General features: G+C 42.9%; 5 protein-coding genes across 12 annotated transcripts in view; 3 read left to right on the top strand and 2 right to left on the bottom strand.

Moving 5' to 3' along the window:
• myo1b (myosin IB) overlaps window positions 1–6,191 on the bottom strand; it is a 59,361-nt gene extending 53,170 nt beyond the window's left edge. For 5 of the 8 annotated variants that reach the window (XM_048238690.1, XM_048238692.1, XM_048238689.1 and 2 more), the window contains exon 1: window positions 5,889–6,190. The gene's annotated coding sequence lies outside the window, so the exon portion shown is untranslated. Of the gene's footprint in view, window positions 1–5,888 lie in introns of all 8 variants that reach the window. The other 3 variants (XM_048238686.1, XM_048238688.1, XM_048238687.1) reach the window with 1 other exon arrangement.
• Window positions 6,192–6,647: 456 nt separating this feature from the next.
• On the top strand, window positions 6,648–18,611 carry pofut2 (protein O-fucosyltransferase 2). Its single transcript, XM_048238460.1, is given in 12 exon segments — window positions 6,648–6,838; window positions 12,071–12,321; window positions 16,476–16,549; window positions 16,551–16,622; window positions 17,134–17,216; window positions 17,218–17,241; window positions 17,415–17,481; window positions 17,761–17,872; window positions 18,052–18,240; window positions 18,483–18,500; window positions 18,503–18,541; window positions 18,544–18,611. Coding segments are annotated over 12 exon segments (1,170 nt in total). The 5' UTR covers window positions 6,648–6,665.
• Window positions 18,612–26,237: 7,626 nt separating this feature from the next.
• Window positions 26,238–88,790, top strand: abca12 (ATP-binding cassette, sub-family A (ABC1), member 12). The gene is given in 90 exon segments (XM_048238602.1): window positions 26,238–26,431; window positions 27,424–27,501; window positions 27,845–27,938; window positions 35,516–35,693; window positions 36,329–36,459; window positions 36,679–36,752; window positions 37,215–37,391; window positions 37,664–37,857; window positions 38,055–38,173; window positions 39,997–40,100; window positions 40,304–40,447; window positions 40,971–41,134; window positions 41,243–41,373; window positions 41,576–41,706; window positions 41,833–42,003; window positions 42,155–42,363; window positions 43,474–43,604; window positions 44,509–44,623; window positions 44,886–47,522; window positions 47,700–47,812; window positions 48,069–48,139; window positions 50,318–50,463; window positions 50,744–50,862; window positions 51,019–51,161; window positions 51,980–52,153; window positions 52,358–52,572; window positions 52,759–52,949; window positions 53,486–53,556; window positions 53,765–54,042; window positions 55,034–55,123; window positions 55,125–55,144; window positions 55,367–55,437; window positions 55,646–55,923; window positions 57,222–57,334; window positions 57,554–57,624; window positions 57,833–58,110; window positions 59,379–59,491; window positions 59,711–59,781; window positions 60,218–60,363; window positions 60,657–60,775; window positions 60,925–61,067; window positions 61,251–61,424; window positions 61,627–61,841; window positions 62,038–62,720; window positions 62,723–64,436; window positions 64,754–64,857; window positions 66,137–66,243; window positions 66,447–66,655; window positions 66,814–66,893; window positions 67,021–67,145; window positions 67,797–67,967; window positions 68,489–68,653; window positions 68,869–69,064; window positions 69,173–69,312; window positions 69,667–69,786; window positions 69,906–69,996; window positions 70,234–70,413; window positions 70,640–70,928; window positions 71,706–71,820; window positions 72,077–72,406; window positions 72,755–72,824; window positions 72,929–73,063; window positions 73,208–73,360; window positions 73,516–73,699; window positions 73,861–74,079; window positions 74,278–74,474; window positions 74,906–75,063; window positions 75,168–75,266; window positions 75,268–75,405; window positions 75,519–75,663; window positions 75,888–76,134; window positions 76,410–76,499; window positions 77,028–77,127; window positions 77,351–77,478; window positions 78,326–78,413; window positions 78,882–78,990; window positions 79,616–79,670; window positions 80,930–81,107; window positions 81,439–81,554; window positions 82,648–82,807; window positions 83,011–83,264; window positions 83,504–83,708; window positions 83,924–84,033; window positions 84,173–84,323; window positions 86,211–86,345; window positions 86,435–86,538; window positions 87,545–87,637; window positions 87,802–87,907; window positions 88,104–88,241; window positions 88,411–88,790. Coding segments are annotated over 89 exon segments (17,379 nt in total). The 5' UTR covers window positions 26,238–26,431; window positions 27,424–27,435; the 3' UTR covers window positions 88,513–88,790.
• Window positions 88,791–90,713: 1,923 nt separating this feature from the next.
• Window positions 90,714–107,296, top strand: bard1 (BRCA1 associated RING domain 1). The gene is made up of 11 exons (XM_048238601.1): window positions 90,714–90,903; window positions 91,196–91,252; window positions 91,681–91,829; window positions 92,414–93,432; window positions 93,948–94,028; window positions 94,733–94,905; window positions 97,635–97,761; window positions 99,166–99,298; window positions 101,322–101,414; window positions 104,451–104,548; window positions 106,409–107,296. Exons 1-11 carry the CDS (start codon window positions 90,830–90,832, stop codon window positions 106,760–106,762), a joined length of 2,358 nt encoding a protein of 785 aa, XP_048094558.1. The 5' UTR covers window positions 90,714–90,829; the 3' UTR covers window positions 106,763–107,296.
• Window positions 107,297–112,415: 5,119 nt separating this feature from the next.
• vwc2l (von Willebrand factor C domain containing 2 like) lies at window positions 112,416–133,981 on the bottom strand. The gene is made up of 4 exons (XM_048240030.1): window positions 133,224–133,981; window positions 131,465–131,865; window positions 121,677–121,806; window positions 112,416–112,843 (listed from the first exon to the last, which is right to left on the bottom strand). Exons 2-4 carry the CDS (start codon window positions 131,846–131,848, stop codon window positions 112,698–112,700), a joined length of 660 nt encoding a protein of 219 aa, XP_048095987.1. The 5' UTR covers window positions 131,849–131,865; window positions 133,224–133,981; the 3' UTR covers window positions 112,416–112,697.
• Between the last annotated feature and the right edge of the window lie 10,198 nt (window positions 133,982–144,179).

Here is a 144,179-nt window from a genome sequence, read left to right as displayed (position 1 = left end):
TCTGTTTCAGTGGTTCTTTCAGCTCCGTTTTGACCATTACATATCTATTCATCTCAAGTCGATTTTTACAATTTGCAGGAAGACAGCAAATATACTGATTTGGCTTTTACCGATAAAAGCTAAGTTGAATACCAGGTCATGTTGGCATTGTGTCCAACTCAACACTTTTACAAAAAGCTCAGAGTATGTGGGTTATCGTGCAGTCTTGTTTCATGTGTGGAAGAGCTGGCTGGATGACTACAAAAGCTGCAGCATTATCATAGTGTGGGACCGGTCTACCGGCACCATCCAATCAAAAATATCAGGGGGTACAAATTTATGGGTAGAATTCATTCCTCTACATGACTAAGGAGAGCACATCATAGAAGCATAAATTAGAAATCATTCCACATTACTCAGGATAAACAGGTGTAAGCCCTGAAAACATATTTAAAAAACATATTCAAAGGAATGAAAGGCTACCAATAATCTACTGTAATCTGGTACATGCTAACCTATAAATCATTCCAATGACTAGCTGACTAAGCTACATGCTAACAGAATGTGTTACTCATTTGACTTGACAACACTTAGCATCACACCATAAGATATTTGACCTCTCTTGCCTATGGTTTGTACAAGCAGAAACCACCTGCAAGCCATGATGTTACTGCCAATATTCACATCCTGTTCCCTTAATCAAATGTACTAAATATACATAAACAAGCATGCTTAAAAATAATTAAAAATAACTCAACTGATTACCTAACTCAACTGATTACCAGAACTATTTTTAAAAATGTTGTCCTCAAAACAAATGACTCCTCTAAATGCACATAGAAGATTAATGATGAACGCATACCAAGCATGACCTGTGGTCACTTCACACAGTATCTCACTATAGAACCTCTACACCTTTAGAACTGACCATGGCCCCTTGATTTTAGCTATTTCCACAGCTATGGAATATATGTCATTTAGATTCCCTGGACTGGTGCCATGAGTATTTTCCATCATACTAGTTCCCTTGTCTCAGCCTAAGGCAGGTCACACTTCAAGCAGTGGAGAATGGACTCTTACTCCAACATCCAAAGCTGTGTGTGTTTGTGTATGTGTGTGTGTGTGGGGGGGGGACCTCTGTCTGATGGTGTGGCGCCAGAGTGCATAGAACAATCTGATTCAAATGATATGCGTTTTTCGCCTTTCGACAGAGAGTGGATTTAACTTTGGAATAATGTTTTGGGATTAAAGTCTAAATGCAACAGACACAAATATACAAACCGCCGCTTCACATGCAAAGTAGAGTTGTAAAGCACACAAAAGTCTGCCTTTGCTGTGCATGACAGTAAAAATAATGACATTAAAGTCCATTATAGGATGTAATGAAGTGCAAATCCCCATAAGCAGAGCCAAGCAGGCTGCACATGGCAAAATGACAACCCCACTCATGCACATTAAGATGAGTCCACATCGAACAGCAGGACAGGAGCTTTACATAGTTACAGCCAGAGTGGGAGGTTTTTTTTCAGAATCTTTGGGCTTGGCATGGCCTAAAACGCTGAGGCACTGCATGTCTGAGTGCCAAGGTAAACCCTTGAGAGACTTTTCCACAGCACTATGTGATCTCAACTTGGCTTGACTTATGCACTACTAAAGTATTTTTTAAAACTCTGGAAAAATCCCTTGCCTCTAAACATACATTGGTCTAGTAATCATGTAAGTGAGGAAGACAATGGGCCAGAAGTAAAGCTAAAGTAAAGTAAAGCTAAAGTCAAATGAATATGAGGATCACCTCATGTGCTTTTGGCATCTTGCACATTTTTGGATTACACTAGCAGATATCGGTCATCATTTATTTACTACAGTGGGGAGTTTTACCAATGTCCCATCACATTCATCAAAGTGAGCATAACACTAATGTATTGCATTTGCCAGAAGAAAGGCAAAGCACTTATTTGGCTTTGGTTTGTCTGGCTGCAAGCAAATTCCCTGCCGTTCATAATGGAAATGCAAAAACAAGGCAAAACCATTCTGAAGTTCACTGAACTGTTCCCTAAAATATGTCTCTAATTTCTAAAATCCTAACGGCAAAAAAGCCAGATGCTCATTGCTGCATTCCTTTCAACTGATATTATCTGAAAGAACAGTGTGTACACTGGGTCAAACACGTTGACATTTTAAAGGGCACAGGCAGTCTGCCCTCCTCACAGACTAGTGTAATCTATGAGAAGAGTTGAGTCCCAAGAGTTGGGATGACAGCTTTTGTATTTGTAGTCTGACATCTGTGCAGCGTCACTGTGATTAATGGGGTTCACCTGGATTGCCTGTCTGCCTTGGAGTGTGATACAATGATTGATCAGTGTGGGATTAACAATCCGGCCTTTACTTTGAAAGGCTTGCTCTTGTCAAAGTTGTTCACAATATGACAGCCCCAATAATGGAAGAGTGCAATGCACAATGCAAAGGGCCACCTGATAAAGCAGCCAAATCTCCCCTCCTGACAACATTTGGGGGGCATTCGGGTAGAAAGCTGGATTAATCCCTGGACACAACTTGCGCCTCCTGGTGCAGAGCCCATGTTTACAGTGACTGTTGGCCAGCCATGTGCTTCCCCATTACTGATGCATTTAACCCCTGTGGAGCTAATACTCACTCCTCCCACCCAGCCACACACACGCACACACACACACGCACACGCACACATCCCTGTGTGTTGCCCCCAGAGCTCTGAGGTGCTGGACGAGAGCGAGTGAGCGATGGTGTGCACATGGTGTGCATGCACTACACTGCTACACGCTCCCAGGAGGGCCGTCTCACTTAGTGTCGCCAGACTGTTCTGCCAGACATCTCAGGACCTTGGAGGCCACTCCAGAGTGTATTCTGACTGCATACGGGGGGTAATAGGAGGTTGTGCTGTGGTGAGCTGTGCTACTATTCAGAAAACATGATCATCCATCGACTTAGGAGATTTTTTTTCTCTTGTCCTGTTTACCTGTTTCCACTGAACTCAAGCTGTGTCAGTGTTCAAGTAAGACATACCTGTGCGGTAAGACCTCATGAAAGAAAAGACCATCAGTTTGGACAAACAATCCTACGTACAATACCATACAATGCAGTACCTGATGCAGCATCTTTGCCAGTAATGGGTGACAGGCAATGTGCCCACATTGGAATTTCAGTGAAATTGAATTATATCTATATGCATCTTCTTCATGCATTGTGTGCTTTTTTAATGTTTTTGTTGAAAGCAAACCATACTCGAGTGCAGCCCGTGGTGGGAGTTGGGTGGGCCCACTCATGCATGTGCCCAGAGCATGATGCAACCCACACTGACTCACGTTGCCCACGAAACAGAAAGTCCAGTGCACTCCTGCTTTCTTTTTTACCTGCCCACAATGAAGAGGTTCTCTGGCAGTGAACACTCTTGATTATGAGCACATGGAACAACATGGGAGGGATAGGACTTAACAATGTTTTGATACTCTCAGAGAAGTCTGGTAAATCAAAGATTTGTGGAAAACCAATGGCAAAAACATACAACATCAACGTACAACATCAAGTTTCATACAATACTAAGACATCATTTTGTCAAACAGACCCTTCTTTAATCTACAAAGTGGCAACCATCTAACCCCCACTCCCAGTAAGTGGGCAGAGTTTGTCAAGAAGCTGATTGATGATAATACCATATGAATCTTTATGAAATCCCAGGCTGTGATTCTGAAATGCTGACAATCACTTCTCGCACAGCCAGCCTCAATGACTAAACAGTGTACAGCCAATTTGCAAATCAGGAACCTGAAATGAAATAAGCCTTCCCTTTAAACAATTGGTAATTTTATTGGTTTCTACCAGAAACTACCCTACAGTAATAAACTGACAAGAACTGTTGCCCTGAGTGGGTTGCACCAAGACTAGTTTCATCATCCCTTCCTTACAAAGGTGCAACAAAAAAGTGAAGATTATGCCTGTGCTTAGACTGGCATAATGACAGTGTGCCAGCACCATAGTAAAGTGGCTACCTTTGATAACACAAACTATGCAAACACTCAGCTGGCTGCACAGGTGGACTTTCCCCAAACTATTGGGCAAGCTGAGGCAGATTGGTGATATTTACTGATTGCACAAACATCTAAAAGTGCATCTAAAAGTAGCCAATGTTACAAAAAAGAATTTCTCTTCTTTAGGAGTGGGGCAAAATACACTGAAATATGCATATATGTACAATGGATCAAAAAATTGAAATGCATTCAAAACTAGATATGGTGATTTGTCATAGATGAATCATTTGTAATGTAGTGATATCCTTTTCAATATGCATGTCCATACCTTGTCATTCAGATAACAGAGAAATGCGTAGAAGATTCATACTGAGGCTTGAAATGTATTAAATATGCATGCCTAACCCATTTTTGTGTTTCTGCTTGGACTTTGCTGAGTAGGCCTAGAGTTTCAGTCATCAAAGTCCCTGTGGCATGGAAAGCCATACTCTCGTGGGTAAAGAATATGCTACACTGACCCAGCATAGGCTACTTAAAATGTTTTGCTTCTAAAAACGCTTGAGAGTTTGTTCGTCGAAAGTATTTAAACTAGAACCGCTGTCCTATGTTACGATGCAAATTAGGTTATATTTCCCTGGGAAAAAATATTCAAATGTTAGTTGTATCGTTGACAGTCAAATGTGCGTCGAGTCTCATGTAGCCTATGTAGCAGGCTATGACTAAATATCGCATTTTTAATTTCTATGGAAAACGCTCGGCCAACCCCCTCACACCTTTGTAGCCTAATTTCCTCTGTAGCCTAATAGAATTAAGTTCTCGTTCCATAGGCTACTCTTAAAAATCTGTATTAGCCTAAGACGTTTTATTTTTTTCTAAGTAGTCAAACGTAAAGTTAGAGGATGCTTGGAGACTCTACATGAATACATTTTGTTTGATTTCTTAAGTCTGTTGATAAAACTGCAAGAGCATAACATAGCATACGGTTCATGGTATTTCCACTATGTCTTATGTATTCCGCAATGAGAGCGAACACAATGAAAGCACATGTCTGTTTGCGTATTCGTCTATGAATTTGCCAGGTAATGTCTTGCACAGCACTCACAAAATACACATTACAGGTTTCGGTCGGGATAGTCAGTAATACCATTCAGTGTCCATTCTCTTTGCGGTGGCCAGTTGGCTGTGGGAAGGGGAGTGCAATGGGTATGATAACGTTACTTTTGTTACAATCAAAAAAAGTCTATCAGACTTAAGTTTGTCAAGGGAAGATATTAGGTGTTGTCGGGTTTCAAGCATAGGAAGCTGCCATGTGCATGAATTTACGCATGGATTTGTTAAGTTTCCACTGAATGGTTTAGGAACGCTGGTCTCAGACAAAGAAGTTTCCCCGTTGGATTACAATGGTCAAGCTGTGATACAGATGTCCCTGTTCATTTACAGTATAGCCTATAGACCATCCTCCCTTAACCTACCCAACTAATGCATTTTCACAATTTGCCAAATTCGAAAGAAATCCTATTGCCTAAACTGCAAAAGTTTTGTTCTAAACAACCAGCAGGCCTACAGTGAACTACCTGCCTGGTGTTGTATTGGCTTTAATTTACTTTGCGTTATGCTATTCTGATTTCGGTTTGATATTTATCTTTATCCCTGCACCAAAAGTTAGTTGGCTACTTGAGAGACTGTTTGCAAATGTCCCTGCTGCATCGGTGACTTTAATCTTGTCAAATGACGTTGTTTCCAAGTTATAGTTAACAATTCAGCATGAACCAAGACAACATTTTTTTTACAAACCCGTACACCTATCCTACAAATGAAGTGATGTGTGAACTGTTAGGGCTATTTGATGGCTTATTCCATGGCTGACAGACAGACAGCATCTCAAAACTTGTATGCTGTGCAACATACCTTGTGTGTACAAATAACTCCCTCCTTCAATCCACTCTTGAGAATGAATGTAGTTTCCAGATGTCACTTTGAAAAAAGTTAGGCTATGATTCCTTTATCCCTTCCCCGGCGTGAACTGAGGGCTATTTCTCCACTTTGAATGAACCAGTCCAGGACGCGTCTACCGCCCAGCTCTCCAGGCAGTCAGTGAAGCAGGGAAGCGGTCGCGACAGCGGGGTCCACGGATCAGGGAGTGGCTACAGCACTGATTCTACTGCTCAATGCACTTCAATGTTAATCACCTCTCTCTCTCTCTCGCTCTCTTTCACACACACACAACGTACGCCCATGACCCCTCTCCGACACGATGCGTCACTTCAACGCTCAAATGCGCACACGTCTCCCCCGTGCGTTGTAAAGTAATATAGCAAGAAACAACTGGACGCTCCAGGTTAACATTCCCACGTGTGAATAAGAGTATCATATTTCTGCCACGATGCAGTCTTCATTTAGCCTAAGTCTAGGCAACTGATTTTCAACAAAGCCTAGGCAACGATTTAGATTTGATTCAGTCAAATTTGTAATGGTAACATTTACATGAAAAAAAAAATGCATTTCAGATTTGAACGTGGACTATGAATACGTCGCCCGCACCTTTATTTTATTTTATTTTATTTTTTTAAGCCTATTAATTGAATGGTGAAGCTTTCTAGTGGTTAAAGTTGCCATGCAACCAGTAACGCTTGTTCTGATTTGAACATGTGTTACTTTTCCCGGAAGTGCGTGGCTTAAAAAGAAATGGCGGACATCGGACGGTTTGCATTGTTATGGTTGTTCACAATCTATTGTAACGTTTTTAGGCTCGCCGTGTTGTCATTTTCAGTTGTGACAATTGCTGCATCCGAAACTGAGGATTTTGCTTTTCATGCAGGGAATTCTGTCAGCCAGTCAGCAATTGCAAAGGATCTGAGGTAGGCTACAGTTGCACTGTAGGCTACAGCTGTTCTCAACACGCTAAACAGATACGTTGTAGCCTGCCTACATACGCTACCCCAGTGGCCTATAGGCTTGTAAATAATATAATGCAATGACATACAACTTTTTAAAACAATATTCACACCAATGGATTAATTCTATCCTATCCTCAAAACAATTAACCTACAAACCTCTCTCGATTCAGATCTTATAATTGCACAAATAGGCTAGCCTGTTCTGTCTACATTTCATACAAGATACATCGATGGTTATTCTAGCTGGTTTTGCAGGTTACTCTTAGCAGGTTTTGGTCATGATCAAGTTACACCAGCATGACCAGCTTGATGGTCACACCCAGATGTAGATAGCGGATAGGAGCCTGGTGTACGTGGTGGCGTGCCACGTCTGGTCCACAGCTGGACTACCATCACTTTTAATTGAACTTGTTGTGAATATTAAGAAAAGATATGAAATGTTATTAAAATTATGTTTACATTTTAATTAAACTGCCAGAACTGCTCCCAGAGGGCCAACAGTGGTCCGCCAGCCTCTTACTATCTCCAGCTTGCGTACATGTAGACCAGGTGTAGGCAACCTGTGGCCCGAGGGCCACATGCGGCCCTTTAGTTCCTCTCTGGTGGCTCCTTGGCTTCCTCTAAAAATGGAAGTTATGAAATATTTCTAACAATTTCATATTTTTGTTAAGCTTCAAGCTGTCCCAACACATTAACAGTTAGTGAAAGTATTATACTGTACAATACACCACATACAGATGACAATTATGCCATATGCCTGAGGCTAACAAAGATAGAGATGTCTAAACTGATTTCTTTTAAATGCTTCCGACATCTTTGCGGCCCCAGACAGATTTATTTTTACTTCTGGTTTACTTTTAAGAGAAAAGGTTGCCGACCCCTGATCTAGACCATCTTAGACCAACTCAAATCAGCTACCAACATAAGCTGTTTTTTTTAACTGTTGTAAGAAAAACAATCACAGAAGTACATGTGACATACTTCTGGGCACCAATCTTGTAGACTGAACCTTGATAAATCTGGAAGAGTCTTGTAAGAGAGTACTGAAGAGAAAAAAAACTATTGAGTATCTCAAACTATTGGCAGATATTCTGTTTCAAAAGTCCCTCCTACACTCTAAATGTTAATAGATAGATAGATAGATAGATAGATAGATAGACATACATTTTTTAACAGCAGAAAAAGTAATTAAAGTATATAATATAAAAACACAACTAAGCAATAAGGACAGTAGAAGATAAAGAATATACTAAATATACTAAAATACAAATTATACTAACTAACACTTAATCTAAATCAATTCTATAAACAGTATCCACATAGTGGTGATTAATCAATCAGAGGCGCTTGCAATGACTGAGGCAGGGACTGAGCCTGTGATTCTCTGTGCATAGTAAGGTAAGGTAAGGTGCTCTGTGTGAATGAGTGTCATGGTGATAGTGCTCATGTTGATAGTATAAGCAGAGCCCGTCTACGGAGAGCCTGGCCACTCCGTATTAAGTCCCATTGTACTGAATTTTGGTTGCAGTTCCACCAGATTTCCACTGGGGGCGATCGCCATGAGTGCAGAATGAATGGGAGTCAATGGAGCTAGACGGCTAAATTTGTCTCTTTCACCTGATTGTCGTTGACAAATCTCAGATTGGATTGTAGTGTATATAACTTCAACATGGGTTATAGGTCAAAAGTTGAATGAACGAGTACTTATGTCCTTTTGATTTCTTACAGTTTGGGTCGTTGTTGTTCATAACACGCTAGCATTGTGCTAATCATAATGAGTGACGTCATTGATACGTTTGAAAGGCTTTTTAGAACAATTAAGTGACTTTAAAAAATATAATACTCCACCAAGTGTATTTTCTTTGCCTCCCCTTTCGAATACAATATTCAAATTACTTGAAAAAAAATTATATCCCGAGAAAAGTGAATTTTGAGGGGTACCTCTCCATAGACCTCCATGCATTCTGCACCCGTGGACGAGCGCCCTCATGTGGAACCACAGAGGGAACTGCAACCAGTTCAGAAACCGGAAGTTTTCCGAGAGTGGCAGTTCTCCCCTTATTAGACATTCTCTGGTATAAGTATATATACTCTTTTGATCCCGTGAGTGAAATTTGGTCTTTGCATTTATCCCAATCCGTGAATTAGTGAAACACACTGCACACAGTGAACACACAGTGAGGTGAAGCACACAGTGCCTGCCTAGCACACAGTGAGCTGCCTGCAACAACAGCGGCGCTCGGGGAGCAGTGAGGGGTTAGGTGCCTTGCTCAAGGGCACTTCAGCCGTGCCTACTGGTCGGGGTTCGAACCGGCAACCCTCCGGTTACCAGTCCGAAGCGCTAACCAGTAGGCCACAGCTGCCCCTTAATTTGATAGTGCAAATGAGTAAGTCCAACAGTGCAGAATTAAAGTCTATATATCTATATATTTAACTATTTTAAGAAAAGGTATAATTGTGGCCACAGTTTGGCTGTGGCATGGAGGGAGGGGTTATGCATATGTGCTAATGTGCTAATATAGCACGCAAACCAGTGTTTCCCACAGAATTGGATTCAATTTGTGGCGGTAGCTGACTTGGACAAGGGGGGGGGTTGTATTGAGTGCCTGTCACTGCTGATGTGTGGATGCAATTCATAAAGTTTTCTACATAGTTAAAATAAAGGTTCGTACTTCTCCTTGGGACAAGCACTTTTGAATTTTGGAAAACACTTTTCCATTTACATCGGGATTTTGCAAACATTCAGAGTCAATAAAATGAGCCCTTCAACAAAATTGACAAGCAGCTGTAAGTAGGCTAAGCATGCTAAATTCGACATCCAAACAGTATTTTAACGTTAGCTTTGAGATACTGCTTGATTGCATAACTTAACTTAGTTTAGTCTCTTCAATGTAGCCTACTATGTTGTGATAAGATCTTAGCAGAGGTAACTTCAATGCAGCAGTTTTGAACAAATTTGCGCAGCATGGTCACGATGCTAAGCGGACTTCATAGCAATTTAGCCAGACGTCTTCTATGCAATGCTTCTATGTGGCAACAACAATCCTTCAACAATCGTGAATATTTTGTTAAATGCACATGCAGAGGAGGGGCAGGGGGATATGAGAGAGAGCGGGGCGGGACAAGGAAAGGCTGCGTGCGTAAAAAGCGCAGCTACACGCCCACTTTCTCCTGGTATGCAAACTGTAACAGGTCTAGTGCATGGTGTACCTGGGGTCTGAGCATCCCTAAGACCAATCGCTCCATTGTCTTCATCACATGTGATGTAAGAGCAACAGGTCTGTAGTCATTAAGCTCACTAAGGTGTGGCTTTTTAGGGACAGGGGTGAGACATGATGTCTTCCACAGTGTTGGAACTTGTCCAAGGCATAGGCTCAAATTGAAGATGTGCTTCAGTGGCTCACCCAGTTCAGCAGCACAGGCCTTGAGTAGCCTTGGACACAGTCTGTCAGGCCCCGCTGCTTTATTGCTGCGCAATTTCTTTAGTTGGGCTCTCATTTGACCGGTTGTAATGGTGAGGGGTGTGAGGGGAGGGGGAGGGGTGCATCTGGGATCTGTGTGTCAGATGGCTGTTGACTGAGGTCGTTGTCACCTCATTGTTCGTGATAGCCATGTGGGGGAGGGGTGCAATATCCAGTAGGGCTGTAACGATATACGATTCGAAACCGAAATCGCGACATTCAGATCAACGATACTGTGTCGTGGTGTGAAAAGGCAGAATCGCGACACACCTTTCTAGTGCTTCACGCAGTGCTTTGCATCTTACGCGGCCGCAAAAGCAACCCACATCTCCCGCTTTACTTATCAGTAGCCTACGTTGTCCAAAAACAAACAAATAAATAAATAATAATTTCATACCTCTCCTTGCTTCCTTGTAGACTATGTGTGCAACTTTACCAAACAGTATAGAAGTAAACCCCCTCTCCTTGCCTCCTCTCTCTCGCGCTCCCTCTCGAGCTCCTGCTCAATGAACACGCGCGACTTAAATAAAACATTCACAATCGTGAAAGCAAGGACGCATAGAAGACGACTAGCTAAATTACTATTAAATCCGCTTAGCATCATTAGCATGCTGCACATATTTGTTTAAAACTCTTGCATTGAAGTTGACTGATCATCAATCTGCATAAAGTGTGCTGTCATAAATATCAGTCATTCAGAAAAATATTTTTACATCAGGATATAAAATAATAGATATATTATATTGTAATCCTCTGGTGTTCTAAGGGAGGCTATTAAAATGTTATTTAATAAAATGTCTAGCCCCCAAAAAAAAGAAAGAAAAATCGAGATTCGTATCGAACCGTGGGTCAAAACTTCGTGATACAAACCGAATCGTGAGGTTGGTGTATCGTTACAGCCCTAATATCCAGTGATGGTGGGGGTACGATAACCTGTGATGATGGAGGTGAGTGTTGCACTGGTATTGAGGGGGTGTGGGGGTGGGGGATGGTGGACAGACCACCGCCATTGGAGCTGGAGCAGGGCAGTCAAACCTGTTGTAGAAGTCGTTCAACTGGTTCGCCCTGTCCTGGTCCCCCTCCACAGAGCTGCTGTTCTTCTTCAGGCCAATGATAACCTTCATGCAGTCCCATGTCTCCTTCAAGTTGTTTTCCTGCAACTTCTGTTCCACCTTCCTTCTGTAGTCCTCCTTAGCCTCCTTCAGCTTGACTTTGAGTTCCCCTTGCACGCGCCTCAGCTCTGCCATGTCCCCCTCTCTGAACGCCATCTTTTTCCTGTTAAGAAGGGTCTTGACATTGCTGGTTATCCAAGGCTTGTTGTTGGGAAAGCAGCGTACAGTTCTGGTGGGAACAACAATGTCCATGCAGAAGTTCAGGTAGGTAATGAGTAGATAACACTTTGACTCGGATAGTTATCAGAGGCCTTCCTCCATACTTCTCCCATACTAATTCTAATTTTCTCACACCTCAATTTCTTCCTGGCCCCAGATGAATGCCAGAGCAGGAACAATAAGAACACACTATTTGGTACACGATTGGGCATCATATGCTCATTTCATTGGGCAGAATGAAATCTTGCACTGTTTTTCCCCAGCAGGGTGGTCTATCAAGTTTATCTGGTTCTGGTAAATGGTTATAGCCTATGTTTTGAACTGTGTTGTTAGTCAATGACCGAGTAGAAAGTATAAGTAATACTTGCACTTTCATGACCTTCTTCTTTCATTACTTTTAGGTATTTGCTCTATGATGTGAATCCCCCAGAGGGTTTTAACCTGCGACGAGATGTATTCATCCGTATGGTGTCTTTGGTGAAAACGCTCAGGAAAGAAGGGGACTGGGTGTTGGTGTTGCCACCCTGGGGTCGTCTCTACCACTGGCAGAGTCCTGACATACATCAAATGCGCATTCCCTGGGGAGAGTTCTTTAGTGTGACCAGCCTCCAGGCCAATGTCCCAGTCATAGAATATGAAGAGTTCATCGCTGGTGAGATGCCTGATTAATCTCAGTTTGCACCAATTTGAGTTAGCATATAAAAACAGATGGTAATGAAATCCATGTTTACAGGATGGGCCAGGCTGAAATACAAATGGACAGTGAAACAAGTGTCAGATCTCAACTAAGCTATTTTATTGCCAAGATTTCAAACATATTAGGTTTTAACATAGGAAGTAACCCTGACTAGTAGATTTGTAATCCAAATATGGTGAACATTTGTGTGCACTGTATATTGCATTTATATTCCCCCCGAAATAGAAAGATTACACATCTCTGTATATGTCATTTTACACTGTAGTTACAGTACCTATAGTCGAGTTTCCATTACAGGAACTGGAACCTGGTTTTACAGGGCTGGGGCCCTTTGTTTGTGTTTCCTTTAGACAACAGCCCCGGAACTTCTACAGGGTAGGTATTTTAGTTTGGCCCTGAAGAACTCGAGATGTTAATGAGGTGTGAACAGGTGTGAGTGGAAGACGACAAGCGCATTTTTTAAAACCCAGCAAGGCAGACATCAGTTACAGCTAAATTAAATACAGGTTAGGCTGTTAGCTTGTTGAGTTGAGTTAGCCAACACTGGATGCTAAAAATAGGCTTTTACTGGTTAGAATTTTGATGGCATTCATTTAACTTTAAGCTGAAGACAGGCAAGCTGCCCGTCGTTTGACTTATGCAAATCGCACACTGCATGTGTGAAAGAAACACTAACATGGGACTTGGGCATCACAATAAATGAGGCAGAATGAATTTCATCAAGCCAGTACCTTTCCGGAAATGTTGCTGCTGCAGCTGGCATCTTTAGGGGAAAGTCCGTAAGAGTCGATTGCATCACGTCGTTGCACGACATCACGTCACGTGACGTTTCAAAATTCCAACCTGTTAGTAAGCTAGGGTTTGCTGTTGCATACAACTTCATTTAAATTTCAAAAGAAACGGCGACGAATTTGTGAATTTCCAGAGCGTGTTACTCCACAGTCGGCAATCGACTCCTACGGACTTTCCCCTAAAGATGCCAGCTGTTGCCAATATTGTTGCAAGCTAACCTGAAACAACACATGTTCAGCAACTTTGTGGTAGTCTACAAGTTCTCGCAAAACTATGTTAGGTTAGTTTGTTAACTGTCTCTGGCTCTAGAAACTAGAGATAATAATAATAATAATAATAATAACTTCAATTTATATAGCGCCTTTCAAGATACCCAAGGTCGCTTTACAAGAGTGGGAGTAGGGGGGCAGGGGCAGGGTAGGGGTTTAGGGAGGGTAGGCAAGAGAGAAGAGGTGTGTTTTGAGGTTCTTTTGGAACTGTGTCAGAGAAGTGGCGGAACGGATAGGAGGGGGCAGGGTGTTCCAAAGGGTAGGGGAGAAAGCCCTGCCACCAAAGGTCTTGAGTCTGGTGCGCGGGAGTGGAGAGTAAGTCCCTTGCTGGTGGGCCCTTAGGGACCGTGACTGGGTGTACGGGTGGAGGAGGTCAGTGATGTACTTGGGTGCCAGTGAGTGAAGTGATTTGTAGGTGAGGAGGAGGATTTTGTAGCTGATGCGTTGTTTGATTGGCAGCCAGTGGAGTTTCTTAAGGATGGGGGTGATGTGCTGCCAGGGCTTGGTGTGGGTTAACACCCTGGCAGCTGAGTTCTGGACATACTGCAATCTGTCTAGGGCTTTGTTGGGCAGCCCAGACAGGACACCATTGCAGTAGTGAAACTGAATGAGAGTGTGGAGTCCATAATGACGCCCAGGTTCCGCACTTTGGGAGATGGGGAGGTGGGACAGCCGTCGATGACCAGGGTGAGGTCTCCAACCTTCCTGAGCAGTGGTGCTGGGGCCACCACCATGAGCTCTGTCTTGTTGGTGTTGAGTTTCAGAAGGTTGTTGGTCATCCAGGTTTTGATATCATGCAGACAGTTGTTGAGTTGTATTGGTGGGAGTTGTGAGGAGGGCTTGGTGCTGACATACAGTTGGGTGTCGTCTGCATAACAGTGGAAACTGAGTCCATGGTTGCGGATGATCTGACCGAGGGTGAGCAAGTAGATGGTAAAGAGGAGAGGGCCAAGGACAGATCCCTGGGGGACGCCATGGTTAACTGTTGCAGTGGTGGAGTAGGAGCCTTGCAGAGTGATGTATTGTTTACGGTTGGAGAGGTAAGACTGGAACCAAAAGAGAGCAGTGTCAGTAAGGCCGATGAGCTCAGAGAGACGGGAAAGGAGGATGGAGTGGGAAATGGTATCGAAGGCACCAGAGAGGTCGAGGAGGATGAGGATGGAAACAAGGCCGTTGTCTGCAGCAATCAGGAGGTCGTTTGTTATTTTAATGAGGGCGGTTTCGGTGCTATGATGGTGTCTGAAGTCCGATTGAGAGGTTCAAAGAGCTCATGGTGGGACATGTGATGTTGTAGCTGGGCAGCCACTGCTCTTTCCAAGATCTTGCTCAGGAACGGAAGGTTGGAGATCAGACGGTAGTTGTTGGAGTCATCTGGGTCCAGGCCTGTCTTTTTGAGTGTTGGGGTCACGGCCGCCAACTTAAAGCTGGAGGGTACCACACCAGAGCCAAGTGAGGCGTTGATGATGTCAACCACCGGGGGGCAAATGGTGGGGAGACAGGCCTTCACAAGGGTCGTGGGTAGTGGATCCAGACTGCAGGATGAAGTCCCGGCTTTGGTCAAGAGGTCGAGGACTTGATCAGCATCCAACAGGGAGAAGGTGGAGAGGCGGCGCTGTGGTGGGCAGGCAGAAGGATGGTACATGTCCTGCCGAGGTAGTGTGGCCGGTGGGGAGGGTGTGGATGCCTGGAGCTGCCGGTGGATGATGGCCACTTTCTGGTGGAAAAAGTCCAGGAACCTGGAGCAGAGGTCAGCGGCATCAGAGGGTTGCGGAGTGTCGGGAGGGTCAAGAAGGCGGTTGATGGTGGAGAAAAGCATTTTCGGATGCTTTTGTTGGCTGTTTATAAGTGTGGAGTAATGGAGTGTTTTTGCCTGGGTGAGAGCCTCTTTGTAACACTTGATGTGGTCTCTGTAGGCTTCGAGGTGGACAGTGAGGCCGGATCTTTTGTGAAGCCTCTCAAGCCGGGCCCCATGGATTTAAGCCTCCGCAGAGCTCTGGGGTAAACCAGGAGCGGGCGGGTGTAGGAGACCAGTTTGGTGGTGAGTGGAGCAACAGAGTCGAGGCTGAGGGCGAGGGCGCTGTTAAAGTGTTCCACCAAGCCGCCGGCAGTGCGGTTAGAGGGGTGGATAGCGAGGTTGGCAGCTAGGGTGTTAGCCAGCGTCGGTATACACACACGCTTTGTGTTCCTGTATGTGATAGACCTTTTTGTAGGCTGCTTAGGGAGGGACACTGGGACAGAGAACAGGATGGCTTGGTGGTCGGAGACAGCCGGGTCCGTGCAGCAGAGATGGGAGGGGCTTAGGCCAACACAGCACACCAGGTCCAGGGTGTGCCCCTTGGCATGTGTAGGGCCCTGTACATGTTGTTTAATGTCAAAGCAGTCCAACAGTGAGAGGAAATCCACAGCGAAGGAACAGCTGCTGGAGTCTACATGGATGTTAAAGTCACCCAGTATGAGATCAAGTGAGACAGTGACCCATCACAAACAAAGTTATTTTTCTCTTTATTTAGTTAGTTGGATAATACAATTTCAATGTTGGATTATTAGGAAGCAAGACATATGACTTGTAGAAAATGGGTTCAGAACTTACACTGCTGAATGTAGGGAAATTCTGCAGATGAATCCAAGCTAATGTTTTTTATGCATGCAGATGCCAAAGACTGAGCTGTATTTTTGCATATGTCCCTTTCCTTTGCTGGCCATCTTTAATGGCGCTACATTACGGTCTGGTCGAACTGCACTATGTTGATGTAAATGAGGATTTCTAAGCCAATAGGTAGGCTATGCTTCGATTTGGTGGTGGTGGTAATTAAACATGAATGGGGCCACATTTATGAATGGGAAATGTTGATTTTGTAACTGAAAACGTTACACAGGGGACCTTTTGAAGTACACGCCATTCTGAAGTGTAAATCATAGTTACGTAGTCAAGGACTAGGTAATTAATAAATATGACCTGTGATGGAAAATTGCCTACATGATGTGAGGCTACTTTTTCTGTCATAAATTCTTCACTGATCATGGAGATCCATTTTTCCCTTCTCTCAGAGTCAGGAGGGCCCTTCATTGATCAGGTGCTGGTCCTGCAGAACTATGCCGAGGGCTGGACAGATGGCAAATGGGGCGGAGAAGGTGGATGAGCGGCCCTGCATTGAACGCCTCATGTACTCAAAAAGACAAGCAGGGCTACTACAGGTAACACCCAGCCACAAAAAATAATTTAAGCAGAGTATCTTTGCCAACTATTTTTTGTATATGTGCTTATCTGTTCGGCAGCTGTGTCTGTCATTGCACATGTAAATTTGTGCATTAACTCCTGCATTAGTTGAGCAGTGCCTTAAACAAACTTTCATAGTGGCATTTCAATCATTTTCTGTCATAGTGCAGGGCTTAAAGTTCTCAGGCACTGTGCCAGAATTCAGACATGTGATAGGCTGAATTAAATATATAAACGATTCAGAAGTTTTCAATGCCTTTCTCCGCTTTTAAGCCCTGGACAAACACAAAATGTTTAGGAGTGCATACAGGGTAGACAATGAGTCTCAAACAAATGTTTGTGTAATGCTGTTAGCCTTCTGTATTTATCTTTACAAAACCTGACATCAGTTACTTGAAATCAATACAATATCCAGTTGTATTTTTCTTCATTGCCAAAGAGTAGCTGTCTCTCTGTCCTTTGAGATTTATTGTCTGGTTTCTGCCATAGGGTTGGTTTTGGGGTTATGAGGAGACTCGAGGGATCAACGCCACCTGTTTGTCTGCACAAGGTCATGCCTCTGTCTTGGCCCCCTTTACAGACAAATATTACAGCAACGTAAGTTTTCATCTGACGTTAAGATGTCATTATGGATTGGGTCTTATGGAGCTTGCAAGTTATTTATTGTATAAGTATATATACTCTTTTTGATCCCGTGGAGGGAAATTGGCCTCATCTGTTTTGCATGTGTAAGAAGTTAAAAGTTGAATGATTCTCTCGCTTGACTGCAGGTCAGTAATGCTTGACAGAGCAGAAACTGTCCTCCATGATCACTATGCTGGGAAAGATTATTGGGATGTAAGTTACATTATTCTGATGAGCATTCTGATATTTGCATAACTACTGTATGTTTAGAAACATTGGGATTAAACATTTTGGATGTTTGAGCAATTAACAACTTTAACAACTTCTCATCATCTCTACTCAGGAATTTCCTCCCCAATTTGTTGTTTGATCTTTTAAGGCACCTTTGCCATTGCGATCTTCTCAAATCTACCAATTTCTTAAATTCATAAAAATGGATTTGTGTTACTTTTGTGTTACCCCAAGTGTTACTTTTTTTTCCCTCTCCTCTAGACAAGACGCAGTATGGTGTTTGCAAAACACCTTCGCATCGTTGAAATGATTTCAGGAGCCAAGTACTTGAACTCTACAGATGAAAAAGACCATACTGTGTACAGTGAGGACTGAGACTGATGAAGGTGGAATTTTTGTTATGATTGATTTCATGTCATCCCATCATTTGTAGTGTTTGATGGGAATTTGTGTGAATTTTGTGTGGGTTTTAATTGTTGTTTTTCATTATTTGCATTAGGCATATGTACTCTGATTAATTTGTTCACTTCATTGAAACATTGTAAACATTCCATACAATCTATGCAGGCTAAGTTGGCAGTGCCAAGGGTGGCCCATATCTAGCGTCCATTCCTCCTAAGGAAAGATTTACATGGGGACAACGAAGATGTCCTCAGCCTCAAAGGAGTTGTGAAAAAATCAGTCTCATGAAGAAGCACGCATCAGAGAATCTCTTTGTTGCCACAGATGCGGATGAAGAAGGTATTGGCATTCCATGTTTCAGTTTCTTTGAATTCGGGCATTTACCACATTATGGAAATTAGAATAGGGAATTCAAAGTATAGTTTGCTATGTGAATAGGGACTGGTGTATATAGGTTGTACACATTTTTTGCATGTATATAGGCTGTACATATTTGCAAGTTGGGATACAAAGGCACTTCTTTTCGTTGACAAAAGTTCCTTTCATTAAAAACAACGATGTCCTTATTATGGTTTTGACAGAATTAGCCAAGTTGAAGCGAGGCCACAGAGCGAGGCGCTTGAACTCACTTGGGAGGACCTGTTCTCAAAGATGGTGGTGTTGCCATCATTGACCAGTGGATCTGTGCCTATGCCAGTGCAGTGTTTTAATTTTATTGTTATTATTGTATGTGTTCTATATTACTACTAGATTCAGTATATATTTACCACACACAGCACTTGAAATCATTGGCACCTAATTGGTGACTAAAAACAGTATAAAAAATATTTATTGTAATCTCATAATGAGAACAATGAGTAAAAGTCCAACCTTGAAGGGAAGCAACGAATTTGAGAAAATTGAAATCTGAAATAAATAAATAATATATATATATATTTGTTGTTTTTTAACAAAACATGTTGTCCACAATTATTGGCACCCCTTTGTGAAAATCTACAAAATATAACAGAAGCATTTCCTATTTATATTCAACTTCTGGTTAACTGAGGGCGGGAACTTGTATAGTTCATGACTTTCTTTTTCACTTCACAGGTTGAAATAAAGTGACAGAGAGTTAAATCCCTAGTCATTTTTCAACATGGAAAGACTAGAATACACTAAATTTAAATAAAAAATTAAAGTAAAGTGTGTTGACATTTATTAGTCAGGGAATGGCTATAAAACGAGGTACTTGTTGAAATGCCCTATATTACAGTTAAAACAGTAATTGAAAAGATGGATGATGGTAAGGAGGCAAAACATTCCATAAGAACCACTAATGGAGAGTTACAGAAAAGGTATCATCTTGGGGTGTAAGAGTTCCCCAAAATTACAAATGTAGCGGCAGGATTACTGAATGGTACAGTGACTTTGTATGGAATTGTGGTCTATTGTCAGGCAAAGAAACATTTTAGGTGGGTTTAGCATGCATGAAGAATGACTATACTGAAAGATAACGCCTAATGAGAACTGGTGGATGGACTATGATGTTATTGGGGGCTGTTTTATTCCTAAAGATCTTGGGAGACCTTAATAACGACATGGCATCACAACCCCAAAAGCTGCTCTACAGTTACAAATCTTTTCTACAGGTGTACAGACTTTTGCACCACCTTTGGGATGAGAAGTGTCTCATATGTATTGTGTGTGTGTGTGTAACAGGATTTGTAACTGTAAAAATGATTTGTGATTTAACAAAAAATAACCGCGAACAATTTTAAGTATTACTCATATGTCGTTCACTTACAAATATATTCCACAGGTATGAAATATTCCACAGTTGCTGTCTTTCAATTACAAAACTATTCCGCCATTACAAATCTCTTCTGCTTTCGCAAGTATTTTCTACAAGTATACAAATCATTTTGAGACTGTTCTGGCGCTTCCTGTTGAATAGCCAATGGCGATCCTCAGGTTTGGCTAGCCAACCATGAATCTCAGTTCACTAACCAATCACAGAGCAGGAGCACGCCATATGAGCTTTTCTGGTTTGGTTGAAAATTGGGAAAAATGGAAGATTCATCCCATGAATGCTCTGTATGTTCATATAAAACAGCATTTTCTGAACAATATCACCATAGTTTTTGCTATATTTTTTTTTTTATAATTTACCGATCTTTGACACATTGGACCAAAAAAAGGCCATGCCATGTCAACCACCCAACTATGCTTTTGGGAAACGCACCCCAGATCAGAAATGGTTAGTTGTCCATTCCTGAACATCATCACACATCTAATGATATTCTAATGGTTTCACACTGATGCATTCAGAGTGACCTAAAGGTTGTGCAGTTGTTTTGGTTTGAATATATACTAGGATGCAGTTGTTTTGGTTTGGATATTGTTTACTAGATCGAAGATATAGCCACACAAAGGCATAGTCAGAAAGCAGACCAAAAAAGCAAATGTTGCACACCCAAGTGTTTGAATATTTGCTAATATTTGGATTCAGAGTGGCCTAGAGAGAGAGAGAGAGAGAGAGAGAGAAAGATAGTAATAATAATAATAATAATAATAATAATAATAAAATGTATTTATATAACTTTTCAAACACAGAGCACATAGAGCTTTACAAACAGGGGTGTAGTGGGCGTTGGACGCGGGGAAACGCCGTCCCCCTACTTCTTGGAGCATTGTTTTGAGCATTTTAATAAGCATTTATTAATATAACAAGTTGTTACCAGTGGTAACTACACATCACGCAAACGTCTCCAATTAGGCCTCTTTGTCCTAAAATTCGTTACAAGAATGACTGTCATGCTGTAGCACTCCATCATGCGTAAAGACATTAAAAACTACACAGCTCGTTGTTCCGCGTTACCCGAAAGTAGCTAGAAAGTGGCTATAAAACCATAGATTATGCAACTGCCTGTATCCGAATCTAGCAAGCATCTTCATGCCCCTTCGGTTGTGTTTTGCAGAAAGCAGGTAATCCAGTGATCAAAATGACACGATAAGCATGTGCGATGGACGAGGGATTTTTATCGAGGCATATCAAGTAATGACCCAACTTGGGTGAACCTGAACAAGTTTAGGAAAAACTTACGATTGGTGCAGCTACTTTCATCCAAACAAAAACGTTTCAAATGACTGGCACTTGCCTGCCCAGTGTTTCTGTTATTTTTTGTTTTGTTTTATTGACTGTGCACCTCTGCATTTTAATCATTCGCAATGACATTCAATTCATATGACGCCCCATCAGTCCCCACACAACGTGTTGAATATGCGTGTCAAACAGTGAATCCTGCTTGTGCTATTGTTATTGCCATCGTTAACGTGTGGCAATGAATGAAGCCATGCCGCGGCATGTTATGCGTCAAGGAGATTAGACTACTCTATATTATAGTTTGTCTGTTTATTGTATGATACAACAAAATGAAAACAGACCATATTCATAGACTTTGGTGGAAAGGTGTAATTTGGGTGAAGACATTAGGGTACATTTTGAAGCTAATCCATTTAATTTATTTATTTTTTTTATTCGGTTTCATGTTCACGAAAGCTGGTAACAATTTGGCCTTGGCCTTGGGCTACGCACCGATGTATGTGGAGATGCGAATGTGACAGTTTTTGCAATGACGTCATTAAAATAGCGTCCCCCCACTTTAAAAATCCCTACACCACTGGTTGGCAAGGCAGCTCGCATGTCAGTAACAGCTAGGCGGCCACGGCAGATCTTTCGCAGAGTAGCTAGCAAAGATTCTAGAACAGAGCAAGATAGATCAGTTACTTCATAGGCATGAAGTACGCTCTGAGCCCGACAGGGCGCCATTTTGGTAAACTCAGCGCAACATTTCATATACAGTTCCAATTCTATGAGCCCACCTGAACAGCTGTTTTAACGTTGCCAGCTGTTTTTTTTTTTTTTTACTCGGTAATGAACTGCAAGAACTGACAGTGTGAAAGGCCTGATTTATCTTTTTCCAATTTTACACTGAATAAGGAGAGGTAAATAGGCCTATTATTTAGACAGAAGTAGCTATTGCACTGGTAAATAGATCACATAAATTCCCATTGAGAGACTGTATAGCCTACTGATAAGCTAGCTAGCAGGCAAACTAACTTAGCTAACGTTATATTATCACCATTGTTCTTTTTTCTACCTGTAGGCTATACGTTAACCCTTTGTTCACGGCCTGCTTAAACACAGCGCATATAGGCCTAATAGGCTATTATTATCAATCACTAATAAGGTCAAGATTTCACTCAAGCGTCTGATGTAACTTAGATAAATGCAAATAGTTGGCCTAGGCTAAACACAACCGTGCTTGACACTAATTATTATCTAATTGAGACAATAGATTGACCATATTGTACAACTGCAAAGCCTTATCATAGGCATGTTACATTCATGACATGAAAAGTGGGACTTATAGAACGAAAATGGCAAATTACGCAGTCGGCTAAACGTTTTAAACTTGCGCAAAACTGATGAACCCAGCATCGGTGCGTCGCATAAATTAAAACACAAATTGAAGCCACACAGCTTGACCATTGGACAATCCTACCACAAAACCTTTTCCATAGACATGCAACGTTTATGACATAAAAAGTGGAATATGAACGCATTTCATCACACCTGACAAATAAACGGGGCTGTGGCCGCGATTTGACTGATTTATTGAGCTCTCAGCGCAGTGCTGACTTGCGCGTCTTTGATGAGCGTATACGAAAGAAAGCCCTAATCGGACGGGCAAGACTGACAAGTAGGCCAGCCCGTGGCTACGCGTAGCCTATGTCAAACAGGTGCTTTCTCTTCGACCTCCACAAATTAAGCTACAGTTAATTCCGTAGTCGTTTGAATAAGTTTGCGATTGACAACGCGACTGACAACGTTGTGATAAATAGGCATTCTAATTTTTACAAAGTCAACTTGAATGCATCAATTTTGAACAAAGTTGTGTAGGCTACACCGCGCCAGTTGTTGTTGTCTGCATGAAGTTCTTGCACAAGCCACCGTTTTGATTTCCATAGGGGAGATGCGGGCTGAACCCGCTTGAGGGAGAGAGGTGCAGGGAGAGAATGGGTGCTCTACACTACGCACATCTCTATGAAATAATGTAGCCTAGACTAATCCGTATTTTAAATATTTTAAATAAGCAATCATGGAAACAATAAGTCAATAGGCTAGACAGATATTGTGAGTAGGCCTAATGCAGGAATGGACGTTACAGTTATTCAGTAACTATAACGAATTACTGAAATTTAAATTGTAATGTGTTACCTTTAGACTACTTCGTTTCTCAATAAAGTAAGGAAATTACATTAACACGTTACCGCCAACACTGGCCTATTAAACTTTGGTGGATGATGGACAGATGTCAGTGCCCTATCCTAATTTACCCTCGGAAATAATTCTACATTGTCTTTATACAATATAGTTAACTGGTCTAGACATGGTGTGGTCTATTGGGTTTCACGTAATTTCAACATACAGCTTTACAGAATAAATATTGTTAACATTTTAGGATCAGCGCCATAGGATTCCCACGGTAGCCAGCGTCTGTGACGACACCTGAGCTTACCAAAATGGCGCCCATAGAGTCATAGAACGTACTTCAACATATCCAATGGATTCTCCTGCCAGTAATCTATCTTAGTCTGTTCTAGAATCTTTGGTAGCTAGCCTAGGTCCATCTGTCCCGAGAGATCCCGCGACCAGACAGTGAAGTGCACTGTTCACGGATGGATGGAAGGATGTCAGAGGCCCAGTTAGTCTGCAGTTGGCATGGCAGCTCGCAGGTCAGCAACAGCTCGGCGGCCACGGCAGATCTTTCGCAGAGTAGTCTAGGTCCAGCTGTCACGAGAGATCCCCTCGACCAGACAGTGAAGTGCTCACGGATAGATGGAAGGATGTCTGATGCCCAGCTAGGGCAAAAGCTAGCCATAGAAAGCTCCCAATGGACAAATGTCAACGACATCAGCTGACTTAGAAGCAGTAAAAAGGACTAAGAATAACACGAAAACTATCAAAAATAGCGTAAATAAATAGGGAAAACATTTAACTAGACAAACCAATACAAAACATAAACATGACATTACATAAAATTACGAACATTACATAAAAACAAACAAAAACATGATGCCAGACAGAGCGGTGTGTGTCGCCAGCGTCCCCATAACCTAGCAACCTGAAGGTCGAGGTAAGATCAAATAAACACACATTTGGTTCCCAAATTTTTCCATGACAAGGCCCCCCAAATACCACTAGATTCTGGCCAAGGACCCCCTTGGTGTGTTATTAAACCTATCGACAATACTACCACAAATGTAAAAATACATTAAGCTAATACTAATAATTATTTTAGCCACAAGCACTTCGCGATGGAGCATAGCCTACAGTGTGTAAAAATTGTATTTGGGGCTTTCTGCTATATGAGAGCTATCGCTCTACTATTATTCCAAGTCATTATCATGGGAAATATAATGTTCAGATATGCGTCACATTATTATAATGCCATTGTATAACAATCCTCATAGTAATAGGTATATTTTAAACTTTTCAAATGTATTTATTTGTTGCTTTTATTTTTCCTTCCAACTTGTTGAGGCCCCCCTGGCACCCCCTCGCGGCCCCCACTTTGAAAACCACTGGCCTAGGAGATTCACACACGTACAAAGTATTTGTGCAGGTACATATTTTTTCCCCACGTGTACAAAATATTTTTACAGATACACATTTCTTTCACACAAGTACATAATATTTCTACAGGTACATCTTTTTTTCACACATGTACAAAATATTTCTACAGGTACGAAATGTTTTTGCCCATACAGAACTCCTTTTGCACAGCTGCAAAACTTTATTACACATGTGAACATCTTTACACAAGCTCTCAATATTAAAGACCCTATTTTGACTCCATATAGAAACAATCTCCCCATTGTCACCATTGCCCATTTTTAAGTCATTGAAATTTACATTTACATTTAGCAGACGCTTTTATCCAAAACAACTTACAATATAACATTAAAGCTACATAGCAACAATAATACCTTACGTTTAAGTTCAGATAAAATATGAAATACCACATTTCTGTTGTGCATCTCATAATGCCATAGGCCTAATGCACATGAATGAAGCCTAACATATGGGCCTGGGGTGATGTGTATGTATGTAGGCCTAATACCTCAATAGGCCTATCTAATACCTCACATGAACCAAAATGGAATGAAAAGCCCTTTAAGAACCATGAGGCCTACACAAAGAACCATCCACTGTAGTGAAGAACCATCCACTGGAATAAATGGTAGAAAATGGTTCTTTAAAGGTGCGATTGTTACCGAACGTTCTGTAGGCCAAAATCAAAACACTGTGAACGTTCTCAACAAAGATTCTAGAGCATAGCGCTCTAGAATCTTTGGTTCTCAACACTACCAGACGCGAGCCTCTTCTGGGTTGCCAGATGTAATGAAGACTTAGCTAACGTTCGTTGACCTGCAGCTGCTTTAACGTTTCTTCAACCATGACCTAGCTACACATTGCGGAAACAGTGAAAACAAAACCTCTCTACCCAACGTAACATATTTAGCTGAAGTTAGCGATGCAGATGAAGTTTAGCCTAGGCTACCTGTTGTGGAGAAATATGGCCAGCTCTGCGTCAGACTTGATATTCTTCGTTTGACTAAGACGTCACCATCTCAGGAAGCTCCTCCGATGTCCACTTAATTTGTTTCTTGTTTAAATTTGGGAAATTTGCCTGCCTCTCGTATGCGTTCATGACTAGGCCTACAACTGACAGCTGTTGACAGTTGACCTTTGCTAATTTGGCAACCCAAATAGGAGGACGCGCTAGCCCATTATTAATACGCTATTCTAGAATTAATCGTTCAAAACATAAACGAAAATTCCAAGAGATTCCGCCCCGTAACTCATTTTTTTCATGGGTTTAAGAGTAGGCTAATGTTGTCAAATAAGCCATTACTTCAATTCATCGTGTTTCCTTACTCTCTGACAACATATGGTGATCATTTCTGGAATGGTTACAGTTTATTTTCCATTATTTCCTACATACTGGACCTTTAAAGAGTGATGGTTCTTTTGGGAACCATCCAGCCCTCTGAAGAACCATTTAAGAACCCTTTTTTTCTCAGTGTAGCCTACATAAAACATTATGACTATGATATGTAAATATTTCAAAACACCGTCTCTGTTCTGTGTTAGGTTAGGCTACTATTTCCATTATGCCATTCTTTCGAGTTAAAAAGGGAGTTGGTCTATTTAGCTATCTCCGCCCATTACCACAGGTATGAAAGAAGGTGCACAATACTGGTGACATGGATTGGATGTTGCTAGTTGTGCTGTGAGCGTCTGTGGAATCGGAAACCCATACACTAGCCCACAAGAGGATTCAGCGTTTAACATTTTCTATCAAGTTACTTTTCTTTAAGCAAGTGAATCCCATGGAGAGTAGCTTTTGCTAGGATTCACCTAGCAAAATGTCCCTAGTATCTTGCTTTCGATAACCTCAACTAAGACTTTCAAGGCAAGGTAAAGCAATGTTTTCACATTCGTTCATATTTTAAAGTCTTATAATGTTTTAAGCTGAGCGTAGGTTGCCTAACTATTTGTCTATTTTCTTTTCACTTTAATTAGGCTAATTTGTGTACACTGCAATATTTTAATAGGTTACCCAAAGCTTCTCTGGTAGGGCTAAAACGAACGCTGTTGTGATCAAACCTGCTTTACAATGCGTAGGCTATTCTCATACTGAACTGCAATGATTTTAGAAAGTTTGTTCTCCTGCGTCTCCGCATCGCAGGTGTTTCCGGTTGGACTGTTTAAAGATGGGTACATTGGTAGTGGAAATTAAATTCTGAATTTACTGTCAGCATTCGAAGTGGCTCGAGACTGTTGTGACAATATACGACTTATGCAACAGTCATAGAGCGGGGCAAGAGAACATGATGCGCAAGTGGCATTGCCCAGAAGTAGGCCTACAGAATTGAAATCTGAATGCTGGCATAAAGTGTAGTAGGCCTACAGTTGTTATTGACAACGTTAGTTATTAAGACTGTGTATTTTAATGAATGATCAAATGATAACCAGATCAGTCAGATAAGTCAGACCAGTAAGACCAACACCTACCTGTCTATGCCTACGTTACTTTGTGCCTCGAACCTCTATTGTTTAACTTTGTCTCACTGTAGCATACATTTAAATGAGGGATTTAGGGAGTCTAAAATGTGGGAGATGTGTTCACGTTTACATTATAGCTAATCTAGCCTGGATGTAATAAGGATTACTCTTTCAAAATCATTAAATAATAGTAAAGCTTTGACTTAAGACGAAAGGCACAGCTGAAAAAAGTTGGATTTGATCAGAGTTTATCTGTCAAATGTTAGATCACTGTCCATAAACACATCCAAGTTCTTTAGGGCTTGACCTAAGGACTTAATGCAATAATTGTGGGGTTATACAATTCTTAATGTATACATTTTTTTCGTTTTGGATTATTTTTCTTGTTCTCTGATTTATTGCAGACCCCATAACTGATGGCATTTTTCCATCAGTTGCGACTTTTGTTGTGGAAAAATGGCCTGAGTGTCATTAGGCAACCTGTAAGTAAAAGAAATGCATACATCTTAGCTGTCAACACAATGGGGAAATGAAACTAGTCACCTTGAATAATTTGAAATGTCTTGTGAAAAGGGGCCATTGGGCCCATCTTCATTTCAGTCAGCATTAATGTCAAGAATTTTCAATGGGAATATTGTTTAGATATATATAGATATCTAGAACTTGAAGCAGTCAGATGGATGGTTGAATATAGGCATTTTGCCTACAGCTTATTACTTAATAAATTAAACATTTTATATTAAAATTACAAAAAGTATTAATTATAATACTAATTAATTAGTTTTGACCATTATGTAAATAACGTCTCTCTGTTTTGTTACTCAGGGATGGTCTTTGGCTCTACTTATTTGGCCACTGGTCATCTTCATCATTCTGGCCATCACCCGCTCCCAGTTTCCCCCGAAGATCAAAGACACATGTGAGTAGAGGAAGTCAAAAGCTGCAGAAACACAAAAAGCTAACCAAATGAATCATGAGATAAGATCATTATACAAATATTTACTGACAATTCAGATTCCAAATAAAAATAGCTATATTTGTATGTATATTCATATTATTTTGCATTCAGGTCATGACAAATGGGGGCAGCCGTGGCCCACTGGTTAGCCCTCCGGACCTGTAACCGGAGGGTTGCCGGTTCGAGCCCCGACAACCAGTGGGAACGGTTGAAGTGCCCTTGAGCAAGGCACCTAACCCCTCACTGCTCCCTGAGCGCCACTGTTGTAGCAGGCAGCCAGAGTTGGGTAGTAACGAATTACATGTAATCTGGATTACGTAATCAAGTAACTATAATCAGCCCAGATTACAATAAAAAAAAATGTTTAATCAGATTACAGGTACATTGTTGGGGATTACCTGATTACATTTTATCATACAAACAATGCAACTTTTTTATGATAGCCTAGCTATCTTTTAATTTGACAAGCTTCGGGCTTGCCGGTTCGATCCCTGACCAGTAGAAAAAATGTGGGCAGGGGAAGTGGTTGAGCACTGCTCTCCCATGCCCACATCCACGGCTGAAGTGCTCTTGAGTAAGGCACCTAACCCCTCACTGATCCCCGAGCGCCGCTGTAGCAGACAGCTCACTGCTCCGGGTTGGTGTGTGCTTCACCTTACTGTGTGCTCATTGTGTGCTTCATCTCATTGTGTGTTCACTGTGTGCTATGTGTGCTTCACTAATTCACGGATTGGGAGACCAAATTTCCCTCATGGGATCAAAACCTACTAACTTATTTACTATTGGGGCAGGTCTCTCGACACACTGCCTGATCTTTTCCTCCTAATCTTAATGTAGCCCCTTGTTTTAGTGTTACCGTTTACTTTGAGAAAGTCACCAGGTCCCCCTGGTTAAAAAAAAATCCAGCGAAAGCTAAATTCATTGTCCAGGTGTGCTGAGTGTGTGTGCTTTACTTCACTGTGTGCTGAGTGTGTTTCACTAATTAACGGATTGGGATAAATGCAGAGACCAAATTTCCCTCACGTGATTAAAAGATCAAATTAAATCAAATCAAATCAAATCAAATCAAATGTTTATTTGTCAAGTACATTATACAGGTAGCCAATAAATGCAGTGAAATGCGTGTTCCACTGACTCCAAGACTGTGCAAAGGATATATGTATAGAAAAGGAGGAAGAATAAAGAAAGAAAGTCCAAAGTGCAAAGTGTTTAGGCTATGCTGGTGCTCCTGCTACAATCCTCATTTAAAATCCTGATAGCCTGGGGGTAAAAACTTTTCCGCATTCTCTCCGTGTTGGACTTCAGGCAGCGGTAACGTACAGACGAAAGAACGAAAAGACGCTGATGACCCTTTTTCACCAGTGAATTAATGTGCTTGGTCCAAGTCAGGTCTTCAGTAATATGGACTCCAAGATATTTAAAACTCTCCACTTGAGAGTCATTGATCATAAGTGGTTGATACATCTTATGCTGATCACGCCTGAAATCTATAAACATCTCCTTGGTCTTTGTAACATTCAGGAGGAGGTTGTTTTCCTGGCACCAGTTGGATAACCTGTCTACTTCATTCAAGTATGCCTGCTCATTGTTCTTTAAAATGAGGCCAACTACTGCTGTGTCATCAGCAAACTTGACAATGATGTTGGAATCATGTACTGCTGTACAATCGTATGTGTAGAGGGAATACAACAATGGACTTAGAACACATCCCTGTGGCGCTCCTGTATTGAGAGTAAGGGATGAAGAGATGTGACTACCCACCCGCACGGCCTGGGGTCTACCAGTCAGGAAGTTAAAAATCCATTTACACAGAGATGAATTTAGTCCAAGATCTTCCAACTTAGTGAGTAGTAATACAGGTTTGATTGTATTAAATGCTGAGCTAAAATCTATAAACAGCATTCTCACATAATTCCCCGCCCTGTTATCAAGGTGGGCTAATGCAGTATGTAGTATACAATTGATGGCATCATCAGTAGATCTATTAGTCCGATATGCAAACTGCAAGGGATCTAGATTTAAGGGCAATGATGAGCAGATGTAATTTTTGACCAACCTCTCAAAGCACTTCATGGCTATAGACGACAGAGCTACTGGACGGTAGTCTTTCAGGCCAGCAGGATGTGAATTCTTTGGAACAGGAACAATTGTTGATCTTTTAAAACAAGTTGGTACAGTTGACTGAGCCAAAGAGAGGTTGAATTCGGTATTTCGGTGAATACAGGAGCAAGTTGATCTGCGCAGGTTTTGAATACTCGTCCAGGAATGCCATCTGGACCTGCCGCTTTTCTGGTGTTCACGCTCCTAAATGCTCTCCGCACGTCATGCTCTGAGAGCGTCATGAACGCAGTCTCCACTGGGCCTGACGCGCATTCAACATGCGCCTGAGTGATGTCCTCCGCGTTTTGGTCAAAGCGCGCGTAGAATGTGTTGAGCTCATCTGCCAGCGAGGGGTCAGCGTTCACAATGGTGGAAGTTGGTGATTTGTAGTCCGACATGGTCCGTAGCCCTTGACACATACACCTGGAATCTGACTGTTCAAACCGGACCGGATCTTTTCCCCATACCGTCTCTTGGCTTCTTTCACCATTCTCCGTAGATTGTATGCGGCAGCTTTATATTCCTCCATGTTTCCAGATAGAAGTCCTGAGTTATAAGCAGCAGTTCGTTCATTCAGAGCTTCGCGGATGGAGTGGTTTACCCATGGCTTTTGGTTAGGGTATGTCTTCATGATGGCTTTGGGAACAGTGTCATCCACAAGCTTCCCTATGAACCCTACTACTAACCCTACTGCTTCTGTAAACTCATCGATGTTCTCTTCAGAACTCTTCTGAACACATCCCAGTCCACAATGCTCAGCGCATCTTGGAGCATGTTCTCAGACTCCTCTGACCAGAGCGTCACCTCACGTATGGCTGGAGGCTCGCGTTTCAGTTTTTGCTGGTACCCGGGCATAAGGAATATTGTAGAATGATCTAATTTGCTGAAATAAGGAAGAGTCTTGGCTTTGTATCCATCTTTGAACAAGGTGTAGCAGTGATCCAGTGTCCTCTCCCCTCTGGTGTTACATTTGACGTGCTGATAAAAATCCGGCATGACCTTCTTGAGACGGGCCTTATTGAAGTCACCAGCCACAATCACAGCTGCATCCAGGTTGTCATTCTGTTGCTTTCTGACAGTCCCGGACAACTCCTTCAGTGCTGTATCAGTGTCCGCTTGAGGTGGTATATAGATGGTGGTGACGATGACTGATGTGAACTCCCGGGGAAGATAAAATGGCCTGCATTTCACAGTGATGAGCTCCAAATCAGGTGAGCAGTGTTGTTCTAGTACCTTGACATTCCGGCTATCACACCAGCTGTTGTTCACAAAAATGCATACCCCCCCTCCTCTAGTTTTGCCAGAATCCGTCGTTCTGTCCATACGATGTACAGAGAGAGATTCAGCAGGCTGAATTGCATGGTCCGGCACTGATGGTGTTTAAGGAGAATTCCGGTGTGATATTGACCTAAAGTGTATTGAAACATGATACCGAGTGTGAACGTATGTAAATAATTCAGTGGAAATGCATGGATTCCAGTTTCTTCCAGTAGCAGCAACTGGAATCCATGCATTTCCACTGAATTATTTTTGGAATCTGATCCCTTATCATACCTGTTCATTCTTACTCGTTGCTCAACTTATTGTGACTAAATTCAAGATGGCTGCAAACGCTAAACTTCGTGAAGATACTGTCTGTATAAATCGTCTTGTAAGTAAACTGCCAGTGCTTTTTCAAAGTTCCCAATGTCTCGTTTTAAATGTCAGGGCCCTCAGAAGTCTACCAATGAAGTGTGGAGATACATTGAGCCTCGTAAATGGGTGTAAAACAGTGATTTATTTGCATGACTAGCCCGATGCCGAAGCACCACTATTGAAAAAGCTGTTGGTAGCATCGGCTAACTAGCGCCAGATTTTGGAGTGCAGGGGACAAGCCGAGATGGGCTATGAGTCACACGTTCACACTCGGTATCATGTTTCAACACACTTTAGGTCAATATCACACCGGAATTCTCCTTTAACCACGTCTCAGTTAGGCAGAAGATGTTACAGTCACGTATGTCTCTTTGGTATTTCAATCGTGCCCTTATGTCATCCAGCTTATTATCCAGAGATCGGACATTGGCTAATAGGACACTTGGCAGCGACGGGCGGTGAGCCCGAGTTCTGAGCCTGTTTCGGACTCCGGCCCGCTTTCCACGATGTTTTCCCCGCTTGCATCTGTTGAAGTCGGCATTCCTGAGAATTTCGCTCGGGCAGATTGATTCTGTGAAAAAGTTCTCAAAAAGTCCATTGTTTTCCATAAAACCAATGTCAATCAGTGCCTGGCGACTATTCGTTTCATGGCCCAGTGCAGTTGGTGTAAATAAAATAAATAAAATAATGGAAAATATTAAATAATAGCACAGTGTGGTAGAAGCCCGCAGATAGGCGTCCGAACGCGGCGGCGCCATCGCAACCATAAAACCACCACAAAAAGAGTATATATACTTATACTTTCCATTGGTTCTCATACTGTTATTAAGACTTATCGTAAGTATGGAATGCATACAGTTTCGAACAAAAACAAAAACAGTTTCCTGGCCTGTAGTGCCTTTGGGAGCCAACTACTGGACACCTGAGCCAAACTGTTCCCTCTTTTTGTTTGTTACTATTGAACCAAATGGCGTGAATTGTTAGGCAAGCTAATCAGGATGATAAACACTGAAACATTTTTTCATAACATTTCAATGTTTGTCCTGTATAGAGCTGCACAGTCCCGCCCACAGCCAAAATGCGGTTAGGTGCCGGATGTAAGATTCCCATTCATTGGAAAAATCCGTATCTAAAGAGTTTTACAGCATGTCTTTGGCTAACCAGCTACGGCATAACTCATAAGCGTACAACATATCATTTCGAGTGAAAGAACGAAGAGAAAATCCAAGAAAGTCAAAGGTACAGTGTACATATTTTCATTTCCGAGCAAGGAACTACTCGTCCCATAAACCACCGCGCCTCACTGAATAATATAGGCAAAATCGGCGCGATTTATTTTGCTATTTAAACCATTTCCAACCGGCGACAGTGAATGTGCAGTTAATAGCAGTTAATTCAGGAGTAATCGTGTAAATAATAGTGTTTTGATATTGAATTTTATATTTATCATTGTGTATTTTATATCGTGTGTGTGTGGGAAAGCGGTTAACGTTAGCAACATGGTGCAGTGCTTCGTAATGTTACCTGACTCCTATGCTGTCATCACTGCTCAGTCGGGAATTATTACACAAAATGTTCATTAAATGCACAAAGAAGTATTCCTAGGTTAATGATTGATATGAATCATACAGTATGAAGGCTACAGTAGCCTATCTAATGTTAACTAGCACTGCTAGCAGCATTAACGTTACCAACCTCCCTGCTTAACTCACCACAACTTTGTAGGTCTTGTCCCTCATGCTGGCCCTTACAAAACCCACAAACTGACTCTCGGACACACAACAGTCAATAATGTGACCTGATTTTGTGTTGCAGCATGTTGGCTAATGTTAGCTGCATTATACATACAATGTCGGAAATGCTAAAGGTTAGCCTGTCGGCTACCTGAAAAGTTTGAGTGTTTAAACTATAGGTTTAAACTAACATTTACAGTGGTCTATTTGATAGTGTATTGGCCCTGACTAAGTTCGTGTGATGTATAAACCACAATCCTTGTTGATACAAGTACCAATATTCGTCAAGAAATTCATTCGCCATAGGCAGTAAAAGACTCGTTGTCAATATTTTCCGCTGAGAAAGTTTCAAACTACCAGAGCTCTGAAACTTCTAACGACCAGAGAATGTCTAATAACGGCCTTTCCACCAATCAGAGGCATCACTGTGGGATTGTTCAGGATTGTGGGTAATGAAGTACTTATCCAAGAGATCGCGAATAAAAGGCATTTATCTCAAAACAAGGTTAGTGCCCCATGAACTCTTGGCGTCTATATGAGCATATACAATCGCTTAGTACAGCCGTAGCTGGTTTTAAGTCTACCACGTGCAGTTAAGTTTTTTATGGCTTATACCTTATACCGCAATTGTCAATGGAGAAATTGCATTGCATTTTTACTTCCGGCATCGGCTGTGGGCGGGACTGTGCAGCTCTATTGGGTTAGGCTGCAAGAGGCTTGAAGAGCATGTCTCTCCTTGTTAGTCCCATGAGCTGGAAAAAGTGGTTAGTCATACTAAGCATGTGATGTTTGTGAAATCAACATATATATCCCAGTGTTACTGTAATGAGAGCATCTGAGACAGTGACTCGTGATACTATCTCTTGGGTATGTGATTCATTAGCTAGCCATTAAGACTGGGGTTCTGTTGATGAAAGACAAGATTTCTTGTGAATTATGTGTACTTTATATTCTTATATAAAGCATTCTTATAATATGAAGTCTGTTGAATTATAATATGAGGTTTGTAGCTAGGAAAAGAACATATACCGGTATGCCCATGGAAGGTAGATCAGATTCAGGGCTTAAATCTTCTGTGCCTCATAAATTTCTTGAGCCTCACATCTTATTTTTTTGTTCTTTTTCTTATGTGATCAGTTCCAGTGTCTTCACAACACACAAACATGATATTTGATAGCAGTCTTCTCAAATGTCAAATTTTGCTTGTGTTAAGGGATAATGAGCAACACAGCATTTGGCTAGCTGCAAATAACGCTCATTCAAAGTGGTTGCAATGTGAAACTAGAATAGGACACCTTCACTAATATTCAAAGAAATGTGCCACATGAGAATTCAACCAAAGCATAGGGTATATTTGACTTCATTCACAGAAGGGTGTTACCTATTGATCTTTTTGTCCTATATGGACATTGCTAAATTCTTCATGTATTTGGTTTTGGACTGTTTGTCATCTGTGTGGGCGTTTGGAAATTGTGACTTGATGAATGACATTTCGATAGGGCAGGGTAGTCTGTGAAGCCATATCTGTTCTTTACTTTTCTATATATGATGCAAGTGTGGGGAAATGGTGTTTAACAGGCAAACACTGCCTTAGAAGGAATCGTAGACTAGAGAAAGGTTGTAGATTGTTGTGTGTGTTCTTGTTATGAAAGAATATACTCAAACTTTGTCATGAAACATCATGACATCAAGTCAAGTCAACATCAAGTCTGAAAAGGAGGGAGTTTCGTTGTCACTACTTATTGTGGAGAGTTTCTATCTTTTAGCTAAATAAATTTAACTACTGTATAGAGCAATATGATAATGCCACAAGGCCTAAAATGTTTTCAGAATGTCTGTCAACATCCTTTAACACTCGGTGAAACATTTCACAGCACTCTTTGAAAACATTCCAACTGACCCTAAATGTCAAGGAATCACAGCTAAAAAGAGTTGGTTGAAAAAATGTTGATTGATCAACTTGAATAGTTAAAATGTTGCCATGTAGTTTATAGACCTTAAGTGACTGTATGCACTTCATAGTGCGAGATGCTGTCATTGGGTATTGACTCTTGATCTGTGATCGTCTAGGCTATGTTGCCCCAAGGAACCTCCCCAGTGCGGGGTTCTTCCCCTTCCTTCAGACCCTCATGTGCAACACCGACACCTCCTGCTCCAACCACTCTCGCCTGGTGGGCCGCCATTTCCACCGTTCCCACCATGGACCCAGAGTGGCCCGGGACACAAGGGATGAAGAAGATTTTGATGGGTAACCTAGTTTTCAAAATCAGTTTTAGGGTTCAAATTCTTTGCCTTTAGCACAGTACCATTATGTTAGTGGGAAGTGTTTGCTTCCGGTAAGTGTATTGTGCTTTGATGTTTAGTGGAAAAAGCGTGATGTAGTCTACCGTTTGTACAGTATTTGTACACTGTAATGACTTGTGGACAAACCATTACAGGCATTGAATTTGGCACACCTATGAATTGCTCCATTATAAGAATGTGGTTATGTTGCTTTGGAGAACTGGAAGAACAAAAGCAACAAGAATTGTCGCCTTTGCCTTAGTGAGCTTTCAGAATGGAAGGAATGTAGTGACTTAATCTTGTCTCGTGTTAACCTCTTCCATTCAACAAACATCTAATAATCTCAAATACATATATCATATACCTTCTGTTTTTATAAATCACCAGAGGACTGATCAGAAACAAAACGTGTGAAAAATAATGAAAAAATGGATTTGACCTTTTACTACTTTTTTCATTCTTTTGTACATTTCCTTTTTTGTATAAGTATCAGTGTTATGTAACCAGTTGCAACATTTCTTTTCCATAGGTGTTTCATGAAGTTAGTGAGAAGTCGTGTGCTTAATGTTTGTTAAAGGCAGTGTTGTGCTCTTGTTCCAGCATGGGCCTGCTACCTGCCCAGCCCCCTATCATGGCTCATCTCAAGCCTGGGGGCTTGGTCCGAAACGCTCGCTCCCCCCAGGACCTAGACAACCAAACTGACATTATGGAGTTGTGGGACATGCTGCTGAGTATGTTAATTAACACAAGCATTAACCAGTATACCACAGAATCTATTTCAGTAATGTAAGGTATTGGTGTGTGTGTGTGTGTGTGTGTGTGTGTGTGTGTGTGTCTTTTAGGAGAGTGTATAAACCTGTTACTACAAATTCTTCTACAAATAAGTTTACTTGTAGGTCCTAATTTGTATTTGTCATTTATAATTATATGTATATGTATATTTGTGTTAGATTCCAGCCAAAAAGAGACACCTTCAAAGACCTCACTCATGGCTGCACTCAACAACACCATGTTCCTTGATAAGGTAAGTCACACAGAGACACTTCAAAACCAATAGTCTCTTAGTTCTCATAGTTCAATAAGAGAGTCTTGCACTTTACACGAGATAAGAAGTGATGAATAATGTTATTAACCCACTATTCCTTATGATTAATTTTCATTTAATTTAATCTATATAAAAAAAACAACACAATATAATTCAATATAGCAATACACAATATAACACAATATGATTAATTCAGTCTATGAACACAGTGTGAGTATATAAGACAATAAATAATTGTATAATTCTGAGCTTCACAGTGTTTCAAAACCTAAATATGTGAATAGGATTGCAACCATACCATAGAATTGGAAATGTTCTGAGCCAGGGAACTGTAACATTGTGGAACAAGAGACAATCCCAGATGGAAATGTGTTTTACCAATCGCTCAGTCTCAGTAACGAACAAGAGACAATCCCAGATGGAAATGTGTTTTTCCCTCAGGCGGCCCTGCACACCATGTTACAGTCCGTGGATCAACTCAAACAGTCATTCTGCAAGCTCTCTCTCAGCACCATTGATCCGTTGGTCGAGGAGAACAACCCTTTTGTTCTTGGCCTGATGACATTTTGCAAGACCAACGACACGTTTCTTGAGGTCTCCTTGATCATTCTAAACAAGGTAAGACCACATTCCCTTGTATTTCTATTTCTGAGGAATTTGATATGGAAATCATAATAATAACAAAAAATTCTAACTCTAAAATCTAAAGCATTAACGGTAATTCATATGTAAATAAATATGAAGCAAATCATATAATCTTATTACATACTCATCTTTCAAATCAGATAAGTATGTGAACGACAAACATGACTTGCACTTTTTTCAAACGTGCTGCACTTGATGTGAGTGGGGTGTGGTATGAGGACTAAATGCTTTCTGCGGGTGTGCAGGTTTTGACCCAGCTGATCATGGACAACCCAGCCGAAGTGCTCAACACTGTGGGTGTGGCCGTGGCCGTGTTTGAAAACCTCCAGAAGCAGGACTCTCTGTGGGAACTGTTGTTGGACCTCCCCAACCTGTTCCTGCTGCCCACTGATGAAGAAAAACTAGCTGCCAGTGCCAAAAGATTGGAATATCTGAAAAGGTGAATCACAGAGACAGGACTTTATATAACTGATGGAGGGAGGGAGGGAGGAAGAGAGCAAATGAGTTATGGAGAGGTTTGTATGATAGAGAAAGAATGTGTGATGAGGTGGACATGTCTTCAGTTATGTCATTTTGAAAGGTGGGGGCTGGCATTATTGTGCTAATAGCTGTTTTGTATGTGACCTCTGTTCACAGTTCTCTCACCTTCATCCAGAGCCACTTCCCTGAGGCCAACCTGTCTGTTGCCATGGTGAATCCAGTAATTGAGGGAGGCATGTCCCTCCTTAAATACATGAGCACATGGAGCGGCAAAGGTGTGCTCACCATAACAGCACACACGCACACACACGCAGGCACACACACACACACACACACACACACCTACACACCTAGTGCCCCAATAAATATACTGTAGATCTGTAAGATATAGATAAGTATCTAATTATCAAATTTAATAGGATCCCTAATTATGGCTACAGTTAGTGCAGTGACATATTAGTTCGTAGGTGCATTCACCTCAGTGCACTAGCACATTGCTCATTCTGCCCCCTCCACACACAATAGGCCATCTCTGTGTGGAGCCTGGTCTCAAGGGGTGATAGACTAAGAAAGTCCCACTCCGAGCACAATGAGCGGTGTAATGTTACGCAGCGGCCATTCTTTTAGTACAAGCGAAATCTGGGCTAGTGGCTGTATGTTGGGCATTTCATGCTCTGATTTGTTATATGAGCCCCGAGACAAAACTGGTTCAGGGCGCAGACGGTCTGGGAGTCAGCACCAGACTGTTTACCACTCCCCGTTTCCATGGTGCACTGAAGCCCAAGGTGAACAGAGCCCACACAACACCGTAATGATGGTTGTGCACAAAGCCGTTGTCAAATAAATACCCCAGATGGGAACAGAATATAATTGGAGGTTGAATACTGTGATTACTTTATTAGAAGATATAAATGTCATATTCTAACTGTCTACAATCTATGGTGAGAGATACAAAGCTGTTACCATCACCTAAAAGCTAGATTCCATCTTTTTCCATTACCTCTAAAATATTTTATACATTTTGGTGTAAATGCAATTATTAACCAGGGCCCAGTTTCCCGATAACGACAGAGACACGCTCTTACGAGGGTTTTCTACGATTCATCTTACGATCGTTCGTTTGGTTTTTCCAACTGTTTCCCGAACATGCTCGTAGCGTGCACGTCCGTGCACTGCTCTTAAGATGCTCTTAAGGGGAGCTGTCCACGTTTATAGTTCTGAAATATCCTCTAATTTGATGGTGATGTCAGGTGACTGCACGTCACAGCTATAGGCCTACCGTTTAAACTTCGGATCTACACATTAATTCACATCAATACGTAAATAGAAACACTTTGACATCTGCATGTAAGCATCCCAAGTATGTTATATACCACACACAGACATAAATAATAATTATTTAAGATTAGATTGTTGCACCGTTTATGTCTGTGTCACTTAAGAAGACGTTTGAAGATAATAAAATAAAGAGGTCAAGTAAGCTAAGAAAGTGAGGAAATGTTTAGGCTTAGGCTAAATAACATATAAGCCCGTTTAGATTTTGACGCAGCACAGACTAAACCATATGTTCCTTTCTCTGTTTTTACCTCATAGGCCTACTAAAATATAGCCTTCACTTAGCAAAGATAATGGCAAACTATTCTGGCAATGTCTCGTTTCATAACTTGATTACATTTTTGTCTGCTTTTCATCACATTATTATGACCATTAAATGTAGGCTATGCTATTTTGCACGCTAAAATCTGATTCATCACAGGTAAACACAATAAAGAATGGGAACGTAAGTAGGATTATGTATTCTAAGTTGTAATTCCTCTGTATGTCCTGTTGGTGACCTCAGCGAGAAATACTGTTAAGACGCTCTTAGCCGGTAACGAGAACTCTGGAGCACTCGTAGATCTACGAGTGTGTTTACGATGCTGTTAAGCTACGATGGTTTCGGGAAACAGTCGGCAAATCTTAAGACGTTCGTAAGAGGGACTTTATGACGCTCTTAGGCTTAAGATGCTTTCGGGGAGCTGGGCCCAGATCATTTATCAGCATGGATCTTGTTTTCTTGATATTTTGTCTGATCAGCTGTGCCCTTTATCTGATTTAGATGTTTATGTCTCGCTCCGAGACCTCATGATGCCATTCAACATGTCCTTAGTGTCACCAGAGTTCAACCAACTTGTTGAGCAAGTTTCAGTCCCACTTAGTAAGGTGAATATGTCTTTTGTCATTTTGCCTCTGTCATCGTGTCTCTATTTACTGTATGCAAATATATATATTATATTGTTGGATTTAGACTTTATTTATTTAAATATTTTTTTCCCCCTTGTTGCATGCAAATAGTCTTGTCTGCCACTGGGATAATGTATGAAAATGCTGTGTCTGTTAGGTTCTGACTGACTCTTCTGTTGCAGGCGGCTGCGCTGCTGGACAGGGCATCTTTCAGGGGTTATGTCTGTGGCAACAGCAGTGCTCCGAGCTGGATAGAGCAGGCATGCACCGACGGGCAGGTGGACAGAGTCTTTGACTGGATAAGTCCACAAAAGGTGGCGGAACAGGTAAAAACAGTTTAAAAGAGAGAGCCATAGCAATAGATATGAATCGCTGGTGTCCTCACGTGGCACGTGGGTATTAACGTGGCAAAGCAACCACAAAAAACAAAAGACTGAACAACAAATGCAGAGTCACTATGGAAACAGGGCTACCGCACTATGGAGACAGGGTTACTGCATTTCACCTGCTGCTTGGTGACATGTTGCGTAAAAGTCATGTGCACCTGGCTGGCACACAGGGGAGCTCTAATCACCTGTGCTATTTAACGTGTGGGAAACTCCCTGCTGCTATCTCCCCATTGGTTTGGGCTTTGTGCGTAAAGAAGCACATCAGAATACGCTCATCTTCGATTGTTTGCACCTCCTGTGTGTCTGTTGAGCATGCAGCGTAGCAAGGTGTGATCGATGTTAGTGATAACCTTCATGAATTGTATTCTGTGAGGAAAATGTAGTCGGTCTTAAAACATTTTGTTTCTCACTACAGAATGGAGAAGCTGTATTTTAAATTCTTAACACGTCTCCTCCGCAGGTGCTCCTCGCTTGGAGCGATAACTCTGCTCCCACTGATGTAGAGTTCGCCAAACAGTTCTTGAACGGCCTGTTCAATGGCTTCCTGACTCCTGGCCTAGAATCCTCAGATGGACGTTCACAGCGCAGCAGTCTTGGGCAGCCCCAGAATGTTCAGGAGGAGCTGTATGTCACAACCCAGGCTCTTGTCCTCTTCTGGCTTTTAGACATTTAGAACACATTCAGGCATGTTGAAAAAAAACTCACTCCCCTACCCCATGTATGTCTCTCCAGGTTTGTCAGTATTGGCTCTGTAGTACTCGACCTACTGCAGGGACTTCCTGGTTGGGAAACTGTCCATTCCATCCTCATGGGAGGACACACTTCCATGCAGCTTGTTACACAAGCAATGATGACACAGCAAGGTGCTTTTCTTTGTCATTAAAACAGATTTTCCTTTTATCCACCCCATATATCCATTTCTCTATTTCTTTTGTTTTTATATCTGTGAGTTTTCAAAATGAAAAACAAATGATTAGCCTTCTATGCTGTCATAAATTGTTATTCATTTTTGTGTATGAATCTTCAAGTTGTTTATAGCACAGCTGTATGTTTTGTGTTCTGTAGAACTGATGAGCCTTGTGATGAAAGATGCCCAGAATATACAGGCAACTCTTCAGGCCTTAATGCAGAACCAGTCTGTGGCAGACATCTGGGCCACCAGCATCATGGACTCTGCCGTGAAAAGCGCAATGCAGGTGGGTAAACAATGGAATGTTTTGGATTCATGTTCATATTCAAGGTAGCCTTCAGTAACGGGCATATATTTGTAATCGTGGCTATTAGGCTGCATGTGACTCTTGTCCTTTTTGTTCTGTGAGAAGGCTGTACTGGCTGAGGGGCCTGTGGAGTGTAGCAGTCTTGCTGCTCAGTGGTCTTGGCTCTCCTCTTTAAGCTCCTTGGATTCTGAGCTCTGGGAGACACTCCTTTGTCCTGGAAATGGCTCCTACTTAGAAAAAGTCCTGATGGCACCCTTGTATCCTGTCATACAGAAGGTATTGTTCTCAGAAATACCAAGAAAAGATACACACCTTATGCAGATAACACAGCTTATATAACATTTACAAGAATGACATTGTCAGTGGCATATTATGTACTGTATACAATGGAAGTGCTAAGTTTAGTTTCTTTCCCCTCACCATTCAGGTGAACCAACTGGTCGGCGTGGTTGAGGGTAGTGAAAAGTACAATGTCAGTGCTAGCATGATCCTTGCGGAGTGGCACAGCCTGTCACTGACCGCCTCGCAGTATGGGGAGTTGTTTGAGCACTTTCTCAGTGAGCTGGATCAAGACTTCCTTGACAGTTTGATTCCCACCAACGTCACTGTCAACTGGCAAGAGGTCCTGATACAAAGGTAAACTGTTGTTGACAGTTGAAGCAAAACAACAATCATGAAACCTGGGAAAATCTGAAAATGTGAACACATTTTACGCTCTTTCATTTCATTTTCAGAAATTTCTTGAATTTTTGAAATTTGTATAATTATGCTATTTGTTGTAATAATGCATAGGTCATTTACATGATGTACAAAGGCATAGAAGCCCTGTGGTAAACATTAAAAAAGGATGTTTGATAAAGGATTATGTATACATAAATGTATATCAGGATGCAACAAATATACAATTGTATAAAAGTACATATTGTTGCACAAGACAAAAATAAAAGACATAGAATATGTTAACAACAACAATAAAAAATAACAAAAGGGGTTCCAGCGACTAACTAACAGTTTCTTAGCTGCTGTAAGGCAGCCAGAAGCAGGTTCCTCTGAAAGAGTGTCAGTGAGAGGTTTGAAAAGTCGTTTAGAAAAAACAGGCTAGGTGTTAAAACAAAATCTATGTCTATCAGGATTCATATGTCATTAGCTAGCCATTGCCAGAATAACACCAGGACTGAGAAATCCCAGAAAAAATGTAGAGAAGTCCCTAGCGCCCTGCCTAAATTGCAATTCGGAGAGGTAGAGAGACGCTTATGAAATCGTTTCAGTGGCGTTAGATATACTCTGTGTGCTAGTTTCCAATGAATCATCTGATGATTGGGATTCTTAGATGACATAGTAATGGAATAGGGTGCACTGGTAATTTTGCATGGAGAGGAACCCCAAGAGCACTAAGAGCTGATCTAATACGTAGATACATATAGAATGAGGAGGCAGGTATATTGTACCGAGCTTTTGGGAGCATCTAAACGGGACATTCCCAGAAAAAAAAAAAAAATATTATTGAAAAGTGTGAAGTTATGATGCCATTTTGGTATGGATCCTGTTTGTCTTTCTAATGTCTTCCAGGTGGTTAATAAATAGGTTATAATAGGACCAAAACGGAGGGTGCATTGCCGAATAGGAATTTTACAGAAAACCATGCTTTGTCTATTCTTAAAGTTTTTAGTGACATATTCTGAAATTTTTGTATTACATAGTTCTTTTATTGACTTGTATGATTCCATATGTTGTAACATTAACCAGTGGACTGAAGACACTTGAACATGTGGGCCCCCAGCTGCAAACCACTGCTCTTTGGGGCACTATGGAACCCTACCTCCACCTAGCCTACTACATCATGACTTACCAGCCCAATATCACTGCGCCCCCAAACTGTAAGTCAGAAAAATTAATTATAACTATGATAGTACCATTTTAATTGTTGTCATCTGAGTAGAGATCAACATAAAACATATTCAATAAATCTCAGATCTTCACTCAAAGGCGGATGTGTGTCTGCTGTGCGTTTATGTCACATACACATGTTGGCAATGTCAGCACATGTAAAAGCATTACAGCAAATGACTCCACAATGCCATATCAGGGTTTACAAGGATGTTTACAAGGAAAACCAAATGCTGGTATTGTATCTGTCAGAGTGCTTATAAATGTGCGTTATTGTTTAGTCAAGTCAAGTCAAGTTAGTTTTATTTGTATAGCGCATTTAACATGCACAGAGTGCAACCCAAAGCGCTCCACATATAAGACATTGTCATTGACACATACAGTAGACTAACAAAGACAATAGCGACGGAGCGGCGTAGTCGCCAGCGTACCTGTGACACCAAGACATAGAACTAGCCTACATTTATGAAATAACAAACGCAAAAGATGCCGGACACCAAGACATACAAGACAGACAACAAACAAATTGATAAATAAAATAAATAAAAAATAAAAATAAAATTAGTATTTCCAACCGGCTGAAAATGTCCAAGGGCAATGATGACTCGCGTGAAACTGCGCACAGCTGTGTCTCCACAACCGATGCAATGCCAACAAAGTTCTTTACACTCACTGGCAGTCTGGAGATAACGTGAACGTTAGGCCTTGTTAGTCTGGAGATCACTGGAAGCATACCAGTCCGAAAGTCGTGGGCGATCTTATAGATCAGCAACTCGGTGGACTTAGCTGCTATAACAGCGACAGTTTGTTGGTCCGTAATGCAGAGTTCTTTGTTAACGTTAACGTTTAGGTTTCCTTGCGTCGTCCGTGCCATTAAGTGTGTGTTTGTTTCAGGCACCTTGGTTGAAATGATGCCATACTGTGACACTGGCTTCACCCTGGACAAGTTCATTATAACCACTGGATATGTGGTTGAGGAATTCTCCACAAATCCAGCAGCATTATTGAGGTATGAAAAAGTCATAAACCCTTTCTGAAAGACAGTACTTGGAGTTTTGTTCATGTACACCGGCACCAACACTGAAAACACCCTTCTTGTTAAAAAGGAAATAAAGAAAAAGAGAAACAAAGGAAAGAGCAGACATTCTAGTGATTTGAAGTGTCTTTGGTATTTGTAGTAAAAAGTAACAATACGTACCTGCAGCGTACCTCACAATATAAGGCTGGTGTATTACAAGAAAACTTTGTGATAAATGCTGTTACTCTTCCAGATATGTTCAGGGCTCTGTGGCTCTCGTCCAAAGCATCTACAGGGACTTCTACATCAAGGCTGTGACTCAGCTCCTCAGTGCCCCTGGGCAGTTGCCAGGTGATGGATCCATAGGGTATCTACTTGGGAATCTCATCCACGTATTAGACAAGGACCTGCAGCTGCTGTCTAATCTCATGTCCATTGACCAATTTGCCAGCCGTCTCCCCATGTCTCTGCTGAGGCACATTGTGGACGTTCTCGGGTTGGAGCCTCTAGAGGCCATCTGGGGGGGCACAAATGACACCACCTCCATTATTAACGCCATCTTGGAGGTTGCCAAAAACAACCAGAACCTCTTTTCTGGCCTACCCATGAATCAGACCAACCAGTCCGTTGCAGAGCTAGAGGCTGTCATCTTGAAGTGGCTTGAAATGCAAGTCAATTTGACCTTACCAATCTCTTTCAATCTGAGTGAAGCCCTACTGACCTACTCTGCCTCACTGAATGCCACAGACCTGGCCTATCTGGAGCAGGTCTTGAAGCCCCTCACTAATCAGACTTCTGGGGGCTTAGCTGAATTCGCCCTGAGGGCCTTGGTGCTGCTGAAGGAAGTGGTTGACGCCTCTGATGGCAGCGACCCTTCTGCTGTGCTGCTGGGATATGTTCGCCAGCTACAGGACTTCCTGGGGAAGGCTCTCCAGCTGGAGCAACATGTCCAGCTCCTTCAGCCTGGCGGAGGCCTCAATCTAGCACAGATCACCAATCTGCGTCCAGTGGTCATGGATCTCCTTCAGACTCTGTCATCCGAGTCCCTGGAGGGGCCAGCCGTAGTGGAGGCCATCTTGCGCCAGCTCGGTGTTGTGCTGCCTGAAGAGTTCCAGGCCCACTATCATCGCCTTGTGAACGACACTCGCGCGCTAATTGCTGATTTGAATGTCTGTCTGGCCACGGGACAGGACTGTGCTGCTGGTGTCTCACAGGTGTCCCAGATTCTGTATCAGGTGTCTGAGACGATGTTAGCCGGTGGGAATGTGATCCTTCAGTTTGGCCCCCTTCAAGGTAACCTATCCCTCTCTGTGACTGGAAAACTGCTTGCTCTGCTGCGTCCTTGGACAAATGTGTCCTCCTCACAGGAGCTGACCATGGAAACAGTGGCCCAAGTCCTCTACTTCCTCGAGGAGATCACATCCATGCCCAACATTAGCGTGGCTGCTCTTCAGCAAATCCTCAGCTCATCAAACCTCACTATCTATGAGCTTGACAAAATTGCACAGTTAACCATGAACACATCTGTTTCCATCATCCTGTCAAACTTGACTGCCATTGCCAATATCCAGCAGTGCTTCCATGCACCTCACAATACATCATTTATGGGATCCATGAACTCCAGTGAGATTGAATGTGCTCTTCAGATAATTCACAAAGCAGTTGATTTTCTTCAGACCTTCCCTTTGCCTCAACAGACAAAATCAGACTTGGTAGCTCTGAAGCTTATGACAGAGGTCTTTGCTCAACAGACAGGAAAGGACCCTATCAAACTGACTGAAGAGATTCTCAGAATGACCTTGGAAAACATCAAAGAAAGCCTCAGGAACCTCAATCACAGCAATATAGAAGAAATCATAAATGAGCTCAACATCCTTGAAGGCATTCTCCAGCTTGGTTTTCATGAGCAGTACCCAATGGATACCATAAACGAAACATTGCTGGAAAATCAAGTGTATGCACAGAAGGTGTATGCTGAAATTGCACAGTGGTACCTGAAGAAGCTGGAGAATGCAACTAGTGACAGCATGTTTGCAGATATCCTATTTTCCATCTTCCGCACAACACAAATGCAGCTTGCCATTACTGTGGCTCAATCTGATTTCTCTGCACTGGTGGTCCAGCAAGTTGAAGGTGTGTTCTCTCAAGTTCAGCTTCCACTGGACGAATACGATCTGAGGAGGATCGGCCATTCCATCATCACGATACTCCGTGGCCAGCTGGAACTCGTAAAGATCAATTTAAAACTCCAGCAGGACTACTACGACTCCATGGGTATGCCGATGAACATCAGCATTCCACACGACATTGAGGTGCAGATCATGACGTACATCAACCTTACTCAAAGTTGGATCTCAGACCCCAGTTTCACATCAGCCCTGGCAGGTCTGCTGCAATGGGACATGGACACGGTCAACATGACCACTGTTCACACGGACATCACCCACCTCATTAAAGCCATAATTCCACTCCTGTCAGCAGAGGAGCAGGCTTTCTTCACCATCATCGACAAGGTCTTTCAGGCACTGATCCATGCAGTGGAGGTGGCGACTTTCGAAGGTCCTCAAAGTGCCAACTTCACCGAGGCCACTTTGAAAGCAGTGCGGGTCATCCTGGAAGCGGTGCCCACTGAGAATGGAACGTTGCCAAGTCCAGTCATCCATCAGATTGTGGAAGCCTTAGGCAGCTCACTTCAGCTAATCCTCCATCCCAACATGAGCTATGCCGAGTCAAACCACCTCAGCCTTGTTCTTGCGAGGAGTGTGGAGGATCTGATCAGGTCACTCATACCAGGCATGGCTGCCGAGGTGCTGCTCCCCATGACCAATGTTGTCACTACTTACTTTGAGACCATCTCTCAGCCTGCTGGACCTGACCAGTGGAATATAATGTAAGTAAACTCTTAACACACTACGATACTAACTAACTAATGGCCATAAAACAATGCCAAAGTATTTAATGGAATATGTCTATGTTTTATGTATTTATTTGCTTTATTAATTTATTGAAGTCAATGTAAGGGTAATGAATAGTGACTTAATGGACCATCTGTGTTGATCTTTGACAGCATTGTGAACATCATGAAAGGACTGGCACACAGTCTGCCACAGAACAGCACCGCACAGCCCTACCTTTCTCTCATCACCAGAGTAACACAATTCATCCTGAATGCAACAGATGGCAAGTCCAGTTTTCTGTTTGACTATGTAGTGTTTTCGAACTCTTCAATTGTATGATTGTATCAGTTGTCTCCCTGTCATTATTTTACAAAGAAACAGATTTTTTCTACACAGTCTCACTCCCTGCTCGTCAAAGGTCTGACGCATGGTCAAGGGTTCTTGGTTGGATTTTTTTAGCTTCAAAGTACTTTGAATTTTATAATCACACAATGCCAGTTTGGGTGTGATGTTTAAGTGCCGTCTCTGTATTTTAACAGGAAGCCCCATGGACATTTTGGAAAGTCTGGGAACATTGAATATCACGGATATTGAAGAGGTTGCAGAACAGGTGTCATATTTTACATATTGTACTCACCCTCTCACATGCTCTGTAGTCCCAGTTAGCAGCACTGCTAGACCAGTTAGACAGGGTTGTAGAATGTTTTCTAAAATATTCCATGTATGAAAACTTACACATTCTCTATTTCCCACACACATACCATTTAAGTAACTATACCCATGAATATCCCTTTGTATTTGATATGAAACTCAGTTATGCAAGGATGGATGTAAAACCCAAATGACACCCAAAGTTTTATCTGGTACAGTATACTGTACCATCAATCATTTCATGTCAACCAGGAGAAGTATGTGACGCTGCCGCTGATTGCAGACTTACGAAAGCTCCTGTGAATCTTGTGAAAAGCCGTTTGCTGCATACAGTACTTACAGCATTACTGAAAGTAGTCAAGTCAAGTCAAGTCAAGTCAAGTCACGTTTATTTATAAAGCACTTTAAAAACAACAACAGCTGACCAAAGTGTTGGACAGGCAAGTTAGTACGACTTGGTAGACAACAAAAAAGACAACAAAAAGTGAGGATAACAATATTTACAGGCAAACAAATATCAGAGAAATATAGAAAACAGTTTTTTGGTATTTGAGCCACGTTTCCTTTAAAATATCAAAAGATACATGCAGCTTGTCCTTTTTCCACTTCAAAGTCAAAGTCAAAGTCAGCTTTATTGTCAACGGTGAAGACAAGACATATTTTACCAATTTAAGTCCACAGACAAACATAACATTCAAGTAAACAAAAAAGTAAGTAAATAAGTAAATAAGAGGGCACATATAATAATGAAAAAATAAGAGCAGCAAAATTTGGTTGAAATTGTGCATAGACAGTCAATAAAATACTAGTGCAAAGTCAGGCCAATAAAAGGCTTGGGTAGTTCTGTTTGACCTAAGTAAGAAAGAAAGTGGCATAGTGGTGCAAGTTATGTAAGAGCAGCAGAAGTGTTGTGTTTTCAGGACAACAACAACAAGTTGTAAAGTGTACAAGTGTGCAAGTGTGCAAGTGGAGTAGTGCAGGCGGCCATTGTGGGTCCAATGTCCAGGATGTTATGTAGCTGAGGGTGGAGGGGGGAGAGTGAGTCTGGTAGTGCTGGAGCGCAGGCTTCTGTACCTCTTCCCAGAGGGCACTTGCGTTCTGCCCTTCGACACTCTCGCCTGATTGAGCGGTACATATTTGTTCCAAAGTATTTTTCCATTCTAAGCCATGTTTATTTTATTTTATTATGACCGCCGCTAGCGAAGCGGTCAAATAATGATTGTCATTATTTTTTTTTTCCCCGTCATCTACTTTCTGAATTTTTGGTCAACGATACCCGGGACACCGAAACACCGGTGGTTGCTGATTAACCATTACTTTAGATTGGATTTGAATATATAATATGTTTTCATGTCTCTAATATAGTATGGTATTGTGTTCCACTCATGTGCAGCTTTAATAGAAAATGTATATTGGCCAAAACGACTTTTTCTCAGCCGAATTACACAGTCTAATCTTACTGCGCTACGTGTACATCTGTAAGTGGGTGGATTTGTTTTTACCAACTGATTTAAAACTGGAGGAGCCAGTCCATTAATACACTTGTACACTAAGCAGGAGTTAGTGTATTTCAGCAGATTTTCCCAACTTAATATTTTATATTTTTTTAAAAATTGGACAGTGGTGATGATATCTGGGCTTTTTATGAAGGACTTTGAGTGTACAGTGAGTGGATAGAGGTATAAGAAGTGGTACCTGTCTGAGACCAGGTTGTTAAACAATATGTAATGTGGGAGAAGATCATTGAGTGCATGTACATGATTGCAGCCTCAGTTGACATACAATTGCGAATGTGTCTGAAAATTTCCAGATTGAACTTGACTCGTTGACAAACCTTTTTGATATGAGGTTTAAATGATAGCTGATTATCGATGAGCACTCCAAGATACTTAAACTCTGATACTACTTGCAGTCTCTTCCCTGCCACAAATATTACAGTTCTATGAAATGTTTTGCTGACTTGCTAAAATACATGCACACGGTTTTGGACAAATTCAATTGTAAACAATTTTGGTTTAACCATGCAGTGATATGTTGCATCAAACTTGTTAACTGATTTGCAGCCTGAAATGCACTGCTGCCGTGCACAAAGATCACTGTATCATCTGCATGTGTGTGCAATCTCTCTGTCCCTCAGCTCGGAGGGGTCCTGGGGTCCCTCCTCCCTCTTCTTGGAGATCAGGTCCAGGGTCTGACTCCACACTCTGCCAAGGTCTTTGCTGACGCACTCCCTGTTCTCATGCAAATCATCACTGGACAGGCTGATCAACACACTTTTGAAAGGTAAGGCCATGGATCACTAAATCTTGGAAATCCAGTGAAAATCTAAGGCCAGCTTGTACTGAACAATGGCAAATATATGATCAAAATTCCTCAGCTAGCAAGACAGCTATCCTTTAGACTCTATGGTGCCTCTTTTATACATGACAATACATAAACATAATTTACTTAAATATAAATATAGTTTAAACATATACATATTATGTACATGTACATATGTAAAAATGAGTATATTACTGTCTATTTTCCATGAATGCATATTAATGTGTGACCTATAACACAGGCTTGAAAGGATTGTTGCAGTTCTTTTGACAATAATCAGAGGGACCCCTGCCTGGAATGAAATTCCCCCCACTCTCCATGTCTTCTCAATGATTGCAGACAATCTGAATGCTCAAGCAGGTGCAGCATGTTTTAATCAACAATGTTCTATTTCATTTATTATCGTGTGCAAAGGCTACGGTTCCATCAATTTCTGCATGCTGTTTCCAGTCCTGTAGTGTACCCCCCTGGTTTTAGCAGCTGGATTCTGACCACCATTTCCCCCCTTTTCCTTAGAGTTCATCCACAGCGTACAGGAGCCTCTGTTAAACCTCACCACAAACCTGCTCCAGGCTGTAAACACCAGCAACTTTGACATGGCTGACTTTTTCAGAGAATTCCAGCTGGCTCTACAGCACACCATTGAAGTTGCCATACAGGTTGTACATAACAGAGTGTTAAGGCAAAGAACACATTGCTGCAGACAATGAACAACTGACAAAGACAGAAATGACTGGCTCCAGCCACAGTTTTGTACCTGTGGCTCAATCTTATTGTGCTTAATCTGTTGTGACTTTATACCAAATGCCTTTGGCACTTGACAAAAATAGTCCTGCATTTACAGTGGATTCTATGTACAAAGGTGATTCTGTGGGACGCCCTATTCAGTCCACCTTCAGAGAATTTATAGAAAGTGACAATGCATCCATAAGAATGGCTTTTTCAGTATTTATTATGTAAAAAGGTATTTTTGTTAAATATGGTAATTAGAAAAATGACAATATTAATATATCTTATGTATATGTCTTCTTTAGGCAGATGTTTTAATTATCAATTATCAATACAGAAACTATAATTTATTGCAAAAGTGTATGACCTACAGTACAACTTTGGGTTATTGTGTTACGCGTAGTATTCCCTTTGGAGACTGCTCAAATCAGACTCTGATTCCCACACAAAACAATGCTTTGATAAAGGGCAGGGGAAATCTGAAGATACCTGGTTGTGTTGTTTCTATGGGAGACTTTTCTGTTAACATATCACATATCACAGATCACATATCACATACAGTATCACTCACCTGTGTAAGTTTGGTGCCCTTTTGGTGAATAGTTAGCCCATAAGCCCCAAGCGATTTCCCCCCCGTTGCAGTCCTTTGATGTGTCACACAGCCTTATTCGTCTCCTGAGACAAGTTTTGTAGTAACAATGCAAGGGCAGTACTTATATGTGATTTCTGTCACAACTGTGTCCCTTAGACTGCTGAAGAGGGCAGAGCACTGAATTGCAGCGATGTGCTGAAAATGTGGGAGGAGGCTGGAGAAGCGGCAGGGGTCCCTCCCAGCAGCCTGAGCATGTGGTGCCACATCAGCCTGGCCCCTTTCATTGAGGCCAGTAACTTATCCGGATATTTCCCACCATTCAACACAACGGTAAAATGAAAACTCTCATTTATTCTGAAGCCAGTAAATATCCTGGTTCCAAAATCTAGTAGTTTTTAATGTTCAATTGTCCTTACAGAACTAACCACTAGATGGCACTGTAGATCTATATTGTTGACTGTAAGGTCTATAGGGATGCATCTTCTGTATGCGGTGTTTTGCATGTGATGCATTTGCTTTACTCTTTCTGCACAGGGAGCTGGACCAGAGGCCCAGTCGGTTAATGCCACTGCAGCTAAGATTGTGCAGGTTCTGGAGTCTCTCTACAATGCCAGTCTGTCCCAGACCTACGCTTCTCAACAGCTTATCACAGTCCTCATAGATCACATATCTGCCAGCCTGCCAGGGATCACAGCAGGAAGCCCAGATTACTGGAATGAACAGCTTTTTAATCTGCAGTTGTATCAAAGGTTGCCATGCTTATCCCTCCTTAAATTTTTTTTGTGTTTGAGTATACAACAAAAGTAGTAGTAATGCAAAACTGAAATGTTTTGAATAATATCCAGTGTGTCACAGTTGATGATATATTCTGATATTTTGTCTATGCTAAGATAGGTAAGCATGTTTTAGTTTTTTAACTGATGTCTTAATTTCAGTTTTTCAGGCCTCGATATGGCACTGGATCAAGTGGAGCTGGTTGCTCCTTGGATGCGCCCCTATATCCAGGCCGTGGAGAAGGCCGTCGAGTACACCCTGCGGAACAGCCAGCGTCTTATGAACACCACATCAGGCCAGCAGGTGTTCATGGAGGCCCTTGAGATTCTCCTGACTGGGATGAATGTCACAAGTGAGTCCATTCACCTGCTGCTCAGCGGAGACATCAACAACATTGATGGACCATCCATCGACAGACTTCTGAAATATGTTATCAAGGAGGTCATTCAGATGAAGCTACTAGGTGACTGGTGTTAATACGGGAGCTTTAGGATAGCTGTTAGGCTAATGTTAAAACACACACACACACACACCCAAAAAATAAAATAGTGGCTCCTTGGATATCAAAAATGCCCCCTCTGTCACTCTGTCACTGCCCATGGCATATTGTGCATTGAAGCAGATTCTTGCATCCAATTCCACAAGAGAGCCATTGAATTAGTCAACTGTTTCGGAAACACCCAAGAAAACCGGTATGGGATTTCTCACTGAGTCTCTTCGGAAACTCTACCATGTGGCTCAGGTTGTCTTAAAGATGGTGTCACACTTCACCTCAGACCTGCCTGGCTCTGATATTTTCAGACACGGAAATGCCGAGACAAAATACTTTGAATTTTATAATGACACAATACCAGTGTGGGTATAAGTGCCGTCTCTCTATTTTAACAGGGAACCCAATGGACATTTTGGAAAGTCTGGGAACCTTGAATTTCACGACTATTGAAGAGGTTGCAAAACAGGTGTCTATATTTTTTACATATTGTTCTCATCTCTGTAGTCCCAGTTAGCAGCACTGCTAGACCAGTTAGACAGGGTTGTAGCACGTTTCTTAAAATATTTCATTTCAAAAAGAATGTATGAAAACATAAAACTACTCAATTTCCCACTCACATAACATGTTAGTAACTATACCCATGAAAACCCCTTTGTATTTGATGTGAAACTCAGTTATGCAAGGATGGATGTAACGATGGAACGTTGGCAAGTCAAGTCATCCATCAGATTGTGGAAGCCTTAGGCAGCTCACTTCAGCTAATCCTTCATCCCAACATGAGCTATGCCGAGTCAAACCACCTCAGCCTTCTTCTTGCGAGGAGTGTGGAGGATCTGATCAGGTCACTCATACCAGACATGGCTGCCGAGGTGCTGCTTCCCATGACCAATGTGGTCACTACTTACTTTGAGACCATCTCTCAGCCTGCTGGACCTGACCAGTGGAATATAATGTAAGTAAATTCTTAACACACTACGATACTAACTAACTAATGGCCATATAACAATGCCAAAGTATTTAATGGAATATGTCTATGTTTGATTTATTATGACCGCCGCACATGCACACACATGCAGACACACACATAACCCTCCCCCCCAACAAACACACACACACAGACAAGCACAGGTATACACATACAGACACACATGAACATGCACATGCATAAACACACACACACACACACACACACACACACACACACATAAACACACACACACACACACACACACACACATAGACATGCACACACATACACACACATTAGACATGTAGGCATACGTACGCACGTGCACACATGCGCACACACATAATGCACGCACAGACTCACACACATACACACACACACACATAAACACAAACATGGACACGCACACACACACACACACACACACACACATAAACACACCCACAGACACACACACACACACACACACACACATAAAAAAACACACACATGCAGGCAAGCAGGCACACACACACACACACACACTCACACACACACACCATTACCCCCACACACCCACTCACAAGCAAACACACACATACACATACACACATAATACACACACACATGCAGGCAAGCAGAGAGACACACACACAAACACACACACATTCACATCCCATTACCTCCATACACACACTCACAAGTGAAAACACACACACAGAGAAGCACACATATACACAAAAGCAAATGCACACATGGACACACTCATTTACATACACAAAAGTTGCAAGAGTAGGGGATGGAGTAGGAGATGGAGACAAATTGACAAGTTTGATTTATTTTTACGGAGAGAATGTGCAAGACTGAACGGGCGGTCATATTTTGTACCACTTTTGGGTACATCCAGTTTATTTACTTTATTAATTTATTGAAGTCAATGTAAGGGTAATGAATGTGAAATGTGACTTAATGGACCATCTGTGTTGATCTTTGACAGCATTGTGAACATCATGAAAGGACTGGCACACAGTCTGCCACAGAACAGCACTGCACAGCCCTACATTTCTCTCATCACCAGAGTAACACACCATCCTGAATGCAACAGATGGCAAGTCCAGTTTTCTGTTTGACTATGTAGTTTGAGCATAGTTTGACTATGTAAATACTGTATTTTTTAAGCACCATGAATAATTGTATTATTGCATCAGTTGCCTCCCTGTCATTATTTTATAAAAGAAACAGATTTTAGCTTCAAAGTACTTTGAATTTTATAATGACACAATGCCAGTGTGGGTGTGATGTTTAAGTGCCGCCTCTGTACTTTTAACAGGAAGCCCCATGGACATTTTGGAAGGTCTGGGAACGTTGAATTTCACGGATATTGAAGATGTTGCAGAACAGGTGTCTATATTTTTTTACATATTGTTCTCATCTCTGTAGTCCCAGTTAGCAGCACTGCTAGACCAGTTAGACAGGGTTGTAGCACGTTTCTTAAAATATTCCATTTCAAAAAGAATGTATGAAAACATAAAACTACTCAATTTCCCACTCACATAACATGTTAGTAACTATACCCATGAAAACCCTTTGTATTTGATGTGAAACTCAGTTATGCAAGGATGGATGTAACGATGGAACGTTGGCAAGTCAAGTCATCCATCAGATTGTGGAAGCCTTAGGCAGCTCACTTCAGCTAATCCTCCATCCCAACATGAGCTATGCCGAGTCAAACCACCTCAGCCTTGTTCTTGCGAGGAGTGTGGAGGATCTGATCAGGTCACTCATACCAGACATGGCTGCCGAGGTGCTGCTTCCCATGACCAATGTGGTCACTACTTACTTTGAGACCATCTCTCAGCCTGCTGGACCTGACCAGTGGAATATAATGTAAGTAAACTCTTAACACACTACGATACTAACTAACTAATGGCCATATAACAATGCCAAAGTATTTAATGGAATATGTCTATGTTTGATTTATTATAACCGCCGCACATGCACACACATGCAGACACACACATAACCCTCCCCCCAACACACACACACACACACACACACACACATAAACACACACACACACACACACACACACACACACACACACACACAAGCACAGGAATACACATACAGATACACATAAACATGCATATGCATAAACACACACACACACACACACATAAACACACACACACACACACAAACACACACACACACACACACACAGACATGCATGCACACACATACACACACATTAGACATGTAGGCATACGTACGCACGTGCACACATGCGCACACACAGAATGCACTCACAGACTCACACGCATACACACACACACACATAAACACAAACATGTACACACACAAGCACAGGTATACACACACAGACACACATAAACACGCACACGCATAAACACACACACACACACACACACACAAACACACACACATAAACACACACACACACATAGACATGCACACACATACACACACATTGGACATGTAGGCATACATGCATTGTGCCACAGAATGCACGCGACAGACACATGACACTCCACAGAATGCACACACAGACACACACACAAACATGTACACACACATAAACACAAACATATACACACACACACACACACACACACACACACACACACACACACACATAAACACACCCACAGACACACATACATAAAAAACACACACATGCAGGTAAGCAGGCACACACACACACACACACTCACACACACACACACCATTACCCCCACACACCCACTCACAAGCGAACACACACATACACATACACACAGAATACACACACACATGCAGGCAAGCAGAGAGACACACACACACAAACACACACACATTCACATCCCATTACCTCCATACACACACTCACAAGTGAAAACACACACACAGAGAAGCACACATATACAAAAAAGCAAATGCACACATGGACACACTCATTTACATACACAAAAGTTGCAAGAGTAGGGGATGGAGTAGGAGATGGAGACAAATTGACAAGCTTGATTTATTTTTACGGAGAGAATGTGCAAGACTGAACGGCGGTCATATTTTGTACCACTTTGCGGTACATCCAGTTTATTTACTTTATTAATTTATTGAAGTCAATGTAAGGGTAATGAATGTGAAATGTGACTTAATGGACCATCTGTGTTGATCTTTGACAGCATTGTGAACATCATGAAAGGACTGGCACACAGTCTGCCACAGAGCAGCACTGCACAGCCCTACCTTTCTCTCATCACCAGAGTAACACAATTCATCCTGAATGCAACAGATGGCAAGTCCAGTTTTCTGTTTGACTATGTAGTTTGAGCATAGTTTGACTATGTAAATACTGTATTTTTGCCACCATGAATAATTGTATTATTGCATCAGTTGCCTCCCTGTCATTATTTTATAAAGAAACAGATTTTTAGCTTCAAAGTACTTTGAATTTTATAATGACACAATGCCAGTGTGGGTGTGATGTTTAAGTGCCGTCTCTGTACTTTAACAGGAAGCCCCATGGACATTTTGGAAGGTCTGGGAACGTTGAATTTCACGGATATTGAAGATGTTGCAGAACAGGTGTCTATATTTTTTACATATTGTTCTCATCTCTGTAGTCCCAGTTAGCAGCACTGCTAGACCAGTTAGACAGGGTTGTAGCATGTTTCTTAAAATATTCCATTTCAAAAAGAATGTATGAAAACATAAAACTACTCAATTTCCCACTCACATAACATGTTAGTAACTATACCCATGAAAACCCCTTTGTATTTGATGTGAAACTCAGTTATGCAAGGATGGATGTAACGATGGAACGTTGGCAAGTCAAGTCATCCATCAGATTGTGGAAGCCTTAGGCAGCTCACTTCAGCTAATCCTCCATCCCAACATGAGCTATGCCGAGTCAAACCACCTCAGCCTTGTTCTTGCGAGGAGTGTGGAGGATCTGATCAGGTCACTCATACCAGACATGGCTGCCGAGGTGCTGCTTCCCATGACCAATGTGGTCACTACTTACTTTGAGACCATCTCTCAGCCTGCTGGACCTGACCAGTGGAATATAATGTAAGTAAACTCTTAACACACTACGATACTAACTAACTAATGGCCATATAACAATGCCAAAGTATTTAATGGAATATGTCTATGTTTGATTTATTATAACCGCCGCACATGCACACACATGCAGACACACATAACCCTCCCCCAACACACACACACACACACACATAAACACACACACACACACACACACACATACACACACACACACACACACACACACACACACAGGTATACACATACAGATACACATAAACATGCACATGCATAAACACACACACACACACACACACAAATAAACACACACACACACACACACACACACACACACACACACACACAGACATGCACACACATACATACACATTAGACATGTAGGCATACGTACGCACGTGCACACATGCGCACACACAGAATGCACTCACAGACTCACACGCATACACACACACACATAAACACAAACATGTACACACACAAGCACAGGTATACACACACAGACACACATAAACACATAAACACACACACACACACACACACACAAAACACACACACACACACACACATAAACACACACACATAAACACACACACACACATAGACATGCACACACATACACACACATTGGACATGTAGGCATACATGCGCACACACAGAATGCACGCACAGACTCACACGCATACACACACACACACATAAACACAAACATGTACACGCACACACACACACACACACACACACACACACACACACATAAACACACCCACAGACACACATACATAAAACACACACATGCAGGTAAGCAGGCACACACACACACACACACTCACACACACACACCATTACCCCCACACACCCACTCACAAGCGAACACACACATACACATACACACAGAATACACACACACATGCAGGCAAGCAGAGAGACACACACACAAACACATACACATTCACATCCCATTACCTCCATACACACACTCACAAGTGAAAACACACACACAGAGAAGCACACATATACACTAAAGCAAATGCACACATGGACACACTAATTTACATACACAAAAGTTGCAAGAGTAGGGGATGGAGTAGGAGATGGAGACAAATTGACACTTGATTTATTTTTACGGAGAGAATGTGCAAGACTGAACGGCGGTCATATTTTGTACCACTTTGCGGTACATCCAGTTTATTTACTTTATTAATTTATTGAAGTCAATGTAAGGGTAATGAATGTGAAATGTGACTTAATGGACCATCTGTGTTGATCTTTGACAGCATTGTGAACATCATGAAAGGACTGGCACACAGTCTGCCACAGAACAGCACTGCACAGCCCTACCTTTCTCTCATCACCAGAGTAACACAATTCATCCTGAATGCAACAGATGGCAAGTCCAGTTTTCTGTTTGACTATGTAGTTTGAGCATAGTTTGACTATGTAAATACTGTATTTTTGCCACCATGAATAATTGTATTATTGCATCAGTTGCCTCCCTGTCATTATTTTATAAAGAAACAGATTTTTAGCTTCAAAGTACTTTGAATTTTATAATGACACAATGCCAGTGTGGGTGTGATGTTTAAGTGCCGTCTCTGTACTTTAACAGGAAGCCCCATGGACATTTTGGAAGGTCTGGGAACGTTGAATTTCACGGATATTGAAGATGTTGCAGAACAGGTGTCTATATTTTTTACATATTGTTCTCATCTCTGTAGTCCCAGTTAGCAGCACTGCTAGACCAGTTAGACAGAGTTGTAGCATGTTTCTTAAAATATTCCATTAAAAAAGAATGTATGAAAACTTAAAGCTACTCAATTTCCCACACACATAACATTTAAGTACATATACCCATGAATATCTCTTATATGTATGTATTTAATGTGAAACTCAGTTATGCAGGGATGGATGTAAAACCCAAATGACATCCAGTTTTATCTGGTCCAATATACCATCAATCATTTCATGTCAACCAGGAGAAGTATGTGATGCTGCCACTGATTGCAGACTTTGGCTGCATACTTACAGCATTACTGATATAGTACTGAGTACATATTTGTTCCAAAGTATTTTTCCATTCTAAGCAATGGGTGTGTGCAATATCTCTGTCCCTCAGCTCGGAGGGGTCCTGGGGTCCCTCTTCCCTCTTCTTGGGGATCAGGCCCAGGGTCTGACTCCACACTCTGCCAAGGTCTTTGCTGACACACTCCCTGTTCTCATGCAAATCATCACTGGACAGGCTGATCAACACACTTTTGAAAGGTAAAGCCATGGATCACTAAATCTTGGAAATCCAGTGAAAATCTTGCCAGCTTGTACTGAACAATGGCAAATATATAATCAAAATACCTCAGCTAGCAAGACAGCTGGCCTTTTGACCCTAGACTCTATGGTGCCTCTTTTTAAACATTATATATGACAATAATGATATGCTTACTACATTAAGTAATTTATTTAAATATGAATATAGTTTAAAAGTATTTACATTTACATATGTAAAAATGTGTATTTTACAGAATTGTTTCCATGATTAATATGCATTCCATATTACACAGGCTTGAAAGGATTGTTGCAGTTCTTTTGACAACCATCAGAGGGACCCCTGCCTGGAATGAAGTTCCCTCCACTCTCCATGTCTTCTCAATGATGGCAGACAATCTGAATGCTCAAGCAGGTGTTTTAATCAACAATGTTCTATTTAATTTATAATCGTGTGCAAAGGCTACGGTTCCATCTATTTCTGCATGCTGTTTCCAGTCCTGTAGTGTACCCCCCTGGTTTTAGCAGCTGGTTTCTGACCATCATTTTCCCCCTTTTCTTTAGAGTTCATCCACAGCGTACAGGAGCCTCTGTTAAACCTCACCACAAACCTGCTCCAGGCTGTGAACACCAGCAACTTTGACATGGCTGACTTTTTCAGAGAGTTCCAGCTGGCTCTACAGCACACCATTGAAGTTGCCATTCAGGTTATACAGAACAGAGTGTTAAGACCAATAATGCATAGTTAACGTATAAGCCCGATGCAACCACCCCCCCCTCACCCCCACCCCTGCAGTCCATTGCTGTTTTTTATCTCCAAAGACAAGTTTTGTAGTAACAATGCAAGGGCAGTACTTATATGTGATTTCTGTCACAACTGTGTCCCTTAGACTGCTGAAGAGGGCAGAGCACTGAATTGCAGCGATGTGCTGAAAATGTGGGAGGAGGCTGGAGAAGCGGCAGGGGTCCCTCCCAGCAGCCTGAGCATGTGGTGCCACATCAGCCTGGCCCCTTTCATTGAGGCCAGTAACTTATCCGGATATTTCCCACCATTCAACACAACGGTAAAATGAAAACTCATTTATTCTGAAGCCAGTAAATATCCTGGTTCCAAAATCTAGTAGTATTTAATGTTCAATTGTCCTTACAGAACTAACCACTAGATGGCACTGTAGATCTATATTGTTGACTGTAAGGTCTATAGGGATGCATCTTCTGTATGCGGTGTTTTGCATGTGATGCATTTGCTTTACTCTTTCTGCACAGGGAGCTGGACCAGAGGCCCAGTCGGTTAATGCCACTGCAGCTAAGATTGTGCAGGTTCTGGAGTCTCTCTACAATGCCAGTCTGTCCCAGACCTACGCTTCTCAACAGCTAATCACAGTCCTCATAGATCACATATCTGCCAGCCTGCCAGGGATCACAGCAGGAAGCCCAGATTACTGGAATGAACAGCTTTTTAATCTGCAGTTGTATCAAAGGTTGCCATGCTTATCCCTCCTAAAATTTAGATTTTTTTTGTGTCTGAGTGTACAACAAAAGTAGTAGTAATGCAAAACTGAAATGTTTTGAATGGTATCCAGTGTGTCACAGTTGATGATATATTCTGAAATTCTGTCTATGCTAAGCTAGGTAAACATGCATGTTTTAGTTTTTTAACTGATGTCTTTATTTCAGTTTTTCAGGCCTCGATATGGCACTGGATCAAGTGGAGCTGGTTGCTCCTTGGGTGCGCCCCTATATCCAGGCCGTGGAGAAGGCCGTCGAGTACACCCTGCGGAACAGCCAGCGTCTGATGAACACCACATCAGGCCAGCAGGTGTTCATGGAGGCCCTTGAGATTCTCCTGACTGGGATGAATGTCACAAGTGAGTCCATTCACCTGCTGCTCAGCGGAGACATCAACAACATTGATGGACCATCCATCGACAGACTTCTGAAATTTGTTATCAAGGAGGTCATTCAGATGAAGCTACTAGGTGACTGGCCTATGGCATATAGTGCATTGGAGCAGATTCTTGCGTCCAGTTCCTCAAGTGTTGTCCTGGCGAGAGCCATTGAATTAGTCAACTGGTTCGGAACCACCCAAGAAACTGGAATGGGATTCCTCACTGAGGCTCTTCGGAAAATCTACTATGTGGTTCAGGCTGTCTTAAAGATGGTGTCACACTTCACCTCAGACCTACCTGGCTCTGATCTCTTCACTGACATTGTTGGGAATGCATTGAACATGCTGAGACAGATCACCAGTACAAGCGACTTCTTTGCCCCACTGGATGGCCTCCTAGAAGAACTGCAAAGGAACCTTATGTCAGTGGGTCAGGCTCCATCCAGGAGGACGCGGCGAGAGGCCATGAGGGGCCCATGGATGACTTCCTGGACCTCCTGGAGATCGACTACAATGCCTTGTTCGAAGCTCTGGCCATCCCACCCACGCCAGAAGAAATCATTGAGACTGTCCATGTCTTCTTCTCCAACCCTGATCTGGCTATTTTTCTGAAGGGCGTAACAAGAGATATGACCGGAAGCTCAGCACACGATGAAACCATCGACACCGCCCTGAATGTGCTGTCCCACCTGATGCTCCCCAGCCAGACCATGAATTTTGTGGAGTTGTTCATGGAGATTGCAGAGGATGGCTGGAGTGTGGAGGACTTGGGCAAGCTTGAGAAGCTGGCAGAGAGTCTCGCCAGAACAGTCGACATGGCCATGATACTGTCTCGCCAGCCTTCTCTCAACATTGCTCAGAGAATTGAGCAGATGGCTCAACAGCTCTCTGGTGTGGTGGATCACCTCATCAGTCGCAAAGAGAACATCACTGATATAGCCTCAGAGTTTCTCACTGCTCTCAATAACATTCTCCTACAGAATATCGAAGAAGCTAAAGACATCAACCCACAGATCACAGCTATTCTCAAAGACATCATTGCCACTGCCTCCAATCCAGGATCACAGACAAGCCTGTTACCTTACCTGATGGCTCTGGACCAAACTGTGAGAGCTTTCGCCCCGGTTCTCTCAACAGAGAACCTCATGTACTTCAACACCTCAGGGCAGATGATCAAAGCTTTTGCCATGCTTATCTCATATCCACACGATGTTGAGAAAGTGCTGCAGTCAGCTGATATAATCTCAGGCTCTTTGAACCATGTGTTCGCCTACTCTGGGGAGGTCAGCCTCCCCGGCGGCCACTCCATCCAGGAGGTGGTGTACCCGGTGGTCCTGAGCAGTGCCGTGGCCTCACACATCCTGTGGAACCTCTCCACCGTCAGCCACACATTCACCAGTGACCAGGAGACACAGATGATGGTGATCCAGGGCATCGAGCAGACGCTTGCCCTCCTCCCCGAGGACATGCAGATGTACACTGCCGCCCTCAGACCGGCCCTCCTCTCGGCTCTCTCCGGGGTGTCCAGCACAAACCAGATCCGTCCGGCCTTCTTTAACATCTCTCAGGAAGTCACGGCCTCCCTTCTCACCATCCTCAACATCACAGAAGGCCCAGTGTCTATGAACGCGCATGGCCCTGCACACGTCCTCGCTGTCGTATCCAACCAAGTGTCCCTCAGTGTCTTTGAGGGTCTGCTGATGGCCTCGTCCTCATCAGACCTGACGCTTGCCCTCACCTCGCTCAGGCGCGTGGTGATCACTTTGAGTACAGTGATGCCAGCCGAAGGCAGCCATTACCTCAACGTGTCGCTCATCTTCCTGGAGAACGTCGCCCAGGCCGTTAATTACACCAGCAGCACAGGGGACCTCGAGGGAGCTATGTCCATCGTCTCAGACTTTGCCCATACCCTTCAGACCATGGTGCAGTATTCCGTTGCTGAGACCACAGGCAATGTTTTGGGAGACCTAGAGGCCACCCTGCAGAAGGCCCTCCAGACCCTTCTCTTCGGCAGTGACCCCTTGACGCAGTCAGCCGAGCTCTCCAAGCAGATCCTCCACAGCATCCATGGCCTTCTCTCTTTAGCCGACAGCAGCATTGAGACAAATCTGGCCAGACAGGTTCTGGGGGTGACCACAATGAATGTGGGCCATCTGTTCATGATGAACAGCACAAACTGGGTGGACGAGTAAGTTGCCTCTCTCACATCATGTTCTCTTCCTATAAATGAAAAGGTGTTAACAGGGCCAACCCTTTTGCCCTTAGGCGATTTCACTTCATATTTTCTGCCTGCTTGGCATTTAGACTTAATAACTGCCTACGTCTTCAGAAATAGCATAAGTTTTGAACTGTGAAAAGAGCAAACCCTAGGATTCGTGGAATTGTATTACCATAATTGATCCAAGTAGGCCCAATTTGCACTGAGCCGTACACAGAAAGAACCATGCGATGTGTGATTCTGCTGAGCTTGTTGAAGTGACTGAGCTCATTTGTGTGTTCCTACAGATTACCCATGGTCCTGGCAGACATTGCCAAAAGCCTCCCTGATGGCCTTCCTTACACTGGCCTCATTAAGAACATAACTATCATCTTGACCAATGAAACTGAAGGTACAACACTGCCCAAACATTACCTGTCTTAGTTTCACTGTCACTCCAGGTTTTACTGTACATTTATCCTGTCTTGTTTTTTTGCTGTTTTATTGTATACGGCATCTAAACTAGCAAGTACCTTTGTTGCTTTCAACTCAAGTTTTTGCATCCAGCCATGATCACAATTTGTCTGGGTAATGTCTTCTGCACAATATGGAGCCCACTGACTAAATATAATTTATTGGTAGCCATAATTCTTATGGATCAATGCATCATTGAGCAAAGTGTTTGTGTGTGTGTGTGCATGTGTGCACCTGTGTGTGCATATGTGTGTGTGTGTGTGTGTGCATGTGTGCACCTGTGTGTGCATATGTGTGTGCGTGTGTTTGCATGTGAATGTGTGTGTGTCTATGTGTCTGTGTATCTGTGTATCTGTGTGTCTGTGTGTTTGTGTCTTTGTGTCTCTGTGTGTTTGTGTCTGTGTGCTTGTGTGTATGTGTGTGTGTGTGTGTGTGTGTGTGTGTGTGTGCGTGTACATGCGTTGCTGATTCAGTTTGAGGCTAAAATCTTGTGTTACTCTAAATTTTGCCTATGCACTGTAATCTTAATGTCAACCTTGCAAAAGCACAGCAAGTTGGAAGGCATATGGCCATCCTCCAAGATGGAGCCACTCAGTGTCTCATTACCAGGCTTGGATAGAGAATCTCCACCTCCTCGTCTTCTCCAGCTACGGTTTCACTGTACAGCTCTGACTGATTTCTAGGGAGAATGTTATGCCTCTGTCTTTCTTTGAGTGTACACCTGTGCTCTTTACATCTTCATAATCAGATAATTCCACCCATTTTGATTTAATTAATTGAATTCACCTCATAAACTTGTCACTTGTTTGGGGAAGTTATTTTCAGCATACTTGCTAGTAGTGACTTACTCTCTCTATCCTAAGATTGGATTTTTGCTGACATGTTTTTGTTTTTGTTTTTCTACTCTATTCCTGTGTATTATCAGCAGCGTTGACTTGTTATGGATTTAATGTTACTCCTGCCTTGTCTTGTTTATTGCTCGGGGTGCTCCGTCAATGGGGCCTGTCAGATGTTTTTTCTGCACACAACTTCATGCAGAGCCCAACCCAGTCGGCCTCTTTCAGCTTGGCCCTGTCAGTTGCCGCTTTGTGGAGAACTGAGGAGAGGAGTGAGGAGATTGTAATGATGCCCAAAGGGGCCCACAGCTGCCACTGCGAGAGCTGATCTTTTGTTTTGTTCCGTACCCATCTCCCCCTCTTCCCCTGGTGCTTTTGCAGACAACCTGAACCTCCTGCTCCACACCGTGCAGACAGCATCCGAGCTCCTGATGACTGACATGTGGAATGCCAACTACAGTCTGATGCTGCGGCGCTTCGCCTCTCAGGTTGGAATCGCAGAAAAATGCGTATTTTATTTTTTTTAAAGATACGGTTTGCCGAGTGCATCTGCACTCTTAGTTCAATCCACAATCTCCTTTGCCGCATGCTCAGGTCAAAAATGTTAAACCCAGTCAGGCATACAGTGCTGAAAGGTGTCCTAATGGTCTGATTTTGCTCACACTCTCTTTCTCTCCGTGTTTCGCTGTAGCTGTGTGCTCTGGAGAGGATGGAAGCTGTCCAGCAGCTCACCCAGACCCTCTCCCTCCCATCTGGTCTCCTGTGCCAGTCAGTGGCCCCGGCCATGCAGGCTCTCCATGAGATCATCACCAACATGACACAAGATGGCGCTGACCTGTATAATGTGCTTTTTGAGCTGTTCGTCGGGGACCCTGCTACCTACAACTTAGAAACTGACTGGTATTGTACCTTCACAATGTTTCATAGTTAGCTTGTATTATAAGTTTATGGATGTTTGGAATGTGTGAAGGTTTATTGTTATGCTAGTATGTCGTGGTGATCTCATTTTGTATGTGTGTGTGTGTGTGTGTGTGTGTGTGTATGTGTGTGTGTTGTAGGACCAATGTTGTCTCCCAGGTGATTGGTTTCAATGTAAGCTCATTTGCACCACTGGAAATCAACATGACTGCTCCACAAGGTATGCCAATACAGGCCAAGTACAACTCCACCCTGACAGGCAGTACCATTGTCAGTATCAAATCAGCAGGTGCTCAGTACTTGTACTGCTTTTTCACCATTAATCTGTCTTTTGCATTGTTTAACAGTGAAGGTGGCTGAGTTATTCCAGAATGTCACAGCCTTTGCAGTGGATGTCCGTAAATACACACAGATCTCTCCTGAGATCATTGAGGCGCTGCTGAATCTCACACTGCCCAGCAGCAACCTGCAGGTATCACGCTCACACACTGTCTCTCCTCTCTTCCCCCACACGCACACACACACACACACACACACACACACACACACACACACACACACACACACACACACACACATGCACATGCACACACACACACACACACACACACACACACACACATGCACATGCACACACACACACACACACACACACACACACACACACACACACACACACACACACACACACACACACATGTGTGCACACACACACACATGCACACACACACACACACACACACACACACACACACACACACACACACACACACACATTTTTGTCAGAATGTTTGGAGATGAATATATCATATTGAAAGGAACCTCAGTGGCATTTTCATGGAATAATCATGTGTTGGCCGTGTTGAATATCACCATAGAGACATACTCTTGTGCACTAAAATCCCTGCTGTGCTGGATCTGTGTATAAGGGCAGTAGTGGTAGTCTTGCATCAGAGAAATACATCTGTCTGGATGCGGGTGTAAAGAATTATTTTATTATGACATATAAAATCAATAGCATGTTTTTTTTTGGTTCAGGGCTACAATTTTGAATGTTGCTGCTTGAGAGCCACTGTAAGTGACTCACACAGTAAATATGGTTTCTTCTTGCTCCTGTTCACAGATTCTGGCTCTGCTGACCAACTTGCGCCACTGCAGTGACCCCTCCATGCTGCAGTTAAATACCACATACACGCTCCTCTTCAAGACCTTCTGTTCACTCCGAGCTGACCAGTGGTACAACTTTGTAGTTCTGTTTGTCCGTCACGCAAGTGTAGAGAATCTCGTGTACAAGGTGAGGATTTTCTATATTCTGCATGTGCTTTATAACACATAGTGTAGATTACCAGTAATTTATATATGCATGTGTTTTCTATATTGTGTAAGACACATAGTATAGATTAATTCATATATGCATGTGTTTTCTATATTGTGTATGTGCTTTATGACACATAGTGTAGATTCATTCATATATGCATGTGTTTTCTATATTGTGTATGTGCTTTATGACACATAGTATAGATGAATTCATATATGTATGCTATGTTACAGTGCTAGAAAATGTCATGTAACTGAAAAATCATCCTCTTCCACATGTTGATCTAGACTATTTAAATGGGTAATGGCAAACCCCTAACTTGTATATAATGTCTAATATTGTAATTTTAGCTTGTGACATTTATAATGTTAATCATAGAGTTAATGGTATGTTTGACCACTGCGCTATACTGTGAGAGGTGAGAGCGGCTCATTGGCTGGGCTGCCCGCTCCCCGCGGCCCACTGACTCCTGTTCTCCCCTCCTTTCTCTCCGGTAGATGCTGCTGTCCAGTGACATGCAGGGCCTGGTCAGAGTCATGATACAGATGGTGCACTTCTTGATGGACATGATGAACAAGCTGCTGCCCGCCATCCACACGCTGCAGGAGTACCTGATGTCCTTCGGTAACCTCAACCTGATGGCGGACTCTGAGTTCCACGGCGTGAGTGTCAGCTCTTAGCAGATGTGCCCCTAGGCTAGTAGTGGCCAACTGTGGTCAGAGCGTTAACCAACTTAGTTAGCAACTATGGATTTGGAACCGGGGTCTTTCAGTGGACTGTTGTTTGCTTACACTGTGCTGTATTTGCATTTGTATCACCGGTGTATCCATGCCGATGGCTCTCATCTCTGTCATTCTATTTGCTTCCCACCATGCAGCTGGTGAGGGGCAAGCGCTCCACAATCTCCAGCAAGTCAACCTTCACCACGATTTCCCGGGCCCTGTGCCGAAATGGAATCATGGCGCTTTTTGGCATCTCTAAATTGCCCATCATGACAGAGACTGACCCTTCGACCAGATCCGATCACAGCAGAGATGAACTCATCGATAAGTTCAAGATTCCCCGGGATGCCTGTAAGATATCAGTGTACAACATTCTCCCACAATTACATACACTAACATGGAGCAACGAGGTGTTTGCCTGTAACTACATACAGTGATGTGAACTGTTTTGCGTTCCAGCGCCATTCTGCATGAACTTCTACCTGGACATGGTGAACACGACGGGCGGCGCTGTGGCCTGGGCCTTCCTGAAGCCCATGCTGCTGGGCCAGGTGCTCTACACCCCAGACACGCCCCTCACCAGAGAGATCATCAGGAAGGTAAGAGCTCTGCACAGTCCAACATCAGCACAGGGAGCTTACTGAGACACAAGAAGCACAATAGGCCATTAGGAGTTGAGTCTGGGTTTCTTGCTTTGCTGAGGTCTATTTTATCTTATGTTATGTATATTTTTTCAATCTAATCTGCCATGTGTAGTGATCATTTTATGGTTTTTAATGCAATGTGTTTAGATTTTCATTTTGTGGTAGGTGGTCTTGTAACTTACTATGTCTGTTGTAGCGGTTTGCCTCAATAGTAGTTTGTTTCTGGTTGAACACATGTTAAATCTAATGAAAGCTCAAGCATGGCTGACCCTTCCTTATCGACATGTGTTCATTCTCTCCCCACACCAGTCCAATGGCACGCTACATCAGTTTGGCCAGTTAAGGACCTACTCGGAGGAGTGGATCCAGTCATCATCATATGTGATGCAGTCAGCAAAACTTCTGAATCAGACCTTGCCATTACTTCAGGTATACAAAATCTGAATAACAACGGTCTAGAAAATCTGTTGTAGACTATTCCAGTTGGTCTGGATGGACCTGGAATGTTTGTGTGCTTTGGTCATTGAAATATTCTGCAATCTCTACAGAATTCCCTCAGGAATCCATTTGTTCAGAACTTCATTGAGGTACAGACAAACATCAATGTTGGACAGATGAAGGATACTCTCCTGAACTTCTGTGAGTGATTTTAAGTTTGGATTACAATTAATTATTCACAAAATGAGTAATCCTGCAATGCTCAATTATTCACAGGTTAAAGAGAGAACATATAGGATCCATCATGCATAGGCCAAAAGACAATAGGTCACATATGTGAAAGCAAAAAGCAAATGCTAGCTGTTAAGTTTTTTTATTGCAGAAGTTTGATGGCATTCTTCCCACTTACACATTTCTTTCCTATTTGTGATTGCCCAGCTAACATGACTGAGCTCCTGGAGAAAAACAAGTTCATTGTGACGCAGATCACCACTCTGTCCAGTCTGATGATGAACCTCTCCTCCTGCGTGAACTTTGACCGCTACAAGCCGATGAGCAACGAGGAGGAGATGGACAAGCAAGCAGAGGCCCTGACTCAATCACGAGACCTCTACGCAAGTAAGGCATTTACCATTTTAAGGCCTGAATTCACTCTGAGCCTGCCTCTCCCAGTCAGCACAAGTCAGAGCGAACTGACCTCATCTAACATCCTTTTTGAATATGTCCTCGATGTGGAGTGGATGTCAGAATTGCAGAAATATGGTCCGTTAGCCATGACAAGTAAAAACCCACTTCCATGGCCCTTGCATTACTTGAAAAAAAAAAACACTCATTCTTCTTTCAGGCATCATATTCAAACTTCCTGAAGACAAATCCAGCACCCTGCCTCCAAAGGTGGACTACACCATCCGCATGCAGATTGACAACTCCATGCGTACCGACCGGGCACGTAACCCCTTCTGGGTGAGGGAGAACTACATCAGCATGACAAGGACACAGAGGTACAACCGAGGCTTCATTTACCTGCAGGAGGCCATTGACAGAGCCATCATTGAGAGCCAGCTGGGCCAGCCAGTGCAGGATCCAGCCGTCCAACTCCAGGCCTTCCCCTACCCCTGCTTTGCCAAGGATGAGTGAGTGTGCACACATGTATGCACACACGCACGCGCACACACACACACACACACACACACACACACACACACACACACACAGACACACACACACATATATACAAGTTAAAGAAATCCACACAGGCATCATGCATACATATGTAAGTAGACATACAGACAAACATGCACGCACACACGCACACACACACACACACACACACACACACACACACACACACACACACACACACACACACACACACACACAGGAATATCCACACACCCAGAGTAATGCATTCATTCACTCAGACGTGGACAATATATAGTGCACATGCAACCTTGAGATTTACCATGGCATTTACATTTCTTTGTGTTTTCGGATTAACAACATCATAGACAAACACCACACTGGCCTTTCAATAAATCATAACAAGTGTAAGTTACGCTGAGAGGCTGGCATTATTCTGTCATCTTTGGAAAGAATATCCTTAGTTCTATCTCTTAGTGTTTCAGCGGTGTGATACGGTGATGTGCACACATCCCCATTGCACTGATTTATCACGTCATAGCCCCTTCTGCCGATACCATCACCTTGAAATATTTGTGGCACTTTAAAAAACAGTGCTGGGTCTATATCTGCTGTAATCCGGAACCCCTCTGTCGTGTAAAATGAAGGGCTGTCCCATTTTTTCACCACTTGTCTTTATGATTCACTCTTGAGATTTAATGATTGCATTCCTATACTGTGGCATATGCATGGCTTGACATCGACTGAGGTGCTGATGTCTCATTTCTCAGGTACCTGGAGAGCATTTCCTTCGCCTTTCCTCTGGTCCTCATGATTGCCTGGGTGCTGTTCATTGCCAACTTTGTCAAGAAGCTGGTGCACGAGAGGGAGCTGAGATTGCACGAGGTAAACGTCTTTGATCACACCCTGGAAATAACTACTGTATAACGAGCCTAGTCGTTAAACTTCTGTGTCTAACATACCACTTTATAGATATTTTTTGTATTTCGCATCAATACTGCAATACTGACTGGCTTCAAATGGTCAGAAAAAGCTCAGAGGCACCATGGGTTGACTCATCACTGTGTATAAAATACGAGGGTGATATCATCGGTTTGTGTTGTTGTTAATGATGCCAAATGACTTCCTTCCCATCGTGCAGTACATGAAAATGATGGGCGTCAACCCTATCAGCCATTTCTTCGCCTGGTTCATCGAGAGCGCGGTCTTCCTGCTGGTCACCATCGTCATCCTCACCATCATCCTGAAGGCGGGCAAGGTGCTGCCCAACAGTGACCCCTTCCTGCTCTTCCTCTACCTGTGCGACTACGGCTTCAGCATCCTGGCCATCAGCTTCCTGGTCAGCACCTTCTTCAACAAGACCAACATCGCCGGCCTGAGCGGCAGCCTGATCTACATCATCTGCTTCTTCCCCTTCATCGTGGTCATGTCCATGGAGAGAAACCTCTCGTTCGCCACCAAGAACATTCTGGTGAGTAGTAGCACTCCTCTCAAGGGCTCAGGCACACTGGGCTAATGATCGGTGGGAAAATGCCTGTTTCACACATGCATGTGTGTGTGTGGCGTGTGCAGAACATCTTGATTTTCATCAAGCCAGTTTGTCTCATGCGGGCAGTATGAGTGTGATAAACTGTTATCATGCGCGCCGGAATGATAATAAACAGATAGCACAGCAGTCACACACATACAACACGCACGCAGTGTGAAACAGGCCTGAGACTGGTGAGGACTTTATTTTGGTGAGCATCCTCTAGAGTTTGATTAGATGTGAATGTTGGATTATGTGTGTTATTATGCTCTTTTTTTTTCTCTCCCACAGAGTCTGTTTTCACCAACCTGTTTCAGCTATGCAAGTCAATACATCTCCCGCTACGAGGCACAGGAGGAAGGTAGCCCTGGAAGCTGATTAGTTTTACAACATGAGAGAGCAGACAAAGACAAGTCTGTGGAAGAGTCTCAGGTGTGTTCCTAACTGTGTGTTGGTGCTCTGCAGGGATCCAGTGGAGCAATGCCTACGTATCCCCCATAGCTGGTGACACTTCGTCCTTTGGATGGCTGTGCTGGCTGCTCCTGATTGACTCTTTGGTCTACTTCATTATCGGTGCATACATTCGCATGGTTTTCCCAGGTACTATTCGTTCCTAATTTGCTTTTCACATTTAAAGCAACAGAATGTAGTTATTTTACCTTCAAATGACAAAACCTTTTAAAGGGAAAGATACAGGATAATGTGGCTGGCAAGATTATGATATTTTTTTTATTTTTCTTACAGGCAAATATGGAATCCCAGCTCCTTGGTACTTCCCTGTGATGCCATCTTTCTGGGCTGACTTGTGTGGGTGTCAAACAACCTCTATGAAGTCTGGCAAAGGGCTGCTGTTCTCCAACGTGATGCAGAAGAATTCAGCAAATAGTAAAAAAAAAGGTGCAGTATCCGATCTTAATTGTTAGTTACTGTGGTGGTTTGCTATTAATGAAAAAGAAATCTAAGAATATCGCTTTCTCTCCATCTATCAACTCCTTTATCCACCCCTCTCACACACATGCTCATGCTCATTGTTACATTGTTTTTCTCTTTAGGTAATGGACTGTTCCCTACGCATGAGGACAGTGAGTTCCCTGCCATGCCAGTGGGGGTGGCCCTCCATGGCCTGACCAAAACCTACGGAAAGAGGAACGCCATCCAGAACCTCAACCTGTCCTTCTACGAGGGACATGTCACCACGCTGCTGGGTCACAACGGAGCTGGAAAGACCACCACCATGTAAATGCACTAGTTCTAAATCAAGACTGGCCACACAAAATAGCAATTTAAACGAAGGGTTTTACAGCCCTTTGCCCTGCTTGCATTGCCTGTGTGTGTGTGTGTGTGTGTTCTTGAAGTGTGTGTTTTCATGTTTGTTATATTTGTACATGTTTGTGTAGGTCTCTGCTCACTGGTTTGTTTGGCCCCACCTCTGGCATGATTGAGGTCTATGGGAGAGACATGCAGACCAACATTGAGGAGATCCGCCAGGATCTGGGAGTGTGTATGCAGTATGATGTCCACTTTGATCACCTGACGGCCAAAGAACATCTGCTCTTGTACGGTCAGATCAAAGCACCCCACTGGTCAAAGGCAGAACTGAAAGAGCAAGTACGGAGGTGAGTACAGACAAATTCAAAAGCCTAGAGATTAAACTTGTATGTGTTCTTCAGTTGATTTTTAAAAATTCATAAAGTAAGTAGAGTTTACACAAGCTTGTCATTTGTACTGAGCTCTGAACTAGCCCAGTCAAAGTGTTTATTAGCAAAGTACAACTCCCTAAGATATCCATGTTTTAATGTGCCTCTTCGCTATAGGATCCTGAAAGAAACGGGCATGTATGCTCACCGGCACAAGCGTGTGGGCACCCTGTCGGGCGGCATGAAGCGCAAACTCTCCATCTCAATCGCCTTCATCGGCGGCTCCCGTCTGGTGGTCATGGACGAGCCCACCACTGGCGTGGACCCCTGCTCCCGACGCAGCATCTGGGACATCATCCTGCAGTACAAGACAGGTGAGGCACCTGGCCCCCGCAAACCCCCCACTTCCGCTCTGATCCATCACAAGTCAGACAAGGGGAAGACATTTAATGCGGCGCACCAAGGCGCTTAGCACTCCGGGTGGGAGAGGTGGGGGGGGGGGGGGCTTTGTTCTTATCGCGCTCCTGGCTTTCATTTTGAATTTAATTAAGGGAAAATGGATTTTCTGAAGGTGTGCACCGCTGAGGAGGGAAAAGACTGAGGGAGAAGAATCCCACAGCAGACGTACTGACGGCTGATAGTTATCTCACTCTCAGCTCCAGTTTCTTGTGTTTAATTAGGATCTTCTGAGATTCATTGCAGAGGAAGATATTTTACTGTTTGGAAGGGTCAAGTCATTTTTCTGTGTCTGTCTTACTTATTACTGGACATGTGCCTTTGCTTCTACTTGTTTCATCACCTTCAGATCGCACCATCATCCTGTCCACACATCATCTGGACGAAGCAGAGGTTCTCAGTGACCGCATCGCGTTCATGGAGAGGGGCGGTCTCAAGTGCTGTGGCTCTCCCTTCTACCTCAAGGACAAGTTTGCTAAGGGCTACAATCTGACCCTCACAAAGAAGGTAATGGACCGCATGGACACCCACATAGAGGTTGTTTGGTTGCAACATGCACTAATGCAGTAGTGTTGCGTGCTGATATCAAATACCTCTCCTCCTAAACACAGGTGCAGACTCCCGACTCTGAGGAGAGGTTTGACGGCGAGGAGCTGAAGGCCTTCATCCAGTCCTACCTGCCCGAGGCGCGCATGAAGGAGGGCTGAGGTGGGAGACGTGGTCTACTGCCTGCCTCCGTACAGCTCCCAGAACGCCGTCGCTTTCCGCTCACTGCTCACCGGCCTGGACCAGAACCTGGACTCCCTCCAGCTGGGCTGCTACGGCATCTCAGACACCACACTAGAGGAGGTAGGTGATGCTGACACACACAAAAGAGGAGGATCTACACACACACACACACACACACACACACACACACACACAATGTGTGATTAATGTCTGACGAGCTGCTGTCTTCCCAGGTGTTCCTCCAGCTGACTAAAGACGAGACTGAGGCGGTGGAGAGGCCCTGGTCGGTCTCTGAGTCCGTCCTTGACATGGCCGCCTCCAGAGACAGCCTACCTGACGACCTCTCTGAGAGCAGCTTCAATTTTGGAGACAAAACCAGTAAGAAATCCCCCTCATTTTGACTCCATTTGACTTCCATCTCCTCCCAAGTAGCATTTTTCCTCATCTCCTGTCGTCAGGATAAAAACACACACACACTTTGCTGAGGCCTTTTGAGACACCAGTTTTTTTCATGGACTGTTTTTCCACTCTGTATCGAGCTCTTTGTCTGTCGAGACCTCTCGCTCACCCGCTCATCCGCACCTCCGCTCGCCCCCCTGCAGGTCTGACGGGCAGATCCACCGTGCGTGGCCTGGCTCTGTTCTGGCAGCAGGTGGTGGCCATGCTGCTGAAGCGCGTGCACCGCTCCCGGCGCGACTGGAAGGGCATGTTCGCCCAGGTCGTCCTGCCTGTGCTCTTTGTCATCACCGCCATGGGCCTGGGCTCCATCAAGAGCGACCTGCAGCACTTCCCCGAGATGGAGCTCTCGCCCGGCCTCTACCGCACGGGCGAGCAGCACACCTTCTTCAGGTCAGTCCGCCGGGTCATTCGGAGGGCAGTCTAAATTAAAAAGCTGGATCTAAATTGAGATCGCTGACATCCACAAACATGTCTTGCTCGCGAAAGAAGAAATGTAGCACTTGTCTTGAAGCACTGCGTGTTATGTTAAAATGTCAAAATGATTGTATGTTCCATGCCATTTCCATTTCCACACACCTCATTTGACACACAGTAATGCAAATCTGTCCTCCTCATTTGTCATGGTTGGAAGACAAACACATGATTTATTCATGTTTTATCAACAGCAACCAGAACCCCGACTCCAGCTATCTAGTAGACTCCATGATGACCTTCCCTGGCATTGACAATATGTGTGCAAACAACCCCGATGACATGTGAGTAACCACACCAGTCCAATATCATTTACCACAGCAATCTACTTCGATCTTTAACTAGCAGTTATAGACCATTTCCTCCATCCTTGTATCCTTTCTTCCAATCTGTCTGCCTACGTTTCCCAAGAGCACCACTCCATTTTGAACATCTCTACTCATGCCATCTGCACGTAAAAATGACATCAGTAGCGGAGAGAATCATTTGTATTCCATAAACACATCCAGTTTATTGGATAGATTTCCCCTTACAGGCACTCAAATCAGTGTTGGCACTCATCAGCCAGACCTTAGAGGCACCATAAAATTGTCAGCTCGCGACAAAAAAAGAGAAACAGTAGCCATCTCGCCTCTCCCTGCGATGCCCTGTGGATCATCACCGCGTGGTGCTGAGCATCTGAGCGCCTGCCGCGCTGCATACAGATGCTGCTGGGCGTGACTGTGGTGCACAGCTCCCCGAGATGCAGAAACAAAAGGTGCTTACTGTGTGGCTGACTGTGACTGACTGACTGCCACCCCCCCCACCCGCAGGTCCTGTGCCAGTGGCTCCAAGGATGGGCCGTTCACTTGGACCTCCAGTGGAAACCTCTCCAAGCCATTTGAAGCCTGCAAGTGTGCCAACTCTAAGCAGGTGGGTGCCCAAGTCGGAGGCTTGTGTGTGTGTGTGTGTGTGTGTGTGTGTGTGTGTTTATGTGTGTGTGTGTGTGTGTGATCACCCCTCTCAAGGGGCATTAGGTGGAAAACACTCTGCTCTACACAAGTGCTAAAGTGTGTGAATGTTGGTGTTGGTGTAAGCCATAGAATTTGGCTTAAAGTAGAATTAGTAAGTGATCTATTTTGATGTTTTTTACCAGGTCTGCCAGCATGACAACTATAACCCTCCTCACATCCGGAACCCCTCGTCCCAGATAGTGTACAATCTCACTGGATTAAATGTGGAGAACTATCTCCTGGCTACTGCTAATGACTTCATCAGAAACAGGTACATATCAAATACAGGCACAGCCGTATTACTGTATGTGTATGTCCTAACGCATCATTATGAACATTCAAGTCCAGAGGCGTCCCTGTGCACAAGCCTTTAGTGATACAGCTGCAGGTGATGCATGTAAGTATAATCCAAATAATAAAAAAATCAAAATCACCGCACACTGAGTCTTTTTTGCGACGTTAATAGTGATCAGTGTGCGGTGATTTTGATTTTTCATTTTTTGGATTATACTTACATGCATCACCTGCAGCTGTATCACTAAAGGCTTGTGCACAGGGACGCCTCTGGACTTGAATGTTCATAATGATGCGTTAGGACATCACACTCGCTTTAAGTTGTTAATCATAACACCAAGTACTGTAACATGTGAAAATTAGTGTACTGTGTTAACACACTGTGGAATCAATTAAGTTGTTAATCATAACACCAAGTACTGTAACATGTGAAAATTAGTGTGTATATGTGTGTATGTGCACATTATTTGTGCTGTGTATGTTTCTTCTGGCATCTGAGACGAGTAGCAGCCTTTCCAGTAGCTCTTCCAAAATTATTTTTTTGGAAATATATAACTATCTATCTATTTATACATTTATCTATCTATGAGACAGGTTTATTTCATGCATTTATTTTAAGCATAGGCGAGGGCTGTCTGTGTGAGTGCACCTGTCCATCACCCACTGCTGTTTTGTTTACTGCTTAATTAGAGTTGCCTTAAGCATGACAGAAGATGTCTGACTTAAATATGCTTAAATTAGCTTAGTATGCCCTCAAGAACAGTCAAATCTGTCATATCATCAGGTTTGGATGCTGCACAAGATAACTTGATTTTTTTCTGCAGGTATGGGGGTTGGTCTTTTGGAAACCCTCTGCCTCCTGACCTAAAGATGGACCTGTATGATGTACCAAAGAACCGGACTCTAACCAAGGTAACAGTGTGTTCAATGTTGACTTTTTATGATTTATGAGTTTAGCTGTTAAAGCTATGGCTCTGAGTTGAAAAATGTTGCGTATCCAGACTCATTAAGCCATTTCTATAGCTCTGGGTCTGTTGGGAACACCCATTAAATTTGATTCTTTCTGTGCACGACTCTAGCTGCTCCCTCATTTTTTATATTGCCATTAAAGTCATGCAATCAATAATGCAATTCCCCTGTAAAACCTCTGTCCAGATTGGGATAGGCATACCGTCTCATGATATTTTATGACTGATGTGTGTGTGTGTGTGTGTGTGTGTGTGTGTGTGTGTGTGTGTGTGTGTGTGCATATGTGTGTGTGTGTGTGCAAGTGTGTGTGTGTGTGTGTGTGCACATGCATGCATGTGCATGGTTATGTGTGTGATTGTGTGCATGTATTGCATGTCTCTCCATATTAACCTGCCTGCCTCCTGTCACCAGGTCTGGTACAACCCAGAGGGCCACCACACCATGCCAGCCTACCTAAACAGCCTTAACAACTTCATCCTGCGCTCTAGACTCCCAGCTGATAAGGACCACCAGCAGTACTGTGAGTCTATGGCTCTGTCCTTCCCTTGTTTGCATTAATAAACTCATCAGTGACCAGGGGAGGTGTGGACCTCCGTTCACGTCTGGGAAGCAGGCTGCATCTAAATGATCTGTCTGCGTTGCCCGAGTCCGCGACGCTAACGACCGTGGCTCCGAGCCGAGAATAGACCGAGGCCGTCTCTGTAAACCCTCTCTCTGAGCCTCGGTGGCTTGGTCTGATCTCGACTGACAGGGGGCAGTGTGTCTCTTCCTTTCCCTCCCAGCCATCACAGCACGGCTCTGGGTAGAGGGAATGCTAATTAGCGCTGCTGAGAGCTGCATTGAAAAATGGAGCCGGACTGGTGCTGCAGCCCCTTATTTCAACACTGCCAGCCCCAGCCAGGGCCTGAGATTCACTGTCTGCCTACCGGCAAGATTAATACAATCCCAGCAGTCAATAAAGGAATAGGGGGTGGAATGCAATCATTCAAATGTAGCCGGTAAACTCATTCAGGCCGAGAGCGAAAGTAAATCTACGGGAACTAAAGGAGGGGAGCAGATTATGTGGCAGTGACGTGTCTTTTGTGGACATGGTGTATCGGGGGCTGAGGTGACATAACAATTCCTTCTGTTTTGCTTCTGTGCAGCAATCTCTGTGTCCAGCCATCCTTACCCAGGCCAGGTGGAGGAGGAGGACGCCATGTAAGAACATTCTCACTGCTTCACGTCTCACATTATATTCATGAATGAATAAAATCTTTATGTAACATGGTTAGGTATTGCACAGAACAATACAACTGTAAATACTACGGTATTCAGACCGTTCACACCAAATGAGAACCAGTAGAATTAACCACTCATGCCTCAAGAGGCATCTAAGCATTGTCTTGATGGGCTGATAGGCTTGTTAAAATCATGCAATCCGACTTGTGTATTTACTCTGATTTGATTTTTTTTTAATGGATTTTCTTCTGCGTGGGGTATCGATCACTGACCCTACATAATGTCTGCTTACTCTCAAGGTGGTTCTGAGGTTCATTGATTCAACACCATCCATACTGTGCATTTTAAATCACTGTAGGCTGTTAGCTGTGCTTAATGTAAAGGCTCCCGATATGAGCGTCATTGGTTTTCTCAAACAGTTTTGATGCGCTTGGAGCTGAGCCAACAGTGTGATCATGGTAGAAAAAGCCTCACTGCATAAATAAGAACAGACATGGGGGATACAGGAGAAGAAAGAAAAGAGAGACAGATGGCTTGAGGAGGGAGGAGAAATTAAATAATAGGTGACCATGGGAGCTATGCATTTTAAATTCTACTGTGAAAAAAAAAGCATTCAGGTTTGTATGTGCCTTGCATGTTTTATCATTCTGGGCGTGTATAGCATGTTGTCTATGCTTATAAAAAAGGGACAGTCTGGTCGCCCTGACCTGATAGTAGCTGACCTGTGAACAGAATCAGTGTTGATCTGACACAAACTTGCAGCTTATCAGGGGAACATCCAGGTCTGGAGTCAGTTAGGATCACACTCTGCCAGTCCCACAGGCAGGGCTTTACAGTTTCTGGGGTTTTTGCTCACACATGCCTACTCCGATAGAAGAGGCACCATAGTGACAAGAGAAGGGGGAGTGAATAGGGGCCCAAGGTGAGAAGTTAGGTGGGCACAATGTAGCAACACTGGGTGATAAGAAATGACCACCAGGAAGAAGAAATGACCACCAGGAAAAGCTTGGCCGAAAATGTTTTGAAGATGGTCAACAACACTTTATTATGCATTTAGTTATCCAGAACAGGTATCCACATCTGTATCTATTAACAGATATCTATCAGCTTTATTGGCCAGGTTTGCGTAAACAATCAAGGAATTTGACTCCGGTTAATCTAAGGAATACTCTAAGAAGGGAAAATGCTGTTCCTTCATGGCTTGTGTCTGATCTGTTTTTCATGTATTTGGATATCAGGGTGAAGGGTCTTGTCAACACCCTGGTGGCATTGTGCGTCCTGACCGGCTTCTCTATCATGACGGCCAGCTTTGTGGTCTACGAGGTCCAGGAGCACCACAGCGGCTCAAAGCGGCTGCAGCACATCTCGGGAATCAGTGAGCCTTTCTACTGGACCATTAACTTCCTCTACGACATGGTACGTAAACCCCAAGACATTAATCTAAGATGAATGTTTTTATATTCCACATTCTCTGCCTTTTCTGTTCCTTTCCTTATATTCAGTAGAATAGCTGAGTACAGCATTAATCAACAAAGTCACACAACTCTATTGAGCTTTTCAACCTGTGACTAAAGGCTGATTTATACAGATGGCATGAGCTGGTGATATATGGTTTAATTATGGCTGCTTATACTTTTGCAGTAAATATGAAATATCAGCCCTTTATGACTGCCAGTAGATTATGTGACACTTAGAAGGTGGAGGATTGTGATCAATGTAATGGAGAGCTTTGCCCTTTTCTCTGCAGGCACTGTACTTGGTGCCCGTGGCATTCTCAGTGGCCATGATCGCTGCCTTCCAGCTGCCAGCCTTCACCGAGCGACAGAACCTTGGGGCGGTGACTCTGCTGCTGGTGTTGTTTGGGTCAGTGCCACTCTTCAGTCAGCGCTGGGACAACCACATCAGCTGTCGCATTGTTTGCTTCCATTCCGTGTACAGGCCCTGTTTCTTTTTAGAGCTCTGCCTGACATGTCAGTCTTCATACTCGTCTGTGGAATAACTTCATTGTTGTGTAGGAGCCGGTTTTCTCTGACGTTAATGGATAATGCTTTATGCTGACTGGCTGCTTGAATTCATAGCTGGCTGGCATATATTACTTGTCTTTGGCCCACGAGGCAAAACAGAGATGCTAATACTGCAAAAAATAACAGAAAGTTAGCATTCTCAGTGGGAATGCTAATGACCTTGTGTCCATCGTGAATAAACCTCCCTGGATATAGCCACTGTTAGTCGGATCAGATTTAGCTGCCTGCAAATAATGGAAGCAGCTCTTTGCCTAAGCACAGTGAAGGCTGCTTATAGGTTCACTACTTAGCCGTCTGTGCTAAAAGTCCTCCATGAAGCCTCACTGCATCACAGACTAGATTTACACATGGCCGTGAGGAAGGACTGCTACACTCAGAGGAGCTCAGCACTCTGTGTCCATTTATCAGAACAGCTGTTAGATTCCCAGGCCACAAATAACGTGGCGTCAAATGGACAGCTGTAGGTTCTCACCTGAGCATGCTTAATGGCTCTTGCTCACTTGCCTCTGTCTTGGCACTTCCTCAGGCGAACCCCCACCCCCCCCCCCCCCCCTGGAGCACATCCTTCCCCTTGACCCCTCCACCCCAATCACCAAGAGTAATGAATAAAAAAGCAGATCATTTGGTGGAGGAAAAGGAGTGGGAGAGCAAATGCCTCACCGTGAGGAAATAGATGAAGTCATTTATCTTTTAGCCCCTGTGCTTGGCTCTTGGAGTTTTCCCCCCTCATTCTAGATTGTTTCCAGTTCCAGGAAGTTCCCCTCAGTAACTTTTGCAAAATGCCACTGCCTCGTTGACTTACTTGAAATTCTCACCATGTGTGTAAAATGTAAATGTTATGAGCTTTGCTTGGCCCAGTTGTGGTGGTGGGGTTTGTTGTTTTAGTCTTAGGTTTAAACTCACTATATAAAATGCTGCTATGTCCTGCACAGGTTTGCCACCTTCCCCTGGATGTATCTGCTGACCGCAATCTTTAAGGATGCAGAAATGGCCTTCATCAGCTATGTGTGCATTAACCTCTTCGTCAGTGTCAACACCATCATCTCCACTTCTATACTGTACTTCCTGGGGCAACTCAATGAGAGCGATGAGGTGAGGCTACATCAAATATGAGATGATCCTTGAATTTAACCACGTCCCAAAGATGAATTATTTCAACTAGTCATGTAACAAAGCTGATGCAACTCACATAAATAGATCAAACACTGGCACATAAAATAATGATGCCGCTTCAAAGACGGTGGTCTTTTTTCACCCCTCCCTTTGTTTTCTGTGTCTGATTCTCCTCCACACAGAGCATCCAGGCGGTGTACCACACCTTGAGCCACGTGTTCCTCATCTTCCCCCAGTTCAGCTTTGGCAATGGGCTGATGGAACTGGCCCGGGTAGACTTGCAGGTTCAGATCCTGAAGGCCTATGGTGTGGATGCTTACAAGGACCCATACAGCGCAGACATGCTTGGCTGGATGTTCCTCTCCCTTGTCCTCCAAGGGCTCCTGGCCTTCACACTACGGCTGCTGATGAACAAATGGCTCATGCGCAAAATCAGGTTAGCCGGAATCACTAGATTTGAGAAGATTCAACAACAGCACAAATACATGTTGTAGCACAGATAATAGGGTATTAGTGGGAATACACACAGCATTGACTAATATCTCAAAATTAAAAAAAAAACATGTCAGTTAACCTGACTGAAATGTTTTTGTGATTTAATTTTGAGTTGCTATTAAACCATTCGCTGTGATGCTGTGTCCAGTTGATTCAGTAATTAACCTTCTGTCCCCACAGGAGCTTCTTCTGCCGTGGAAAGGTCGAGCCGCAGAAGGGCACCTGGGATGAGGACGAGGACGTGGTCGCAGAGCACCGTCGTGTTTACAGTGGAGAGGCTGACACTGATGTGCTTCAGCTGAGCCAGCTCTCTAAGATCTATCAGCACCTCAGCAAGAAAGTACAGGCTGTCAAGAGGCTGTCTGTGGGCATACCAGCTGGAGAAGTGTGTATTAGTACAATAATTATATGTGTGACTGGCTTATATTGAAAATAATTTATCATACTTTTATTGTTGGTTACAAAAAAGGAACTTGTAACCATCAGTTTATGAAATGTTCTATTTTAGCGGAAAATTCAAGTTAATGTCAAATACTATAGATTAGGGTCAGCTATGTCAGCAGTAATTATTTAAAACATATATCTGGGTCTACTTTTCAGTGCTTTGGACTTCTTGGTGTCAACGGAGCTGGCAAGACAACCACCTTCAAAATGCTGACAGGAGACGTCAGCCCTACTAATGGAACTGCCCAAATCCGAGACCAGGAAGGGTAAATTCAGAATCTAGACAATACTTTCTGCCACATTATGGTGAACTCACTTGCTACTGTGTGTACCTTTTAACCTCCATATGCACTGTAAATATATCTGCTGGGTGAAGTCCTCACACTCACTCATGTGTCTCTGCAGGCGTATGGTTGACATCATGGACTGCAGGAAGGAGGGCATAAACATCGGCTACTGCCCTCAGGTGGACGCTCTGGATGACCTGCTGACCGGAGAGGAGCACTTGTACTTCTATGCCAGAATTCGTGGAATATCTAAGAGGGAAATGCACAGAGTAAGGACAAGCTCACACTGAATATACAGTACACTGTGCTTCCACCATGACCCACTACTGAATATAAACTGTGTTTCCACCATGACCCACTACTGAATATACACTGTGCTTCCACCATGATCCATATTGGGGGCAGCCATGGCCTACTGGTTAGCGCTTCGGACATGTAACCGGGGGGTTGCCGGTTCGAACCCCGACCAGTAGGCACGGCTGAAGTGCCCTTGAGCAAGGCACCTAACCCTAACCCTAACCTAACACTGCTCCCGAGCGCCGCTGTTGTTGCAGGTAGCTCACTGCCGGGATTAGTGTGTGCTTCACCTCACTGTGTGCTGAGTGTGTTTCACTAATTCACGGATTGGGATAAATGCAGAGACCAAATTTCCCTCACGGGATCAAAATAGTACTGAATATAGACTGTGCTTCCACCTTGATCAACTACTGAATATAGACTGTGCTTCCACCATGACCCACTACTGAATATACACTGTGCTTCCACCATGACCCACTACTTATGTTCATGAAAAAAAATATGAGACATTGAATTGTTTACTATTCCAACAAACAGGCTTGCCAGCATTGGAAAAATAAGATCTCAGAAGTCTAATGATTAGAAGCACAAATACTGAGTTCTGTATTTATTTGCAGTCTCTGTAGGCATCACTCATTATCCTCTAACATTTACTTGTTTAGCTTGAAGACATCTTAAAAAGCTGTTTTTTTTTTTTTTTTTTTTTTAGAGCTTTTAGTGCCAAGATTTCCCTTGCTCTAATTTGCACGAGCAAGTGTGTCTCCCAAGGTTTAGCTGCTTCTTTTTTTCATCATGCGGTGTAGGGAGTAGGGAGGGAGAATCATCAGGGATCTGGCTTCTGGATAGGTCTTTGTGCTTGGGGGCTTGGAATGGTCAGAGTGGTGCATCTGACTGGTAACTGCTGCCTCTCCTCCACATTGATTAATGGCTAAGATAATTAATCTGTAATTCTCTCGGGATTATGGTATGTCTCTGGGACTTCCTGCTGCCACTGGAGGTTAAATCTCCATAAGACAAACAATTCAAACTGATGGTTTATGGAATCGTTTTGAATTTCAATTTGGATACATCGGGAGGGCTTTCACATACAGTAATCCGGAGAAAATGCTTTTAATATAAGCCAATTTGAGGTAAAAGCCTCAGACTATTGTGTGCCATCTGGAAAGAAGGACATCAGCAAATGAAAATATTTGCAGTAGCTTGAGAAACGGATTTATATTGTTTTTTCCCCTCATAGCTCTGAGTGTTCAGAACGTCACATTCCAGTCATGCTCTGACACAGGCACTGACTTTTAGGACACTAGAATCATACTGGAGACAGTTTGTTTTACCGCCACCCACACAACATGTCTGACAAACCTGTCTGACTACAAGACTGAAGGGATTACATGGATTCCACCACTCAATGCCAAAACGTCATTGTTTTTTCTGGTTGGCACATTCACAATAGAGAACTTAGTCAGCATTTGTTTGCTGTCAGGTGTTGATTTGTACTTACAGATAAGTGCAGCACTGGAGCATCTAAACTTGTTTCACATCTAAAGAAGCATGTCCAGGTGCTTTCAGATGTCTGCTCTGCCCAGATCCAAACATGTTACCACGATGCCTGATGTGACATCACTCATCAGACATTTGTATCTTAAAATAGAAGCCACCCTCCTTTGTTCTCTTTGTGCCCATTGTTGTAAATAAGACTGATTGTGTTTGTTTTGACAACTTCTACATGATTGAGATGTTGCAGAAGCACTAGCATGGGAATATGAAACTAAGACTAATTTATCTTTTAGTTAACTTTTTGTTAAGTTAATGACATCTGTGTTTTACATTTCCAAATTAATGTGTCTTATAACTGTTCGTAGGTGGTGAACTATCTGCTGAGGAAACTAGAGCTTGGTTACCATAGAAACACAACCTCTGAGAACTACAGCTGTGGTACTCGCCGAAAGCTCTCAACTGCTCTGGCTTTGGTTGGAAGCCCCCAGATTCTGCTTCTGGTATGGACCCTAGAGTGCTCTCTACGTTCTCATGAATGTTTAGTGTTGTATAAAATCATCATGGGTATCTTTCCCCTTTTTGTACACAGGATGAACCTAGCTCGGGTATGGACCCCCGCTCCAAACGTCACCTCTGGAAGATCATCTCAGAACAAGTGAAGGGAAAATGTGCAGTGGTGCTGACCTCGCATAGGTAGACCATCTTACCAACACTGCTGTATTCTTACAATCGCATTACATATGATACGCTCTACATTAGTTTAGACAGAGCCGGACAGTAACGGAGTACATTTACTTGAGTACAGTACTTGAGTACAATTTTGAGGGATCTGTACTTTACTTGAGTATCATTTTTGGGGTGTACTCGTGACTTTACTCAAGTACATTTGAGAGGCAAATATTGTACTTTTTACTCCACTACATTTCTATCCATAACCGTGAGTACCTGTTACTACTTCTAAAAAAAAGGAAAAAAGAAAAATCTCGGAAACCCTCAATTTGTTGTTTCCCTCTCAAATGTGATTGGATTGTGCAGGCGCCACTGATTGGGATAGCCTATCAGCAATCACCTTCAGCTGTCCGCCAAAGTCAACTCTATGGTCAGATTTAGATAAGAGACGAATCCATGGACGAAACAATGAATGAAGACGCAGCAGGTCCATCCCGGGAATGTGCCAACCTGTGGCCCCACCTCGCCAGACTATTTCAATTTTCTGAACAAGTTAATGATAGTTTTCGCTTCAAGTGTTTCAATTACAAAATAGTATTTTGTATTTGAAATACGTATTTTATATACATGTATTAGAAATACTGCCCATCCCTGGCAACATGGTAAAACGATGAAAATGACTTGATTTTACTTTCAATTCCTTTTACATTCTCCAAGGTATTAACATTAACATTTTTCATTACTCCATGTAGGACGTTTCTGTACATAAATGTAACCACTGTGGCAGTAATGCAATATTTAGAAAATGTAGGCTACTCTTGTACTCTTGATACTCATTACTTTTAAAAACAAGTACTTCAGTACTTTTACTTAAGTAGACACCTGACTGTTGTACTTTTACTTGTACTTGAGTAAAATTTAGCAAAGGGTATCTGTACTTTTACTCAAGTAATGAAGCTGTGTACTCTGTCCGCCTCTGAGTTTAGACCTACCCTAGGGCCTAGGCTAATGCTATCTTTGTGTCTCACAGCATGGAGGAGTGTGAAGCACTTTGCACTCGTCTGGCCATTATGGTGCAGGGACAGTTCAGATGTCTGGGCTCCCTGCAGCACATCAAGAACAGGTCAGAGCCCCTTTCAGTCACCTTGTCTGTATTCCCTCACCTTATTGGTCATTGGCTTTTGGTTCCCCTGCAGATATCTTCTTCTCTCTTATGATGGCTCTAACCTCTTTTATGATCGTCACTCAGACCATAGCATTAAAAAATCTTTTGTGTTCCACTGATAGGTTTGGCAGTGGATTCACAGTGAAGATGTACCTGGAGATGGCCTCCTGCAATGTAGACACCATCACCAACTACATGCAGGAACATTTCCCGAGCACATACCTGAAGGTGAAGAAATTGGTTAAAAAGACATACTAGTCACACAGTGAAATGTTTAAATATGACAGGCTTTTTTTTTTTTTATTGAAGGCCATTCCATTGTTATTTTTGGTGGAATTGTTTTGGTGGAGTTGAATTTGATGTAGGTGTGAGAATCAAGTATCACCATGACTCATAGCATGCGGCTGTTTTTCACTATCCACAGGACCATCACTCTACAATGGTGGAATATCATGTTCCCATCGCCCCTGGTGGAATAGCTGACATCTTTGACCAGTTAGAGTCTAATAAGACTGCACTGCAGATCAAGCACTTTTCTGTTAGCCAGACCACTTTGGATGAGGTGAGCACTGAACGCAGTGAGAGGTGGACAAATCTTGGGATGGGCGGTGTGTGTCTGTGTGTGTGTGTGTGTGTGTGTGTGTGTGTGTGTGTGTGTGTGTGTGTGTGTGTGTGTGTGAAGACAGAAAAGTGGTGGAACAATTTTTGACCACTATGAATTTTGCCTCCAGGTCTTCATCAACTTTGCCATGGGGAAGGTCGGGGTGGAAACGGTGCATAGCGAGGGCTCGGACTCTGACAGCCTTGACTCCTTTGACGCTGTGGACATATGAAGGATACGGTTCTCTAACTAAATAGCCAAGGCTATACATTGTTTGGAATATCAGGAATATATATATATATACTTTTATACAATGAATACAATACATGAGGGGAAATCCATTGTTTTCTTTTGATAAATTTAATTGTTGGTTATCAAGCTTTGATCACATGCTGTATGGAGCTAAATTTGTCTCAATAATATTTGTATATGCACAGAGGGGGATCCACAAATATTTCTTGATTTGCATGTGTGTTTTAATATCTACAAATAAAAAAATCATATTTGTAACTCGTATATTGATTTTTAATTGATCAAATATAGATGTGCATTTGTAAATAAAATGCCATTTGTAAAACCGAAAATTTCATTTGTGAAATGTGATTCTGCATTTGTGGATCACCAGCACCGCATTCTTAAGCTTTCCAAAGTTCACGTGTTTTTGAGGCGTTCTTCACATGAAAGTCACACAAATCCACAATGTAAATAGGCCTACTTTCACACAGAAATGCAAAATCCAGTAGATGGCGACATCCACAAATATTTCTTGACTTGCATTAGTGTTTGACATCCACAAATAAAAAAATCATATTTGTAACTTGTAAATTGGTTTTCACAATTGTAAATGTGTATTTGTAAATGAAATGGCATTTGTAAAACTGAAAATTGCCTTTGTGAAATCTAATTTTGCATTTGTGGATCACCAGCACACACAGTTTTCGTTTTCGCATTTGTGGATCAGCATTTCTGGATCACGTATTTTTGAGACAAATTTTGCGGCAGAGAAGTCACCCAGATCCACAAGTAGCCTGCTGACACTTTCTAATACAGTAGATGGCAGTGTTGTTCTATGGGACTCATAACCAAAGATTCTTTGCTCATAACACACAGAGCTAGCGAACCTAGTTCTTAAATCTAACAAGTTATGCCTTTTACAACAAGCTTTTTGATGGAAAAGTGGTGTTTAATTTCCATAATCTTTGTTTAGTAAACGCATAAAACCGTCAGTTTGCAAGCGAAATCAAGAATTACGATCTTTGAGTTTATTATAAATTGCACTTTATTCTGGTTGGAATATTGCTACCATGGCAATAATAGCCTATGCAGTAGAATGTAATCACATTTGTATGAGAAAACATTTATTACAGTTTTAAGTTTTATTGCCTGGGAAAATGAAGTAATTTTATGGTATTTCTTTATATTTATTTTATTCACAACTATGCAATGTTACTGCAAACCCATGCAATTTGCATTTTCCTCTTGTGATTGCCCTATAAGAAGAGCCTTTGTTTACTTAATACATGTTGTTTTTATGAAGACAAGCCAGAATAGAATGTATATTCACATATTTTTTAGAGTCTGACAATTCAGATTGTGTCAGCATCTCTGAACACAGATCCTTTCCCCCTGAACTTCTAGCTACATAAGTTAAACTCTTCTCACAGGTAGCCTTTACACATAAATCACTAAGACGTTTTGGGCTCACAGATACAAATGATACCCACATGTCTGTGTATTTTCACTCTGTCCTCTATTAATACGATCTCTCACAGCACACCGCCCTTATTATGTGTTGAATATTTCATTGGCTTTTTTATTATGGTTTGGGGCTAAATGTTCTGAGCTTTTTCTACATTAAAACCTTTTTCAAGTGCAGTCCCTGGGTGCCTTATTCTTTGGAAGACCTTTTACTTAAACACACTGTGTTAGACTATTCTGTTGCACTAGATAAAACCTAATGTCATTAAACCATTCTCCTCATTATTGGCTGTGCAATGTGCATAGCATTATGAGTGGTAAGCTGAAGAACTTTTTGGAAACTTTCACAACTGTAATGATAAAGTGTAGTGAGTTATGGTTATGGTTAATTAGCAGACACTTTTGTCCAAAGCAACTTACAGAGTATGAACAATACAATAGTTTAAAAATGACAGTTTTTGTAACAATGACATGTTGATAACACCTCATGCACTTTAGACATTTCTTCTTCTCTTCTTTTTCTATTTATTTCCTTATTTATTTACACATTGCACAGCCATGATGTAGACAATGGACAAAGCATTTCACTACATATACTCTGTATAATTGTATGTGACAAATACATTTGAATTGAATTGAATTGAATCACAGAAGTGACTGGTCACTTCCTTAAAGGGTGGAGTTTATAAAAATGAGCCACATGATTGGACAACAAGTTGGGTTTCGTCACTGTTCTTGCCTCTGCTTTGGCGGCAATTGAAAAGCCAAAATAGTAGGACGGAGGAGGTTGTCACACGGCTATAGCTAACATTAAACAAAGAGGATATTCATTCAAAGATCACTTTACAAATATGTCTCAGAATGCTTGGCAGAAAACGAAGGAAGCAGTCGTAGATTTCCGAAAACTTCTGCTGTGCTCGAAATGGTAATATGTCATCAAGCTTCCATAGGGATAGGGCTAAAATGGGTTAGCTTTTAGCCTTGTTGCCAACGTTAACGTTAGTTAGCGAACCAGCTGTTTGTGCACGTCTAGGCTTGATACTATAACATCTTTGATACTAACATAATCTATCCAGTTATCTGGGCCACAGAGTGTTATCTATAGTAGAGCTAACTTCACAAAGAGTAATCACAGACGGTATCGATAGTGATTTTACAGTTGCAGCCACATTGGACTATTTCGGACGTGAAGTTAATATGTCAATTCTCCCTCGTAGCTCCAAACTGATGAGTGAGCCTTTGTGTCTTGGAACATGTGAGCATATGTTTTGCAAGTAAGTTGACTTTTATCATTGTTGACAAAACATACACCGAGCGTAATGCATTTTTGACTGCAGTCTGGCCTGGAACAGCTCTGCGTTGGATCTGACATCTGATGGATAGATCACCGCAGTTGTAACTTTCCGTCCTTACTGTGTTATGAGTGTGTGTGCGTCCTAAGATACAAGATGCCTACATTTCCCTGGGCGTAGGCTAAATAACGTAGGCCTACCTGTCGGTCTGTCTGACTGTATGTCCGTGACCGTGTCAATAGCTATATAGCGGCCTAGTGTAACTTGATCGCGAACGTCACGAACCCTGCCATTTGAAATATTGACATGGCACTGTCAATGACATCGTAACAAATGTCTGCTTTTTATTTTGTCAGAACAAAACAACTTACTCCTGAACGGTATTCTTTAATTCTGTATATATGAATCAGGTCTTGTGCAGGGGCCTGCGCGGGTGGTGAATGCAGCGTATGTTTCTGCCCTGCCTGGGTAAAAGACATCCAGATCAACAGGCAACTTAGTAACATTACCGATCTCTTTCGCAATCTGGAGGTACTTCTTGCTCCTCCTGAAGTCTCAGGTAATGGCCCATCAGTCACATCATACACATTAACCTCACTCATTATTTCACACCTTTGGCCTTGTATCAAGTTCCATATTATGCACTGCCACGGAGTGATGTTAACTTGTTGAGTGAATGCTTGAATGAATGCTCTTTCAAAAAAAGAAACCTGTAACTGAACTCTGAGGCAACTAATTACTGTAATTATAGAATGCAATTAACCATGGTGCCACTGAGCTTGTGAGTTTTGCAAAAGCAGCAGGGTGATGTGGTAGGCAGCAATGCTCTCCCGTGACTGACGGGTATGTGCCCATGAGGTCATTGAATTACATGGCAGAGAGGAGAGGAGACTGGGCTCAGTAAGGTGTCACACCAGCAGGAGTAGCTAAGGTCCCTGTCTACTGTCTTGCTGAATAAAAGTTCCCCCTGTGCACGTTAAATGTTTAGTTCATTGCCTCAGACAGCATAAATTGGCACGCAGTCGTGCGGGCTTGAACTGATGTCTTAATGCCCGACCCTGAAAAGGGAACCTGCCATCAGCTGAAATGTCAATGCTACGATACCTTACCTCCATATTATATGGGATGTGTGTCTGTTGACAGCTACGCCTCCAATTGAACCCTGTGAGGCAGCGGAGGTGAGCCCCATTGTCAAACGCAAGAAGAGGTACCGCATCTGGACCAGCCCTAGAAGCCACCGCATACGCTGTCGGGTGGAGAGCCACGGGGAGGCCACCCTCTTCCCCGCGGACTTGGCCCAGCATCGCCCCAGGCCCCAGAAGGCCTTGTTTAGACCCCAGGACGCATCCGTGTACAACTTCCCCGCGTCCTCCCAGGACTCGGGTTCCTCCTCGCCCTCAAGGACGGTGAGTAGCGGTGGCAGCAAGAGGAAAAGAAAACCTGCGAAAAACGTCCGAGTCCGCCAAGCTCTGGTGCGTGCTCAGATGGCCATCACCAGGAAGCAGAAGAGGAAGCTGCAGCTCCAGGTGATTAACCAGCAGTGGGGCATCGGCACCCACGCAGAGGCCGGTGCTCCCGAGGAGAGACGGGAGGAGAGCGAGGGGGGAGGGGACGGCAGTGAGAGAGAGGGCAAGAGGCCCAGGAAGAGAGTGTCTTTCCAAAACCCCGACTCTCCTCTCCACGAGGATCATCCGAAAGAAAATGCTCCCCCATCAGAGAATCTTGTCACAGCATCCCGGTCTGCAATGTCAGACACAGGTCTGCTCAGTGGACCGTCCGCTGCGCCTCCAGAATCCATTAAACAACCGGCCAGCCCATCCAAGCTCCCTCCCTGCAGGATGCCCAAGAGGGCTCGGCCGGCAGGGGGAGGTGTGGAGCCGCAGAGATCGCCCAAGCGGCCGAGGGCCTCACCTGGCGTTGGGAGGTGGCTGGCTGCGGTGGATGGCCTCTCCACCCTCTCCACCCCTCCGCCTTCACCTTCGCCGCAGGCCCTCTCCTCACCCCGTGGCAGCCCTGGAGGACCCAGGCGCGAGCCGGGCTTAAGCCCGGGACCTTCACCCGCCGGCGGGAGGAGGTCTCAGGGGCGCCAGAGCCAAGGCAGCCCTGCCTTCGCCAAGAGGAACCACAAAGGGGAGACGCCGCTTCACCTGGCAGCCATCAAGGTAGCCTTTAGCCCGCTGTGCACTGCTGCTTGCTATGGTTAATGTACGGCTTGTCAGTTTGCATCACGTTTGTGTTGGTGTGTGCTGGGGAGTATATGACCCTCCATTTCAGTGTGCCTTCACATCTGTGTCATTGACATGCTTGTGTTGTAAACGGGTTTTCTGAGTAATCCTTGCAAAGCCCTTTTAGTCCTCTGTCTGGAGCAATCAATAGCCCCCGGTCAATCAGGGCATACGCACACACTGCTTGGAGGACTGGCGTGCTCTTTTTGCTTCTGTGTGTGTGTGTGTGTGGTATGTGTGGGTGTGAATGTTGTCACAGGGTTTAATTTCTGCTCTGACCTGCATGCACTGTCTCTCTCTCTCTCTGTCTCTCTCTCTGTCTCTCTCCGACTCCCTTTCTCTCTCTCTCTCTCTCTCTCTCTCTGTCTCTCTCTGTCTCTCTCCGACTCCCTTTCTCTCTCTCTCTCTCTCTCTCCCCCTCCCTTCCTCCCTCATGCTGCCTCTCTCTCTAGGGAGATGTAGAAGCTGTGAAGAGGCTGTTGGAGCAGGGTGCTGACCCCAACTTGAAGGATAATGCTGGCTGGACACCACTGGTGCGTCGTGCCATTCTTTCCTCTCCAAACATACAAACCGAGCAACACAAAGGGAATCCTTAATTTAAATGCCCCACAGCGCTTTGCCAGCCTCAGCACTCATGCAGTCTTTCACTTGGCTGGCATCTGCACAGGACTCATGAAAAATGCAGTTAGATTTCATCACCGCTTTTCCGAGATGCACACTGGGAAAGATGAAATATTCACAGTACAAAAATTGATGCAAAAGCCAAAGTATTTAGTTCCTGACTTCAGGGCCATTTAAATGCCACAGTATTAAAATTGATTGATGTAATAGCATGTGAATATGCATCATGGCTGCCGGTGAGAGTCTGGGCTACACGCTGCTCAAGGGCAGACGGCGAGATGGAGCGCTTTTCACACATGCCAAGCCCAGACTAAAAGGTGTAAGCGTTTCAAATCGGACTGTTCAACCTCTTTACCTCACGCCCCGTTCAGTCCCCACTCTATATCCCCCGTGGCCAAAGTCTGCCCCCCTGCCCCCCCATCAAAAAAAAAACAGTGATTAGAAAAAGAGCTCATGCATTCTCATGCCAAGCACATAGGCTGGCGTAGGATTGTTTTTGTTTCCGAGCGTGGCAGGATGATTGCGGTCTTAACGAGCGTAGCCGTAATTACCATGTCAGTCACGGTCTTCCATGTTGTGGAGGCTACAATGTGCTCTTTTGCTTTGTGTCTGTCAGCATGAGGCCAGCAACCACGGCCACGCGGCAGTGGTGGAGGCTCTGATCCTGGGCGGCTCGCTGCTCAACACCCCCGGCTACCAGAACGACTCGCCGCTCCACGACGCGGTCAGGAACGGCCACGCCACCATCGTCAGGCTGCTGCTGGAGCACGGCGCCTCCCAGAGCGTACTGTAAGTACTACGGTGTCTTGTCACATTGCACACCTTAGGAAATGAATACACACACACACACACACACAGACACACTCATCCACTAGCATACACGTGCTTGCAAACCCCATAAGTGCGTGCGTGCGTGCGTCGCGCAGGCGCGTCGCGTCGCGTCGCGTCGCGTCGTCGTGTTCGCGTCGCGTGCGTGTGTGCTGCATTGGCACCGCGAGCGCACCGTGTGGACAGATGGCAGATGGATGGAGTGATTCTGCAGCGCTCCCCTTTTCATCTCACCTCCAAGCCTCACGCTTTGACTGTCTCGCCTCCTCTGTCTCTTCACTGCAGTCCTTCTCCTTGCCCCTCCTCCTCCTCCTCCACCTCTCTCTATCCCCACCTCGATGACGAGGGCATCAGCAATTTCCCCACACCTCCCGTCTTTTCTCTTTGTGAAACGGTGTGTGTGTGTGTGTGTGTGTGTGTGTGTGTGTGTGTGTGTGTGTGTGTGTGTGTGTGTGTGTGAGTGAGGGGGGGTGTTGTGGGCAAGGCGAGGAGGAACCTGCACACAACAGCAGTAACAGACAAATGCAATCCTCCTCCGTCATCCGCAATCAATTACGCTCCCCTCTCTCCGTCAGATACGGCCGAATGGAGAGCCACTGCGGCGTCTGGCAGCCCGGCGATAGCGGCCACCGCTCTATCAGTAATATATCTGGAATGAATTGATTGCCGAAAAACTTGTTTCTTCTCCTTCAGTTTCTGTAGGGGTGTTTAATATCAGCGCCGGCGCTCACTGAGGCTGGAGGCTCCGCGGCCAGACAGGCGGGCATTGCCCTGCTGCAGCCTGACTGACAGCTGAGGGACGTAAGGTGGAGAGGGGCTTTGAATTCCGCATTTTCGATGCGATCAGCGTTGTGACACCCGCCGGCATGCATCAGTGACCTGCTTCGATTGGGGCTGTGTGTGTGTGCGCGTGTGTGTGTGTGTGTGTGCACCTGTGTGTGTGCACCTGTGTGTTCTGCGTGTGTGTGCGTGTGTGTGTGTGTGTGTGTGTGTGTGTGTGTGTGTGTGTGTGTGTGTGTGTGTGAGCATGAGAGACCGGGAGAGAGGGGTACTGTCCTCCTGCCAGTCACTGAGATGTGTGTTGCTCTAAGCTGCTCCATCACACGTAACTGATACTCTCGCTGGCCTCGCGCTTTTTGTTCCGCCGCATAAATAAACGGGTGGAAGCGCAAAACCTTGACAAAGCGCTAATTTTCTTGCTCCCTGCTGAATGCTGATGTGTTTGGCTCCATTCTGCCTTCGTTCTGGCTTCTAGTTAAGTGTTACATGTCATGGTGAAGGGTCCATCTGCCAAGTTCACTGTGGCTCACTGACGCTGTTGTGAAAACACCAGAATGTGCGGTTCGTTAGTATTCCAGTCAGCACGCATCAACACATTAATTTCCCTTATCAGCATGGAAAACATGGTTGCTGTGATTACACACACACACACACACACACACACACACACGCACACGCACAACCATATAGACACATGAGCAAATACCTGAACAGAAACATAAGGAGCTTGGCTGTGCTAGAAGCATTTCACCGATAGTTCTTGGCTCGTTGAGATTGCTGTCTATGCTTCAGTCTTCACCAAAGACATTCATATCTACTGGGGATGTTTGTGTGTATGTGTATGCCTGTGTGCGTGTGTGTGTGTGTGTGTGGTGGGGGAGATGTTGGGCTCATGAATCCAAATGAAATATTTTATGGACCAGTGGACCTATTAATTGTTCCCCAGGTGTTATCTCCTCGCTGTGGCTTAATCTCGACACAAAACCATTTTTTGCCGTCTCCTTTCGCTGCCTGCTGTCCTGTGGGGACAAGTTGTTTTGCGTTGCCCATGTCATGCATCTTGTCATTGCTGCCTCAGTATATGGTTCTCCTGTGAGGGCCCAGGGCTAGTCACAAACCCTCAGGTCACTCAGCACCATGCCAACTAATTGTGAAAAACGGTACAAGACAACACATTCAGATTGATTTAGAAAGGTGTTTAGATCAGATGGTTTGTTCCTGCTGTGTTTGGATGAAGGCAGTGAGATGCATCCATCTCCATCATGCGTGTTAGCTTTTAAACCCAGAGTTTCTCCTTACATACAGAACAAACTCACCAAAAAAGTCAAAACAAACTGACCAAAAGATGACTCCTAGTGAGGTCTGTGTCTGTGACCTGTGTCTGGATGGAGACTCCAGCCTGTGTGGGGTGCCCTGCTTTCAAGTGATGGAACAAACGGAGCATTGAACTAGCGCTCTGGAGTAGGCTGGAGATCAATGATTTATGACTTCTCTGCTCCTCGCCAAGGCACTCTGACTTCAAATGGCCCATGCAAAGATATTGCACCATAATGGATGGTGTAAACATAACTTTAACAAGCATGCTCATCCCAAAGCTATTTGTTATGTTATGTGCTCGAAAGAATTACTCTAAATGATAGAAAACACCTCAGAACCTCAAGGTTCGTGCTGTTGTTGAGGCCAGTGTTTGCTCTCTCAAAGCATTGCACCGCAGGCTCTTATCGTTTTCAAATTGCGCTAGTTATATGTTCGGAAATAATGTACGAGACAGCAAGTGTCAACCTTGGGTCTTGGAGATGTGAGCGAGGCTCTGGAGCCTGTGATTATGCAGCTGTGTGGCAGCCTGATAAAACGCATGGCTCCTCACCGCGTGCACGTGCTAAAGGGAGCGGGGACGGGCTCTGTTTCAGGAACATGTTTGGCCTGCGAGCGCTGGACTGTGCCGAGACGCCCGAAATGCGCGAGATCCTGTTGGGGGCGTCTGAGAGAGGCCATCCCTTAAACTCCCCCCTCAGTCCTCCAGCCAGCCTCAGCAAGGTAAGGAGAACCACCACCCACATATCCATATCACTCACTCCATTTCACAAAAATGATGGGAGAAAATCATACTTTTGGTTATTGAAATCGGATGTTTTTGTTGTGGTTTTGCTCAACACACATTCATTGAATGTTTTCCTGGTCATGGGGCCTATTGCACAAACTAGGATAAGGGATTAAGCCGGGATATCTTGGTTATCCTGGCTCAATTTATCCGTGATCCGGTTGCACAAAAGCGGGATAGGGGGCAGCAGGATATGTTATGGTATAAGTCACCATGGCGATTTATTCTGTGGAGCTAACCTGCTCCAGACCAGGCTAAGTTCCAGGATCTATTTTATCTCATCCCTTATCTCAGTCAGCAGTCACCACAAACGGAAACCAATAGTTATTCCACTGCCCACTAGACATTGTGATCACATATAACTAGACCCACTGTCATTATTTAAACATTTGTGATCATTACTTAACTTTTACATATCGCCATTCCCGACCTGTCATGCGACAATGTGACGTCACGGGAGCGCCATAACCATTTTGTGCGTGGTGGTCGTGACCCTAGTTGAAATATTTTCCTGAACAGAGGTGTTGCTGTTTGTTGCTGTTGTGAAAAGGCTATCGCTACCTGTAGAATGAGCAATGAAGCCGCTCTAGTTGCCATGGTGAATCAGTGAATCTGTGATCGGTGGCGGGGTCTATTTGAGGGAGACGTGAGCGTGCACCTATCCAGGATAGGTTTCACCTGGCTTGATGATTCCGTGTCTGCTCATCCTGGCTTGCTCGTTGTGCAACCAATTAAGCCTGTACGCTCTTGTTTTGGATTCATTGAGCGCAGCTCAGTAACTTATCCCGGATGTCTTAATTATGCTTTTGTGCAATAGGCCCATGGTCTTTTTTTGGAAACATTGGGTCATGGCATTGTCGTAAAACTGAATATTTTTTCTAAACACAATGAATTGACTCTCCTGTTTGACACAAACAACAAAATGTGACCTCTCCTGACTAAGGTACAGTTGCTACTAAATACTTGTTTTTGTAAGCACACTTTTTGTTTAGGTCTGCACAAACAATTTTCATCACTAAGACTACATCTTTAAGAAAGCACAATATAAATAAGTGAAAGAGGATCAGTGTGTGCCATTCTATAGATTGATTGCATTTACTTTAGCTGATTGTATTAGTTGCATTTTATTACTGTGCTAATCGGCAGTTTTATTGAGATGCAACTATGTTTATATGGACTCTCCAGCTCGGCCTCTCAGACTGGTCTAGGTGCTGCTGTTTGATTTGTGGACTAAGATGGCAGCTGGCTCATTGCCTGTGGCCTACAATTAAATATGTGGAGAGTAATTGAAGTGGGGCTGCCTTTAACTTGTCTCTGCTCTCTGCTCTGTGCCGCTGCAGACGGGTGGCTGTGGGCAGAAGGACGGCCGCGTCACCCTCCTCGGGAGCAAGCTGACCCAGCCGCAGCGCCGACAGCTGGCCCAAGCAGCGCGCCTTCTGGGAGCGAGGCTGGCCGACGCCTTCTCCAGCGCAGGTGATTAATGAGCTCATAAGGCTGGGCCCCAGAGCCAGCACTGAGCACACTGTCCACTGTGTCAACAGCAAGGAGGAGCCGGGCTTCGGTTCGGCTGGAGGGAGGTGTGTGGGGTCAACTTTGCTGCTTCATCAGGTCACATCTGGTTCTATGTGGTCATACTGGTCAGTAAAATGTTCCAAGTTCACCTTCAATAAGGAACAATGCCACCATTGTTCTGCTTCAGAACATCAGAACATTCTAAAAGCTGTAAAGACCATATAATTTCTGAAGCACAATTGTAATCTCCAGTAGATGCCTAGATTATTTTCCAAGATAAGACCAGGCTGACCTGTCTGAGCTTCCTTCATTTTGACGTTTAGTTTTGGGGATAAAATGCAAATGGTAATGCTCCACCTCCTGGAGCTAGCCTGAGTGGAGGGAGTGTGAAACAGACAACTGCGGAATAGTCCAGCAGAGAGCCTCTCAATCATGGCTATCACAGTTGGATAGGGATGCAAAATGAAAGTTAATTGAAGCAATTTCTCACACAACACTGCCACACCATTGTTGCGAGGGATAAAATGCAATACTCAATATGACACAAAATGGATCTTATTCTTAGCTCAGGGCTGGTGGGCTTTCGACAAACAGCTTTTTGAGATTCACTCGCATTTTAAAATGATGTAGGCACAGTATATGCGTGTAAGCCACCTCTGTGCCTAGTGTAAAGAATTTCGCTTCAAGAGATAATGAAGATCATTTCGCAATTGTCAGGCAAAGCGCTTTTGCGCGCATGGAGTCCATGAGCATTTATTTAATTTTTAATTAAGAGCTGTCACGTCGCGTCACTGCAGGCGAGACTCTTGAGTTGTGTTTGCTTTCCTCCCTTGCTTCGCTCCGAGGAGACGAGAGCAGCCTTTTTGTTTTTCAAGCCCCAGATTTAAAAATAACATGGCTTGTTTTGCAACCCCCACAAAGATGTCATTATTATGTACAGGCAAGTATTTCTAAATAAAGTGTGTGGCAGTTTGTGTTTGGTTTAATAATAAAGAAAAGGCTTTTAGAATGCCGTTCAACTGTAAGACTTCATAAATAATTTCTTGCCGTTTTCTCTCAGGGGGTTGCCTAAATAGATATGTGCGCATTGCATTCTTAAATCTGAAAGTTGAGTGCTGTGTGTATGATTAACTGAACAGAGCCGACCGTCAGATTCATTTATGCTCAAGAAACCTATTTAAATTTTACTAGGACTTTAAATCAGCATTATGGCATTTTTGTGTAAAACTAGAGGGCTGTGTTCACATTTGCCATTCTTTTTGTGTGTGAACACCACCCTGCCTACATACAGTATAAAGCATGCAAACTCCAACAACTGACCGGTTAGCACTGATTAAACCCTGATAACATACCAACTTTTGGCAGTATTTTGTTGTGTGAAAATACAGAATGTTCCACCAAGTACTTACATAGCTACATAGTGCATAGCTATATAGTGCATAGCCCCTGGAATACAGAATGATGTGTGCTTGCTCTTCACATAACCATATACCATTCAAACAAAATTAATGGTGCCAAAAGTAGTTGCTTATGAAATCATACTGCCGAAAGCGGCAAATAGTCACATAGTGTTACTTTAAATTACAGCATATTACATCATCAGAAATATACATACGGTAATCAGTTCTTTACAATTACTGTGAAAAACTACAGCAACTCGGTCAAAAGCAAAGCCACCTCAAGAAAAAAATCTATTTTGAATGGGCTTAGCAAATTTTTTACTACACAAAAATTAGAGTTTACTACACTACACAAAAATGTTTACTACACAAAAATGACAGATTCTGGCTGCAACTTTGCCGAAATGGCCAACCAATTTTGCCTTATATGACACCATAATGTCTATCTTTTCTACAGTCATTGCTTCTGTGTGGATTTAATGTTTGCCTTCTGAAGTTAAAGGTTTGAGTTGGCTGGGCCAATGACACATGCTATTCTCCTCTTGATGCCAGTGTGGTTGTTTTGTTATATCTCTTCCCACCAGTGACCCATGTGGTTGTGGCAGAGGGCGGAGTGCCCACCACGCTGTCCACCCTGCAGGGCATTCTCAATGGCTGCTGGATCCTCCACTTCAGCTGTAAGTCCACCTGCACCACCCGCATGCCCCCATTAGCTCGTACGGAGCTGGAGATTATAGGTTGCCGTTGATGACACCCCCTGAATCCCGCTTGATTGCAGGGTGGAAGCTGGCACCTGTATTGCTAGTGCTGGCCCATCAGAACGGTTTGTTTGCTCAGGCCACCTGGACGGCCTCCATGTTGAATGTGCCCGCCGCGTGCGCTGCGCTGAATGGGAACATCTGCTAAATGAATCGGATGTGTTGGAAACATGAATGGCGCTCTGTTGTGAAGTGTGTTTCCGTTCCGTGAAACAAGCTGGTCAGAGGGTCTCAGCGGAGCAGGGAGTCTAGTTCTGACATGCTTTTGCATTCTGTCTGATGGAACTCGCTCTCGCTCTCTCTCTCTCTCTCTCTTTCTCTTTCTTTCTCTTTCTTTCTTTCTTTCTTTCTTTCTTTCTTTCTTTCTTTCTTTCTTTCTTTCTCCTCCATCTTTCTCCCCCTTACTGGGTCTCTGCCTTGCCCCATAACCCACCCTCTCTCACTCTTATCACTTTGCCCTCTCTACCTCTTCTCCATTCCTCTTTTCTCTTCCCCTCTCTCTGTCCATCTCTCTCTCTCTATCTCTCTCTACTCTCCATGCCCTTCTCTCCTCAGTGTGCTGTTAAGAGAGCTGGGGCATGTCCTTAAGGCGCACTGAAGCAGTGTGTGTCCTGATGAGAGAAGTGCATGCCTCCTCCCCCACCTCTCATCTCAGCATTCCTCCATGGCCACCTGCTTTTTTTCCCTCGCTCTCGAGGAGAATGTTTTCTGTCTTCTGTTTGACCCTCTGTTCCTCCCCTCTCAAATAATCGAGAGGATTTCTTCCGGCAGCCACAGATATTGTTTTGTGTGCGTGCGCGGGCATACACATTTTAGTGGAATTCATAAAGCACTTCTCTGAAGGTGTCTACCATTTTGTTTTTTTCTTTCTGTGTGTTTGTGTGTTTTCTTATTTGCACTCATGTATTCAACACAGGGTCTGCCAGTAAGCCTGTGCTGGTCTTAGGCAAATTCCACATTTTTTTTTATTAATGTAAGAAAAATGCAAGATGGCAACAAGACACACACACACACACACACTCTCTGGCTAGTTAAGCTGTACTGTGTGCATGCTATCCCAAGTCAATCATCTACACCACTACCACATGCACATGACAATGAAGTATCCACTTGTCCCACTTAGAGTGTGTGTGTGTTGTGCATGTGTGTTGTGCGTGCCTGTGTGTGTGTGTGTGTTGTGTGTGTGTGTTGTGTGTGTGTGTGTGTGTGTGTGTGTGTGTGTGTGTGTGTGTGTGTGTCTCTGTCTCTGTGCATGTCATTTGGCTTTGGCAGTGTAATTCCATGCAGCAGTCCTCTGCTCTCCACGCTGGCTGAGCACTAGAGGCTCCACTCGGCCTCAGACAGCCCTCTCTCTCTCCTGTCGTCACGGCTCCCTGACCCAGCTCTCCAGGACGGGATGCCTGAGACGTGTGATTGGGAGATGCCACCAGGCCAGCCTCCGTGGCTCTCCACAACAGCCCCACCTCCCACCCACCCAGTCCCTGAGTCCTAGCCCTGTGCAGCCCCCCCGTCATCTTTTGGAATCTAATTAGCTGATATGCTAATGGTCCCTGGCAGTCGGGGCTAACGAGCCGGCCCTATCGTCCGGAGTGGGGGCCGGATTAACCCCGGTATCTCTGTCTGCCTGCACCGCCCGCTGGGGTCTTTGGAAATGAAGGCTGTAATTAAGGAGGAAGAGGAAATGCAATTATGGGCCTGATGACTTCTGCCGAGGCGTGCAGACAGGACCACGTTTTTGTACCCGCCGTCCGTGTTAGGGTGTGTGTGTGTGTGAGTGTGATGGCATGTGGGATTGTGTGTGTCCCATCTCTGTGTGAAGAGTGGTTGAGCACCAGATAGAGCTGTGATCTCCCAGCGGAGGCTGGAGATGTGGAGATGGAGTCAGCCCTGTTGTGACAGCGAGCAGACCGGACGCGTAATCTCACTAATGGACCAGCATCACACAGCTGCAGCAACATTTCAACTTTTTTTTTTTTTTCCCTTTTCCTTTTCCTCTTCCTCCTTGTGAAACGTTGGTCTCTGAGATGGCGGGTAGGAGGGTGTGGGCTGAAATGGTTGGTTACCTTTCCAATATGATTTTCATCTCGAGGCCCATTTGCACTCAGTGATTTCTGCAAGTCCTCTCTAGAACTCTGCAGAGGCCAAGGCAGAATTAAAAGCCTTGTCCACCCCCCCAGCCAGCTCAAAGGAAGAGGAGTTTCATTCACCCCCCCTCTTCCCTGGTAAGGTCTTACTCTAACGTGAGATGAACACTTTCCAGGCAACAATAGATAATGGCTTCATGGGCCAATCTGCTGCCTTTGCAGACAGCACATCAGTGAAGTGTATAGCCTGCCTCGCACTTCTCCCCGCACTGCAAGGGCTAAAGGGTGTGGTGTGGATAGGATGGGGGCACGTTGGGGTGGGGGTGGTGCTATTTCAGAGAGCGATGAACAGCCAGAGGTAAACTGCACACAAAAATTGTCTGTGGAAAATGAGTGCAGCTGAAGGAAAACAGCATGTAATGGCCACTTTCAGGGTGTACTGCTGTGTCTTTTGTGTGCTGGCCTTGTAGTGCAGTTTAATGGATTCTCCTCGTCTTCTGGCCAGCACAGGCTGTGTTGGGTGTTTATTTATATCTTTTTTTTTTCGTCCGTTAAGCCACCTCCCTCTAAGGAATATATTTTGTGTGTGTGTGTGTGGATGGAGGTGCTCCTCCATATGAGAAGGCCTTTTTTTGTACATTTTAAACAAATCTGGTCTAGCTGTGGAAGAGCTCACAGCATATATCTCTGTATTGCATCAGCCTGCTTTCACATGATTCTTTTTTCCATTTTTTTTTTTTTTTTTCATTGCTTGTTCGTCTGTTGTTTGATTACAAGGCGCGCCCATGTCCTTGGAGATCTCATGCTGCATCCTCACATTTCCCTCTCTTATCATTCCTGCTCTCGTTGTCTCACTGCTCTGTCCTTACAGGGGTGAAGGCTTGCCGTCAGGCAGGTGCCCGGGCCGCCGAGGTGGAGCATGAGGCGGGGGAAGGACCCCAGCGCAGCCGCTTCAACCGAGACAACCTGGTGAGTGATGGTGGGAGGGATGGAGGGATGGAGGGAGGGAGGGAGTGATTGACAGACAGGCAGACAGACAGATCTGACTCGCTCCTCTGCTTGTCCTGCCGTCCCCTGAGAGAGTGACCGTTGGCGGAGCAGAGGCGCCGTCCACCGAGGCCTGATTTGCGCGTGGCCCCAGGCTCTTTTTTTTATTACTCCCATTTTCATTGGCAGAGCGCTGCCTGAGAGACTCATACGCATGACTCACCCTCTTCCCGGAGGGCAGGCTGGCCAAACGGAGGCAATGGCCCTGTTATTGCTTAGCTCCAGAGACTAGAGCAGCCCTAGGACACAACGGAGAGCACTGAGGCACTCACCGAGCAGTCTTGGCCCTCACAAAAATGTGGTCTCTAACAAGCTGATCATCTCATTTAACATCATCTCTGTGGAGGCATAGCTGTTGTTGTTGTTAACCAATAGCTCAGATTTCCCCCATCAATCTTGACTATTTTTACACATGCAATGAAGTCTAAAACTGTGAGCTTAATGTCTGTCTTTCACTACTCAACTCCTGAAACATTATTGACTGTGCTAGTTTGATGATATACTGTAGGTCAGGGGTCTCAAACTCAAATGACCTACGGGCCACCTGCCAGGTGTTCTTCTTTATAGGGTGGCCGGTGCAATATGGTAATAATATTTTAAAAAACGGTCATAAAAAAACCCCTGATAATATAGCTTGTTGTGTATTTATTTACACAACATTAGCCTTTTATCAAGTGAATGAATATTGGCAACTCTTGCTTTAGGACACATCAAATGCTCTGCTTTTGTATTTGAAATTGACATTTACTTTTCAAATAACATGTCTTTTCTGGACAGGCGATATTCACAACCTGCAGCACACAACATTAGCCTTTTATCAAGTGAATGAATATTGGCAACTCTTGCTTTAGGACACATCAAATGCTCTGCTTTTGTATTTGAAATTGACATTTACTTTTCAAATAACATGTCTTTTCTGGACAGACGATATTCACAACCTGCAGCAGAACAGTTAACATTTCAGTTTTAAAGAAACAGTTTCTCATTAAATTACCTTGCCTTTTAATTATTACCAATATCTCCGGTTTCACCCATCCATCTTGACTATTTGTACACATACAATGAAGTCTAAAAATGTGAGCTTACTGTTTTTTTCCCTCACTACTCAACAGTTGAAGCGTTATTGACTGCAGTTTTTTAATCATCCAGATGAATGTGTTCAGAGTCAGAATAAGAGAAGTGTGAGCCCAGCTCACCAGTGGCAGCAGCTGGAATGCCTCCTCTCCCACAGAGCTGTAGGCCAGCTAGGATTTGAGGAGCTCTTTGCCCTTGAGTAGATAGCCGATTGAGTGAGCACCAGTGACACTGAAACTTGCTGACCCTCTCCTCAGGCCCTGTGCTCTCACTGGCACAGAGTGCTGTGGCAGAGGTCAGAGTTCACAATCACCCTTAATGGCCACTTCCTGCAGAATTGCAACCATATACTGTAGCCATGTAAGTTAAGTAAGTTAACAGATGCTGTTTTCCAAATCGACACACATCATGAATAAACCATGTAAAACCGACAAAAAATAAACCAGTTTTAAAAAATCTCAATACTTTAATAATACTAAATTCTATGTTGCTGATATCAGCAACAATAACGACCTTGACTTATTTTGGTCAGTGCAACCACATGTTGAGAAGCCGGTCTCCTCTGTTTCATTTGCAAAGTAAAATGGTCAGATATGTCTGCAGAGTGCTCTTGATAACCTCTCAAACAGGAGCCAGCCAGGCATCATGTAGAGGCTGTAGAGGCCCTGTTTGGGGATGTACTCATACGCTTTCTCGTTCCCCCTGTAGCTTCCCCGGCTCTTTGACGGCTGCTTCTTCTTCCTGCTGGGCTCCTTCCAGCGACCGGAGAAGGCTGACCTGCTGAAGCTCATCCGCGAGGGAGGGGGTCAGGTCCTGAGCAGGCAGCCCAAGCCGGACAGCGACGTCACACAGACCCTGAGTGCCGCCGCCTACCACGCCCAGCCAGGCTCCGACCAGGCCCTCTGCACGCAGTACATCCTCTACGAGCCCCAGGGCGCCTACCGGCCCTCCCGGGTACGCCTAGGCAAGGTGTGGTCAGCCCCCGCTAGCTGGCTGCTGGACTGCATCTCTGCCTTCCAGCTCCTGCCCGTTCCAGAGATAGAACCAGCGCCGGCACCCTGATGCTGTGAGCAAGGAGGCCCCTGTCCACTATCAGGGACCAGGGGACCAAGTGAACTTTGTGTGTGTACGTCTGTCTCCTACTGTTATTCAGAGACAGCTGTAACCCACGAGCTATGCATGGTGTTTTGAATCATGATTCTGTAGAGAGAGTGAAGTTCATAAAGATTCTGAAGCCTAAGGATCGGTTCAATATAATAAGAGTGATTAGCAATCATTCTGGCACTTTCAGGCTGCTGAATAAGTGGAAAATCGAAGTCCTTCTCTTTCCTGCCAAGAGTATTCTCTTTGTAAAACACTGAGCAGGAAGCCTCTCAAACCCTATTGTGCTGTGTTCTTTTTTCTACGTTTTCTGGGACAGTATAGAAACCGTTTAAAAAATATAAAAGAAGATTATAAAATATGTCTCTTTGTGCATGTCATTTGTAACACTAAAGTCTTTTGTAAGCCACAGAGTGTCCTTGTGGGAAAATCCAATGTCACAATAAAGAGTTCTTTGTTCTGTCTTTATCATAAACTTTCTCCAAAGGAATGGAGAAAGACTATCTTCCTTGTCCATCAAAAGTGAGGCTTTGTTTATTTGCAATCCAAGAACATGTCGAGTTTATGACGAGGATAGATTCAAATCTAAGATTGGCTGCTGCATCTTAACAACCTTCAAAAAAATGCCTTTGTTTGGAAGATTGATTATAACTGAACTTAAGGATCCGTGAGCGAGAAGTTGCAGCAGTTAATACTCCAGTCACCGGGTTGGCACTTGACCACTTTCTTCAAAAGAAACAAACAACTTTTCCATTTGTTTTGTTTGGGGGGAAAAACAAGTTTTGCATGAGAAGAAGGGAAGAAGGGCAAAAAGTGGGCTGATGTCTGGCCGCGCTCCTGAGGTGCTCTCTGGCCGTCTCCCAGGATGCTGCTTTCATTCGGATTAGTCAGGGATGCTCCTAATTGCTATTGATTGCCGTGAGCTGCATTAAATTGCTTTGCCCTCTTTTTGGAAGGAGGTGGAGGGAGGCAATTAGTAGTGAGGAGAGGATTTGAGACGGGTGATGAATTGGAAAGGTAGCGAAGGACCACTGTGCATGGGACGAGGGGAGGAGGAGGCCAGGCTCTCTCCACCTGGCTCTGGGGGGAAACCAATCGGCTCTAACTCCTCCAGGATTGCCTCGGGTCGTCACTTCTATTGCACTGGTGGCTCCTCAGACTCACAGGGACAAGGACGGATGTTGAGACTGGGTCAGGTTAAACTAATGGCGCAGCAGGGCAGGTGCAGACGCAGGTGGAGATGGAGTGGGGGAAGGATGGGTGGGTGCTGGGGTCCACCATCCGGACCCCTTGCAGAGTTCCTGGCTGTCGCTGACGGGATTCACTGAGAGCGATGTCCCACTTGCACTCTCTCTGCCGTGGCCCAAGCCGTGCTGGGACATGATGCTTTCCTACATAAATGAATGTCTTGATGTGAAATAGTGCCGGTGTCAGCGGTGAAAAATTGTGCGTGTTTGCAGTATCTGATCAGTGTGCTCTCAGTCAGAGCCCGTGTTGGTGTCAAAGTGGGCAGGGGAGGGCTGGTGTAACTCTTCTGGGTTTAAGAAGTGGGAGAGTCAGCGAAACAAATAAATGCACGCACACACACAAACAGTTGTTTTTTTGTTGAATAACACTTTATCCAGTCTATTTAACAAAATAGTTTTTGTCTTCATAAATAATACACATTTCTTTTTTGTCTCCACCTCTCAATGCAGAATACATATTGAATGTTTTAAGATATTTACAGTTTTGTACATGTGAAGGGCACCAAAGGGTTATTTTAATTAGGAACCAATAAAACCAAAGGGTTTGGTTAGTTTCAACACAAATATGTTTTTCTATGTATATTTTCAATATGTATAACCAAACCTTTTAATCTGTCTTTTTCAAATGAAAAATAGTATATAGCCTTTCATCTTATGTGTATATTTTATATGATATATTATTAAATGATAACAGTTCAACCTCTTAATAATAACAATTAGTTGTTATGAATAATAAAATCTGTTAACAGTATTTTTTCTTCTCATCCTTGGATACAATTTATAGTTGGTTTTCAGGCACACTTCATGTAACAGTTTCATGTAGGGAAAAAAAGAGAACAATCTTATAGCTTTCAGCTACAGTTAAGTCGGTGTCTCAAGAAAAGAAACTTTCACATCTACAAAATGGACAGCAAAGAAGCAAATGTTCACTTTAGATAGAGGGGAGGGGAGTGCACATGTCCATGTTCCTATGCACAAATGACTATAGACCGCCGCTAAAAATGGAATGAAGAGACACCAGAGACAGACTGCTTCAACAGATCATCTTCAAATTTACCCAGGAGCAAAAGAACTGCATGGAACTGTGAATGAACCAAATATTTTGCTGGGTGACAATGTGTGACTTGTCAAAGAGTCTAGACATCCTGCTGCTCCCTGAATGATTGTCAATGGAGAAAGATATAGAAAAGATGTGGAATAAATGGGAATGTTTTAATAGCTGTTCCTTGGGCCTTTTGAAACATGAACTGTAACCAAACTATACATATGTAAAAGATGTGTCCAGTCTTGAAATAAAACTTAGCAGTGCTGTTTTATCATTAAATAGCATTTGAACAAGCCTGAGAGTCAATGATATAACCCTGCTACAGGGGGCATTTTTGTGTTTCACTGAGAGTCCACTGTGCAGAATAGCCTCTTATGCAATGACTTAGCGCGTGGGTCCCTAATGTAGCTAACATGTTAACTGGAGTGAAAATATGTCTCTCTGGTACAGCAGGGTTTGTAGTTTAGTCTGGCTGTTGGAGCAGGGCACCATGATGGTTAGCATGTGGTCCACTCTGATGCCCTCCTATGGCTCTGCACTGGCTAGTGTGTCTCTGGAGAGGCGATCCAGGCGAGAGAGCGAGACAGGCAGAAGAATGGGATAAATATAGCATGTTTGCCTCAGCCTCAGCTGTGGTTTTGTTTGCAGCTGTGGGGTCTGCTTGGCATAGCGGGCTTCAAACGGAGCTGGACAAAGATTGTGACACCGTGACACTGTGTTTCTGCCTCAAATCCAAATATCTGATCTGGAATCAAGCTTGTTGTTCTCCATTTCTCATTTTTTCCACTTCTTATCTGTGAATTAAAACTACATAAATGAAAGACTTTTCTAAAGTGCAAGGTATTTGATTAAAACTGAGTGAACTTATTAGCCATCGCACAGAGTTCTAGATAGATTTTTTCCCCTTTCTTTTTTAATCCCTTTTTTTCTTGTGTTCTTACTAGATAGACAAAGATATTTCCTGTCTGAGATTTAATCTGGGTTGGGAGGATATGAGGAGAAGATGCAGGTGGCCTGAAGGGCAAAGGGATCTAGGAGAGCGAGAAAATCTTGTGGACATAAGCTAAAACGTGGGTACTTTGTACACACCAAATATGCAGCTCCTTAAGGGATCATATTTTTGCATTCATTTTTGTCTCATTGCCAAAACCCTGGATCTTTTATTGACTAGTTCATCCATCAGCACTTTGTAAAAGGGTCTAAAAGGTTAACAGGGATGAATTTCAGTTGCTGAGAAAAAGGCATGATGGATCACTTGGGATTAGCGGAATTTGCCTTTGAATTAATGACTGGTATTTATCATGGTGGAAAAAGCCAAGGATGTGGGAACAGGTTTGGTTAGAGGTGGTCGCCTTCACGCACAGTCTGAACCCGTGGATCTATGAGAAAAGCCTCCACCTATCCCAACTAATGACTTTGTCCACTGATCTGTGCTCAAATGCAATATTAAGGCTCTGCTTGAACAAACACCAAAAAAAAAAGGGAATAAAGTAAATCCATTGTTGACTGAACAGAGGGGAGCAGACCTGTACATCTGCAGGTGCTGTGGAACAACACGTGCCCCCACCCTGTACTGCAAGTTTGAAATTTAAATTTACTGCGAGCTGTGGGTTTAGGCTGGCAGGATGAAAGGGAGCGTTTCTAAATGCAGCTTTGAGGCAACCTCCATGCGCCGGCGTTTCCCTTGTTTCAAAGCTCCCCCTCTCCTCCACTCTACTCTACTCCACCCAGCCCCACTCCACCCGAGCTCTTGTCTGCTGGGCTGTAGTGCTGAGAGCAGAGGCGGCTAATTCATCACAGAATATTGCCTGATTAAGGGAAATTAAAGGAGCCATCTTTAGGCTTGCTAATTGCTTAAATAACAAGTTCAAGCTGTTACCCTTTAAGAATATTTTTGTTTGTTTGGAATTAGGGGAGAAAAACAAGGGCATTCTAAATGAATAGAGAGCACTGGGGGTTGATGCTGTTGATGCTGGCTGATTATCAAATGGTGCGGTGTTTCACCAACACACAATAGATGTTTGAGGCATCAATAATCTGGAACTGTCTTTGCACGTTTCTGCTTATCCAAGCAACAAAACAAGCAAACGAGGTTTGAGAGATCCAGCGCTCAGCGTCGCTATGGCGATCACTGCTCAACTTCTTTATTTATTTTCTCTCTATCATCTGTACTCAGTCTTTTGGCTTCTTTCTATCTTCCCGACCCTGAAGCTCATTGTCTTTATGTAGATCACCTTAAATCTCCTGTAAGCCATCTAAAATACCTACATATATGCTGTGAAAACTTCTCCTGGGCTTCATAATGAACAGCTGAAAAAATCGACACCAGCTCAGATAACCATTTAGGAGACTTCCAAAAGAGATGATCCTTCCAGCCAGCCAATTAAATTTGCATGAGCACAGCACACCACATGTCGTTGTGATTGTGCACGCAAACAATTGGTCAGGTTTGACAGAAATGACCAGAACTAACAACAGCACTGAGCTCTTCCTGTAACTAATTCTAACACTCTTATTTACAGCATCACCTCTCGCTGCTCTCCTCCCTACTCCGCCTGGCCTCATCTAAGCCCCTCATCCCCAGCATTAAGTGATTCAGACTGCCTTTGTTCTCTTATTTGTTCTTAACAAGTACTCTCCTCCAACTCCCCACAGGAGATCCACATCTTAAATCAACCATGGAGTTCATACGGGCTTAGCATCTCATTTGACTCAAAAACCTATAGCATATTTATAGTGAATATTCAGACGTGCGGCTACTGATTTTTTTGAATAAGTGCTACATTAAAGATTCCTTCAGATCTAGGGGCACGAGTGAGTAGAGCCCCCTAGTTTGAGGGATGTGTGCTTCCTGACGATGGTAATGTGCCACTTAGAAATCGGGACACTTCAGGTTCTCCCTCCCCACACAGTGTAACTTGATCATGTTGAACAACAGTCGATTGTGATCTTTGTCAGAAAGATATAGTAATCTCCCCTCTTTCAGCACAGCTTTGACACTCAGAACAAGCAAATGACCTACACAGAACGCATGAGCATCAGTACTGCGGCAGTAATAAAGAGAGGGACGTGTGAGTGAAATATACAAACATTGTGTGTTTTAAGCAGCATAAGCAAGTCATAAAAATGTGCCAGTAAATATTACAGAAAATATAAAGTCTTTAGCGAAGCCCACCACTTGGATTCCTCCGCGCTTTCAGATGATGTGTAGTGTTGTGTGTGTGTGTGTGTGTGTGTGTGTGTGTGTGTGTGTGTGTGTGTGTGTGTGTGTGTGTGTGCGTGCGGTGTGTGTGTGTGTGTGTGTGTGTGTGTGTGTGTGTGTGTGTGTGTGTGTGTGCGTGTGTGTGTGTGTGTGTGTGTGTGTGTGTGTGTGTGTGTGTGCGTGCATGTGCGTGCATGTGTCAGTTTCAGCTCATTCAGCAATCTGTGTGTAGACAAGAATTTTTGTGCTCCTGCCAGTCAGTCCATCAAGTCTTTTGCAAGGAGAGCGTGTCCCTTGTTCTGATGGAGCTGCCTTGCGATCCGCTTCCTCTCTCCCTCCGCCAGTGCGTCGGTCCGTCGGTCCGTCGGTCCGTCTTCTCCCCCTGTGGTCCTGGGCGAGTGTCTACGACTGGCCGTTGAGGCACTCACGGCGCAGGCACTGCGCGGGCTTCCACCAGTCCCCACTGTGGCAGCGGCAGATGGTGCAGTCATCCACCTTCACTTCGATGCCGGCTGGGATGATCGTTGTTCCGGCAAAGCAATTTGGACCTGTCACACAGGGGAAGAGAAAGGGAGACTGGCTGACTGCAAGAGTGCAAATGGGAGAGTGGGAAACTGACAGAAAAGGGAGAAATAGAGAGAAAGAGAGAATTGAAGAGAGCGAACACAAAGGGGGCACAAAGCGCTCTCGGGAGGCTCCTCCTGGAGGGAATGGCATGGGAGCGCCGGGAAGGGGACCCTGGGGAGTTTTGAAGTCAGAACAGAGGAGTGGGATCTTTTCATGGGCATGCACTGATGGGCTTGTTTTTGCAACACTAAAGCTCTTTCTCCTTCCCTCCCTCGCCTCCCCCCTGACACGGAACACTTTGCATTCTAATGCACTGCAAGCTGAGGACGCTGGCAAGTAGCCGCGCTGGCAAGTGCACTGGGCCCCGGCTCTGAAGCTGCTCACAGAGGCAGCAGGGAGCTGGTAGTCTGCATGGGCACCTCCATTAAAGAAAAAAGCCATCCCTTCAATTTCCTCCCAGAAGCTTTCAAGCTTTCCAAACAGTTACATTGTGTTGTTGCATAAAAACAGACAGATTTACTCTCTTGATGATGATGCCTTAATGGCATTCTCTTCTAGTGTTTTGTCATTAGAATATTTCAGTTGGATCGTGAAAAATGAAAGGATGTTGTGTTGGTGGGAATATTGACACAATAGCTCATCCATCCCAAGGCACGCACCCCGACAAAGAGTCTTTATCTAAAAGCCACCATTGGATCAGTACAGTCCAGATGTAATTTTAAAATACCTTTAAGATACACATTTGATATTTGAGTATCAAATATATAATATTTGATATTTGAGTAATAAATATATAATATTTGATATTTGAGCGATATTTGACATTTGAGTATTGAACGGGTATAAGTGCATTCATTCACTCACTCATTGAAACACAATCCATTTTGATTGTTTTTATAATTATGGATGGTGTAAAAGCATGAGGTATGTATAAGTATATATACTCTTTTGATCCCTTGAGAGAAATTTGGTCTCTGCATTTATCCCAATCTGTGAATTAGTGAAACACACTCAGCACACAGTGAACAGAAGCAGACATTAATCCCGGCGCAGTGAGCTGCCTGCAACAACAGCGACGCTCGGGGAGCAGTGAGGGGTTAGGTGCCTTGCTCAAGGGCACTTCAGCCGCTTTCTACTGGTCGGGGTTCGAACCGGCAACCCTCCGGTCACAAGTCCGAAGCGCTAACCAGTAGGCCACGGCTGCCCCCCCGTGTGTGTGTAATTATCAGAGAGCATTGTGCCTCTACCTCAGTAATGTACTCCAGGGGGTTTGTGGGTGTAGAGTCTGCATCATTAACCAACTACTCTTGAATGAAAATAATCAATGATGCCACAAATATCAATAATATCAATAATCAATGATGAAGAATATTCTTAGGAATGCCACAAAGGGCTTGAGATTGCTTTCCTACTATGAACATTATCAACACCACAACTATTTATAATTTCCTGTTCTTTAAGATGCTGTAGTGAGCTTTGTCTTACAGAACTGCAGGCGCCAACACCTAACCTTTTCTCCAGTCTCTTGTTGTTCAGTGCTTCATATTTATATAACCGTTCATTTGAGTGCTATGGGTTTCACATGACAGCAATTTCCTCCAAATTGGGTACACTTACCTGAGTGAATCCGGCAGTTCATTTTGTGTGTGATTTTAGTGGTTTGTCTACCATCTAGAAGTCCTGGACACTCTGATGAGTATTGCAATTAGACACTGATATTAATACATATTGACAGAATGGTTTGGTCCAGGCTTGGAATTTCACCATTCTGGGGGCAAAGCCACTTGGCCTTCAGTTCGGCATATTTGGTGGGGGGCACAAAGGCCACATGTCAGGGCACCAAGGCCAAAGTTAACTATTAGTAGTAGGCTATAAAAATTATCAAAGTTGTATTTAGCCTATTCACTGCAGTAGACCTGCATCACTGTATGAAACATTACAAAAACATGAAATGAAAACTTGACATATTACATAGAACTGTAAATCATCTGACTATCTAATATTTACAGATATCTAGGCTATACATAACATTTATTTTATATTTGGCCTGTTATGAAATCATGTATTGAACAATTTAAGCACAGCTCAGCTTTAAGAAACTCAAATAGCCTAGATGCATGCTTAGCATTTTGTGATCATTAAGGCTACTTTTACAAACTCTTAGTAAGCTGTCCTCTGATTTATCAATATATAGCCTAGGCGATATTTGTAACATTTATTTTGTATTTGGCCCGTTATGAAATCATGTGGAACAATTTAAACACATTGTAAAACTTAAAGCCCAAATTTGGAGACATCCATGTATGTCGAACTTTACTGCAAATTCAAAACTGGATTACTCTGGAACGGCTAACTGCACAGGGGACTGCTTTACACCTTTGTGTTCGGTAAGGTCTCCTGTTTATTCTGATATATGGGTTGTCATGTGTTAAAAGAAGGGTTCGTAAAGTATTACACCGAGATGAATGGGTATGGAGATCATGGGACGCAAAACCTTCAGTAGAATGTATGATTAAATTGAATTATATTATTTACTTTTCTCGCGAACCGTTCAACACAGCAATTATCGGCTAACATCGTTTAAAAGCTGAGAAAAAGCTCTTTCATGTGATACGTGTGATGTCTGTGTGATGAATAGGCTACTTCGCGAGTAGTTCAACTGAGAATGGGTGAATTTGGACGCACTTTCTTTCTTGCGCTGCCACTTTCTCCACTGCGTAAATGACTAAATTAATTTGCGCTGTGAATGCTAAGATTATTTTGACAGGCCACAGGCTAAATAAAAATCGCTATTAGTAGGACGCAAAGCAGAATATTGAAAGAAGGGGGCACCAAGGCCACCGTGGCCTGTAAACCTCTGATTTTCAAAGGGGCCTCACGGCCAACGCAAGGGGCTACGACGGCGGCCATGGCCGCCGTGAAATTCCTACCCTGGTTTGGTCTGTCACAACTAGAACATAATCGATTATTTGGGCTGGCCGCAATCATTTTGCGTAATAGATCATGATTCCATCCAATAATTTCCTAGCATATTTTGGTAATAGTCTGTGTCAGTGCTCTACAATCTTTGGTCTGTGTAATACTATATATTTAAGTTATATCGGTATCTACCCTGTGCAATTTTTGTTTACAAAGCCTAAAATACAGACATGTATTTTCTAGGCTATTTTATTATTATTATTATTATTATTATTATTATTATTATTTATATATTCCATTAAGTGCTGTTCCTCTTCATAAGGTGAATGTGTATTATTACAGTAAACTATCATTGTGCTTATCCTAGTGGCATAAAATGAACAGAAAAAAGATGTTTACACACAGTTTGGTCAACAATAACAGTAACTAAACAAAAAATAAAACTGCATTATTTTGACAGCCGGAAGATTTTTTTAAAATACTTTTTAAATATACTGTATAGTGTTTGCATGATTTCTGAAGTCTGTTATGCAAAGCCTTCAAATAGTCTCTTCCATTCTCTGTACTTCTCTTGGAATGAGAACATCTTGTAGTTTACTCTCTTAGAAATGGTTACTGAAAACACCACATCATATCTGAATGTCTGAATTATCTGTGCTCCATTCTGATATCACTTTCCCATTTTCATAATATCACTCTCCCATTTTGATATGACACAGATTCATAAATTCTCATGGTCCCAGGTGTTGGATTCAAACATAAACAAAGCAGCTGTAAATAGGCCCATTAACTATACATTTACAGGTTTCATTTCATTTACAAGTACAATTTATGATACACAGCAGGTCTTGTTTTGGGGAAGGAATTGTTTATAGAAAAGTATTGGTTCAAAGACTGTGACATTAAAAATACTTCTCCCCAGACAATGCATGCGCTTTATAATCACACATTCTCATTTTAGTAACACCTGTTGTCTATGATGAGATTAACATTTTGATTGTCCAGAGGGCTTTCTTTACTGTTTTTGAATCTCACTCAAAACCAAACAGGGAATTTCCACTGAGTGGAAACCAGGATAAAAAAGTAATGAACATAACTTGGTCCCCTAAATAAGCCTCTGAACAAATTTTTGCCTCCAATTCACACCAGAGCTGTAGTCTATATATAGCCTGAGGCTATAAGATTACCACTGATTTTTAACTGCAGTTGTTCAGACAGACATCATCCCATGTGTGCAAGACATTTTGAAGAGAGATTTTCCATGCGGTGTCTCAAACTATTTGTTGTGATTTGAACATCAACAATCACTTGATTCAGACACCACTAAGGGGAGCACTGCGAGGAGCTAGCACGGCTTAAATCCGATTGATAGATCCTCCCGGGCAGGTGGCATGGTGCACATACTAAACACTAAACTAAACTAACAAGGAGGCCAGCAGCGGTATGATTGCCATGAAAGCAAGGACACATTATCCTTTTGCCATGGGCAAATTCTTATCCTGCCAGCTTTGGGATGCCAGGTAGCCTTAAGTAATCCATCTGACAACCTTATTAAGTCATTAACTGTAGACAGAATGATTGACAAAATATAGCAATCACTGTTCAAAGTGACATATTACAGTTTACACACATTTTTAAAACTCTGTGTGTACACTCTCTCTACAACGCAACACGCAAACCCCACTATTGCTCACACAAACTGCAAAATGCCTCAAATCTCCAGCAAAATGACACACAACATTCAAAATGTCATAACACATTTCTAAAGCAAGCATTCACCTCACATTATAAACACTTTTGTCATAATATGACATTTTGGATACATCATGTTCACACTGTTGCTCAAAACCTAAAGCTCTTCTGTCTTTCATATCATGTGCTTTTACAGTATGTTATTATGTAAATAATTCACTGTTGTGAATACAATACTCTACAGCCAGCAAGAAAAAAATACAATGACCACCAGATGAACATGGAAGTTTAAAAAAAAAAAAAAAATAAATAAAAAAAATATATATATTAGGGGATTAGGCAGTTGGGCGTGTATGTATTCATAGGCCTATAGACCCTTTCAACTGCAGAAACAAACATGTGTGTTCCTAAGGCATTTCTGGAGGCACAGAAAACAACATTGAGCTAATGGAAACAAAAATAAAATGTTTTACATAAAGTCGACTTTTTGTAGTGCATTACGCTAAAGTCCAATTCATTTTCATTTCAAAGTATCTACATTGGTTCTGAACATTTCAACCAGAAATACGATTGAAATCAGATTGAAAGGGTCTATACTTACATATACCGTAGAGTATATCTATTCATAGCTCTATACTAAGGCAATGGTTAGATGGTGTACAATGAGTGTTTGTACATTGAGGACAGAGAGTGAATAAGTGGCGAATAACTGTGTTTAAAAAACGAAACCAAGTTAGATTAAGATTTCTGTTTTTGTGTGTTAGAGAATTGTGTGTGGTGTTTTGCAAAATGTGTTTTAGGAAATTGAAAACAAGGAGTCAAACACTGACAATTAGTGTATGGTTTTGCAGATTTGTTGTGGGGTTATGATGTTTGAAAGACATGTTTTGTACAAGCAAAGATTTAGTGTGTGAGCAGTTAAAAAACTGTAATACAAGAAATTACCTTTCATTCCTTCCTTCCTTCCACTAAAATATTATATCTGAATGAGTCTGTCAAGAAGGCATGAAGTCGTAAATAGAGCCAGACAGAGATTTAGCCCAGCCGTTTTTGCACTCGTTTTTTGAATGCTTTGAGGAAAACATGACAGCTGCCTGAATGTCAGTGAGGACTGACTGTCACTTGACACACTGTCAGGTCTCGATCTCTGAAAAGAGAGCCATGGAAGAGAGTCAACTAAGATTGCACCAGGTATAGCTTAAAAGAAAAAAACAATGACAGCGTAAGGTCAGACAGGGCTTCTTAAAATACTTTCTTATTTAGGTAACTTCTGAGAGGTGTGAACTATCATCTGGGGCAGTTGTGTCAGATGTCATAATCAATCTCATTTGCGGTCTGTATGCCCATTATCTAGCATGGCTGCAATGATCCTGGATAAGGTTTGCAGGGAAGATAATGGAATTTTCTTGCACGCGTCTTCCGGGCACAGTGTACTGTCAGTGTTGTGGAAAAAGGCTTTTAAAGCTCCTTCATTTGTGCCAAATTCTCCTTGCACTGAGCGACCGGTCTGCCAGACCCAACCAGGTCTCCGGGGGGTGGGCACGTCAACAGGCCCTCCAAAATGCCACCACCGCGAGGGTGTCAGTGTGTCCTGTCTGCCTGGATTAGTGTGCTCCTTAGCTTTAGGCAAGTACAAGGAATAAGTTGTGTATGTGTGTGTGTGCGCGTGCGTGCGTGCGTGCGTGCATGCGTGTACAGTATGTGTATGTGTGTGTGTGTGTGTGTGTGTGCGTGTGCACACGATTGTATGTGCGTGTGTGTGTGAGAACATGTGTGTGTGCGCGTTTGTGCATTTGTACGTGTGTGTGCGCACGCGTGTGTGTGTTGGGACTAAGGGCCTGCAGGGCTCTGCATGCTACACCTCACAGCTCCTTTATGGGCTCTAATGGGGAATAACAGGGATGTAGGTCAGAAGAGGGCTGGAGGGTTCGCAAGGGGAAATGGTTTTGAGCCATTCAGAACGCCACAATTAGCATCTGGGATCTATGCATTTACTTCTACATGTATTCATTTGCTACTGCTGTGTACGTTATGTCTCACAAGGTCATCACATGAAGGCGTATTCAAAATATTAATGTGCATTCTGTGAAAATTGTTTCTGAATCCAAGATATTTTTTTTATAGGATATCAAGCACATCCGTTAGGTAAGAGCAAGGCAGGAACATTTGTTATTATCTGGAAAATATGTTTTTGTTGCTCTCAAATGTTCTCTGGTTGAATAATTAATACTGTGTGTGTTGTAGCCAGAGGCCAGAAACTTCACTGAGAGAGTAGCACTGTTCACCCCTAATGCAGTCTATGCAAAGTAGTCAGGCAGATAAAGTAAGGCCATAATGTTAACGTTTTGAACATTGGCTTTACAACAGCAATGGATAAGATATGTTAAATGCATAGTTTTAGGTTCATTCGTGTTCTTTACCTAACTACCTAAAAGGCTTTCATAAACTCAAAAACTCAAAACGCGACCTGGTGTTTTTTGATGACTAATGTCATCAATGGAAATATGTTTAGCTATGAAAACTTTTCATACATTTTTGCAGCAGACTGAATAGTTAAGCAACTGGTTGAAATAACAGTTATGATGGTCCTTTACATGACAATGTGTCATTAACATGAAGTAACACTGTGATGATACCGAAACGAGTTGCCCTTAATAACATATTGTATCTCACAATCTGGGAAAACAGTCTGGGATTGCTTTCACTTCCTTCTGCTTCTTCAACCTTGTATTTGCAAGCAAATCAGATTTAGATAAAGTGGCAGTCCTGCAAGATTTAAAATGATTGGTACCTTAAGTACAGCTACAATTTTGTATTGACTTAATGTAAAACATTTTCCAGGACCATAACAAAAAACAATTAAGTCATGTCACTTTAAAGGTCCAATCACAGAATTTATGAGGCAGGCTGTATATTATGGCAGCTACTACAATAACCAGCCAACATACGAGTAGCACTTTAGTTTATAAGGTGTACACAACCATAATACACATAAAATATACCAAAGTAGGATGTGATAATGTTTATATAGCTGGGGCAGTAACATTTACTGGTTAATATACTGGTAATGTTGCCTTTTCTACCTAAAATATGTCAGTAAATGCAAGAGGCACAATTGTCTCGTCTCAGTAGATTTGTTTTCACTGGGATAAGTCAATGGCTTGAGCTGTCGTGCTATTATGGGGGTTTCCATAGGCAAAACGTGATTTGATCATGTCCGCCTCCGACATTTGTTACAGTTATGTCAGTCTTGAGGGAGTGGATCACAATATGATCATCAGCCATGATCATCCCTGATGCCATTCAGTTGAAAGTAACACAAACTCTTCCAATTTCACCATCACAGGCATATCTAAACAGTCGTGAGAAGCCTCTTACTCAAGAAAAAACACCCTACATGCAAGGTCTGCTCAAAGCCATACTTATTGATTTAGACATGCCTGGTTAAAGTTATACTCCCACAATGACTGCTTTGTTTACAGCCTCCTAGTCACTATTCCCAGTCACGACCACTGAATTACTGTGTCATCATCTAGCAATGAAGGAAAGGTGGCATTCTCCCCCCAAACGTAGCCTGCCATGTCAAATGATATGCCCTGATGCAGTGTTGCATAATCAGAAGCAATTGGAATCCTATAACTGACTTTGGAATGGGGCATTGCAGACAAGGACTTCAGACCATGTAGAGGTATAGGATTCCCTGAGGGGCAATTAATCCCAATTAGGATGTTCTGAATCAATGGGCCAATGTTTACTCTACAGTGTATCCACAAGACAGCATAAAACTGTTCATCAGTCATTCATTCAGTGATTCATAAGTGCTAAACGTTATGATTTAGCCACTGTCATAACAAGCAACAGCTCCATTCTGTGTGTGTGTGTATGTGTGGGTTTGTGTGTGTGCGTGTGTGTGTGTGTGTGTGTGTGTGTGTGTGTGTGTGTGTGTGTGTGTGTGTGTGTGTGTGTGCGTGTAAACAAATTCTGTTGCCGATTATGTCTTAGCTCTCCCAACTGACACAGTACCCTTCAGCTCATGTGCTTTACAGTCACCGAGTGGTGCTACAACTGCTATTCAGGTACCAGTGCTTGGACGTTCTTCATCTGCTATTTCCCAAGTGCATTACCATTCAAAAAACTCAATTGACCTTCATCAGAAGACTCTCTCATGATCCACCATGTGCACAGGCGAGTGAGTCATCTTACCGTTTTTACAGATGGGGCAGCACTGCTCCGGCTCATAGACGGGATTGACGCACTCAGGCACGGCACAATCAGCCACCACACAGTGCACCTCATTATTTGGTTCACAGCGACACCACTCACATGGCGAGGGCTGAAAGAAGGGTAGAGGGGAGAGACAGACAGAGCGAAGAAACGTTACTGGTGAGTCAGCCAACAGCCCTGAACGCTATATGAATTAGCACTAAAGAGCAAGGCTGTTGAGCTTTGTCTAACCAGGGACTGCAGATGAAAACTAGTGGGCATGACTAAATCTGGCACATTCACACAATGGACTTCAGTGTGCATGTTCATTTAATTTATTTGAAATAAATAAACATAACAGACAGTTGCTTACATTCACATAGTACATTTTGGATGTATGATATTGATATCTCCTGATATTCATTTTGATCTGTTCCATTTTCCTGTAAAACCATAGTAGAATTTACACTTAGTCAAAACATTTGTAAATTACAGACTAAATCCCTATGGCTACTGGTGACGGAAGAGCATCATTATTATGAATGATGTGTTTGAATTAATCACTTTGATTTGCATTCAAATCAGTCTTCCAGTGAAAAAACAAATTATCGAACGACTAAGTAAGTGTGTGACACATACGTGACTTTATTTAAAAGAATGCTAGTAACCACACAAATTCCAGGCTGTCACTCTAGCTTTTCCCATGTTTATGGTAACAAATGGATGCACATTTAGCAAGATCATTTCTTGTTAAAAAAAACAGCATCTTTCTCTGGAGAGCGCACAATATAATATCCTGAGATCATAACAAAAACACATCTCTGTTATCTCTGTACTTGTCCACTGTATTTGCACAGCTGTGGGACATTTATATATACAGTACATGATAATGTTTCACACAGAGATTTCTCACGCTGAAGCTCCTTCAGTCACCCGACCCGGGCCGCTGGGGCAGCATTTGGTTTGATATTAGAGTCATAACATAACATAACGCTCTGTGCAGACATTCGTATGTACAGTACATGAGATGTGAGGCAACCATCATTAATCATCCTGGATGTCTTGTGGCTCTATCGTGCGGTCTGACATTTGAATATGATTCCCTACGTGATAACTGTGCAGTGCGGAGTGAGAGTGCTGTTCCACTGAGCTGGCCTAAGTGAGTGTGAGATGGAGGTAAAGTAAGATGCAGACACTGGTGTGCCACTGGAGCCCACTGGGGGACTGAAGTGCCTGCAGAAAAGCCGCATGTGCTGAACTGGCCTACATACTTAAGACAAAATAAAAAAACATAATTACTTCAAAATCAGCAAAGAGAAAGGTGACCACAAAAAAGAGGAATGACGCAAATCCAACCTAATATTTGAGTTCCTGTGCTCTGTGGTATTTCACCATCCTGTTCTGAGGTCCTGTAACCTTTCTGGCTAAAGTGTGGCAATTATTTGGAGAGTGGCTGTTGACTCACGCACACGCATGACGCCCGCGGCTGGCGCTTGGGAGTCGGATTCCTGAGGATGAAGGTCACGGGTTTGGGTAGCGGGGCAGCGGGCATGGGGCAGACTCCAGGCAGGCAAGGAATTGGCCACGGCATTTAAACTCTGAATACAGTGTAATTGGCACACTGAACACTAATGATCCTCTCTGTTCACTGTCGATAAGAGCATCGCACCCCAGTGGGGTTGGGGATTGTGAACTTGCCCATGAAAATCATCTTTAATTGCACTGGGTTCGTTGGCAAAGCAAAACAAGGGAAAATTTGGGGGCCAGTCTGGAAGATAAATGCATCATGGCTGAATGTACAACTCTGCCTCTGTTTTAAATTATCACTGATATAAATAGTATCTTTTGCTGTAATAAGCGATTCAGATCAGTTAGACCATATACTAAATTATGGAACAGAGTTGGTCTGGAGCTTAAGAAATAATGTAGTCTGATACAGAATGCTATAAGTGGAAGAAAACATGAGGAATGTGCCCAGAGCAATTGGGTGAAAATGAGCTCACTCATGCAAGTAAGAGAGAGAGTGTACTGTAGTCCTGCTTTATCTAGTCTCTGTTAAATAAGAACTCAGATAGATGGACTATTTCTACTCTCTGCTTCAGAGACAGATGGAATGAAATCTATGTATATGTATTTCCCTCAGCATCTAGTATGGATTTAACAATGAAAGATATGAACAGCATACTGAAAGGTATTTTTTTTCTTTAGGATTGGTCATGTTTCATCCCAAGCCCGAAATCTGCATCATAAATGTATTCATAGACATAGAAATACTATCGATTACTATTTCTATTCACCTACAATATTTTTGGAGTTATTTCTGAGCCACACAATGTGCGTAGCTAAGAGACACCCTACGTGCCAGGCAACTACAGAATTCTCTGATCATGCTCAGCCAGATGCCAAAACATTATCAACATGGAAATTAATATGGTGCCTTGCTGACTGGAGTGCTTTGGATGACAGCTTTTGATCCACTGCCAAATGTCTAGAGGTGAATGGCTTCTAATAACACTAAATGCATGCTGCAGATGCTGGGTTTTACACACTATACTGGAAGCCATTTCTTATGTGATATCTTTTTGTGGTCCAGGTTCATAATTCAGTATAGTCATCTTTCAGACGTGTGCCATTAAATATGCAAATATAACATTCCCTTGATCTACCTCATCTACCAGTTTGACACATATAGAATACAGAGTACAGTATTCAGATAGTATGTCCTGAAGTATTTGGATTTTGCTCCTGAAGTAATTGGATGAAACCATATAGTTATTCAAGGTCATGATTCCATTCTGTACTTTTTGTGCAGCAAATCTATCATTGTAAAGTTAATCAATAAGCTGCCAAAGTGAACATCTTGAAATCTCATGACGACACACTGTGCATGATCACACGTTAAGCATGGAAGACACTAACTGCAGGACAAGCTAGGGAAGTTGAGGTATGTATTTAGTGTGTACATAAGCTAGAGCTTTCACATTTTCATTTTCTTCCATGTGCCCTCAGTCAGAAAATTAAAAGCCAAAGATATATGAGGGGCAAGCTAGGTCTATTTCACACCAAATGCAAGGGTTACAGAAACTCAACAAAGGCCTCCCAAAGCCACTGGGCTAAATGTGGCTTATCCAGGAGATACAGCCGCACATGCACACAGCTCAAGTGCTGCATTCTGTAGACTGGCAGGATGCTTCAGGCGCTACAGTATAGAGAAGCGATGGGTGCACAAAGTAGTGAAAGGCCCAGCTGACAGATTGCCATATACATTGGAAAGGAGGTTTGACAAAACAGCGCAACATGGCTGGCATCTGAGAGTTGCTCTTCATCTGCCTCTGTCTGATAAATCATACTGTTGTTGCTCCTAGTTATTGCAGTCAGGATTTTTGCTCTTGTCAGACCGAGACTACTAGATCCTATACTGTACTCTACAGTGTATAGCTACATCCTATACTGTCCTCTACAGTGTATAGCTGTTGATCAGCAGGACAGAAAAAGGGTTGTTGCTATTTCTGTTCATGTAATTTAACAGCATTGAGACTAGAAATGTCTCTCCATAACCAATTCATTTGTGCTTATGAACAACTTAATGGTGATAAAATCACATTCACCTTACAATGCTTAAAATGTATGCTACAGTTGACAATTAACCTTCATTTAAGTGCCACTATTGTTCAACAAATGTTCAATATTCAATTAAACTCTGAGATGGCACATTTTGTCAAAACAAGAGTGTCTATTACATTCGGCAGCACAGTGTGCCAACAAAATTCAGAGTCGAGGAGCTGACCCACGTGATGACGCTTGTAGAGAACAGGCCAGGCAGGACTGAAGTGGGTGCTGTATGGGACAGCTCCATGTGAGTCAGAATAACAAAGCAATTTGTCCACTTTGTTCAAATTCACCTGAGCACTAATGAAACTTGCTCAGAGCACAGTCAGAACAGCTCCAGCTCCCCAAATATCTTTGGCCTACTTGTTTGCTTTTAATCAGGTTTTCAAATTAAAAGTATGCTTTTCCCTCTAGCAAACTGGATTGGAAAATCAATTTACGCAACTCATTTTAGGCGCTTTATATAGCAATTTCCTCACATAGGTGTCAGTGGTGGACAAAAGTCGCTAATCACAGTATGATGTACAAGCTGTAGGCAGAGGTTAAGAAAGAGCAAGAGACAGAGAGAGAGCGAGAGATAATATGAATTACATTTCTATTGATTAACACGTTTTGTTATTACATTACAGTATTGTTGCCAAAGGTTTTTATGGCTTTATTAAAGATCTGAAGTGTGGAATATTAGTGTGCAGTTAGTTCTGCATATATGGAGCATAATCACTGTTGCTGAATTCTCTCTTCCAAGATGGATGCTTAGGGGATACAAGGCATCATACTGCAAACTGTTCAGTATCCCTTGCTGTCTGCAGCACTTGCATAGTGCTGTGCAAACAATGCCATCCAAATGTTTAATGTATACCTAGTGGTAAAATGTATATTTGAAATATATATACTGGTAACGTGCATACTTTGTGCAGTGTATGGTAATTGTCCTGTAGCTCAATTAGTAGGACCATTAGCAAACAACAACGATTATTCATTCAATATATTATGAACATGTATACTGATAGCAGTTATATGATGCTTTGGATAGATGATAGATTTGGTCCCAGATGGATGTGAGTGAAGCTAGGCGGAGCTAAGCGGAACGAAATTCATCTGGCTAGGGTCAGGTTAACTTCATGGTACATTCACATTAAAATGAACAGTTTAAAGTAAAGTCATTAAGCCTAAAAACAAATACTAATATAAAATGCATGTTTAAAAAAAAAAAAAAAAATGAACCATATGTAAAAAAGTTAACATAATATAGAAATGTATGTTAATCATAGCAAGTAGCATTGGTCTTTTGAGGATGGGCAATGTCTTATATGAGGCGGAGGAGTGGTTCTCAACATTTTGTCCAACAAAATGGCTATTTACATTTCTTAGCTCAACCGACTTGCTTCGTTTAGAACATCAACATGACTAAAATGTACAAATAAATCTTCATGAAGCTTCATGAGGCCATGAAAGATGATTGTATTGCATGACTCATTTCCACTTCATTTGGAATGATCTATTGTCATGTGTCCTATCAGTTGATGGAAATCTGCTGGGTTACAGCAAACAGCTGGCCCACAGCACGCAACCCTCCAGTTGAACAGTTGCTTATATTGAAAGAGCTGCTGTACACCAGATGATAATGCCGTGCCACTGCCTAATTCAGTACAGTTTTAGGAAAACATCATTGTGTGTGTCTCAGATCATTATTGTCAGCATCTTCTGCCTCCTCCCACCCTGTCTTCTCTTGCCTGTCCTGTACACACTCTAGTGACGACAGCACTCACACTACTACAGACATGCAAACACATGCTAGGGAAATATGCCCCCCACCATGAGATAATCTTTCTTATGAACATTCCTAATGGCTCTTTAATTCTTTAATGGCTCTTTTAATTAATAGATAGATCCTGAATCCTTATGAGAGCCCTCTACTGCTTTAGTGTCTTGCCTTCGACCCCACTAGTGATGACCATGAGGATGGGACTGCCTGGAGCTCACATCTCACCCCCAGCCTGTCCACTCAGAGGCTGAGGGTGTGGCAGCAACAGTGGTCCCTTCCTCAGCCAGTGGGGAAGTCTGTAGGTGAAACCCCTACCAAGGGTGAGTAGCAAAGCTCTCAGGGCCATTTGAGCACAAGAGTGAGTGTTCCCAATGACTGATCTTTTTGTCTGGAGTGGAGAAGCCGGCTTGGGATTTACAACAGCCTACTTCTCCTCACTCCTCATTCCCATAGACTTCAAAGTGAAGATCCTGGGAACTGAACTGCTGGCTGTTCCACAAACAAAATCTACTATCATTATCTGTGTATGGTGGTTGTTAGACTTATTCCGAATAGGAAAAAGAAAACCAACCAACCGCTGTGTCAATGTACCATTTCCAGTCATTTGCAGATAATGAAATGCCCTGATGCATTGGTGAGCGGAGCTGAACAGAGTCTCTTGGGATGCTAAGATTCTGATCTCTGTGGGACTCCTCCCTTTCCTGCAGAGCCAAGAAAACGTGGAGCTCGGCAGAAAACACCACGGTGGCAGCTGAGGAAATGCCAGCGTGGCCCATACAAAAGGTTACCCTGTCGGCTTCTCGTAATTGGAGTTGCTATCAAGAGCCTTGATGCCCTTTGATTTCCATTTACACAGCTGGTAACCATTTCTTCATTCTTACTCCCCAAAAGGGGCAAACACATTAAATATCAAATCCTGCATTCAATCCTGCATTCACTTCAAAGCTGATAAATAATTCCTTCATTAATAATTATAGTGCCTTTCAATAATCCTGGGTAAGTGGTCAAAAAATGGATAAACACTATTTTGAATTGCTCTTTGTTCCTTCTTTCCCTGTGATCTTTTCTTATGGGAAACCAGTGCAAGTTATTTGAATTCTCTTTTCAAACAAACTGTCCTTACAGCAGAATAGGAGTATGGAGAGCCTGATTGAAGAATGTACTGTATCATTTCTCATGGCAATGTTAAACACTGCTGACCAACACTACAAGGGCTACATGCAGTACACTGTAAAACTTCACTTTGGTATCCTTCAAGACCAAATGCCCATAGTTTGTTACCTGTTGCATACCTAGAACACACAGACACTGTCATTGTACAGAATACTCTGTTCATCAGCTCATCAGGGCATTGTGTTTATTAAGAAAATGATCTCTAGGACAATCATTGAAGCATAATCATATGCCATTGATTAGAACCACCAAGCCACCTGAGAGCTTGTGTTGGTAATTAACAAGACAAGTGCCCGAAATCAAGTTCTGATTGCATGTGTCTTATGAATTTTGATTTCACCAGTGCTTATGCAAAATGAAAAAATATACTAAATAAATCTACTATCTGCTGTGTAGTAAATAATATTGCATAGCCCTGCTGCACTTGTATTTCAAAAATAATGAACTATGACCACAATATTTTTAACTAATCAGATAAGTGTTGACAAGGCCAGGTCATCACTAAGCCCCCATCATATCACCCAATCAACCAAATGCAGAAGATGCTACTTCGCTACTTTGATTTCTGAACTGGCCCTGCAGCTTTTTGGATTTCATCTTTTGACCAATCAGAGTAAACATAACTGTCACATCTAACTCATTTGTACCTGCTGAGGTGTCAGCTACACCGCCAGGATGAGTAAATAGCAGGCGTGATTACAGAGCCCAGAATAGTACAACTGAGTCTTTGTCTTTGGCAGTTTAGTCCAACAGTCCTTCAGTCCAAGATCCACACCACATGACAACTGGCAAGAAAACAAGAGTCTTGCTCTGATATTGAGCCGAAAAGGTACACAATTCATTCAGAAGGTCAGTGAACAACCACCAAATGGATCACCAAAACTACACCAGGAGAGCACAGAAAACTGAGAAAATGCATCTTTATCCCCTGATACGCTGTATCCCCTGATACCCTGAGTAATGTTATGAAGGGACACTGTCATGTCATCATATTGTTATAATTATTCAAAATACTTAGACAGCCTGTTAGAGGCATCTTGCATGTTCCTCTAATAGGTACTGAAATTAGGTGGATGGCATGTTACTTCTGCATGATGTGAGCTGTTTGTTTGTACCCACAGGGCAGCCCAAATGTCTGAGGTATCTTCACATCATGAGATGACAGGAATCTGCCATTTCATTAGAACAATAGCATCAAGTAGGCAGACCTTTGACTAAAATGTCACATTCAGGATAAAGGTTGATCTCATAATATTTATCTTAAAAAAACACACACTAAGACCAGAAATTGAATGACATCAAACATTTAGACTCAAAAACGGAAAAGTCAAATGCCAAATGAATTGAGGTGGTCTCTTCTAAAAAAAAAAAAAACAATCTACCACTGAATGTAATAGCCACTGTTAAATAGTTCTTACCCATTTCAAAAAGCAAATTAATTTATTAAAACATGGCCAATCACCCTCATGAGGTGACTGCAGTCTTTCTGCTGATTGATGCTCATTGTCAGGCCTCTCCTGTATCTATGACACCTCTTGTTGGCTAAATGCAAATTAATGTCGAAGATGTACACACAATATGTCTGTATCTGTTTGAGTCTCCTCTGGAACTGTAGTAGTCTTTGTTCTCTCTCTTGTGCATGATTGATTGGCTTGCCATCCTCATGAAATCAATATGAATAACCCAAATCTAAACCAAAATGAAAATGCAAGCTGATGCACACAGAAATCAAATGGATTGCTTTGTCAGGTGAAATGCCTCCTCCAGCTTGACTCTAATCAAATTCTGCTTGATGTTGATTGATGGAGGATAAAGTGCAGTCTCCCCAACCCTAAAAGTAACTGAGAGGAATTTATGAGCCCAACTCTCCCAACTCCCAACTCTATCTCTCTCCCACTCTAACATCTTGAGAAACCTTTTAGTGCCCTAAATCATACTTTCCAACTGCACTGCTGAATGTTCTAGTCAGACTGGGGTGTTCTCCAAAAGAACACCCACAGTGGTCTTTCAGATACTCCATCGCTTGCTCTCCCTCTCTCTCTTCTTTTCATTTTGACAGCAGGGACAAATGAATAACAATGCACTGTGATACACTGCTGGAAAATAATGCTACAATTCCATCAAATGCTGGTATAGTGCCACTGTTGCTGTTGGGCTGTCTATCTATAAAATAAGTGAAGTTGCTTCAGCTACTATTTGCATTGGTCTATTGGGCAAGTTGATTTGGGGTATTTAATCAGCTGCCTGCCACTAGAGTCATGGTGGAGCATGCTAGGTATAAGGCTATGTGGTGGCCTACTTTTCCAAATATACTTTCATCCTATTACATACAGCAATGCATACCTGTTTACTACAGCTAAGCATCTTACTATACAAATAATTCAATAGCCTATTTAATCAAGTTCTGGCAAAATAGTCAATTCATTCTGTATCAGTTCAAATAGATCTTGTAACTATACCATCTCTGATTAAAAGACTTGCACACTGGTGATTGATCTGGTGATGATCATTTATCATGCTTCACTCCAAATCCCTATCTAACCATTACTATTGGCAATTTAACACACAGAGTAAGGCTTTGACGGTCCTCAGTGATAAGCAGGTGCAGAGGCCTAACTGGCAGTGCATTGCATGAGTTGTTGATCAGATGGTTGCTCCATCACTCCCTGTTGGCAACAGAGCTATGCCATGTAAACACCATTATTCATGCTGAAAACATAAATGTAGGTACCTTATGCACTATACACAGGCAACAAAAACAACTATTTTAGAGAGGACTGTGCCCAAGAGAGTCACCAAATATAAAGCTGGAAAAGTGAAGCTTTAAAGGCAGAGCCCTCCTTATTATCCCTGTTAGTGTGTTCCAGTGTTTTTTATATCCACATTAGTTTAAAACAGACAAGACCAGATTATCTGAAGATTGTAGCTGATGAGAATGATCTCATGCATAGTGTACTGCAGTAGCACAATAGCACCTACCACAGACCTTTATAGCTAATATGAGTCAGAACCACGCAGGCCTATACTGTTACTACACGCAGAGGGGTCACAATCTGTTACTTTACTCTAACTCGCTGTAACGGCACTTCTCATAAACATAGTATAGTAGATAGATAGATAATAGGCCTGTTGATTATAATAGGCCTGAGTTGACGTTATGTTGTGAAGAAGGTGATGTTATGTGAAGTTTGAGTTATAGCTTTGATAAAATAAAGAAACTATTAACAGAATCGAATCCTACCTTAAACTCCTCAAGGATTTTGTAAGTCTTCCCACGGTATTCACAAAAGTGTTTGACCTCCTTGCATTCTGGGCAACATCCGTTGTGTTCCACCTTAGTGCACTTGGGGTGTATCTTGGGACATTCTGGTTGATCACAAACTGGTCCATCCTCTGTACACACGCACGGACAGTTCGAGTGCCCTGGGAAGAAACGCTCTCCGAGTTTGTACACAAACCCACTGTCATCCACGCAGCCTTTCCCCCTGTAGTCATCAAAGATCTCGTTGTTGATCGTTCGCTCGGCCTCGTCGGCGGCGTAGTCCTCGGGACTGATGGAGGCTGGGATGGCAGCGGCGTTCAGGGCGAAGAGGACGACGCAAGTCGTGGGAAAAAGAGGGCCCATCCTTCGCCGCGGCAGTCCTGTCAGATTCAACAAGCGTTAAGTTCTTGTAGGCTACTCTGCCCTTTTGGACGTAGGGCAAAATAATGAATTAGACTAAGGGTGAAAGTTAAACCAAGACGTGATTCGACCATATTGTTAGATACTTTATGAATACAGCAGGCTAGGCTACCTTCTTTGAGATTTGTGGTATGGGATGGATGGTCGTTAACATTAGTAGACTAGCCTATCCATAGTTGAAACTAGATTTAAAGTCCGCTACGATCCCATACACTTTTTTTTTACCAACTTCTACGAATCGTTTCTCGTTCATCTAGGTTTCTAGTGTTCGTGCTAAAAAGAAATCATCATTCACACTGTCCTTTAAATGGGAGACAAACATAGTGGATCGGACCGAGCTGTAAACAATTCCAGCTAATCAACATCACCCTTCAACAACACAAAAGGGAGGAGTATAACATGATTGGCTGTTGAGCTAAAAAAATCCACAACCTTTTGGGAAACAGAGGGTGAATAGCGGACTACATAGCCTATATAGTTCAAATATATGGGAAATCGCATGGAAGCACTAAATAGGCTTGCAGAACAGGACAATGTAGACAATGTGTTCAAAACGGTCAGTTCTATCTACCTTCAGTTCTCTCGTCTTTATTTTTCATGAGGAAATGAAGCACCAAACAACCAGATTCCCATGATACCCTCAAGGAAAGGTGATATAGCCTAGCTCTCCTTATTATGCAGTAGGCTACACACATTCATTTCGGGACTAACCCATCAATTATTGTAGCGGTAATATAGAAAACTGCTGCACAATCTCAGGCTTATGGTTAATTTCCTACACTGTATTAGCCTATCTTTTACGGATGAGCACAACTTCAACCAACAAGGATGACGGGGCCAACAGGTAGCTCGTTTTCTAGCTTGTGTTTCTAATTTCTTTGAGACCCAAATGGTAGGGGCTCCTTGAACTGTCCGCACCTCTGCACTTCTAACTCAACAAACACGGACAGCCTTCGGCTAATGACATCTTTTCCGACTCATTAAGAACTGCGCAACGGGCTTTAATCCAAATTCGCTGCCTCTTGGGAAGGGTCAGAAAATTAACCATGAAAACGATTTACTAGCAACAAACCATTCTCCTCACTAAACCAAGGAGCTATTTGAGAGGCATTCAGCATTGATGCAATAGAATTGCCCGTGTGTATAGCCTATGTCATCCTCCGTCTCGAGACTACAAGAATGGCAAACTAAACGTTTCTTTTCACTTCAGATTCGTCCACTTGAGTAAATTGCAAATTATTTAAAATTAACTGATGTTTAAAAGCCGACAAGTCTAATTATACTGCAAATGTACGATGTGGAATTACTTCGGACTTACCGCGTTGAATATCTGGTTCCACTTTGTTGAGTCGATTTCAAGCAAGCCCACCTCGCACAATAACGATTTTAAACTCTTTATGGCACCATTTCCAGACAAAGGCATATGTCATCCGACTCAGAAACGATCCTTTCGTAGTTTCTGTACAAAGAAAAATTAAACATCAAGCCTTTTTCTCCCTCGATGTTTAGGAAGAGGCACATGCGAGGTGTTCCCAATATACATATTTATATGAGTCATATTGATCATGTAGATATCATAGAAGGATAAATCGTCACCGATCTTTCATATGGCTGAGAAATGACACGAAAAAACTGTACTTCCTCTCTTGTCCGTAATGTTCACAAGTCACTCGCCGTGTTGAGTGGCATTTCAATCAACTTCCAAATACCGCAGGTGTATGGGAAAACGCCTTTCGATTCCGTAGCGTATATCCAGCGGGCGACCACGACCGATAAAAGCAAAATTTTCCAAGATGCCAACTTTACGCCGTGTGATATCTGTCCGACGTGAAGCCAACGCATCCCGTTTCCGTTGCACAATCATAAGTTTAGATTATGCTGGAAATATGGTACGCCTCCCACTCTCATGCGCCTATCTAAAAGAAAGAGGACCATCCAATCTACAACAATACGTGTGTGCTCACTAAAGATAGAGCATCACCTAACGTTCCTACAGAAAACACAGCAGCGTTCCCTATAGACAAATGTATCCCCTGTAAACAGGAACTCTCCAACTTCAGCACCACGGACAGTGCTATGCTGTGCACAATGGCTGTTCAATGCCGCGTTCAACCCTTTACGTAGCTTTCTAGTCGGAGCTCAGTGCATTCATGATACACTGGCCTAAAGTGGATTGAGAAAACAGAATGCACAAAACTCATGTAGACAAACAACAACTCTAGCATGGCTTTGAAAAAAATAGTTTTTATTATTATTATTTCAGAAAGGAATTAGATAAAATGACACAGCATCCCGCCTACCCCCGTGCTTGTAAAACGGAATATTGAAAGTATGTGTAACTAGTAAACGTCTTGTAGACACAGTGACAGTGCATGACAGCCTCAGCTAAAAACAAAAATCAAGGAGAAAATCAGATGCTTTGACTTTACAGTTACCAGCCCATAGGGGCCACTGCCTTCATGCATTTTCACATATGAGGACGAGCGAGGAGTGAGGCAGAAACAGAGCTTTTAAGATAATATTAGAAAAAATATATGCAGTATATGTCCTATTTAGGAGTTATGTCATGCATACCTGTTTCCTTCTTTACATATTTGATATATTCAGGAGTATTTCATGGGATCTTTTTGAGATTATTGACATGAATACGACTCATGTACATTTAACTAGGGTATCCAAGGCTCAATCACCAGACCAACTAACAACAATGTGTTGGGTTCATCATCTATAGGCACAATTTGATTCTATGCATTACTATAGCCTATTAAATGTAGATTAGGCAGTGTCCCATACATAAAGGAAGATGTAGTATGGGTGTGAAAAACCTTTAATACTTACTGTTGTGTGCCTGTATGGCCTTGTCATTAGAAGACCTATCAAATATATCACACTGAAACAACAGTGGCTTCAATTTGCTTTTGCTTTTCATTTGCCAGCTTAATTACAAGGCTAGTTTTCTGCCCCAGTAAAATCTTCAATATTTCGGTAGTTACTGATAAAGCAATAGGCTCATAAAATGGGAATAGTACAAATCAACAGGTGTAAAATGCTCCTTCATGGCTTTCCCCCCATATGCTGTTATCAAGGAGGAAATTTACTTAAAAAGGTGACAACTTAGCGTACTAATGCCTCTCACGTAGGAAAGTGAATCAATAAAAGCCATCTTGTAACCCGTGAGAGAGCGAGAGAGCTGCACTCACAAATGAGAATTCTCTAGACTGGGCTTTGTGCCCTGAAGACACATTAGGACACAGAGAGGGTGTAAGAAATGGCTTCACCACCTTGCCTGCAAGCCAGTTTGTGTATGCTTTAGCTGTGAATGTCTCACAGGAAGAAACACACACTCATACAAACACACACACACACACACACACACACACACACACACACACACACACACACACACACACACACACACACACACAAAACACACAAACACAAAACACACACACACACACACACACACACACACACACACACACACACACACACACACACACACACACCCTCACACAGTACACAGAGCCTCTAGCTGGACTCTCTGTCTCCACCTTGCTTGTATTGTTATCAGAAGACCCAAAAACTCTGCCATGTCCCGCACTGATTGATTAAGATTAACTAATAATGTGACATTTAAAAGTTACCCTCAAGGCCCATTGTGGTGAGACAAGCTTAGTGATGATTTAAAGTTGATTCCTGTTCTATAGATACTGAAGAACACCCTCAAGGTCTCCCAACACCTGTCAGAACCCGTCAGTGTCAGCCTCACGCAGGCTCTGCTTGATGACAGTGCTGCTCCGTAACGAGGGGCATGTTTTCTCACTCTCTCAATCACCCACTGCCTATGCCTGCTAGCCAGTGCCACTCTAATTGGCCTCAATTTATCCGCCCTCCAAAGGGTTCACACGCAGGGGCCACAACATAGCCGTGCATGGTTCACATTTCTCATTACATGAATCACAACACCAGAACATGTGGTTATGCTGATCAGCCTGTCAGCCATGGCCATGCTGTCTGGCAATTTCTCATAGTGACAAATTGCCAAGATGCCTGCAATAACAATCATGGCAACAATCAGAGAGGAATGTGGACAAGCATCCCCCTAGATAAATCAACTAATTTAAGCAAATATGAAAGCTATTTATTTCCCTGTATGCAAGTGTTTATTTATTTATCTGCTATTCAATGTGTTCCATATTTGTATCTGCGTGAGGATAAGAGTTTAAACAGCTGAGATTATATTCTTTGAAGATAAAGGAAAGGTTGCAAATTCCATGTTTACATGTAATTTCACCTTTCAGAAGAAGCACACAGCACACCAATACAAGGCCGATGAGGATGCCAGCATGGAATAATGCTCCAGTGAGAGATGTGACTGATATCTTCTGCAGCACAGCCGTGAGACATACATTCCTCCGGTGACCTGCGTTGCTGGGGGGAGGTGTCATGATAGTCTTCTAACTCCTAAGGTCTGCTCCTGACCTGATTGTCCGAGGAAACACTAATGTCTTGTGAAACCCCACATCACTCCTGTTTAATTCAATACTCCATGTACGGAGGGCATGGAGTTGAAATAAAAGGACATTAATCATTCAGATTGCTGTTAGGGTGACTCTGTAGCTGCAGGTTTTTCTGTGTGACGTCTTGTGGTACATGAAGACCTTTGCAAACTATACGATGCTGTGACACGACCAAAAACCATTAGCCTTGTATTTGATAGCAACATTGGATAGTTGAGAAATGCAGGAAGACATGAAATAGACTAACATCATAATATTGTATGATACAGCTTTTAGCTTGATCTCTTAGTTCTCTGCCAAAGGGTTTGTGTTTTCCCTTTTGACTGCTTTCTGCCTTGATCTTCAAAGCACCAGCCCGTCCAGTGGTCTCTGGCCACACAGCTGGTAAAAGCGAAGTGGACAAAAAAAAAGCCCACCGTACGCAGAAGCAACGTGGATTCAATTAGCTAATGGAGGAGAAGCATATTCCCTTCCCCCTTTTCCCCCAACAAGGCATTTTGCAGCAAGGCCTTTAACAGTGTTATAATGCTTTAGCCATTAGGGATATATTAATAGACTGTTTGCAGGTTCCTTGGGTTTAATTTGGCCAAAGCTCTTCATGCAAGGCCAACAGGCAGAGCTTGATGCGCTGCCTGCGGAGAAGACTGATAGCAATTTCTCTATCTATCCATTATCTGTAATTTGTCAAACAACTGGACATTGCTATTTGTCTATGCCACATGTGGCTATTGCTCTTCCCCGAGCAGATGACCTTTAATTTAAAAGAACAAGGTAAGAGTGGAAAATGCATTCCTGGTACAGACTCATCTCTCCTGTCTGTGACAAATCTAATCCTGGCTGCAGCCTCTCAAATCCTTTGCAGTTCGTATGAATGTAGGGGTAAATAAGCTGTTAACTGTATACAATTTTTTCTTATGAGTGGATGAATTTGGTAAAGTCATACACTGGAAGATTATCCATAGTATATGAGATTTACAGCAATGTAAGCTATATGTATTATTTAGTATATATATTATTTTTTCTTTTAATACAACACAAGCCATTATTAAAATATGGTTAAAGGAATTGAACATTTTGAGTATTTAAGGCTATTTGTGAAAGTATGCTATTAAGTCATCATACCCAAATCCAGGATTCAGTCCATGAAGCATTTTCTTCAGTTTACGGGAAGCAAAATATGCAGATATACAAGGATGAAGTCTGCCTTTACCATTATCTATGGTCTTGTCTTCATAAACTACCTACCTAACCTACGACTCAATTTGTGTTGTTTCTAACACATTGCTTTTGTTATACTGTGAACACTCTTACAACAAATGTGTTGGAAATAACACAACTTGTGTTGTTTTTGTAACACATATCTATGTCCAGATAGGGACAACACAGTTTGTGTTGTTTCTAACACATTCGTTTTAAGAGTGTTCTGATTTCTGTAAAACTACTTCTGTTTCTTGTCATGTTAGCAACACAAGCGCCTGTGTCATGAGCGCCAGTCCCTTGTATAATGAAGAGAGGGATGTTGTGCTCCAGTGACTATCCCCCAGTCATCCCCTTTCACAACCTTTCTTATATCCAGGTGCCCATGGAGACTTGCTCTAGATATGCCACTGATGTGAAGTGAATGAAGAGCGAATGTATTTGGTTATGCTGCTGATAGGGTGAATACATCTCTCTTTAAGGAACCCAAGTGTATCTAATCCCACAGTTTCCCAATGTGCCTGGTTACAGTGCCCTAGGTGCAATAGGCACCTCTGGAGCAGGACCCTTTGGTGTGAGGGGCTGATGCTGAGCATGTCAAAGGGATCTGGAAATGGCAGTAATGGATTCTGTGTAATCAGGTCCAATTACACAGCATCCTGATGTTTGACACGTCCCTCCACCTCGCCCCCATTCATCAGCACATTTCCTGCCCACCCGCCCCCTGGCTGCCTCTAACGGTGCGTTCGTCAGCCGCTTCGCTCCACTGTTGCCCCTGCTTAATTTGATATCACTAATAAGGCAAATGGATCAGAGTGGACACAGCGGCAGCCTCAGATTCACTGGCTACAACCCCTATAACGCTTTTTCCCCTGCAGTGGTCATCGCGCGCCACAAGCTAGATTCTAAACACAAATGACCCCACACTCACACACACACTCTTATGCATCCTAAGCAGCTGCTTACATCTTATATTGTGTGGCAGGGAACAAGCAGATGTGACTGGACATAGAAAGCCAGAGTTAAATGTTTTGCCCTGCCCCCCCAGGGATTGTTAACAGTGATTTGATTTGGGTATCCTTGGCTGTGTTTACACATGCTGAGATTCTAATTTATTGAACTCCCTGACATCCTTTGGTAAAGTCAATAATTACTACCCCACTCCAGATTATTTGTTCCTAGCATTATAGATGACTAACCGCTGATTAGGTGCTGCCCTTTGCTCTAGGATAATGAGGCAGTATTGGTGATTAAAAAGTATGAAAGTGCCCTTCTTGCAGTGCCTCACTGTACCATGGACTGTCGTCACATGATGACATAGGCAGCATGGTGAAGGTTCTATCTTAGTATTACTTTGAGCTCAAATGAAGCACAGCAGTTTTATAGGTACAACAAGCAGCATTGCTTCTCAGGGAAAAAAAAAGTGAAATTACATGATCATGTAACACATTTTGTCACAAGACTTTAGATCATCTCTTTAGATTAAAAATAATAACATGTTGTCTGGGCATATACTGTACTGAGGGTGTCTGATTACACAGTTTACATTCTGTGCTTTGTTTTGCTTTAAGGCTGCTGTACTGCCTAATGCACCATCAGCCATCTGAACAATCTCAACCCAAGTATCATATTGTGATGTTGGGCGATTCTGAAATAAAGACTAGCTGTTGCCTTTGCTCACATTCATGACAATGGCTTCGTAAGAAGGTTCTGCATAGCTCCCACTATTCTGTTAGGGTTGATTTGAAGAATTCTAGGAATTATGGCCATAAATATGCATGTGCATTGAATGTACATTAATTATCCAATAGAAGTGTTAGATTTCCTTGCAAACAATCATGAAATAAAAATGACATTTAGCGGTCCTCGAAGGGTTACAGCTAAAACATGGAATTAATTACAGTGAGAATGATGTGATCCACATAAGCATAAGGAGAGATGTCTGGATGTATTTGACCTCCATTACCACACCATAGTATTTGGATGTTTTACTGCTCAGTAATGACAGTACTTGCCAAATTTCTGTTGACATTATGGGAAAGAGGACCATAATTCTTTCCCCTAAATCACTAATTGTTTCCTAGTCTGCAGGAAAGCTTGTTTCAGTAGGAGTCTATAGGAGGTTGGCTCTAACTCTAGGCTGTAATATTCCTGAACCCCTGTCAGAATGGGACACAATTTCACTCCCCACATTCATTTGCTGCACCTGGGTCTTTAGCTAATACCTTAAAGGAAATTATTCTAAGACATAGGGAGCATGGCATTTCCATGTCTTAGCTGTTTTGGGATCATTGTTCTATGCTGTGCTGAATTCAACGGCCTAATTAGGCTTTATCTGTGTGATCAGGTGGAACAGTGTTTCCGTGGTTACAGTGACGCACAGGAGCATGTTTATAATTATCGGGTGAGATGAACATTCTACCTGTTTCCAACGCTGAAAATAAATAATTTCAAAATAATCAATAAACACAGCAGAGAGTGCTGGTGGTCTTGGTAAGCTTTCCAACCAATGACAAAAATAGCGGTCCTGCTCCATCATAATCACTGATCAGGAACTCTACACCCTGTAGAGACAGAAACTAAAAATAGGCTATAAAAAATAGTAAAGATTTGAAGATAGTCACTCAAAAGATAGGTTCTGATATTAATAATAATAGCTCCCACTTCAATCACAAAGCACAGGAAAGTAAAGCATAGGATGAAATAAGGTTTTAAAATGAGCCGTATGATTTGATACTAATGAATGGCCTTTTGGCCATGTTGACCTTTATTTAATAGCATAGCAACATATTAAATATGCCCTTGCTGGGAAGCATGATGTATTCACATTGCTGTCACATATTTCATGAGGCACCCTAACTCATGTCATACATTTCAATCAGAGAGAGAGCGAGAGAGAGAGAGCAAGAGATAGAGAGCGAAAGAGATAGAGAGCGGAAGAGAGACAGAGGAAGGAAATTGTGCCTGTCATTCCACCTCTCCTCTCCCCCTCCTGGGACACATAGCCCATACTTCCATTTCTTAAAACGGAATGGCTTTGTCGATATTGTCGGTGGTTCCTCTCGGGAAGGAGTCTCCTCTGTGACTGAATGCTGCATTTCAAAGAATTCATTCTCTTATTCCTCTGAGTATGTTATTGACAAGCTGTAAAATAGGGCACATTTAGAACAACCCCAGATTCTTCATGTTGTTGTTTAGTATCTTCTTTATGGTGAAGATAATGGAGACAGCACAGATTCTCTGCAGGTTCTTTAAAGCATCAGCCATTGTGTGGGGTTTCTGTGTGTGATATAGCAATGCTCATAAATGGATAATGATGAAAGTGAATTAGAGAAAGATATATTTTTGCCTCTTAAATCCAAGCATTTAATAAAACATATGATGTAATATAAACATACAATAATGTAATACATTGTCTCAACTAATAATCCAATAGTATTTGCACCAACTATGCAATAAATGATTACACTGTTGGATGTTGAGATAGCCTTGTTTGCACAGAACCCAATAATGTAACAACTCCCCAAAAATGTAATAGTGGCTTGGCTTCTCTCACTGAACTCCATCCATCAAAAATGCAATGAAACTCAATAATGGGTGACACTTTAAATTTACAGCCCCTGAATTACAGGATAAATACTGGGTAAGTAAGGCATAACAAAAACACACTCTAAGTACTTTGTGGGCTCTAAATTAAAGGGTTGCTTTTAGCCTCTACTTTCTTATAACCATCCACTAGTGAAAATTTAGCTTAGTACCCTCTACCTACCAATAACCTCCTTATAAGTAGGCATTATAGATTGAATTATAGACTGTGTGGGCTGTACATTGAAGTTAGGCTCAGAACAACTCTCATTTCTTTGTAACTAAAGTACAGTATGGTGGAACATACAGCTTAGTGCCCTCTACCTATCAATAACTTTCTGCACTGAGTACATTTTCTTGGTACCTATGTAACTACTAACTAATGTAACTACTTGCTTACCACATAGTAATGTCAAGGTATGAAGGTGAAAGGAATCTGTTGTTCCAGAAGTCTTTTCTTTAATAATTATTTATGGAATCAAATCAAATCAAACAAATGAAATATCTAAAACTAAACTAGCTGCTGGAAACAGGCATCTTGTCAGGTGTAATGTCCTTATATCAGACAAATGCATGCCCTGACCAAGCTCACATAATATTAACAGACAATAGCCTAGGTGTAACACAAAATCCATCTAAGAAAGTAACTTTCATAAGAAATGTTGATGCACAGCCTAGAGCCTTAATTATGTTTTGTCTTCACCGTGGGATAGTGAGAAATGTAATTTGATCCCTCTGGAACATGTGAAGAAATTGAAAAAGCTGAACTTTGATGTTTTGAAATGAATTTGACCCTCCTTGTAAAAGCTAACCTCATGTAACTTGCTTACCACAGAGTAATATCAAGAAATGGCATGTGCATCCTACTTCTGGCCATTTACATGTTATGGGTTCGTCCTTGGACCATGCTACACCTTTCCACCAAGTTTCATGGAAATGACCAGTACTACTTATTGCGGAATTCTGCATACAGAGAGACAAGCCAGACAAACAGACAGACATCCCAATTTACAAACATTTCTGCTGTAGGCTTCAGTGAAATGCTCAACACATGCTATACTTTTTGACCAGCATTAAGAATATCAATAATCTAAATGAAGTCAGCAGTTTCATATTTGCATATGGAAAGAATGGATGGAATTCCAAGATGATGGATAAAGGGAGATGATAAAGGGGTGATGTTCCCTGTGCACGCAGCTCTCCCCCTGGGAAACTCAGAGGGAGAGGCCACAGGCTGCAGTTAGAGCCTGTAATTGATTTTCAGCCAAAGCACCAGTAAGCAGATGTTCTGCATCCAGTCTAGATCATTAGCCTAATATGAAGCATTAGCATCAATGTGTGGCAATTTGCCATATGGAAATAAAGGAGCGCTAATCAAGGTGAGCAGCAGGGTTGGCCAAGGCACATTTTTCATATGACAAACTTTTGCTGTGAAAGTAATGAATACAAGTGAACAAGTCCAGAAACGACCATAACTTGCAAAGAGACATTAAACTACACAAAACATTAGCTGATAAATGTAATTATATATCTGAGAACATTCTCTGTGCTAATATGATTCACTGATCACTGGCGTCCATAGATGGAGAACAATATCTGGAAGTGTTATGATCATATTGTAGAAGCATTGCATCCATTTTATGAAGTGTTTATTTGTATGGGTGAATATTTTATTTGTGGTGGGTTTCATTTATAATGTTTCTCTTAGAATAGTTTTTCTTGTATAAATGTATGGCATTATGGACCACTTCATACAGCCATATTTACCAATATGCTTATGCTCCATCTGAGTAATTGTTTTAAACAACCTGAATGTTACATGGCAAGAAGCTGATGCCTATGTTACCAAAATATCACAGAATATAAATAAAAAAGGAAAAACATACATGTTTTAACATTGTACAGACATGGTGGTCAAGCACATTTAAAAGCATAAAACCACAAAATAAAATGAATATCTTGTTGACCAAATTTCCAGAAAAAAATGAATAAAACCCAGCATGCCATTTATGAATAACCCATTGCTACACATGCACTGTACTCTATGCATGGGTTTGCATATAGCATTACATTACATTACATTTAGCAGACACTTTTTGACCAAAGTGACTTACATATCTCAGCTACTGTACAGTATATTACAAGGGATCACATTGTCCCCGGAGCACTGGGGTTAAGTGCCTTGCTCAAGGCAGGCCACAACGGTGGAAGCTGGGAATTGAACCGACAACTTTCAGGCTACTGCACGCTAGCCCAGCTCCTTAACCACTACACTACCACCGCCCCAGTGTATATAACATGCAAGCAAGCATGAAGCAGGGCAAAAATAATGACTAGTCCGACACCTAGTATTTTGTAGATCTTAATGAAGCTGGGTGGGGGAGCATGGATAGAGGCGATGGAGCAGACAGCTCCTGCGAGGCTGCATACGCTCGTAGTGTATCTAAGGAAATGGAAAATGGCAGGTCTATCATTTAGCCCCTATAGGAGGGAGGGTATTAGGAATGGTACAGTGGCCTACTCCTGTAAAAGCCCCTGCTGCTATATGACTACTGTGTCTTTGTTGTTATCATTGATGCTTCAGTTGTTGCACTTGTTTTTGTTTAGTATCATTCTTCCTATAGAATGCTGCACCTCAACACCATCTTATGCACCTGAGAGCCTGACAGTAGCAAATGTGTCATGCGGCAAATGAACACAATCTATCAAGGCTTCCTTCTAGTTGGACTACCTCGTTTTTTGTACCGCACACACTTTAATGGCGACGTTGTCCTTTTTACTGAGTTCTGGCACCCTCTCACCACAGCATATGTAAGGGAGCTGAAAGGAGAACAGCATGAATGACAGACCCCCGAGGGGCGTGCTGCCGTGGATGACTCCTCTCTCTTTCAGCGGAGGTGTCCGGCTCCGCTCCACTCCTCCTGGGGGTTCATGACCATTACCGGGCTAACAGTGGAGGAGCCGGAGCTCTG

Source organism: Alosa alosa, chromosome 3 (assembly GCF_017589495.1).
Source record: "Alosa alosa isolate M-15738 ecotype Scorff River chromosome 3, AALO_Geno_1.1, whole genome shotgun sequence".
Lineage (NCBI taxonomy): Eukaryota > Metazoa > Chordata > Actinopteri > Clupeiformes > Clupeidae > Alosa > Alosa alosa.
The sequence above is the reverse complement of the archived record's forward strand: the minus strand, read 5'-3'. Positions and strand labels throughout refer to the sequence as shown.

Excerpts from the sequence above, each read along its gene's own strand:
- bard1 (XM_048238601.1), top strand. The coding sequence starts at position 90,830 with ATGTCTCAGAATGCTTGGCAGAAAACGAAGGAAGCAGTCGTAGATTTC. Across the intron at positions 91,830-92,413 it reads TGCTCCTCCTGAAGTCTCAG|CTACGCCTCCAATTGAACCC; the intron begins GTAATGGCCCAT and ends GTCTGTTGACAG. Across the intron at positions 99,299-101,321 it reads CGACGCCTTCTCCAGCGCAG|TGACCCATGTGGTTGTGGCA; the intron begins GTGATTAATGAG and ends TCTTCCCACCAG.
- vwc2l (XM_048240030.1), bottom strand. The coding sequence starts at position 131,848 with ATGGGCCCTCTTTTTCCCACGACTTGCGTCGTCCTCTTCGCCCTGAAC. Across the intron at positions 121,807-131,464 it reads AAATCCTTGAGGAGTTTAAG|CCCTCGCCATGTGAGTGGTG; the intron begins GTAGGATTCGAT and ends CCCTTCTTTCAG. Across the intron at positions 112,844-121,676 it reads CTGCCCCATCTGTAAAAACG|GTCCAAATTGCTTTGCCGGA; the intron begins GTAAGATGACTC and ends CCTGTGTGACAG.